Source organism: Cygnus atratus, chromosome 16 (assembly GCF_013377495.2).
Source record: "Cygnus atratus isolate AKBS03 ecotype Queensland, Australia chromosome 16, CAtr_DNAZoo_HiC_assembly, whole genome shotgun sequence".
Taxonomy (NCBI): Eukaryota; Metazoa; Chordata; class Aves; order Anseriformes; family Anatidae; genus Cygnus; species Cygnus atratus.
In genome coordinates this window covers 5790362-5933174 of record NC_066377.1, presented here as the reverse complement: position 1 = coordinate 5933174, position 142813 = coordinate 5790362, and the positions used below count along the sequence as shown (strand labels likewise).

Below are 142813 nucleotides of genomic sequence, written 5' to 3'. Positions count from 1 at the left end.
GCAGACTTCTCAAAGACGACTGAGAAAGGACGTAATTGGAAAGCTTTGAAATGAGGGCAGATGGAAAGAACTGTTTTAGTTATGTTCTCATGGCTGATCATTCACTGATACTATGCAACATAACCAGCACTTTCATTCTGGGTTTTACAGATGTATAAAAAGTATTTCTGACAGAGATAAATATCAAATGAGAATATACTTCTGTCAATCAGTTGGCCTAATGGTCTAACACACATTATTTTGGCTTGAAATCTCCTCCCCACACGCACACCCTTTTTTCCCCAGAGGTTAGGAAAAAAATGTATCTTTAAGTTTCTAAAGTGTACTTGCTGCAGCATAAAGAAGTACTTTGCACTTCTATGGTATCTGTGTGCTGTACAATTAGATGACAGCAAAAGTAAACAATACAATTAAAGATATAATCTACTGTCAAAATCCAATCTTTTCCCAGAGTTGGAAAGTAACATGATCCTAAATGTATTTTTATAGCACATAATTTGTTAATAAATGTTTCACTTCAGATTGATTTTTTCTCTGACACTGCTGAATATCACACTTAAAGCACAAATATTTTATTTTGTGCTCATCACAATGTCATTGAAATTGATTGCTCTTACTTTATACTTCTAAACAGTTCATGTACAAAAGATTTAACACGACAGCCTCAGATTTTTCTGCATTTCTATTTTACTGTTCATTTGTGAACCACTTGTCTTGCAAATAAATATAACTATGCCATTTTAGATTGTAGTAACAAATGGTTTTATCTTATTGAAGTAAATGTATCCTCAAAGCCAACCCTACCTTGCCAAATCATCCATTAAATATGCAATATTTTTTCAGTGAATTTAAATACCTGCTTGCATGTGTAGCTGCACTGATCACATTTGAATCTTTTTTTCATCTCTGTGAGTCTTCTTATGCTGAGTAAGAACATAGCGCTCATGAAAACCAGCTTCACAGTAACTGCATGTAATTGCCACTGCCATGTATGAATGCAGATTTCACAAGTGGACATCTGAACAGTTATTAAAAACAATTAATTATAATGGTAAATTTTGGATTTCCACAATATTTAACAAGAGTTAGACTGGGAATAGCTTTGAGTAATGCATTTGTTGTAGAGTAAAGCACACAAAAAAGAACCTTCTCTATTCTCTGCAATAGGTGTAAAATTGATAAATAAATTGACAAACAGGCAATTTCTCAAATGATTTTGGATGACTAAAGTTCCAGTAAGACACTAAGTTTCCAGAGAAATTAAGCAGTTTAACAAATCAAATCCTTTTGAAAAGTCCAGTAATTTTCTGCTTTTACCCACACAAAAAGATTAATTTCAAAATGCTACTCAAAGTAGCAAATAATATAAAAATAAAAATTGCAAAAACACATGAACAAAAGGAATTGTACGTATGTAGATAATTCAATTTCTACCTTGAAATACTTAATATATTTAAACGGGAGCTTTATTTGAAAATACAAATAGATGCTAAAGACATCTCTATATGCCCAAATATTTTTAATATAGATTTTTCATACATTTTCAAAAATCTAAATTTTTATCTTTGTTGATATTGGTCACCTACATCACTTAAAATACAGTAAATATGCTATATTTCTAATACACTGATTTCTTAATAAATCTCTAGTGCTATTGAGAGTTGTACAAGAACATCTTTTTCCTAAAGAGAAGTGAATTTACACATGAAATAAATGTATGGTGATATTTGAATCAAATGCTCTTCCAAACAAGAATAGTTCAAAAATTTAGTACCTGAAATCCCCAGAAAATTATGAGGGCTTGTATTGAAATAACTGTGGTTTGCACAAGGAAAAAAAAAAAAAAAAAAAGCTTTTAAACAGTATTATAATTTTAATTTATATTTTCAGAATCAACCTGTATATCAATAGTGTTTGATACTGATGACAAAGGAAAAAAATATATATTTTCTGCATATAGAATGAAAATGAATTTATACAGTGGTTTATTTTTTACATTCTGGGAGAAGACCTCAATTAGCTAAGAGGCATTTCAGTTTATTGTATCACCTCCAATGTTCCATAACTGTTATAGAACCTGAAAATAATATTAGATATTGTTAAAATCAAATTTAGAATTTTAAGAGCTTTTTAATGTTTTAAGCACAGTAAAATCATCATGTGCTCAGCTGATTAGGTCAAACTTAAAGTTAATTTACACTTTACTAATTAATGCAATTACATGTATTTCTTTAAATTATAAGGACAAAGTGCTCAGCAACTAAACACTGAACAATTTCAGATTAAGATGTAAAAGCTGATTTTCCATATGCAAAAATATATATATATATATTTAAGCATTCAATATATTTTAGTGCCTTGTATAGTTAGATGGAGTTTTTAAGTAGAGTTGAGAAAGAAGCAATGCGAGAGCTGAAATGGCTTCATGGAGGTCTGGACTATTTTCTGTGGCTTTGAGAAGAAACTCCCCAGTATGACCTGGATGTAGGTTTTTTTGAGGTACCTCCTTACAGAAAGACAGAAAGTAACAAAGGTACCAAAGAAAGGAGAAAAAAAAAAAAAACAACAAAAACTAAATACTTGATACTTTGTATTTTAAACAAATTAAAACATCAGCCACAAGATGTCACTACATCTCCTTGTAGGGGAAACCTGTAAATCAACAACGAACACTCTTTCCATAGAAATATTTTGTAATGCTGAAGTCATATATATTTTATATCATTATAAGCAGTGAAAATTAGAAACACTTCATCCCTAATTATCTCCACATTCCTTTTTTCCCCCCCCCCTCTCTTTAAACTCAGCCAAATCACTTTTTCATGCAATAAAGGTACTATAATGTGTGGACACTGGTATTTTGGCACATTTTCTCCATGCTTCTGTAGCACATGCATTATCATGCTACCACTTTGAGCAAGTTTGGCCTGGTAAACATAACATCCACATGTTTTTTTTCACCTATAAAAATGTTAAAATAATATATGCTGACAAGCTCTGTTTATTTGACAGAAATGCAAAATTCACACAGATCTAAACATCCAACAGCAACAGCCCCCAGAACAACCAAAATCTAAACATAAGCTGAAAATGCCCAAAAGGCTAAACAATTTTACTTGGCTGATTATGATGCAAATTTCCAGAATCTGCAAGTCAAACCGATGAAGCATAAAATCATTAAAATAATTCTAAATTATTAATCAGGATTTTTTTTTTTTATTCCATCTTGTAGGTGGATATGATCAGATGTGCAAGGAGAGGAAATGAACAGCTGTAACTCCATGATAAAAGTGATACAACAGTAGCTATTGATAATGGGAAAAGAAAGGGAAATTTTGTCTTGTCCTTCTTCCCCAGAAAGTCACATCACACATGAATGTCATCAAAAATTACATCAACACTGGCAATTAGCACAGCCTAATAAGAGCAGAGAGAAGCAGCAGTGTTGAGGACCAAACGTACATAGATTTTGAACTATGTTATCCAAGCCCTGGATAACACTAGGCACACTCTTGGGCATTTCTAGTCGACCCATTAAAAAAGAATTTAGTTTACTTGCACCAGACTTCTCTCTGAGATGTGAACCACTTTCCCATTAACTAAATTTTGCAGACAATATGTAAGATGAAGTACTTTCACATGTTAAATACCTGTATGTGCATTCACATGGTTATGCAGGAGAGTACCTGAATGAAAAGCATTGAGGCAGAGGTGACACACATTTTTCTTCAGAATGGATTTTCATGTGATGGTTAATACTTGATATGCTGAGTGAGGTGAATGTGCAGAAATCACATTTGAAGACTACTTTTTCTCCTGTGAGAACAAAGATACATTTAGATCATGAGCCACAAAACAATGACTTTACTTTTCAAAAATAGTACCAATTTCAATATAGTTCCTCTAGCTTTGGCAAAAATACTTCACATTTTACATAAAGGAGCTTCAAAATACATTACAAAGAGTCAAGCTGTTGGACAGAGATTATTTTTTCTATTTAAGACTTAAGCAATTCACCCCAAAATAGTGCTATGTGTTAGTGATACAGTTTAGCACCTAATTCCAGGAATCCTAACTCCTACTCTAGCTCTCACCTCTGAGACAGGATGGAAGTTCCTCTCTTCATAGCATCATTAAGATGTGGTTCATCAAGGCACTTACAAACTATGCAATACATTTCTTGATGTCAACTGTGTAACTAGTACTAACAAACTTAAAGATTTGGATATTTCAGGCTAAACTATTCTCAGCATTCTTGTAGTCCTGAATCAGTAAAGTATACGTAAAAGCCCCTTTAAAATTACTAGTTGATTTTAAGGAAAGAAAGATCCGTACCTTGAAGAATTCATAGAAGAATAAAGTTATGCTTTCTGGACTATATAACATTTCCAGGTTCTTATCACAGCAGTAATGAATTTCTTTAGAGAGTAACAAGTCAAGAGGAAATGTGCAGCACTTTCAGTTTTGAAAAAGATTTGAAACTGCAAAATGGCAAATATGTCATATTTGAAGAGCCTTTCCAGAACAGTTGTCTCAGCTCCCAAGTGCACTCTGTAATGATTTTCATGCTGAGACCAAAATGTATTTTATACAATGCTTCGTACCACACAGAATGTGCAGCTAACACTTCACTTCAATGACAGCAAACAAAACCACTTTATTGTTATTTATTCATTGTGGATTCATGCCCACACAATAGAACTTTGTTAGCTTTATTAAAGCGGCTCAAGTGTGCTTCCTATAAACACAGTAACTAAACCAAGGGACATTAACAATTGGCACAATATCCATACTTTAAACAACCTCCACCGACATACCTTAATATCCAGATACTATGACACATGCATCCATAGACTATTCAACTCTACTGATGTCATCCAACTTTTACAGTACATACATACAGACTCTAGGGAAACAGACACTTATCCTTTCCCTTCTATGTCAGTCCTTGACCTTTGCAGCACACTTCTACATTCCTAAAATATTATAACAGCTATTTCCTGTTACTTTTACTAAGGTTCTGTGCGATACCTTGCTGACAGGCACTGGTTTTTGCCTACCACTCTCAGCCAGCAAGTTGGAACCATTCTAAGCTCATTCATAAATCCCTGAACACGTGCATCTTGAAGCTGAATGGACTAGGAAAGGCTAAATAAATTATTATTAGGTTTATTCAAAGGCATTTTTACACAGTATTAACTTTGAAGTCTCCCTGGAGGTTTCAAATACTGCATTCTGTTCAAAAGACCATTAACTTCTAAATGCCATCCAAAATGGATCTCCTGAACACAACAGAGATGACATCAACTTGAACAAATAAATTTAATCATTTAAGGGTGAAGGGTATTCTTCCTTCTTTCAAATTTCCACAGAAAATTAGCTTTAATTTAACCTAAACTTAACAATTGACAGCATGAATATTTCATAAAAAAATTCAACCTCACTGCTATATTTAACTTAAAATGTGTTATCTAAAAATGAACTACAAATATTATGCAGTCAACTTTTTACCTTTTTTTCTGATGTGGAGCAGTCATTTGAGATTTTAGATGCTTGGGTTTTCTTGGAACTTTCCTGCTTCATCATGTGAGTCTGACAAATCATCTCTGGCTTTACAGCTCAGGCCCTTTGCTTCCCCAACAGCAAAAAAATTTCCTTTCCTCCCTCCTCTGGGATCAGTTGCTGTACCTTATTTTCAAATGCAACGGCATCATTATCTCTGTCAATCTATTTAAATAAGAAACAGTTTTTCAACTTCCTTAATCAAAAGTTGCAAGTGGCAAAATAACTGAGCTATCAACAACAAGCAACCCACTAACTCTTTTTAATCCTATATAGCATGGATAAAACTGCAACAAAAATTCACATTTAACATTCAGCAGCTTATCTGGGCGCTGAAGAATTACTAAAATTGAGACCTAGCTCTTCAAAATTTATTAAGTTTCCGAGCATCTTTTTGAGATTTTTTCAGTACATTTGCCTTTTAAATGAAAAGGACAAGATTTTTTTTTTTTTGCCTTTTTGTCTTATGGCATGATATCATGTCATAAGGTCATAATAGCTTTTTTTAGTTGATAAGTTTAGATATGATCATTCCTCAGAAACTATCTAGGGTTGCCATCATGGCCTACCTCTAAAGGCCCATGCCTGAGGGATGGCAGAGAGCCGGGCTCCTCATGTGGCGAACTAGTGGCACAGCCCTGCGACCAGGCTGTGAAAGCAGCCTGATGTTTTGTCAGAACATGTCCTAGGTGAAGATCTCTCAGTCTTAATTGTAGGCCCTTAACCTTCTGCTCCTGCTCAGCTGGAGACCGCAGGGCTGAGCTCAATTGGTTTCCCCACTTTCAAAATATTTAAAGTGATTCCCATGTTTCTCATACGGAAATACTTCAGCCTGGGTCTCACGTTGCTGGAGTGCTCCTTAAGAGCTGGCTGACGGCTAGTACTGCAGCATTTCTTACATGCAGATCTTGAGTATTTTGCAAAATCGACTGAAGTACATTTGCAGAGGCAGTAGAGCAGTATGTAAGCATCATTGTACTATACTTTAGGTCAGGATTGGTTATTCAAGGAGAACAAGAAGTTCTACATTTAAGAGTTCTCCAAAGGTATTGTAAAAATATCTTTGAGGTAAACTTGCAAGATTTGAGACACTAACATTTAATCTTGTGTACCCTTCTAGAACAGCAATTTCCAAATCATATCATTAGTACAAAGTAGTAGCAAATGCTCCTTGTCTGTTTAGCTGTACTGTTCCATCAGACAAGGTAGTATTTTGCCCAGTGGCTATATTATACTGTGTTTTTCACAGTATAGTTAGCACTGCTGCATATCTAGGAGCCATGCGTACCCTTTTCCACAGAATTTGGCCCAGGCATTTTTGTGTTTTGGGTGCCTAAGATGGCAGGCACCATTGGAAGAGCCAGTGATCCAGATTACTGCAAAAGTTGTAGCCATGAAAAGTAACTCAGTGGGGTCATTATAACAAGTTGTAAGGATGACATAATAAAATCTTCACATCTTGAAAAACGAATCTCATGACAAGCCTGATTTGAGGTCATTGACCTTACTGGGCCTTATCTTCAGAGACAGCAGGTTCCTGTAATTCCCATAAGTACCCTTAACAACAACTACTCCTATCTACAATTCTGCAGGCTCCTAAATGCAAGAATAATATATATATATATATATATATATATTTACACTTAATAACTGCGAATTAGTCATGACTAGTATGTTACATTGAATCAACACAAATCTAAAGCAATTATTTACGGGAGAATATGCATTCCAGCAATTCAGGGCTAATATTCCAACATAGTTACCACGTTATTTGTAATCAACAGAATCTGTGGGCTCTCAAAACCAGAGAACTGGATGCAGAATACAGTATACATACATATAATTATGCTGCTGGTGACTGTAGCTGGAGATTATACTTACGCACTGCTCAGTCTTTTCAAGTTGCTATGTATACCATGCCATTATGATAGTTGAAGGGCACTGAAGAAAAAAGTTGTTATAACAATATATCCTCCTTTAGGTCATTAAAATGAGTTTCTCTGCATTTGAACAGTCATCAGGATCCAAGAGCTGTCCTGCCTTGTACTTCTGCTTTATTAATACCAGCACCATCCACGAAGCTACAGTTAAAGGTCGTTAATTATTTCCATTATAAACTGATATTTTCAAGGATTTATAACTCAAGGATTGAAAAGTGAAGGGCAGAATAGTCCTTCAGTTCATTTAGGTTGAATTTAAAAGAGCCACTTGGATCAGGAATCTTCAAACTAAAGCACTTCCTTATTATGTTTTGACATAACAGAGGTTAACAGCTCTGCAATGGCTGTTATGGTATATTGTGTATGCAATCTCCAGTTACCATATACTGCCTACTGCATCTCTAGCTGCAATCAGACTTCTACCCACTCCTCTACAGGGACTGTTTCTTTCTAATATACCAATAGTATGCATTAAACATCTCGCATGAGAATAAAGTACCTTTTTATTTTTTTTTAAAGTTGTAATGATATTTGGTGGGGTAAACATACTTAATACAAATTATTTTTATAGGAATATTTTAAAGGGAATATAAAGACATTCCATTTGCAAGGATTTTAATTTATACCAGTCCTCTTGTGCTAAAATAATGTTACATAAAGAAACAAAATTCAGCCACAAAATTGCACATAAGTTCTTGATAAGAATTTAGCAGTGCATGAAGGTGAATACGTGGACAAACAAAAATCCTAAATCAGCAGAGTATATTCTACCCTTGGCTGCACTAAGGAAACACAGCAAACTTTGGTCTGATCTGCATTTTTCCCCTGAGTATGAACAGATCAACGGACTTTTTTAATGAGTAAAATATTGGGTTATTTATTCCAATTGCCAGACTTAAATCTGAATAGTGCCTTTTAAAATATTTAAGATGTTTACTGCTTGTTATATGCAGCTGACTCTTTATAAAAGCTTCATTATGATGTAACATAAAGCATATTTGACCCTGAAGGTAGTTCAAAATCTTCAGTTTCACTCTCTTCCTGTGTTTTAGAAAATCATTCCAGATAGCTTTAGAGGCTGTATAATGAGCCTTTATTGCGTATGTTTTGCACCTCCATCTTCATATCAGAGGTCCTGAACTACCATCCCCTGATGCCAACAGAAGGATTGCCATCGATTTAAATGGGTTTGGAATTAGGCCCAGGATAGATAACCATGTGAAGCAATAATAGTGTGATTTATTTACACATTTCTGACCTGTCCAAAAAACTCTGAGTAAATCAAGACTGTTGTTGTACACTTGAAAAAAAAAAAGAGAAAGAGAGAGAGAGAGAGAGACCAAAGCAAAAAGCCAAATAAATAAACCCCACTTTAATCTCACATGTTCATAATCATTCCATTTTATGATATTCCTTCTCATAGTTGAAAACTCCATTCTTCTCTGGAACATGACTCCTGTTAGTCTACTAGGAAACCCAGTCTTTGTTGTGACTTATTTTGACAGTTTTAATATCATTTTCCACCTGTCATCTGGAAAGTTTTCCATTTTCACTTTCCTCCAATGTCTCAATTTTGTTTCCAAGTGTATGTCGTATTCACACTGCACCTGTCAGAGTGGTATCTCTGTGCCTTAACATTGGTCTGAAAACATGCACGCCTTTACTTTTGCTCTTACACCAGGGACAATTGCTACCTTCATCACCTGTTTTGCAGTGCAATCTTGCTCCTATGAATAATGATAGCAGTAAATAACTATCTCTACACCATCACTCATTTCAGAGAAAATTAGTATATTTTTATGATCTTCTAATTTATGTTGCTCCTTTAAATAGTGTTCTGTTATCCAGTTATACTCACTCAATGGTGAAATCCTTTCACTTTACTTTCTGGTGCTGTTGTCAACTTTTTCTTTTAGTGTTCCACTTTCACAATGATGAAGCAGTACTTCAGAGAGCATAAAAAACCTTAATTAAAAAAAAAAAAGTGTGTCATCTAATCAGTGAGATAGATTAAAAAAAAAAAGAATATATATTCTTTGGATGCTCTTCTAAGCAACTGAAAGTAGCAGAGTCAGAAAAAACTTAGTGCTTCAGAGTGCTGGCCTAGAAGATTCTCAGGAGAAATTATACATTCTGAATTTCAGAAAAGATACTGATCACTTGGAAAGAAGACTATTATTAAAATATTTTAGCTTTTTCTTTTCTTTTTTCAGACATCTGGCTCTGAGATGGGAGATGCAGTTGATTCCAGCAGACATTATTTAGCATTCTGATTTGGCTTGGATTTCTCGTCTACACAAAACAGCACAAGACCCGATATAAGCCATATAAAAGCTGGTCAGATCCAGAAACTTATACAGTCCTACTTGTATATACAGCCCTACTTCTTTCTTAACTTATTCTCCAAAGCAACGGGAAGATGGGAGCATAGCAAAGCAAAGACAAATAGAAGTCACTCTGGAGGGTATTGATTGACTCGTGTCTGGCCCAGGTATCAATTACCACTTCTCTTTCTCAGTGCAAAGAGGAGGGTAAGGAGTGATGCAGAACCCTCTCAGAGGCACAGTGATTGCTTGGACTGTGCCATTAATGAACAGTTGACTTGATGTGGGCTGTGCCTAAAGTACACTGAAAGCCTTGCTTTGCTGTCTCTCCAGTGCTCCTCTTGGCTTTGAGAAGACAAATCTCCTCTTTAAATTCGAGTGGTTCTTGTAGAAGAACCAAAACAACTTCTATTAAGTTAGAGGACTTAATGCTTTTATGTCTTGCCTATGCTTTTAAAATCCTGCTCCATACTGTTAACAATTATAATTATATAGCATGACAAAAAAAAAAAAAAAAAAGAAAAACAGGGCATAATAGCATACAGATGTGGGATATATAACAGGGGAAGCATTTAACAGAAGCTTATTGGAGCTGAAAGTACAAGGGGTGTTTGTTCAGACACAAGTCAGGGAAGTGGTCTAAAAATATTAACCATAATTGCAATTTATCTATTAACTGTTTCATCTAGCATTGCGATATATTTAGATCGAATTCTGCTATCCATTAATGCATGGTTTGCTGCTTGTGACAGACAGCAGATCTGCATACCTGGGTCTGTTTGGAAGAAGTGTATTTACTTGGGAAGCATTTTACTTCCATTTCAAAAGACATTAACATCGTTACAGTTAACTACACCTCAGTGACTTCCTCTGTTTTTACAGAATACTTTTTAATCCAAGAGATAGCAAAGAAAGTTTTAAAGACAACTCACCTTAGTTAGTTAGTAAAGGTTTTTGCTGCTGTTTGTGTAAAGGTCAAAGAGTTAAGTTGAAGAGGCAGAAAGTTTTCCTCTTGTTTTGACTAAACTGGAGGAAACGTGCTAGAGCTGTGCAGAATTTGATTGCCAAACACAAAGCGAAGATACACAGTGAGAAAAGATAGTAAAGGTTTAACCCAACTGATGTAAGAAACAAAATTCAAGGATGCCCGTGTTTCCTTGCCTTTATCACGTTGTTAATCTTTAATCAGGAAAACAGTTCTGAGAAGAGCTCTTTGTGCACAGCTAAACAGGCATCAGTGCTTGGAAGTTAATGGGATCACCAGAGAACGAGACTATTAAATCATTGTCCTAATAAATCAATAAGTGAGATGTACAACCCAAAGGAGTTCAAATTCTGCTTCCACGTGGATATGCAGCAAGTGCACATTAAACCTTGCAAAATCAGCAGTAAGGAACTGGTTGGCAGGTTCAGAAGAGCAGTGGCTTCCTGTGCAAGTTTTTTCCAGCTCAGATCACAAATCTGTGCAGGTGCTAAAGTTTCTGAGGATCCTGAATTGAGCTTGAGTATAAAAATCCAAAGAAATCTAGGATGGACTACAGAATTTAAGGGCACGTATATTTTAGCGTGGTTTCACTGACAGCAGGTGATTTACTCCTTGATATTTATCAGCACAGAAACGTTAAATCTTAGTCTTCCTTCTGGCTAATGACAAATTGTCACTTAATGTCCAAAACCAGATAGTCCTGTGCCTCTCCATCAGGAACTTGTAACAGAAATACCTATACCAAGGAGCCATAGGTGTAAATCTTTTATGCTCCTGTAAGAATAAACAAAGTCAGCTTTATAGTACTCCTCTTTATAATCTTTTTGAACAGCAAGATGAGCAAGTGCCTAGAAAGCAAATGAGAACAGCTAAGTGACTGGTGTTTTGTGAATAATGGTTATACTTTGTTCAGAGCTTTCTCTACTAACTTACAGTCTGTTGATCTGTCATTCATACCCTTGTTTTGTGCTGTCTTAGGGATATCTAGGCAGAGTGCCATGTATGTTTTTGCCCCAGATAAGGAGGTACTGCCTTCGTGCTATCGCAATGCAAATTCCTGAACTTTACAAGGTTAACATGTGGATGACTTGTTTTTAATTTCTTTGCAGGATGCAAGTTGGTTGTTATTCATTTGTACATATTAGTTTAAGCTCACATATAAGAGGTTATTCTTTAAGCAAACAATAGTCATATAATTATGAATCATCCTGAATAAACAAATTAGAGGACAGGTTCAGATGGTAGGTAAACAGAAGTATGTACAACAGAATCAGAATTCTGTCTTCTCAGAAGGACAAGAAAAAAGTATAATCTCTAGGGCCCAGTTGCACCCTTGACCTCTTTACTGGGTGTTGTTTATAGCAAAAGTCATACTTGTGGCACTTGTCTGGTAGGAACCATTTACACTGGCCAAACAAGAATGTTTTAACACTGAAAAATCCCACTATGGTCTACCCAAGTTGCCTTCTTCCTACTAGAAATGAGCTAAGAATACATGTACAGTATGTAGGATTTCACCCGACCTATTAACACATCAGGATTTACCAATAAACATAGGCTCTATTACAGGGGTAATTGGTTTTTGTAATGTTGATTTTCCTGCAGCAGTCAGGTTCAAGAACTGATAGGTATGCAGTGCTTGACATAGGCACACTTGCCTTCTGACCTTTAGATGTAGCCTGGCTTTATTTCTGCACAATCAGCTTCTCTCTCCTGTTGTTATCACTTCCAGTGTTACAAAGTGCTTGAAATATTCATCAAAGCTGTTTTCCTGGGAAAAATATAGAACAAATCTTACTTGAATCAGAAAGCACAGTTCAGCCCAAGTTGGTGCTTTTGTACCATCAAAGCAGAAAACAGATTATAGCAAATGTTTTTCATTTCAAATAAGAACATACTATTTGCATTACAATAATCTAAAGAGTACCCAGCAGGGACTATCTGTGGCACAGAACATAAATATAATAGGAGATAACGATCTCGTCTAATTAGGTTTTAAACTCCTCAGGCCAGGAGCTATCAAGCAAACTAGGAAGAATACACGAGAGAGAAGTTGGCATCATCAACTCGCAACCCCCTTCCCATGGAGAAGATAAAGGCTTGGGGATGTAAAGTTACACATCCAAAGTCAAACAGGAAATCCATAGCAGAGGAAGACGCAGAACCTAAAATTATGAGTCTGTACCCACTCTTACTGTTCAGAGCCATCCTCCTTTAAAGAAGTTGGCTCACAAAGAACATACAGATCTGGGTCCAGTAGGCCAGATTGCATGCAACAACCAATAAAAATGACAAGTGAGACAAAAGGTAAACGAGAGCATTTCAACAAATGAGAAAAGCCATGCTGCCAGTCAGGTAGACAGAGCAGTGTCACTCTGAAATGACAGCTGACAATGGAATGCTGATAACGAGCAAAGGAACGGAGAGGGACATAAAAAGCAGCATGCAAAAGCAGCAATAGCCAGGTTTATCTCATCCTCGAAAAAATAAAGCAGTTTACATTTTAAAAGGTGCTGCCATTCCATTCCACAAGGCCTGAGCTGGTGAAGTCTCTGTCAAAAGGCACAGCTAGTAGGATCCTAGTAATCAGCAGGAAGTTAGAAAAGTGCTTGGTCTTGAACAAGAGGTTGACACACAGCCTGCTGCTTGAAACCGTGTGGGTTTGGTACAAGGATTTGTCATTTACCCCCACCACAGGTAGGAAGCAGGGAGTCCTTGACAGCTGCAAAGACACAGCACTGCGGTAAACAGATTTCACTCCAGCAAGGGTTACCATTTTTATTTGCAAAGCTAAATCTCAGTGCCATCTGGGCTTTGTATGACTGAGCAGAGCAGATGCTGCACAGGTGAAGGGAAACACACAACCTTATGCTGACTGTTTTCCACTCTGTTTAGTACAGTTTGTCCCCTTCTCTCCTGGCTGTGGTTCTGCTGTGCATCCAGCCAAAAAAAATGCATTAACCATGCAAAAAATCATAGTCACGTCCTTACCAGCCTTGAGCTGGCTAAGGTAAATTCAGACAAAACTTTGGTGGGTCCAAACTCTCCATGTGCCTCTAAGACCTTCTACAGTAGCTTAGGAGAGCTCCGGAGCTCATTATGTGAATTAGTGCCATCTCCGGAACTATGGGCTCGTGAGAGAGAAGGACGAACAGTGAATAACGTGCTGCTCAGAGCCACCAAGCGAGGAAACACCATTAATGGGGAATGTTTGCCTTGCTCTGCTTGTGAAGTGCTGAGCTCCAGCTGCAAAACTGGAGTCCAGACTGGGCGTCTTGTGTTGCTGATAAGGTTCGCCAGTGTGACAGAAGGGAATTAAATCCTCGGTATCCTTTATCCCTCAGTATCCTCGTTGCATGAATGAGCCACAGTACCTTCCTAGCCAAGACTCCAGTTTTTATCCTTTACAAGAGAAAATGGAAAAAAGAACCTCACCTCCCCTGCTGACTATAACAACATCTGAGAGCCTGTAAAAGCGAGCTCTAAAGAAAAGAAAAGGACTAAATAATTTTTGCCAAAGCAGAAGAATAACAGTCAAGAAACCAGTCTGCCTGAGTGATCCACAAACATAGTATCCTACAAGCAGCCCCAAATCTCATGCAGCTGGGTCAGAGCTCTGCCCCCAAGAAAAGTAGTAGTAAGGTGGCAATATCACACGGGCTGCGGTGGGTCTGCAATAAACACCTGGCTCTGTCACAGGCTCTTTTGCAACTGCAGGTAATTTGCACAGGTCAGGTTTTGTTCTCTAAAATTGAGAGAGCAGGCCCTGGTCTCTGTGAGCTGTACATTTACAAAGGCTGCCCTTGGATCGGGGCTTGTGCAGCACCCAGCAACAAACAGCAATTGCAGCACGCTCAGCGTCAACTGAGCACAACCTCACGGCAAAAATAACAATCAGGAAGCGATGTTCTTCAGCTAGCTGACTAGCTGGGAGAATCTTTAAAAAAAGCTATCATTTTTTAACAAAACAACAAGTGACATAAAAACTCTTTTGCAGTGACAATATGTGGGATAATTATTATGGGAGGGGGTAGAATTTCTGAGGATTGTTATATGCCATTAATTTTCAGATCTCCTTGAGAGTGCTTTGCTACAGCTCTGTAGCAATGAAGTCTGAAACTTTGTACACTTTCTCCTTGACCCTAAGAACCCTCACATTTATTTAATTAAATTCCAGTAAGTCAGTGAGAGTTGAAGTGCTCAAAACCTTTATTTTGAACAGGCTGAACGGTGTCCATCAAAGCAAACATCCCGAAAACACTCCTTTCAAGGCACTTGTTGAACACTATCATCTAGAAATGTCAGATTCACACTCATTTAAATAATTTGACGGCTTCCAAGAAGACACCTGATGAGCATCACTTTCAAGTGTCAAATTGCACAGAGAAAAAGTGCCAAAAAAAGTTAAATCCAAAGAAGTTGTATCAGCTATTAGAGGAGTATTATAGTTACTACTAAAGACGATCTTTCACTTAAATGAAAAATAAACTTTACATTCAAGACTTTTTTTTTGAGGAAGCCCTTATGTTCCCCCCAGTCCATCTCCCATGTTTCTCACTAGTGAAATCTCTCAGCTCACTGAATCCAGAAGGCAGACACTTGTGGCAAACAGCAGTATGTGATGGCATTGGGGGAACATCTCGAGACCACTACGACTGAACTATTGGAGATGCCATTTCTGATTTTATTTTTTGTGGCAGCCACTGGTGGTTATAAGAATTCACTATCCTCAGACGAAACATTTACTGCCATGTGTTGGATATCTAAATGCTGAATTTCTAAATTAGAAGATTCTTGAAAAAATAAAATAAAATCTTGGCCTCGATTTGCATATGCTCCACTTATTTCATTACACCATAGTATAAAATACTATGCATGCTTTATATAGGGGCTTGAGGCTTACTGTGTGTTTGTGATAGGCTTTGAGATTCTCTGATAGGAGGTGTTACCTAAATACAAGTAATTTGATGCTTAAGTGTCTAGAATTCCCAGTGGACATCTGTACTCAAGCCCTGCTGCCATCACAAATGAAAAACATTTGGAATCCTTAATGTGATTTTTAATGGACATATGTTCATAACACAGTGCCACCAATTTGGCATATTTAGTGTCTTCTCGAGAGAAGCCCACAGTTTGTATAGCAAGATTGTGGGAGGTTAGGATTGCAGTGTGAGAAAATTTGCACAACACCTGCCTGACTATAATTTAATTGGCAGAAACTAATGCTCCGGGTTCGGGGATTTTTTCCTTCGCTCAGAATTGAAGAGGCACTAGGACTAATCATGCACTGTTATGCTACCAGTTTGATGCTTTTATTCAGACTTCAGTCATGCTGCGATATGATCATTTTCTGGTCTTGTCTTTTTTTTTTTTTTTAAAGCTGTTTTACTCTCAGATGGATATTTCTATCTATAATGACTTTTATCTGTCCATCAGCAAGGACTGGGATTATTTTTGTACCTCACTGGAAAAAACAATCTGCTCAGTATTAGTGAAGAATGTGCTGCATTTTATTTTTACTAAAGCACCTAATGATATATATTTTAACATGAAAATGGCTAACCAAAATATTTCTGATCTGCTCCACCAGCAATGGAGCACATGGACTCCAAACACACTGTGTTCTTATTAAATTGTCTTTGATTTATCTTTGCTTAATGCAGAGCCCCTTCTGAAGCAATTTCTAGCACCTCTTATCCTAACAGATTTTTGTTTTCCTTTTCAGCAGCGTTTGGCCTTGCTGTGCATCAAGGACAGCCCCTCTTACTTCACTATTTTCTTCCCTTTGCGTTTACAAAACATAATAAAAGGCTTTGCAGGAGAGATAGAGGATATGCTCCCAGGAGAAGCGTTCCTGTGGTCTCTGATCACTGCACTTGTGAGGTTCAGCTCCATGGTATCTGAAATTCAAATCTCTGCTCTGCGCTGCTCTGCCAGACCTGGCTCTTCAGGGCTTGCAACTCTCTGCTGTCTGCATCAGTGAAAACTTGCAGGAAACATCTCATTGACTGCACAAACCAGAGCAGGTGACAGGTTATGAATATCCTTTGTATGGGATACCTGCACCAATTTTGTTGTTTTAGAGAACTCCCAGAACCTTAATTTGGATTCCCAAATTTCCTGTTCTGCAAACTGCCCCATCAATCCCAAAAATGCCAGAGTTTAGCATTGCTGGGACTGGGTGGAAGTGGAGGGAGATGAAATGGCAGCAGGGTTACTTCTACAGTTTTCTTTGTCTGAAATACTTCAGTCTTCACACACCCTGACTGTATGGACAAGTGGAGATGAAAATCAGCCTCTCTTTATGGGCATGATGGTCTAAAATGGAGTGGGAGAAGGTAATGACCTGACAGACAGACAGACATGGGAACAGTTAGAGGAGAGACCCTGAAGGGACTGAGGTCACACTCTCATGATCACAAGCGTAGCAGTGGCTGTTGGTGTCATTCACTGCCTACATGCGTAGATGTTTGTGTTGTGTATGTGTCAAGTGCACTACAAGGGTGCAGTCATTTCAGAGTGCTTTTGTGCTTTTTGTTTGCCTTCTAATTTGAAGACGTGTCAATATTTTTTTTGCCCCCATAGCACTCCCAATAAAATTAAAAATAAGATTTGAGGGAAGGGGTTAATTACCAAGATGGTTGCTGATCAGCCTTCTCTGAGCTTGTAGAGATAGAAAACAATTCCTCACATTGCAAGAGCCTAAAGCAAGGCGTAATCAAAACTCTCTCTCCAGCACTTAAAGAAACTCAGCATTTAGATTTATATTACCTTTTCCTTGAAGAATTGCATGGACAAAAAATAAGAAAAACAAGGCCTCCAGGCAGGCATATTTAGTGATTATTCAGGCCTATCAGTGCTCAGCATTGAACTTTATCCACAGATCAGGCAGCGTTCCCAAGGTAAGTAAACACACCTTGGACGAGCCCCCGCTTCACAGCCAACTAGGGAGCATCTGCTTACAAAGCGTGCCAGCTGTGCCTCGCCTGGGCGACCCCCTGGCTCCCAGTTCCCGATACTCTTTGTACTCAACCTTTCCCACACACCAAGAATTTATGACGCTTTCGGATTCAAAGTCAAACTAGATCAAAGTTTGGTTAAACTGCTAAATTTTGTAACTGCTTCAAACAGCAAACCCAAGGGCTAAGAACCACCGCTTTCAGCATTCATTAATCAAACCTGTTAAATGATTACCTTGTTAGGGCTGCTTTGTTGACAATCCTGCACGATGACAATGCGTCAGTGGCAGCGTCCAAAGACATATCCAACAGTGACATAAAGGACAAGCCTCCCTCACCTCACCCAGTGGGACGGACACCATGAACAATATTTAAGGAAGGAGAAAGCCACCTAGGAAACCAATGATCACAAGAGCACTCCAAAGCAAGTGAAACCAGACCAACAGAAAGGGGAGCCAAATACTTGCTGACATCCACCCAACTCAATCTTTCAAAGACAGTAAGTAGAATGGTTTCTACATATTTTTTCCAGTTTGACATTGCCAGTGATCCAAGTTGTTTATATTAATTATATACTTCTGCTTAGAAATCAGGACTACTACAAATTCTGTTTTAGCGTTATGCATCCTTAGGGAGGCAGATTAAGACTGGTTAGAATGTCATAGCATGCTAACAGATGTGATATGTTTGATTTTAGATTGTGATCAGTATTTCAAATCTCTCAACTAGATCCACTGCAGGCTGCAAGAATGCCCCCAGAGTTGAAAGCTGAAGTAAACATCATGCCCAAGGTTACCCAGGGGGATCTGGAGAGCCTGCCTCCAGAAGCAAGGGAGTTCATTGAAAGTAATGCCAAGCTGTGCCAACCTGAGAACATTCACATCTGCGATGGCTCAGAAGAAGAAAACAAAAAAATTCTGGACATCATGGTAGAGCAAGGCATGATTAAGAAGCTGAGCAAGTATGAGAACTGGTGAGTAGCATAAATGGAAGTCAAGTTAGCATCTCAGAATAGCGACGTGTATTTTCTGTCCATTTACATTTAAAACTGTTCGTAACTCTTCAATATTTGCTTTCCATGAACATTTTGGCACTGCAGCTTATGTAGGTGAAATATGCAGGAAAAGCAAATTTTTCCTCTAAAAATTAACATAGAACATATTATTCAATAAGACTATCAACTGTACATTGTCTCTATTGATTAGTTACATTAATCAGGGAACTGAAATAATGTCATGAGACTTATGTAACTAATCATTAGCAATGGTTAAATACTATTTAGCAAATACATCTTTTGAAGAATTCTACTATTTTAGTCAATTAGTTTATTCATCAAATACTTTTTTTTTGTGGCATTCAAATAGCTCTGTGGGTGTTCAAATATTATTCAGTACAGGCATTATTCATATCATGCCGATGAGCTTTGACTGTAATGTATTCAGCAAATACTTTTTTCAAATATTTCATCATCTCTCCCAACTAACCCAACATGAAAGGGGAATATTAACAACAAGTACATGCTCAGGAATTACGTGCCGACTAAGAAATCTTCATGGAAGAAATCTGCAAAGGCTTTTGAATAACTAAGTGCAGGAATTTGGCAATCTGTTTGCAGACTATTTGGGAGAGAAAAGGGCAAGATTCACCAGATAAATTATTCGTTGTTAATTATATGCTTAGCTGTAGTGATGATGGTTATGACAGCCCAACTAGAACATTTTTATATTCGTGGAAAATTTCTATGCGCAGAGGTGAAAATGTAAAACAATCCTCTCTATTGTAAATAAATAGCAAAAATTCTTCAGAAGGGAAAAAAGATTCCTATTTAATAAACTCCTTCACTGTTTATGATCCTGCTTACAGTCAATATTTCTTTTATGATGCTTCTAAGTTAAAGGACAATGCCAATCCACTAGGCTGGATTCTCAACCCACACGCATGTAGACCAACACTTAAAGTACTTGCTTGGCATCCACTCTGCTTCAGGCATCACTTTGTGGTCCCTATGCAAAACAACTGTATACTGATGAGAAGGAGAATTAAATGAGATTTTTAACTTTTCCCTGAAAGTCATTAACAGAGAATAAAGCTGAGATAAGAGGCAAAGGAATATTAACATGTAACCAGAATTTCCCAAGCCATATAATTTGTTATTCATACTGTAAAGTCTTGAAATAATTTGTATGAGAGAATGTATCTGACTAATTTTTGAGATTGTCTTGGTTATACTAGCTGTCACTTTAGTTTTAGCCTTACAAAACATTGCACTCTTTTGTACTAAAGGGGTCCTAATGGAAGGGTGAAAAGTATCATATTGATTAAAAAAATAAAATAATTAATGTCTAATTTCCTGATTTTCATTGAAACACAGCTGGTTGGCTCTCACTGACCCAAGAGATGTAGCAAGAATTGAGAGCAAAACTGTCATTATCACTCAAGAACAGAGAGATACCACTCCAATCCCTAAAACTGGAACTAGCCAGCTGGGGCGCTGGATGTCAGAAGAAGATTTTGAGAAAGCCTTCAACACCAGATTCCCAGGCTGCATGCAAGGTGGGTGAGAAAGGAAGGTTGACGTTGAATTTTCAGGATTACTGGAACATTATTGTGATCGTTAACTAAAGATGTTAGCTGAAGGCTTAGGTGGGAACCCCTGATATAAATCAATTTGTAAGTTTCATTTGGATCTTTACCACGGATCCAAATGCCTGCACAAGGATAGTCCTCAGTCTCTTTCCAGTAAAGAATTAATTCTGTTCTTCATAAAGAGAGATACAGCATGGTAGGAAAATTTGTGTGGTTTCTTCAAGTCACAAAACAACTCAGCAGCAGATAGCAAGTGAGGTGAAAATGGAGGATCCCCATCCGGAGCAATAACTTCAGTGATTTACACCACAGAGAAACTGGCCTCCACCCACCTTTACTGCTGGTTAGACATTTTGTCTGAACAGCTGCTTTCAACATTTAAGATAAAACTTGCTACACGATCAGACAAACAGTAAGCAATGTTTAAACATTGGAAACACCCACAAGACAAACAGCTTTTAAAGAAGTGAGAAACAACCTCCATGCTAATAAAGATTTTTTCAAGAGTTCCTTGGTTTGCCTTGTCACATATCATTCATTTCACTCCTGTCCATGTTTTACAGGACGCACAATGTATGTCATCCCCTTCAGCATGGGGCCTATTGGGTCTCCTTTGTCCAAGATTGGGATTGAGCTGACAGATTCACCATACGTGGTGGCCAGCATGAGGATCATGACGCGGATGGGAACAGCTGCTTTGAAAGCCCTGAGCAATGGAGAGTTTGTAAAATGCCTTCACTCGGTTGGATGTCCTCTACCACTAAAAGGTAAGGAAGATTAGAAACTGTCACCCAGGGACATTCTCAGGAGCATGTTTTAGAACTGACTGCGTTCTTTGCATTCAGGAAACACTTGCCATAGAAGACTAGGGTGGTTTGTGTAACAGCACTAGGTTCAAAACTCAATTAAAGGAATCAAAGCTCAATGAGAATTTCATGGAAAGGAGATCATTATCCCTCGTACTTACCAAGGGGTTTCCTTTGAAGCATCTGGTGTGGGTTGCTGTCAGAGGCTCGATCCTGATGAGACAGCAGAGTCTGATCCAGCATGGAAATTGCTGCATTCATGAGCACAACATTCTGTTCTGCAGAACCGTTAATCAACAACTGGCCGTGCAACCCAGAGTTAACGCTGATTGCTCATCTCCCGGATCGCAGAGAGATCATTTCATTTGGCAGCGGTTACGGAGGAAACTCCTTACTGGGGAAAAAATGCTTTGCTCTCAGAATTGCCAGCAGAATTGCCAAGGAAGAGGGCTGGTTAGCAGAGCACATGCTGGTAAGAGCTATTCAATCATGTGTGTTTGAACAGCCATCAAACCCTAAATTAGCGCAACATAAATACATCACATCTTGGTATCAATGAAATTACAGTCTCATATGGATAGTCCTGAAACATTAGACATCAATATATCACATGGCAGGCTTTTCAGAAATAGGAAACTGCTTGCAAGGTTAAGTACCAAAACATTTTAAAGTAGGACCTATAAAATCAGGAACCAAGAAAGATTTAGAACTTCTGACAGTGGCTACTTGTAGGAAAACCCATGTATTTGAGCAAAGCCTGAACATCATCACCAGGCATCCACATTGCTCCTACAAGCTGAATCATGAAGGATTAATGCAAGTTTTGAAAGCTGTCTTTCATATTATAAAGAACTCTATGGACTCAAAGATCTGAAAATATTAGATTTTCTAAATGAGTTTTGCATTGTGCCCTTCATGCCTTTGCTTTCTGTTGTCATTTAGACATCATACTACTATAAAATACCACTGAAAATTTAAAGTTCATGATTGAATAGTCTCAGAAGAATATATCTACATACTACAAGTATGAGAAGTGCAGAAGTACCCATACATAAAGAGCACTCACTCCACACCAGTAATGCAGCCAAAAAATATTGCCTGTTTTTCTTGTCTCAGCTGAGAAACACAGCTGTATACAGTCTGTACATCTTTAATTGGCAAAATAAATAAATAAAAATTGAATCATACACACCTGACATTTCTAAAAAAAAATCTCCTTACACGTAATCTAAGGGAAAAAAGAGGGGACTTTTGGATGAATAAAACATAGCTTGTGTTATTTGTCAACTGTATTATATGCTGCTTCGTTTGTAGGAAGAAATTTGTGTAATTAAATGTTTTATCATTAGTACTTGCTGCAAGACAATCTTCAAAATGAAAAATGCAAGAAGAAACCCGTTTTAACAGTTGCATCTGCTTTTCAATAGATCCTGGGCATTACAAATCCAGAAGGTGAGAAGAAGTATTTTGCTGCAGCATTCCCTAGTGCCTGTGGAAAAACTAACTTGGCCATGATGAACCCAAGCCTGCCAGGATGGAAGATTGAGTGCGTGGGTGATGATATCGCCTGGATGAAATTTGATGAACAAGGTATTGAACTGAAATTGCATTGTAGTACAGTCCACTACTGTTTATTTTTAGGGTCAGCAAGACATGCTACAAAGTTCTGAAGAGAACTGAAACAGTTTTATTTATTTATATTTTGTCATTTAACTTTCAGGCGACTTAAGGGCAATCAATCCAGAAAATGGCTTTTTTGGAGTTGCCCCTGGAACCTCTGTCAAAACAAACCCCAATGCTATTAAAACCATATTCAAGAACACCATCTTTACCAACGTAGCTGAAACCAGTGATGGCGGTGTCTATTGGGAAGGCATTGACGAGCCATTGCAACCAGGAGTAACCCTCACTTCGTGGAAGAACAAGGATTGGACCCCAGATAAGGGTAACCCTGCCTTATTCCACATTCTCTCCTGGCTTTCTCTGCTGAATTTCAGTTCAATCTGTCATTATGACCTTTTTATTGTATTCTGTACAGGGGAACCTTGTGCTCATCCCAACTCACGATTCTGCACTCCAGCCAGCCAGTGCCCCATCATGGACCCTGCCTGGGAATCACCCGAAGGTGTCCCCATTGAAGGGATAATATTTGGAGGCCGCAGACCTGCTGGTAAGAGATGCAGCAGCCTTGTAGCAAGCCTAAAGTGCTCATCACAGAAGGGTTGAAACACAACTGGGCATAGACACAGATCTTGCTGTCATGGCTGCAAAAGCAAGGAAATAACCATGCTAGCCCAACTTCTCTGTGTTAGCCTTTGACACACACACTTACAGCCACTGATATTTCAACATCTAAATTGTTAGATGTTAACATAAAAACAGGTAGTGATAGTAGAGGACTGGAGAGAGATCAGGACCCACTACCCTGGGTAATACATAGACACGTAGCAAATTACTCTATTTGTCTCAAATTGCTTATAGTCTAACTAGTTTAGATAGGAAATGCTTAGAGAATTAAACCACTTGTAGACAGTTTGCAGATAATTAAGTGAAATAAGTTGTTCTGTTAAAGGTCACCTAACGCTGGAAAAGAAACTGAAGTAATGCTAGGTATGAGTCTAATATCATGATCGTGACCACAGAACCAGTATCTGTTTCCAGTAAAATCTACTGGGAATTCTAAGGCCTCAGGCAGCTGAGTACCTAAACATCGATGTGTTCAATAAACAGTAGCCAGTTTTGAAAATATCCATATAAATTACTCTAAGAGGGCAGGAAATGAACTAAGTTAAAAAAAAAATAGAAAAATTAGAATAAATTACATAGTAGAAGGCATAAAGCAGTATCTCAGGCAGCAAAACCTGTTATAAAAATGCTTCTGGATCACTAATTACTGAAGTGACTTTGTTCTTTACAGGTGTGCCTCTTGTATATGAGGCTTTTAACTGGCAGCACGGAGTATTTATAGGAGCAGCCATGAGATCTGAAGCAACAGCAGCTGCTGAGCACAAAGGTAAATCCAAATCTAGTCTGCCTACCTGTATTAAAAGCAATCGCCTCTCTGGAGATCTGTCCTCCCCCTCTGCTCTTTCACATTTGAATCTTGGCAGCTAGTTTTGCAACCTGTGCATTTTCGTGATAGATAATATTTGTACTGGAATTTAAAGCCAAATTCTCTGTAAAAGTCAAATTAAGCAAAATAATCCCCTCGGTGGCAACCATGCAGAACAGGGTGCAATCATGGGGTTGCCAGAAGAGTTGATATAGAGTTCCTGTTACAGTTTGTGATAAGTAAACTTACATTTTCTGTTCTGCTAGAGCTCAATAAAAATACACGAACAATGAAAGCCAGCTCTCAAGGATCTACATTTAAGCTGCTTTACCTGAGATTTAAGAAATTTACTTTCCATTGACTGCAAAAATTAATCTAATTTGTACTTCAAGGTTCATGTTTGTACCATTTCTTAAAGTTCTTTGGTTCAGATGCAGAAAGGTGGTTAAGGGGCTAAGGTGGTTAGGTACTAAATCCCAGGAGGAACTGACTCTTTGTGCTTTAGAATAAATGTGCTATTTATTCCTTAACAATCTCCATTTGTGTTTCGAACAGGCAAAATCATTATGCACGATCCATTTGCCATGAGACCTTTCTTTGGCTACAATTTTGGCAAATACTTAGCCCACTGGCTTAGCATGGCACATCGCCCAGCGGCAAGACTACCAAGGATCTTTCATGTTAACTGGTTCCGGAAAGACAGCCAAGGGAAATTCCTGTGGCCTGGCTATGGAGAAAATTCCCGTGTGCTGGAGTGGATGTTCAACAGAATTCAAGGGAAGGCCTCTGCCAAGCCAACTGCTATAGGTTACATCCCTGCTGATGCTGCTTTGAACCTGAAGGGTTTAGAAGACGTCAACTTGACTGAACTGTTTGATATCTCCAAAGAGTTCTGGGAAAAGGAGGTGGAAGAAATCAAACAATACTTTGAAGGGCAAGTTAATGCTGACCTTCCCTACGAAATAGAAAGAGAAATGCTTGCCTTGGAGATGAGGATAAAACAGCTGTAGCTGATCAGAAAAACAATTATTTATCAATCCGCATATACAGGACAAAAACATTTTACCAAATCACCACTGGAAGTACAACAGCACACTGATGAATGAGGGTTATAATGAAAGTAGGTCTTAGTTTGGTTGGGCTATAGATAAGGGCATCCTAAAGTAACTCCAGACCTAATGATTTATAACTGCATCAGTTGTTGTGAATTGGTGAGCAGCTGTGAGAATGTATGTGCACGGTCTTCAGAACTCTGATCTGTCACTCACATGCACAACTCTGCATACAGTTATGATGTATTTAAATTACTTGCTGACAGTTCTGCAGATACGATCTAAAATGATCCACCCCGCAAGGTGTAGCACATTGTTCCTATCACACCAGCCACTAGAGTCTCAGATTAATTTTTTCATACTTCAGCAGTATCGCTTACAGGAAAGAATGAAAATTAAATGTATATATGTATTATCTAAGGATATTTCATGGCTTAAATATTTTTTTAGAAAAAATGAAGTTGTAACTTTTACCAGAGTGAAAGATGACTTTGTATTACTAATGCATATTTAAGATATTGCTATTATATATGCCTCATGTTCCTGTGATTTCCAGATGTTTTGCATGGCTTGTTCTTTAAACTATTGAAATAAATGTTTATACAAAATATGACCTCATTTCCAGTATTTTCACTGTTTATAAAACTACATGCCTACAGTTTGGGCCTCCTGTCAATACCACAGCACAGAGACAAATTCACTTGGGGAAGTCAGATGCCGACTAGCATTGGTCTGCTACTCCTAAGCAAAACTGTTTAAACCACATACTTTCTTTGCAACCTTTATTCAAGCCAAAGAAATGATATAGAGATTATGATACCAGCTGAGAGCAGTCATCCAGCTAGACATGTGTTCTCCATAACTGGGCATTATTAGTTGCTTCAGACATTTATAAAATAAACTACCCTCTAGGAAAGCCCTGTATTAGGCTGTTGCTCATTTGCTAAAGCCATAGGATTTCTCTCTGTTCCACAATACCTTGGCTTTTGCAAAAATAACTAGTGGAGCTGTTGAAGTAAAGACAGTTTGGGAAGTTTTCTGGGTTGGGCGGGATGCCTAAAGCCTTAGAGCTCAATGAAAATTGGGGGCTAAATGGGCCCAAAGTTGGTTTCCTTGTAGACCAAGACACTAAAACTGTCCCATGTGCTCCTGAATAAAGGTGTCCTTTACATGCTTCTCATGTCCCTGGCAGGTATCCTGCTTTTTCACTTTGAATGCTTGATCTCCCCAAATATATTGCAAATATTTGCTTAGCAAAAAGAAAATCACTTACATTGTGTAATAAGCCTTTTTATAGACCCTGCTTCCTCACAAAGCAAACAGTACCAGGGCTGGTCAACAGATGCCCTTCAAAGTTTGCTAGGAGAGGTCACATAGCCTGAAGAGCCACTAACTACCTCCTGGCTTCACGTTTAGGATTTAACACAAACATTATCAACTCTGAAATGAGCAATACAACACAAGTCAATAGATAGATCTCACAAAATAAAATAAAACAAACAAAAACAAAACAAACAAAACAGAATAGAAAGCTGTGAGGAAAGCAGAGGAGGGCTGCACAGACTCTGTAGAGATGATGGCCAGTTGGCCTCTTTGTTGGTCAGCAGCACATCTGCATGGATGCAGGTCTCCTGTATGGTCATCTTTAGCCTGCATAATCTTGAATGGGCTCCAAATTGAAATATATAAATAAATCAAAGCGGAAGACTATAAATAACTCAGCAAAGGAAAAAGCGAGCCAACAGAAACTAGTTTATGTGCTCCTCTGGGATTCAAGGAGCGCTATCATATGTATAAAACAGAGTTGTTTATAGAGTAACTCTATGAATAGCTGATTGACATGGTCCATCCTATACTTAGGAAATCTAAGAAAATCTGTCAGGCTAATGTCAGAGAATTATGGCCAATCACAGACTCAGAGTTTTTTAAGGGCCTCGTGAGAAGATCTTAGTCCTGAGCAGTGCAGAAACGCTCCAAGCGCATTTTGAAGTACTGTCCAGGAGATGTACAGAAGCTTGGGGCTTTCCAGAATGCCTCTGAGCATCTCTAGTGTGCTTTTCTGCCTTCTCAGCCAGGCTCAGTGTTCCGAATATGACAAAAGGAGTGGCTCATACTTCATGCCACAGGGACCTATGCCAAAGCCTAGCAAACATACAGACCTGGGATAAGCAAGTGACACTTGTCCCACGAAATGCTGCTCAGCAAGGAAGTAGGTACCATCACCATGAGCCAACATAACTGCATTGCCAGCTGGGGGTGTGCTATACACAAAGTCTGTGGTACAAGGTGCCTACCGGCTCAAAAACATCGCCCCCCAGCACAAAACACGGAATTCCCTATTGTGACTAAATCCTTGCTTTCTCCAGCAGTGGCCGCCTCGCCCAGAGGCTGTCAGACTCCAGCTCCCTCTCATCCTTTGGGTGCTCTTCCTATATAACTTCATGCAACTCGTGAGAAAGGGCTATCACAAGGAATTCTGGCACAAAAATATTTAAACCATTTACAGCTCTCTTCCTCCACACGTTTTAACCACATGCACCTTCTCAAGTACTGCTCAGAGACTGGCGGGCACGTGAATCGTTCCAAAGACTACAGAAAATGGGGAAAAAATCTGTTGTACCATTAAGCCTGAGAACAAGAAAATAACTTTTTACGTGAATCATTCAACAGCTTCTTTGTATGTAAATATATCTGTAGCCCATCAGCATCTATGGGGAGTACAATTTACATTTTGAATGATCAAAATGTTTAGTATTGGCAGAGAAAATGTTTAAAAAGAGAGAAGGCGGTGGTTTAAGATTTAGAAACTTAGTCAACAGTGCCAGATTATGATCTCAACTTCCCTCCCTCCAACAAATACTATGCTCCATAAAAACAAAATGAATTAGAACAAAATGCTTTTAAATTGAAATTTGGAAGTTCTCTTGATTTTCAAAAGAAAGAGGGGAAGGCAACAAATGCAATAAACTTCAACAAATTAGTAGAGAAATATAAAACTTGGCCTATTAAATGTGATTCAGAGAAAGGAAGCACAGGAAAGACTAACACATGAAGTGTACAGAGCCATAACATTTGCAACAGCTGTGTTATGAAATGCACTTGGTATTCTGGGAAGCAAGAAACAAAATACTTTGTTAAAACACTTGTGGATCTACCGGTGGCTGAAAAGAGAAGAGACGAAGTCAAAATCACAGTTTAACCATAAGTACTGTTGAGGATATGGTCCGATACCTTATTTATGCCACGATTCACTGAAACAAGACGGCACAGCAATGAACACACCACATCCACGGAGGCCCTGCTCGACTCCCGTAAAATTAGTGCAATCTCTTTAATTGACTTTTAACCACTCAGACAAAAATCCTGGCCTCAGTGCCAAGTCCCACATTAGCAGAGGCAAATCCGTAAAGCTCAGACCCAGGCCTCAGTCCTGTCTTTGCACAGATAGAGAAGTCTCCGAGCTGGATACCTTGCTTTGAACTCATTTCTAAATGTTTCAAGGTTCAGATTTTCACCTGCATTTTGTCTTGTTCCTTCAAAACCCTTTCTCAGGCTCCAGTCTGGGTCGTAATTAGTCCAAGTATACAGGTTATCAAAACACCTCTATTCTGTTAGCATGAACGAAGGCTAAACCAAATAAATAACACTGAGAAAGCAGCATTGCTGCAGAACCCTTCTTGGGAAAAAGCAAAATCCAGCTTTAAATCTCACAACTCTGTGATGATAGGGCTATTTTCAGGGAAAGAAGAAAAATTCGGAGAACGGCATTTATACTGTGGGAAATACTGTTTTCCAAAAACCTTGGCTACCATAGTAACATGATTTATTCCATACTTGCTGCAGTATAGTCAATTAGCTCCCTAACTGAAGACAATTATCGTGACTGGAGACATACCTGGCTGGAAGACTACTGAAATGCTGCTTATGAATGGCAAAGCAGAGCACTCTGAATTCCAAATTAGTAATCGTTATTGTCGATCATGGAGGACATTTCTGGCAGTCGTTTAACCTCAACAATGCAAAAGGGCACATTTGTCAAATCAGTGCTGGCAAACCTCAGTCAACAGGATTCCAGAACACGTCCCACCACATCTGTGAATCTGTATGCAAAACAGCAAGGTATAAAACCAGAGGAGAGAAGGAAAAAATAAATTGCTATTGTATGCCTTTACCACATTCTGCAACCATCATGGATGGTTTTGGCTGAAATACTTGAACAGAGAAGGATTTTGTGAGCAAATTACAGAAATCCACATATGCCAATATGCAAAATTCAGGCTGTTTCTGATCACCGCAAACACAAACATCATTATGGTTTCTTCGTTGTAAGAGGCTGCGCAGAAGACCTGAGCTGTCCCTCCATGGCATGAAGGGCTTTGCATTGCCTTCGCTACCACCAGTGACACTGGTCACCTCTGCATTCATTTTGCTCGTCTTCATGCTTGCTCCATTGGGCTTGCCATGGCTCCTCTCCAGAATAAATATGACCAGATGTAGGTTTTGAGATTACTTAATTTCAGCTTTAGTTCAAGCTGATAAACTGCTAGCAGAACTTTTTCTGGGGTGTGTCAACACACCCCAGAATTGTTTTTTGTATCTTCTTTGGAAATGTAAAATATTAACCACTGGAGAGAGGGAAAAAAAAAAAAAAAGAGAGAGAGAAAAAAAGAGAAAAGAAAACATCTGTTTAATCCTCCCAAAGGAACATATCAAAGTTTTTGGGCACAGCCTCAAGGCCTTTTATTCAGCTAAAAGAAACTTTCGTAAAGCTGCTGTTTGTTGTTCTTTGTTTTTATCCAAGCTACTAGAGGTTGTTCTTTTTCTTGTAAAGCACCAGACACCGTTCCCCAGGTTGAGATGCCCAAGGAATTACCCTTCCCATACATTTACTCCTAATAAACAGCTGTTTTCCAGAGCAAAACTAAGCTCACCCTCCATGGAAAATAGCTTCTAAATTCACAGCTAATAGATCTTACCTCTGCTTTGGATAGTCCTGGGGGCTTTAAACCAGCTAAACTAATAGCCTGAACTCTTGCTGCTCCCCACATCTCTGCAGTGAAATCCTAGGAAGGCCCCGATCCACACTGGAGCCTGGCACAGCAACAGCACGCGCGTAAGAATGCCATCTCAGCTATGAATGTGACGAGCACAACAAAACCTTATTTTACCCACCGGAAACCATCCCTATATTTATCTGTGTCTTCCTGAACAGATGAGAAACTTCCCATGGTGTTCTGCAGCTCCAGATCCTGCGAGTGGCTATGAATAGCAGCTTCAAATTTATCCAAGGTTGGAGGCAGAGTGAAACCTAAATGCTGCAAGATGGTGCCAGTTCGGCTGGTTCAGGAGGCAACAGAGCCTTGCTCGCGAGTGGCATGCAGATAAATTCCAGCCCGCAGGGTGAACAGCATGGCCCCTGGTATCCACTAGAGCTACAAAAGCAGTGTGACTTTGTGTTTATGTGCTGCTAAGCCTAGAGCAGTCCGGCTCTCCCAGGAATTACCCAAGGGAACCTTCTGGAGGTGACAGCGCACTGCACAGACTCTGGTTGAGCAATCTAACTCCTGGTTTGCCCAGACTCCGACACAAATTAGTGCCTACTTTCCTTTTTCTATAGCTTGTTCAAGTACGACCAGGTTAAGGTAAGCATGCCTGAACTTCCTTTCCACCTCAGGAGGGATTACGTTAATACCAAACAGCAAGGTTGTGAAGTGCCACACAGCAGTGGCAGGGGAATTGGAAGGCAGAACCCCCAACTAAGAAGAAGAATCTGTCGGTTTTCTGCTGGGGTTTGTTTTTGTACATTTAATCTGTTCTGTCCCTTCAGCTGGGGATCCTACGAACAGTTAATGGAATCTCCAGAGGTAGCCAGTAGAAAAAAAAAAAAAGGAGAGAAAGAAAACTATATATTTGACTGGGACAGCAGCTGGGAAAGGGAGGAGGAGGATGTTTGAGAACTGTGCATCTTAAGAGTACAAAAACAATATCCTTCTGACACTAGTAAGTAGAAGCAGGCCTCAGACTTCGTGGAGTTTTCTTGGACTTTATAGCATAAAGACAGAATCCTGGCTCTGTTTCATCATAGTTATCTGCACTCAGGCACCCCTCCACCCCTGAAGGAGATTAGTAGTGATAATGCATCTGGTACCTGCCCCAGCAATAACAGATCTATGTGGAGAAGATTACAAGAAATTGTTTGGACTTCTGCCCAGTCCTACGAGTCCTACCAACCATTTCCATAAGTCCCATCAGTTTTTATGGCTTGTCTCTCAAGAAGGTTGCTGAAACCTACATGAAGGAGAGACTTTAAAAAGATTTTTGCAGACATTTATTTCTGGCCAAATTATGATTGCTTGGAGGAAAAAAGAAGCCACCATACAAATCTTGTTAGAGACTTCAGCAGGAACTCACAAACCCATGCAGAACCGAGATAAGCTAAAAAAAGCAATAGCATCCAGGAAGGAAAGACAGACCAGCCAGCCAAATGCAACTCTAATTCCAACCCATGACAGACCCCTGGGGCAGCTCCAAAGCCACTTAGCACAAGCGTGGAGCTGGGCCAGGAGGAGATGCTGGCACCAAAAGAGCAGCTCTAGCAAGTCTAGAGTGCAATTCTGCGATTTGCTGAGGGGGACAGACTCGGACGGGCTCGTTACCCCTGGTTCTGTGAACGCACAGCTCCCCACCTGCAGAGCACTCCAAGGCAGAGAGCTCCGAGGACAGCCTGATCCTCGAGCTCGCCGTGCAGAGGAGCGAGCGCGCTGCGTGCGTAGGCAAACAGAGCAACAGCACATCTGCTAATGACAGAAAAACATGCTGGCAACACTCCGTGTGGCTTGGCAGGGAAACCTGTATCAACTGTCTGCAGTCCAAGGTCTAAAGGGCAATCCGCCTTCGGAGACGCCTGCAAACTTCAAGGAACGGCGCCCTGGAGAGAAATGGGTGCCCGTGCAGCACGGCCCCCGCACAGCCAAACAGCAGCTGCTTCATGCCCTGCATGCGGTGGCTGTCCCGGGACAGCCAGGGAACAGAGTGTGCAGAGCATCCTGAGAGGCGAAGGGCTACGCCACCTCCCTGCATCTCCCAGGGCCCTCTGGCAGACCTCAGCAGGCACAGCACGGGGAACTAGCACAGGATTACCAAGCGTTGGGAATGTCTACTACAGCAGGGACTGGATATTTTATTTTTTTCAGGGAGAAGTACATCCAGCTGCCAGGCAGGTGACCGTACTCACTAGTCCTGTGCAGGACCTCTGACAGCTGCCCAGCCAGGGGTCCCTGCGCAATGCCGGCGGGTGGTGTAGGGGGAAGGTACAGGAGGGACACCCGACATTCGGCGACCTGGCAGTTTCTAGCACTGGCAATTAAAACCCCTTCACAGACTACTACATCGCACCGCTGTGGTATCTACCAGCGAGCAGCTCTCTCCCATACCGCTCTAACCTTAGAAAGCAGAAGCTGGAAGCTTCTCCTATTCCAGTTGCTGGAGAGCAGCTCCCAGCCTCCTGGTCCAGGCAAGCGCGCTGGCTGGATGCTGTCCCTGCTGAAGACGCAGCGGGACGACCGGGGAGGACATCTGTTCCCGAGACATTTACGGTGGCGCTGGGTGTTTTTGAACCATGAATTTGAACAGAAACTGTGTTGCACCTTAAATGTCACTGCTAGGCAGAAGGAGAGTCACGAATCTTCAGCAATCTTCCCCAAACCATAATTTTCAAGCAGAAAATGCATATACATTGGAAGAAACACTACAGCTGTGAGTGCCTCACTGAAGCAATTAACAACTGCAGTGTAACACGGCCAAGTGCAGTCAGCCCTGTCTCGGGGCTGTTGGGTCTTTCTCCCATTCCTCTTTCTCCCCGTCGCTCTGCTTATTGTTTGCTTCATTGTTAATCCTACCTAATTTAAAAATAGGAAATTGATTTCTTATGTATCCATTACAAACCAAATCATTTCTTTATTACAGCAAGGATCATATTTCATAAGCAAGTCATGGAAAATTAAAACCGTGCCTGTTACTTTGATGAAATAATGGAGAGAAACGCTAGAGGGGAAGGCACAGACAGCTGGGGGCTGTCATGCAACCAGCGGTACAGGTTAACTCTTTGCAGGCACCCAAGGCTGCAGCAGCTGCCAGCTTTCCTCCCCACAAACTTCTGGCTGCAGTGCTAAGCATTCCCTTACTGCAAAAACTCAAAAGCCTCTAGAAGAGGGAATGCAACCTCTTGGAACAAAGTAGGTCAAGGATTTTGGTGGCTGTTTTAGCTAACAGAAGGTTTGCAGCCCGCCTGTGTGCACAACCAGATATCTCTCAATATTAACACCACTGATGCCAGGTGCCTAACATTACTGTTGCGTGGTGCACACACCACAGGGACCCACGACACCAGCCACGCATTAGCACCACAGTCCTTGCAGCATGAGAATTTCCAGGCCTTGGAGACGATGGACCACCAGGTGGGAAGGCTGAGGCTGAAGGAGAACCACATTTGTCTGGAGAGAGCTGCAGTCCACGCCGCGTGCAGGTTATGTCCATGCTGCAGGCACTCCGGCCAGATCAACAACGGGTTAGCAGCGTGCTGTGACTTGGCAGATTATACATTAAAACAAAATCCAGTGTATGCATTACCAGGGATTTATGGACAGCTCTGCGAACCTCCCTATGAAGCAGACAGGACATCAGTCCTCTGAAAAGTAATTCAGATAAGCACCACAGCTAGCAAGGCATTGCAACATCCAACACAAAGTTTATCAACTACTTCGTTATCGTGCTGATCTCCACGAATTACAGCCAAAGAAACAAAGCCTCTAATTTCCCTATCAGAAGGGAAAAGATCAGCAATTTATTACTGTACAGCATGTTTTTGATAATGTGTTATATATAGACGTAACCATATAAAAATACCATGCCTGAGGACAAAGAATAAGCAAAGCTGTCACAACAGACCGCAAGCAGACAAACTCCACGAGAGCTAAGGGTGACAACAGAGATTTCAGAGCAGTAATTCGGCACTCTGAGCACACCCTCCTGAGCCAGAAACTGTTTGCCTTCACTTTGGGATAAGAGTCTCTGTTTTGAAGAAAGATTAGCAAAATTCTGTAACATGGGCAGTGTTACTCCTGAAGTCTGCCATAGCTCAGGGACTTGCTGTTGTTCTTTCTGGAAATTAGGGCCAGAGATATTACCATACTAAAGTAATTCTTACACCAGTTAAGAGAGCTGCAAACATTTCCACCTTACCTAATCCTTCCCTTTCTCTGGGAGGAGGCCAGGGGAGCACTTGTATCTTGACAGCAGGCAGCAGCATTTGCCAGTTTGCTACAAAGAGCTTCCTAACAAGCAAGCCAAAGAAAGTCCTTTTAAAACTCTTTATGGTCCTTTTGCGCCGATGATTCTCAGAATTGGAAAACAAGTTTTGTAACTCAGTGGGAGCGAGGGGAACAGGCGCCTTCCAGGAACGTCCTGCATTGTCCCTTCTGCCCCCACCTCCAAGGAGTTCATCTAAAAAATTGTCACTGGGAGAAGCGTGCCCCTGTGCTCCTTTCCGCTAGCTTCTTTATTGGCTGCGGTTATGTTGAACCAACTTATTCATGCAGTAAAGATCCCAAGAAAAGGTCTGTGTAAGCTACTGCAAGCTACCACCGAGCTGCTCCAAGAGCAGCTAAAACAGCCAAAGCTTTCTCAGCCTCTGTGAGGTTCTCCTACACAAGAGGCATTTCAATTCTCCATTACAAGAGGTGCTTTATGCTGCTTTCTAGCATGCCACACCACTTCTTCATCCAGCTTTGCCAGAAAACTGGTTTTCCGTATGGTTTCTATCAGCATTTTAGCGATTATCAAATACATTTTACAAGTCATTTTCAAAACGTTTCTTATTTAGAAGATATCCTCCAGGAGCTCTAACAAGTATTTGTTTTGGTGATATATTTGATAAGACAATCACAGAAATTTTCATTTGCACTTGCCCAACAGAGCAGACTCACCACATAACGTTTTAATGGAACCACTGGGTCTTTGCATTAGCTGCATTTGAAACTATGACAGCAACAATAACTCCCAGACAGAAATCGAGACAAGATGCAGTAATTAGGTCAAACCTTCAGGATAGAGCTGTCATTACAAAACATAAATGTAAATTAGTTTCCCATTGCCCAAGCTCCATAAGCTGTGTTATTGCTATTGGTTGTCTAAGCAAGATAAAGGACTGGAAGAAATGAGGGTCATTCCTCCTCTCACTATTCTTCGCAACTACCCCGTGTTTAATTGATCTGGATTAATTATTTAAGGTAAATTTAGCTTTCCTGACCTAATGGCAACATGTAAACTGATTAATTTTACAAAGCCAGCAAAATGATCTGCACAGCCAGCCCAGCCCCTGCCATGTATTATTTAGGCCAAGCTATCCTGTGTCTCTACCAGCTATTCGCTGCCAACGACAAGGCAGGGAGCAAGCAGGCGTGATGTGGGTCTGCTCCGGGATGGGGCTGGGCTCCCTCAGCACCACTGGGAAGGGAGGAGGAAGAGAAAACATCCTGTGCTATGGCAGCACGTGATGCCTCCTGGGGTTGCATCTGTGTGGGCTTGGGGGGAAGGAAGGAAGAGGAGGAGATAAAATCCCCCAGGGTGGGATGAGGGTTGGGGGCTCACAGGGAGCTCAGGGCAGAGTTGCAATGAGGAAAGAGGCGCCTCCAAAGGCAGGTTGAGCAGCTTGGCAGGGCCAGGCTGTGGTTTGGCTGGTGGAGCCAAGCAATGCTACTGCTAGCACAGCCTGACCCCAAAAAGCAAAGGCAAAACAGCCCTACGTCCATCTCTGTTTTGGCAGTCCTGTCACGGCCTCCCATCCCTGGGGGTTATAGGGCAAAAAGGCTTATTTTGTGCAGAGAGTGCCTATCTTCACTAGAAATCAAAGCCTAGATAAACTTTCCAAGAGCTTCTGCTCCAATTTGGAGCTGAGCCCTGCAGTGGGAAATGCAGTGCCCTACACGGACTGATAAACAACTCAGTAAAATTGATTCCTGGGGTAAGTTATGGGCATCAGAAGAAAGTGATTTGTTTAGATATCCACAGCATTCCCCATCTCTTCTGGCCAACCGCTAAGGCAGGTACACAGATAAATGAGAAGAAAACACTCGTCACTGCACCGGCTTCGGGGAAGAAACAGATAAGGCCGATAAGGCTGCAAGTGAAACTCTCCTCCAGGCTGATGCAAATACATGCAGGCTGCTCAGCTACAGCGAAAATGCTGCCTTGGTTGTTTGCAACAACAGCACCTCCAGGCACAAACAGGACAATAACCCCTTGTCTCCATGAAAAGCTGCTTGTCTGGAGATCCAGCAGCAAAACAGGCAAGGCAGAGAGCTGGGAGGAGACAGAGATGTCCAGAGTCCTCCCCAGCGGGTGGGGAGCCCGGAGGATGCATCTGCAGGCACGAGCCAAGCTCTCCAGCCCTGGGGAAGGAGGCACCCCCCAGCTGGCTCTGGGTAGGAATGCTGTTAGCTTACAAAACATGGGGGCAGGGGACACAGGGGCACCAGAAGATGGGACAACAGCCCATCCAACCTCCCCGTGCCTTTACAGAGGCTCTCAAATTATCTCCCTCGTCCTTAAACAGAGATTCATGCAGTCCTATGAGCCCTACTACAAGAACTGATGGAGGTTTTCTGCCAAATTGCTGTGACCATTTTTTTCCCCTCAATTTCTTTTACATCCCAACAATTCTTTCCTTGTATTTATTTCTACTCAGCTTTCTACCTCTGGGACCCGAGCAAGCCATCGAACCTGGATTAAAAATGCCACAGAAGAATTCAAGCCTTGACATGGCCAAAGTATTGGTTTCCAGTGAAACAAAACAAAAGGCTAAGATGAAGTAACCATTTCAGCAGCTCATACATAGGCGTTGCCAATGGAGACTGAGGAGAGATAAGACAACACCACCCCTCCAGGTCTCACAGAGAAAACGCCCAAATCCAAGCCCAATTTTCCGGCAGTGTTCCCCACCCTGACTCCAGCTGAAATGGTGGATAAGCCACATTTAAAAAGATGCTTTAAAAAAAGGGGACAGAAAAAGTCAGGCTTCCCAGCAGGGCGGCAGGAAGGCATTTTCTCCCAGGGCAGGTTTTGTTTCCAGGCTGTGGGACATCTGCAGCTTTCCAGCCCCGAGGAAGGGACTAAGCAGGCCTCAGGCCTGACCCAGGCTAGCAGCGAGAACTCAACAGCACTCTGTGTTTGATTTTAGTCAAAAAATATGTATTTCTTTGGATCATAATCTTCACTGGCAACCCCCAGGCCTACCAGGCTGCCTGACGCCAATTACTTCAAGGGTAGAAGCTGATGGGAAGGGAGTGGCAGGGCTGGAGGACAGCAGAGCCCCAGGTTCTGCGCTGACCCAAACCAGTGCTGGCAGCAGCTCAGAGACCAAGACAGAGCCTTCCCCAGGCCCCCCTCACACAGCAGCTCTATGAACACAAAGAAAATTAATGCAATGGGAGAAAAATACAAGACTGACCACAAAAACATGACCAGCAGGTGTAGGAAAGAGGCAGCTCTAAAATAAGTGAATTTATACCTCCATATTAACGAATGCTGAACCTTAAAAAGCCTAACGAGACACTTGTTTTAATTAAAAGGAGGGGTCACTTAGCAGCCCCCCCACCAGCTCCTCCATCCCAGGGTCGCCCATGCTGGGCACAAACACTGAGGAATGCGGCTCCAGCTCACCCGCTGGCGTAACATGTTTGCTTTGCGACTTGTCAGACTCCTGCATCAGTTGTACGGCTGTACTTTGGTCCAAGAACATTTCACCCAAATGTATTAACCTAGCACTACATCCACCAGAGTAAACATTTTATTTTCCGAGAGGAACACACACGCCACTTTGTTAAATTGACCAAGGGACGTATCGGCTTTGTTTGTATTCAGCCTTTTTCAGCAAATTCCCAGGGCAGATGATGCCAGTTTTGTAGAAATTGCAGGGATCGTGCTGGCCCCCGGGGCTTGGCCGTGTGAGGAGGGGGCTGGCAGGGCTGCCATGGGGAGGCTGGAGCCCCTCAGCCCTACCATGCTGGTGGGTTCCAGATCCCACCCTGCAAAAAAAACATTGATTTTTCCTGGTGGGATCTGTGCTTCTCTGTTCTGCCTGGTCTGGGTTTGGAGCGGGCAGGCCAGGGAAGGGAAGATGCTGGGTGGCTCCGGCCATGGCTGGCAGGGGCAGACAGCCCAGGCTGCCAGCACGCTTCAGTTCTTGGGAACAAAGAAATCCAAGCACGTGTGTACTCATTTGTACAGTTACGGGGCACTGGGAAATAGCCCCTACCCCACCACAGCCTTCCCCAGGGCAGGGGGCTGCTGCCGGTGGGCACAGAGGCAGTGCTGCCTTCAGGGTGCGCAGCCCAGGAACTGCAGGGAGACCTGTGCCTCACCACACCATGCTGTCCATCTGACAGCTCCTTCCCCGCCCAAATCAGCCCCGCGTGGTGAAGGAAATCAGTCCTCGAGAGCCAGGCTGCTCCCTCTGGCACTGATCCCTGCCAGCCAAAGCCATGGAGTGGGCATGGCACAGCCCCATCCTGCACCAAGCAGCACAAAGTCCCTTCACACGAGGCCGGGTGCCTACCTGGCCGGGACAGGCAGTAGCACGACCAGAGGGCAGGCTGCCTTGGGTCACTTAGCGCCAGCGCTGCATGAAGGAGAGCGGGATTTGTTTGTGCTGCCGGATGGCTTGTTTGTGTTAAAAGTACATCTCGTCTCAGAGACGGCGTTTCAGGTAACCGCTGCAGGGAGGCTGGGCATTAATGGTGCAAGGAGCCCCCCCACGGATGCACAAGCACGCTGACAGGACTTACGTTACCATTACCCCTCCCAGCTGCAGTCCTGGTCACGTGCACACTCTGGGTGCTGTGTTAGCCTAAACCTCCCCCAGGAGGCTGAGTTGCCCCAGCACGGGCTCTGAGCACCACGGCACTGGTTCCCATGGTTCAGCTAATGCTACCACCAGGCGACAGTGCTTCGCTCACGCATTGGAGCCCTCCACTGCCATCAATGTTTAACCCCGGTAACCTCGACTGACCTCCCCTCTGGATACCTGCCAAGGGGCTCAGGGTGAGCCTGAGCAAACTTCACCTCTGATGGCAAGGTAAAGCTGGCAGTGTCGGTGCTCATTGCAGCCAGGGACACCCCTGTGGCCCATCTAACAACCGAGATAAAGCTTTCTGGCTCCACTAGGACTGCTAGCTCCAGTTTATCACATATTGTTTGGTTGTTAACATAATATGCTACTTATCTCTTAATATATGAATGGTAAGAGCAGCACAAAATAACTCCAGTCTCTCTGCTCACCTCCTGCCTCAAAAGAACAAAGTAGCCATAAGTTTGTGCACTACAAACCCGCCAGGACTCAGCCCTGGTGCTGTGGTGCTGGGTGTGCTCCTGGGGATCCCACAGCCAAGCTGCCAGCAGCAGGACCAAGCCTGGCTGGCAAACAGCAGTCATGTAAGTGCCCCAATCACAGCGCTGGGGAGGTATTTGGACAGCTCACACACAAAGTCAGCAGGTACACTTATTAAATAAAATGCCCTTTTTGTTTCTGCAGACATCTTTTCCAGTGGAGGTGTGAGCTGGTTTCCACAGGAAATTTCTCCAGCAAATCCCCACGCCTCTGTGCAGGGGGAAGACACCAGGACAGCACTGCTGGATGAGCTTTTCCATCTTGCCCACAGCCAGCACCGTGAAAGCCCGCAAGTCACAGCTGGGCAGCCCTTTAAAGCTTCCCAGGCACGTGCAGGGCCATGGGTATGGCTCCTGGTGGAGACTGCAGGGCCTCAGCCCCATGGAGCAGTGTCCCCTGCTCCACAGCTCAGACACCTAGGCACAGACAATGGCAGCCTGACCCAGGCAGGAGCAGGGCCATGGTGAGGCAGAGCCACCCCTGTGGAGTCACCCAGCTTCCCCTACAGCTCCCCCTTGCGCATGGTTACAGGTTCAGCTCCTGCAGATGCTTCTGCAGGTGTTTGCTGCAGGACAGCTCGTGTGGAGGCTTGGGCAGCTGGGCTGAGCCTCAGCAGTTCCACTGCACCTTCTGCAAACCAGGATGGGGGGAGCTGCCCCTACCCTCTGCCACAGGGGACCAGGCTGGCCCCAGGGTGCCAGGAAAAGCCACCCAGCCCAGCAAAGAGGGGACCTCTGCACACACACAGGATCACAGCGCCCAGAGATGTGGTAACTTCAGAGGCCCACACCAGCTGGGCAAAACTTCAGCCTGCAGCTAACCACCACCATCAGGCTCCTGCAGCAACCAGCCTCCTGACACCATGACCAGGGCTCACCCCCAGCACCCAACAATTACCTTCTGTGGTAGCACAATCACAGCACCCAGGAAAAGCCCTCAGCAGCAGCAGCAGCCCCAGCCCAGCTCCTTCTTACAGAGCCTCCCCCCTCCAGGCGTGGCTCATCAGCACTAACAAGGCTCCCCCAGCCTGCTCCCACCCAGCCCAGCTGCAGAAAATGGGGAAGAAGATGGAAGACGGGGATGGAAAGTGCCAGCCCTTCTCTTGGGATTCAGTTGGGGGGCTTAAGCGGCCACAGGACGCACTGCCCCATGCTTCCAAGTCCTGCTCTGCTCATTTTGGACATCCTGGTTCTCACCGAGCCCTCCCACAGGTGTCCCTGTGTGTGCTCCCCACCCCGCACTCATCCCTGCTCATGGAAAAAGCAAAGCCCCCAGCTTGCCCTGCTGCAGGCCAAAGGCCAAGCACCCTTCCCACAGGACAGCCCGGTCGCCCACGGGCTCCTTTGCTCGCCACCTCGTGGTGGCAGCGGGCAGCCCGACACGGCCCGTGGCCACACAGCCCCGTGTCTGGGGTCCAACAGGTGCACGGGGTGTTGCGACCCACCTGGCAGCGTCTTATGTCCCCTGTCCTTGTCCCGCAGCAAGCATGACAAAATAGTGGTGACGTGGGCGGATTTACACTCCTGGAACCACAACAGCCCCCCCGTGATAGAGGAGGGACAGCCAGGCCTGGTTTGCGGTGCGGCAGTTTTGTAGCCACCCCAGCGTTTGCAGCCCCAGGGCTGATGCCCTACCCTCGTAGCAACGTTTTTTGGGAGGCCTGGTGCTGGCCCTGCAGCCCACACAGCCCCTGGGCTGGTGGCTGGGCCCAGCAAGCTCTGTGGGGCCGGGCCCTGCACCACCGCTGTGCACACACTCCAACCACAGGCTCGGCGGAGTGGTTTTCATTAGACCTACAAAGCAAAATTAGCCCCAGAAAGAGCCGATGCCTGGCTCTCTTCCAGGCCAAAGCAGCAGCTTCTGCATCATGCCCCCACGGGCAGGATCCTGCAAGCCCTGCCCCAGCCCCTCCGCCAGCATCCCTCCCCTTCCTGCCCCGCAGCGCCCCCAGTCCCCACCACACACCCTTTTTCTGTTTTTCCCCTCTCATTTGGGATAAACGGCACAAAAGGAGCCATTCTGCTCGCCGCCCCCTCCCCAGCCTCCTCCTCCCCCTGTCTGGCAGGTCTGTGTTATTATTAAGACACTTGAGATTATGGTTGTCTGAAAGTCGAAGAATGACAGCAAAGAACCAGATGCTGTACACTGATAAATTACAAGGGCATTATGCAGAGGCAGCTGTACCATATAAAAGCCTAGTTTTTATACCCTGCCATGATTTTCCATGTGGCATCGTATGGTTCCAGCATCTGGGCGTCACCGTCAATGTCTCCCGTATATTTTGCTGAGCACTGTCATTATGATAATGAAGAAATTGCAGCAGACGTTAATTGCAGTTCCCGCTGGCTATTGCAAGAAGTCGAAGGCATGGCAGCGGGGCTGGCGGGGCCTCTTTCATCTATCTCACAGGGGGTTTTTTCACTCTTTTGGCACCAGAAGGGGGCTCTGGATGGCTCCGGGTGCTGTGATACTGCCAGCGTCGGGGCTGGCTGGAGCTGGTGGGCACACTGAGATGGAGCTGGCAGGTCTCTGCCCCCGTCCCACTGCAGAGGTTCGTGAAGTTGCTTCTCCCACTTGGCTTTCTCATTTGTGGGATGTGCAGAATACAGCCGTGAACTGCAGGAGGTTCCCCTTTCCCCTTCTCGGTCTGAGGCTAACTGCATGCAGAGCTGCTAATTTTCAGCCATTGCTATAGGATGCAAACTGTGTGTCCAGAAATGCTGGAGGAAGCAGCAGCGTGCTGCCTCCTGACCATCTCCCCATGACATCAACAGGGGCTTTAGCAGGAGCAGTTGCTGCTTTGATGAGCAATTTCCTTTATACCCGTGGAAATCCCGCAGCCCTACCAGCCCCACCTGCCTGCTGGTGCTTGCCAAGGGCAAAGAGACCCGAGCTGCCTCCGGGCTGCGGTTAGGAACAGGACGACTGCTCACACTGTGCAGGATCTCAGGCCTAGCGCTTGCCGTAACCACACCACAGGTGGCACTGGCAGCACATCTGAGGGCAGCTACCCAGCTCCACATGGGCTGTAAGAGCTGAACCTCTGCTTTGCCCCAGGGAGACAGGGCCCTGGGGACATTTGCAGGCTCCAGCCCCAGAGAGGAGCACCCCATCTGTGACTCTGATACTCGTTTATTCCCAGAAGGATTGAGGAGGGGAATTTCAAGGTCTCAAGCTCCCTCTCACACAGGCAGTTCCCTCTGCCACTCCAAAATAATCGATTCCCCTTGAGACTTTAGATGCGTGACCACCACCAGTGAGGACACAGAGGGAGCCAGCGCCTCCAGCAACCTTCTTCCACTGCAGCCAGGGCCAGGAATGTTCTCCTGCTCCAGATCCTGCTCCAGGAGCAGCCCCACTCTCAGCAGCATCTGACAGCTGCCTCTGGGTGAAGGTTTCGGGTGTGGGTCCCAGTGAGGGTGGCCACCCGGGCGATGCATAAAGCCTCTGGAATTTGCCGCTGGCATTTCCGTGCTCTATTAGGAGCCAGGTGAGGATGGGCAGAATTGCTGTCCCCTGAGTCACCCCCTGATAACCGTTTTTAATCATGAAGTCTCAAAGATGAAACATTCCTGCTTTTTCTTGCTCTTTAGCCCAGCAGGAGAGGGGCTGGTGCCACAGGCGTGACTCACGGCAGGAGCAGGGCACTCAGGCTCTCTGCCAGGCACGGGGCTGGCGCTGGCAGCACAGCCTCTGGGAACCGGCCTCATTGGTGTTGGCTCGTGGGGACACCCAGGGCAAGTAAAACAGCCCATGGGGCAAAAGTGGCAGCTGCAGGAAGCCCCTGGAGAGCCGGGATGGGGAGGCAGCTCCCAGCCCTGGGCAGCCCCTGATCCCTGTGACTATCCCAAAACCAGGGGATCAGCCAGGACGGCCTCAAACCTCCCCCCAGAACTCCTCCAAAATTTGTACAAGCTTCCAAAGCTCGTAAAAGCAGGTACCTCCACTTTTCCCTTCCCAACCCCTGCCAGACACACACATTTCTTTCCAAATGGCTCTGTACAGCTGCAGGTGGGATCAGTGGCCTGCCAGGGAATTGCTGGTTTGACCAGAAGCAGCAAAGCCTGGGAAATCCTCGCTTCTTTCCCTTCTGGATCTGGTCTGAGGAGGTGCTGTGGCAGCGTGTGCCCAACACTGTGCCTCCTGCCAGCACCTGGGGTGGCCCAGGGTTCCTCCAGCACCCCAGGGCATCACCATCAAGCAGCAGAGCTGGTATCCTTGTGTTATGCACCAAGAGCTCGTTCCCTTCCTCTGTCTCAGCAGGGTCCATGGCTCCATGAACCAGCCCCCTGGGGCCGGAGGAGCTCCACCGTGTGGGTCCTGCAGCGCCTCTGCCCGGAGGCGACGCCAATCTCACTGACATGGCGTTGAATTAAATCTCTCCCTCTGCGAAGGCAGCACTGGCAGTCATAACACTCACCTATTTTTTTCCAATGGGCAGTGGAAACTATGATGAACAAATGTATATGGCTACAGCTTCAACGGAAAACTGCTCAGGGTGCCTGTGCCTGGTCACCGAGCTGGCTCGTGGAACGGAGCATGCCGGATTGAACATAAACAACGAGGACGTGCAGGGGCTCAAGCAGGGTGCAAAAAGGAGTTATTTTTCCTCTTCAAGGGGATGTTTCAGCTGCCTGCCAGGCACAGTGCAAGGAGTGGATGGGGGTAAGAGGGAGCCCGCAGCCCCACAGGGATGCCCGCCTCCTGCACTGCGAGAGAAGCACAGCAGGAGCATCCCCGAGCTCAGCCTAGCAGGGCGCTTCGCTCAGCATGCTCACAAGCATTTAAAATCACATGGAAACAAAAAAATAGAAGCATTGCTAAGACCAAATAGCATTTATGCCAGCTATTGTCAAAACTCCAGCTACCAGAAAAGAAAAAAAAAAAAAAAAAGAGAAGCCCACCAGGCTTTAAAATGAGGAGGAGATGGAGGGCTTCACACTGGGGATTTGGGAGTTGCCCCATGAGCTGCACCCAGGGCTGGTGGCTGAATTAACTCATTGCTCAGGTATGGCTCATTCACAAATATCCGCCACAGCTGCTGCAGTCCCGCTGGAGCCACAATTAGCAGTGATGCCCCAGCAGCTGTGCCAGGGCACGTCTCCTCTGGGTGACCCAAGGGACTGATTTACGCAGGGTATGAAGGCTGCACGACAGTTAAAAGCCCAAAAAAAAATATGTTATTGCCTGGCCCTGCCTCTAGCCCATCTCTTCCTCCCTCACTCTTCCTTTTCCCCAGAGAGGAACCATCCCCGGGGCGAGGGGCAGCATGCCGCTGCTCATGCACCCAGAGCAGTGGCTGCGGGGCTCCCAGTGCTGCCCACATGCCTCTGCCCGCTCCATGCCCCTGGGGAGCGCACGGCACCCTCACAGCCCAGCACAACTGCCTGTGTTATCCATGTGCGTGCAGAAAGGTGCCACAGGCAGTTCCAGGTGCTCTGGCATGGCCAGAGCTGCACAGAGCAATGCCCAAAGCAGCAGCAACAGCCCATGCTCTGAGTCCCCATGTGTGGGGACAGTGAGGGTTTGCCCAGCCACCAGCTCTGCTCAGTGTCCTGCAGTGCCAGGAGCCAGTCCCACTGCCCAAAACGTGGGGCACGTGCTTCCCATGCCCCCCCAGCAGAGACCTCACCACAAAAGCGCCTGCACAGGCCTCATTTTGGCAGATGTCTGCAGCGGAAAGAAAAGGCCTGGGGGACACAGAGGAGATTTTCCTGCAGGGAAAAAAAAAAAAAAAAAAAAGAGGGAGAGGGAGGCTGCCCATCTCAGCTCATCGCTGCCTGGCACCTGTGTCCCAGGGCAGGCGTCCAAGCGCGCCGAGAGCAGGCGCGGTGCCACCGCAGCAGATGGGCACGAAGGCAGGCAGCACCGGGCTCGCGCTCCCGCAGCCGCTCAGGGAGGGGGCGGCTGTTTAGGGCAAATTTCCCAGCTGAGAATGTCAAAACAGCTGCCAGTCTGGAGTTTATACACCTATAATTAAGGGGGTATGTGATTTCTAATCCAGCTCAAATGGAGCTGGATTAATTGGCAAACCTAAAAATAGCATCCGTGACCATGTAAGGCAAGCTTTTGTGTGTGGTTTAAATTAGGAAAGTGGGCTCTGGCTGGTTGGAGTAAGCTGGGAGAGACAGAAGCATCATTCTGCATCCAGACTGCCTGCGAGGGCCTAATCCTGCTGAGGGGCAAGGGGAACCCACAGTACACAGCTTTGTCCAAATGTACAAGCCTTGTTCCTGCTGCCTGGAGCCCCCAGAAGGACTCAGGGTGGGTGGGCATCAGCCTTACGCGCAGCTACCTCTGTTCCTGGGGGAATATAAAATGTCTCCCCTTGGAGGTTAGCTCTTGGCTGGGCTCCTCCATACGTGCCTGCAGTTGCTGTGCCCCAGGAGATGCCTCAGACCCCCCCCTTCCCACGCAGGTCCCATCAGCAGAACAAACTCCGCTGACTTGTGCTCAAACGCCGATCCACCCGCAGCCAGACTGCAAGGTTAGCTTTTAATTTTTGTTTAATTATCTGCAGTGGCACAAATAACTAACAGCATCGATTTGAACTTGGCACACAAAGGCAGGTTCCAAATGGCAAAGCATATTATGAGATCGAATTATTAAACGTAGCTAATGAGCAAAATAATGATGTGGTGCCAAGCTATAAAAGGTTAGACTTTAAAGTTGTCACAGTTCATAAGCAAGAAAGATTTAATCACATTCTTAATCAAATATTTATATGATAATGTGTTTTAATCAAAATAATAGCAATTAATTTGGAGAGGAATATATTGTATGCTTCCTATCCTTGCACTATAGAGTGTTTTTTTTGCGGTGGGGTTGCAGAGCACTTATTTCCTTGCTGAATAATGCATCAGCTCCAGCTGCGAGGTGTCCCAGCTGCCTGTGGCTGGGGACACGCTGTTGGGGCCACAAAGAGCAGGTCAGGCCCTGCGGGTGCCGTTCACCCTGCTCGGAGCCTCGTGCTGCCCCCAGCACCCTTGCTGGGTCCGGATGCGTCCCGGCACAGCACCCGCCCACCAGCCGGGGCCCCGCGCTCTGCCTTTGAAGCGCTTGCTATTCACAAGTGATTTAGCTGCTACCTCTTTCCCTCTGAATCCTGCCAACTCTCATAACTCTCCTTGGCAGCTGATGCTATCGCAATGATTTCCAGCTGTGGAAGAAGCAGCTTAAAATGGCTGCTGTGTCGGAGCACCGATCCTCTCCTTCCTGCCATCCTCGTCACGCTGAGTGCCTGCAAAGCCTCTGCCGAGGCACCGTGTGGGAGCACCACGAGGGAATGGACACGGAGGCTAGACCCGCAGAGACCTGCCAGGGAGAAAGAGAAATAAAACTAAAACTTTGCCCAAAACTCCAAAATGAAGCTTGCCCAAAATTTAAAAAAACATGGGGGACAATTTCTAACAGGAGCTGCAACAGCCAAGGTGTTATCAGAAAACATCGCCTCTTGAGGAGCGCACCAAAGTCCTTCCAGCACAATTAGTGGAGGGAAGCAGACAAACCATTCAGGTATTTCTTTTAACAGAGCCTCCAAAACATTGCTGCTCACTAAATGCACGGAAAAGATCTTCAAACCATCACGCCAAGCAAAACAGAGCCTATTGAAAGGGAGCATCGCTCACCCCAACTCCCGATAAGAATATGCCATTGCTCTGTGTGTAGCTAGAATGAAGCTTTGAGGAAGATAAATGCTGCAACAGCTGCCAGGGCTGCAGCAACCTCAGCTCCTGCAACCCAGCCTGGCACCAGCAGCAGCCTCACCCCTGCTGCCCTAGAGGTGCCCACAGGCAGGACGTGCCGCTTGGTGCCGGTCCTGGGGCTTGCAAGGCAGCCACGGCCATACCCTTCGCAACAAGGTGTCTGTCATGGCACCAGGGACGGACTGGGGAGTCCATCAGAGCTGACACTGCAGCAGTGTCAAAGCACTGGCCCTGCCTCAGGGCCCTTGGCACACACCTCCGCATATGCGCAGCCCAGTATTTTTCTCCTCCTGTGTTCAGCCTCCTGTGCTGGGTGTCTGTATATGCACTTTTCGCTGTCTGCCTTTTTAACACTTCATCAGAAAGCTGGATTTTTTTTTAAGCACTAAGTTTGCCGTTTCTGTTGGAGTCAAGATGAAAAGCTTTCAGTGAGCCACCTTTGATTGGAATCACTTCTGTTGCCTTTGGTTTGGCCAGATGTTTCCTAATTACTTATCTGTCAAGTATTTTTTTTTTTTTTTAATGCACAGACATTTCCTCTAAATGAGAAATAGCGTAAGGTTCTTGTTTAGTGTCTTTGCCTGAGTGAAATAAGCCAGGCTAAGCTTCATCAAGGCTGGATTTTATGCTTGAACATGCAACTCAACATCAAAAGCTTGATCATTTTTATTATTCAGCGCAGCCTTTTTAGACCAACTTTAGCAGGAGCCAAATGGCACATTATAACTTGGGATTTAAAACTTTTATTTTTAAGGCTAGCTCTGAGTCATGCAGCTTTCTCCTGAGCCCGAGATAGTTTTGTGTAATAACTCAGGGCCAGAATCTGCCACCATTACTCACGTCAACGAAGACTTATTTACACGAACAGACTTACTGAGCGAGTACTGCTTGGTGTGAGTAATGGCTACAGAGTCGGGTCTCATCCTTCTCCCATCAGAAAGTAGTCCCACGGATCTGGGCCCACGAGGGTGTCTGTCCCTTAGTCGTGCAGTACGGGCTCTGAGGTAGGGAGACAAAGGAGGGAACCTTGAGGAGTAATTCCCCAACCCAACCGATCCCTCCTGGCAGGGAGCAGAGGTCTGACCTAACAAGGCAGATGTCGTTACCTGTCAGCCACTGGAGACATTCGGCATCGATTTGCTGCCTGGTGCTGTCAGGGATCTTTTACTTCAGGTGAGAGTCCCGGTGACCCAACGTCACTGCTCCCCCCAAAAACAGAGGGGAAAGCCACCAGCACTAAGTCCTGGGCATTTTAAAAATTTCACTCTCTTCTTCCCTCTCCACCTGAAGCAAACAAAACCCCCACGTCTATCACAGCAGCCGAGGGGCAGGGGGCACCCCAGGCCCACCGGGCTGTGCTGTGCACCCAGGCTCAGCGGGGCTGGGATGGGAGGAATGCAGGGGAAAAAAGCCACAGCCATCCTCCAGCCTTCCTGAATCCAAGCACTGCTGCAGATAATAGGCCAGTACACCAGAAAGAGATTTGATCAACCAAAAGTAAAGCCATATAACGATTTTTCAATAGCTTTAGCTGTCTTTGAGGGCGAGTAGCGCTCTTTGATGAAAGCCGTAAGATCAGGCTGGTAAAGCTTTAGGAGTTTAAAGTTGTTTGATAGCTGGTTATTTTTCTTCAAAAAGAAGCTGAGTACACCTCTGCCTCTAGCCTTCATCACAGCACCAGAAGTGCTTTGTCAGTGTATTTGTGACAAATTAATTATAGGGATGGAAAATCTCCGTAGAAATGAATATTCAAAAAAAAAATTTTTTTTTGTGCTGTTGACGTCAGGGAATGCACTTCTCTTTCTAACGCTGTGTGTTTTCCTCATTAGCTCTCCCCCTCCCCCAGCTCCTTTCAGAAACTTTCAGAAGTTATTAGAAATGGTTTTATTTTCAGCGAGCCCGGGGAATGGCAGTAGCAGTGGAACAAACCCAGTGACGTTGGAGCCTTCCTGCCAAGAAGTGGCCCATCAACAAGCTCTTCAGAGAAACCATCCCAAAATTACCCCACCACTCCTGATTACCAGATACCAGTAAGATGTCAGCATGGGGTTATCTCACAAAACTTTAACATTTAAGGAGTTCTTTTTTTGCTGTTTTAAAGCCTTTCTTAGTAGGTAGTGCACTCCCCTCACATACCCTGAGTCTCTTTTACCTAGAGGGCTGCACCAGTATCGAAAGTCAGGGTTGCAGCTGCAACGGTCGCCTCACTGGTGGTTAGCCTAGGACCTTCCTGCCACCCTGAGCCAAGAACCCACCCCCAAAAACTAGTCAGAGGATTTCTGCTCTGAGTCATGGCCTCTAAAACCTGGTGAGCAATGATGAGAAGGGCAGCAAGCGTTGCTGGGTTTTGGTAGCTGTCACTGGAAACATGCCTGTCTGTGGCACTGGTTTTTCAGCATCTGCATAATATTGCAAATCTTAAACTCAACTAGGATGAATGTGACTCCCTATTTCTGCTCTTTCTGACCTCAGAACAGCTTCCCAGAAAGAGATATGGTGCTCTTTCTCTTTGCAAAGTCTCTGGAGAAGCAGAGGGCCCTTGTTTATCTCTGGCTCTGATTATTGTTTCTAAACTGCACATCTTTCAACTTGGGCAGAAGTCATTTCAACAAGCACATTTCCTATCTGTGAATTTCGGTTAGGCCAATGAAAGCAGGAGGCCACAGCTCCCCATCACCACCCACACCTCTGAGCTATCCTTACCTACATCCCCGTGGTCAGGCTGGTGCAGTCCCCATCCCAGCATGGCTCAGCCCTGTGTAAATCACTAAGAAAACATCCTGCAGGTCCTGGTGGCTCTTCTGGACGGATTGCTGTGGGGCGATGATAGCAGGCCCAGGAAGATCCCACAAACCCACAGCTCAACAAGGAGCCATGTTCCCTGCTCCACCGCTGCCTCCCCTTCCTTGCCTTCCCCCAGCACCTCAATTAACAAGCTGCCTCGTTAATGTCCTAAACTTAATTAACAAGTTGAATTAATAAATAGCCCAGGCTGCTTAATTAATAATTAATTACTCCTTGGTTAATAAGGACATCAGGAACTAGTTCATAAGGGAATCATTTCAATAGATTAAGGTGAAACAAGGAGCTAAGGAGCAGGGGGAAGTATTAAGTGGCCACATGGAGCTGGTGCCTGGACCATGCCCCAAGAGCAGCTCTGGGCAGCTCCCCCTCGAGCTCCTGCCTGCCTCCTCCAGCCCCAAATCCAGGTCAGAAACACCCAAAACACACATTTGGTTCTTGAATCTGCTGATGACGCTCTCCAGAGCCCTGTGTTGGTGACAGCTCATGGGGACAGCCCATCTCTTCCCCAGGAGGTGCCTGTTCCTGCTGGAAGGGAGGAGCTGGGGAAGGTATCTCACCCGCGGGCTCTGCAGTAGTGCAGGAGGGTGGTGTCACATTGTATTTTGTACTTATTCCTCCCCTTTTTATTGCTCACTCAATCTAAAAACATCCTTTCCATGCAATGGTCTCTCACTTTCCAGGGAAGGACTGTGAAGGCATTGTAGTAGTCAAACCTCCTACAGAGAGAAGCTGCAAAGGTCTGCATGAAGAAAGAGAAGAGGGAGACCCCAGGACTGCCAGGCTTCTCATGCATTTGTGCAACTGAGCTCAGTGTCAGGGCAGACACTGAATCCTCTGCAGCATTTCCTGGGTGTCCATCGGCACGGGGACCTGCACCCAACCCTCTGGGGTCAACCACCCGAAACGTGCTGGAACCATGCGAGAGACCTCCCGAAGCCCCCTCCCTGTGCTCCGAGTACCAGGCAGTTGTGAGCAGCACTGAGGGTCCTGAGCCCAGGAAGGGATATGATTCTATGAATACCCTTCCCCACAGCACAGCCTGGGCTCAGCTCAGCTGCACCCAGCTCAATATGTTGCCGGCAGTTTGACAACATGCACGATTTGGCATTTTTCAGTAGGAAAGTGTGAAGAACTATGTTGATGTTTTCTTCTCATTTTGATACAGTAAATGTCTTGTTTCTATATTAATATTGATCTCAAGGTGTGTATACATATGTATACACACACTGTATACAAAAATACTCATAATATCATGTAACATTTCAAATTTAGCTAAATAAAAGCAGTTGATTTCTCCTGATGGTATTGGTTTGAAATTTCCCATCCACAAACCACTCTGAAATCCCAAACAAAACAAAAAGAGTTATTTCCCACACAACAGATGTAACGCAACAATCTCTAGGAAAACGAATTTTTAGTTTTATTTTTGCTTATGGTGACTTACGTTCACGGAAGGGCTCAAAGAAGATATTGAGTGTAGCAACGAAAACCTTTGCAGAGAGTAATTACTGTTATTTTAATTTATAATTTCGTCATTTCCTACCTGAGTATTTTAACACAGGGAAACAACCATTGTTGTTATGGCCACATTGAGAATTTATATTGGTTTATTCTGAGAAAACAATTAATGGTTGTCTATTTTGTCCCCAGATTTGGTGGATAACCTGCAATAAAACACAAACTGAAAAATTTGTTACTAATAATCACAAGAAGGAGGGGTACGGGGAGGAAGCTATTTAATGACAAAATGCTACAGACAGAACCTGTAAGCAAAATTGAACTAGAAATTCAGCTTCTTAACAGAAGGATGCAAGATGGTACTTCCCATAGTGTGGAAATCCAGATCAGTGCCCTCACATCGCTTATTCAGCTCTCTGGTATCCGGTGTGTCTCTAATTTCTCAGAGTGCCATTTAGCTTAGTGGGAAGGAGCTGAAGGCAAGTGCAACTTATCTGGTGACAGAAGGAAACTCTATTTAACTCAGGATTCTTTTTCTGATAGAAATACTGATTTATATAGTGTCTCCTCCCTATACAAGGCCAAAAGCACATGGTGTCTCATACTTAGCCATATTTTACACAGAGTGGAAAGGGAGGGCTCAGTGTTTTCTTCAGTCTCCTTTCACCTGCTATCCTCTTCCCCTGCCACAGCACAGGCAGTTCAGACCCAGCCCCCTGCTCCCCAGCCATAAAGGTTAAAGATAAATCCAGTGATAGCTCTTAGCACCAGTAAGAAAACCGAAGAGTACCGAAGAGTAGTCAGTGGTCTCCAACCTAAGGAGAACTGAGCTTGGAAAGCACTCAATGCTGACTGATTTGAGGTATTTACCAGTTGCTGCATCTGTTGCATGGCATGGATGTTCTCCCTCTGTCATCTGCACAAATCCACTTGAATATCTTCTTTTGATCAAATAGCATGTACAACACTTGGTTGGCATCTGGCTTTGTAATGCAAACAGCAGCAACAATCCAGATGGCCTTACAGGGAGTTTTGACTGTTCTCAGATGGTCCAAAAATCCAGTAGCAATGCTCAAGCAAAAAGATATCTCCCCCCTCAAGGCAACTTAACGATATTTTCTATAGCAATTACCATAGTCAGATTTCCCTGTTTCCTAACCACTTGTCCTGAATTTTGCTTTTGTGCAGTCATACAACAATGACTACAGATTTGTGAGGGAGTGGCAGTCAAACAAGGCCCAAAGAGCAGAGTGCGCGCACCACTCCCATCCCTCTGAGCAGCTGGGAATTGCAAACGTAACAAATTCCTGTCCAGTGAAAACCGCATTTACTCATCCAAAACACATGCATGCACGTCACCATTGCTATGAGTGCTAGGGCTTATTTTGGACCACAGTGGGCCACACGGATTCGTATGACTTCTAGATGCCTCATCAGAAGACTGGCCTCACTGTGGGCAAGTGGCTCTGGCCTTGCTGAGACAGAGGCTGATTTTATTTCAGAGAGAAGGCAGAAAGCTTTGCACATGTCCAGGGGGTAAAAAGTCCTGAACTTCTTGGTTGTTGCTGCCCCGCAGGAAGGCCCAGAGCTGCAGACCCCGCCTGGTGTGGTCACACTGCCTTGCGCCAGTTAAACCAGCTTCAAAGCTGGGGGACAAATACAAGTCCCAGCCTTTCTTCTCACCGCTGAGCTCTGTTCATCACAGCAGGGGATGCCACCTGCTCAGAGCTGCCAGCTCCTCTCCACCAGCTGCATTTTGTGTTACTGAGACCAAGAACTTTTGCTAGTGATTCCCTGGGCCCACAGGTCAGTCTTGCTGAGGCCTGAGGCCCAAGTCCCTGAGGCATAAGTCCCTGATCCTTTGGGCCAGACATGGTACGCTTCAGCTAAACTTCACCTCCCCCTCATGCAGCAGGACATGTGTTAGGGTTGATTTTAAACCTTCTTGGTCTTCCCAGGCCTGCCTTGATGCTTCTCCCCCCCGACTCCTATTTTTCATGAAATGTAGGCCAGCAAGGAGAAGAGAGTTCAGTGCATCTGTTCAACACCAACACTGACAAACAGCACAGGGAAGTGTTTCTAACCTGAAATGTATTGGCATATCTAACCAAAAACCACTTGATTTCCCCTGGAAAGCAAAAGCTGTGAAACACCATTACTAGCAGGTTGCCCTTGCATGTGAAGTAATTGAATCAGGAAATAGGAAATATGAGGCAGGAGAGCTTAGCTGTCATTTTACAAAAACAATTAAATGCATGAAATGTATCTTAATGATATAATTAAGGCAGAATTCTAATCTGCCATTAGTAGTGGCATTAATTATTGCGAGCACATTACAGTCAGTATCAGTGGAATGAGGAAACCCTTTGTTATGCAGCTTTATTAAAAAACATCAAAATAAAAGCAGATTATCTGATCTTCAAGAGAAGCTCCACCACAAAATTTCTTTTGAACAAACCCGGATTACGTTCATCTATTCAGGCTGACAGAAGAGGTCAAAGCATCAGAGGAAAGCCACTGGAAAGCACTACATGACTGCTAGGGCTGGCCATGGGCTGCCACAGAAGGTGCACAGCAAGCAAGTTGTGTGAAGCAGGGTGGACTCGTACCATCAGAGGCACCACAAGCTGTTGTTGCAAGCTGTATGCTTGCTAGAGATGTATACACCCCACACTCCTGGGGTTCAGCATTTCCAAGGCCCAGACATCAGAGGTCAATCCATGGTTGGGAAGCTGCTGCCTGGAAGCCCCAGCCTCCAAAGGAGCCCCAAACGTTGCTCATGCAGTCACTCCCGGTGCAAGACAAATCCTATAACCTCATATCACATACAAATCTTACATGGGTACCCAAAGGTGGAATTTGGTCCTCGAGCAGCCTCTGAACACAACTGTATCATCCTTTCTTCCTAAGCAGGTTTTTAGCTTCCCTGCCTTCCCCTCAGCATCCACCATCTGCAGAATGCAATAGGTCTGTTTCAGTTTTACAGCTCAGATAAGTTTCCAAGTTTTGCTTCCAGGGTTTCAAGACAGTTGGCTTGGCACAGCATAGACCAGGACTTTGGAAATGAGCTTGGCCACTGCGGGAGGAGCCAGTGATGGGCTGCTAAAGGCCTTTGGATATTCCTCAAAACTGTTTTACATACTGGGACAAGTGGTGGCATTGCTGAAATCAGGTGTGAAAACACCAAATACACCTTTCCAACCAAAGCAGGAAGCCATCAACATCATTTCCCCTGTGGGTACACTTATTCAGAACTCTAAGCAAACTTAAGCAGGCTTCCGTGTATATATTGATTTTTGTCACAAAATTCAGCTCAACAAACAAAAGTTAGGAAAAATTAACCCTCCCCCACAGACAGCCATGCAACTCCTAGGTGATAACTGCCAGAGGACAAGCAAATGCATCAGTTGAGTGATGATGTGGATACCTGCTGAAAGAGGGGGAATTTTCAGTTATGCTTGGATGATTTTCTACAAGTACATTTCCCGCTATATGGGGGAAAATCAATTAGCAAGAGTCATTTGTTTCTGAATGCAGTGGCTGGAGAGGAACATTAGTTCAGAAACATTAATTTCTGGACAAATGTTTACAATTAAAATGCAATTTTGATTCCACTCAAGTCCTGTGCTGCCACCCTGCATCTCCGCCAAGTCTGGAGAATAAAGGAGCATCTCCAGGACGCACAGACTGGGGTCGCAGTGATGGGGAGTGCTGCTGTCAGTTTGCCAGTAGGGCACTGAGCTGGGGAACTGGGATATTCCTGCAGCTGAACCTTGATCCTTGAGAGACAAGAAATAATGGGGAAGCTCACACAGCTCTGAAGTAACCAGACTGGGAGAAGAAAGAAGTGGCAAACCTCATCCCAAATGTGCAGGAACCCTCGACCTGAGCTCCCTGCACATCACAGCCACTTGCCAGCTCACATGGATCTAAGGTTCAAGAGAGAAATTGGAAGGAAAGAACATTTTTGTTGTGTCTGATTCAAAAAGTAACAGAGTTTAAGCTATTTCTCCACATTTGCCAGGATCGGCCATGGTCAGGGTGAGGGTGAGGCCCCAGGACAAGCTCACTCAGACATCCCCTCTGCATGCCCTGGGTTAGAGAGAACCCAAAATCAGAGGACAGCACACACAGATGGCTGGTGGTGGTGGAGGACAATGTGATGCAGTACCCCAGGGGTTAGGATTTGTTTTCCTGTGTAGGACAGGTGCAGAACTTATTTAAAAGCAACCTGTGTCAGATGGCATTTGTGCCATTTGCTCAAGTCCTGTAACTGATCCAAGAGCTGAAGACCAGAGGAAGCCCCATGCGTGGTCAGCACACACAGAAGCAGCTACTCGTGGCTGTGCTTTTACCAGTGCAGGTGGCACTAGAAGCCAGAACAGGAAAGTGAAACCAGTTCGTTTTCCCATAAACCAGGACTTCAAGAGAAAAGGCAAAGTCAGTTTTCCAAACTCACATTTGTTTACAGCAATTGCTCACGACTGGTCACATTTGTTCATGACACTGAGACTTCATTTCCAGGCAGAAAACCTCCTAAAGAGTCAGGCATCTTCTGAGAAATCAGGAGAGCTGAGCAAGCTTGAACAGACTGAAGGAGTCAGTCCACTTCCTTAAAGCCTCACTTCATGTCGTGCCTTTTCTACGGCACAAGGAGCCTCACTTACATTCCTGACACAGCACCTTTGTTCTCTGGTGCAGCTACTCAAACACCACGCTCCCTGCGATGGCAGGGCTTCCTTTGAAGCATTGCCAGGCTGTAGGCAGTGGGATCGCATCCTTGTAGGTACATGCAGAGCAAACATACTGGGCATGCCTCACTTTCCTCGAGATGTGGTGCACAGAAAGCACCTGCCTGCATTGCCTTCAGTAGGTTTTTCTGCAATAAAGGATTGTTTCCCCATTGTAGGTTACTCAACAGATGTAAGTTCTCACCAGCAAGGTGCAAGTACATACAGGCACTGTGCAAATTTGCAGAAATTGTTTATACAAGTAGTTCATTTGAACATTTACAGTAAAATCTACCCTGGAAAAGGTAAATAGAGGTGCAGTTTCATGCCACTCTTCCAGTGTTACTGTAGATATAGACATATTTAGTAAGTTTTTCTTCCAGTGTGGGGACTACACTCCCAGCTGACCTGCAGTGGTGCAGGAGAAAGAGGAAGCTTTCCAGACCTCCTGTTTGCAGAGCAATGAAACATAACAGGGCTCAGAGATCAGAAGGAAAACAGACCTCTCGCTCCTGCCCCACGCCCCTGTTTTCCCTCCCCAGGTTATATTTAGCTCCTACCCCACCCACAGGAGAGCTGCCCAAGCACTTCAGGGAACATCAAACCTTCCTCCCCCTCGGCTGGGAAAAAACAACAGAGCCGTGCAGCTGGGCAGAGGGAAACAGCAGCTCTCCAGAGGCAGAAATAGGGGTGAGGAAGAAAGCAGTAGGGCCCATCATGGTCATACATGATTTGTTTTTTAGCCTGATTCTCCTCATTTGAATATCACAGAGCTTTGATCTGGGATTCAAGAGAAAATCTGTGTGTGCTCTGTGATGGACAAGTGCACTAACAAGCTCTCTGGTGTGAGCATGTGCTTAAGGCTTGTCATCCCCTGTGAGGAAGCCACCAGTGTGTGCTCACCCCGAGGCACAACCCACCCGAGCTCTCCTCACATCCACACCAGCTCTGCTGCCTACGCCAAACCCCACAGTCTTTCCCTAAAAGGACACAAAGCACCCTGAAGGTGATCTTACATGGCTATTCCAGAGCTCCTAAAGGGCTCGGACGCCTAATCCTTACCCATCTTAGGGGACCATAAACAAAACTGCTGTCATTATTGCGCCAAGACCTTTAACTCAACGCTTCAGTGTCAGAAAAGGATCTATAGCCACAGCCCCCCCTCCTCAGGGGCACGTTGTGACAGAGGGAGCTTACCCACCTGTGACAGCACAGTGACCCCCCCCCGTGGGACTGTAGGGGTCCCCAGGGTGGCACCCTAACCCTGGGTCAGGCACATTCACCTTACGGTGTTTTTGATGTGCCCAGGCTCAGGGCGTGCATCCAGAAGGTGAAAACACTCCCATTTACATCTTGAGAGCAGAGAGGCCACAGCAGGAAGGGGAAGGCCAGGGCCTGGCAAGCAGCATGGGGGGGCTGCCTCATCCCCCAGACTCCTCATTAAACCAGGCTGCTCGTTAGCAGTGTGCCCAGCACCAGGGCAGTGGCTGCCTACTTCAGTCACTCCCGTAACCAAACGCAACTCCCCAGAGCCACACTGAGCTAACTGCTCTCTGCCCAGGCTCCCCATTGCAGGGCATAACTGCTCCGACAGACTGCTTCTTGACTGGCACCCAGAACTCACCGCTAGCCGCTGCGATCATGATTTATCGCTGCTGCCAGCCATCAGTCTCAAGGCAGCCGCTTGTGTTTGAGCCAGGAGCCAGGACAGCCCAAGGAAGGGGCCGAGCACCCACCAGGAGCTGACAAGCAATGAATCCCGACCAGCAACAGAGCCTCTCCCACATCTCCCCACATTTCAAAACCCACTCCAAGAGCACTGCATCACCTTTCTGTCTTCCTAAGCCTTTCTGTACTTTATATCACGGCTCCTCTGCCTGGTCCAGAGCCATTAGCTCAGATAGAGATCCAAATTTCACACAGGCACTTTTAATCCTACCTGAGCAGGGGCTCACCACATGCTGAAGCAGGGGGAATGCTGCAGAGCAGAGCAGCCGCCAGCTTGGCCCCACTCAGCCCCCAGGAACCAGCAACGCCACCAGAGCAGCCACAGGCAATCAATGCACTCAAAGCTGCCTGTGATGCTCCTGCAGAGCTGAGCTTCAGGACGCCCTAAAAAATGCCATAAATCCCAAGCACACCACAAAAAGAAGCAGCATAGAGAAGACTGCTGTTTCAGAGGATCCAACAAGCCTTCTAATCACTGGGGCAGCTTAAATTGCCTTCCAGGGCAGGGTGGGATTGTGCTCACCTGTGCAGGACCAGCCGTGCTGCCTGGCCCCAGCCCCACACATCCTGTGCTGTAGGGCCGAGCTGCCGCAGCGCTCCCAAGCAGGGGCAGAGGGTGTGCGATGTCAGTTTGCTCCAGCAGCCTGCAACCAAAGTGGATTCAGGCAGAGCTTTTCCAGCCCCATCACATCTAGCAGCACAAGCACTGCTGGGGCATCGTGCCCCAGTGCTAAGGCCAGGTGGGGAAATGTCCCCTGTCCCCAGCACGGAGCTGCTGCCGGGCACAGCAGCCCCGATGAAAGGCTGGCATGGGTGGGCTAGCACAGTGCCTTGAGGAAGGCGAAACAGCCAAGGTTTGGGTTAGGACAGGCGGATAAAATACAGAGACAAAAAAAAGGGGAAAAAAAAAGCTGCTGTGAAGTTTGGATGCTTTGAAGTTGGAATTTGCACCTTCCAGTGAGCAGAGCCAGAAACGCTGCAAAAAGGGCCTCAGTCTTGGAAGCGCAGGGTGAAGCTGAATCTCCTTGCTGAAGTCCTATTAAATTTGCAGCGCAGAAATCTGTTTAAAATCAAAGCCTTTGCCACTTGTGGTTTCCAAAAGTCGCAAAACTGTTTCTTCCACTGAGCTACAGGGGAAAAAAAAAAAAAAAAAAAAAGTTAAAAATAATCTTTTGCCAATCAGCCATGCTGCAGTGTCCCCAGATCACCTTATTAGCTGCAGAAAGGTAGCCTAGTAACAATATTTCTCTGCCCATTCCCACGCACTGTGTTGGTTGGATTTGTTTTTTGTAGGTTTTTTTTTTCATTAAAAAAAATCCCCTTTGGAAAATGTGGTTTCATCTGAGTTCTCGTTTTCTGTGGGAAGACGTCGGTTTCGGCTGTGAATCCAAAAATGAAAAAAACTGTCATTCCAAAACAGAGACTGAAAACAAAACCCTGCCCTTCCCCGCAGTCCGTGGGCCTGGGGAAAGGTGGCTGCTCCTACCTCGGTACTTGTGAGCCTGACTTTGGGGAGGGGGCACTGCTCCTCTCGCAGAAGTTGGGGCGTTTTGGGGTGAACTGAGAGGACAGCAAGTGGCTGGGATGCTCATGAACAGCCCCAGCACATCGCTGCCCTGCTGCCTGCCAGGACTGCACCCAGTGAGCCCACAGCACCCCGTTTGCTGCCCCCAGCGCTGGGACGTTCAAGCACACGGACTCTTTCTCACCATCTCCTGGCCTTGCTGTTTGGTCCCTTGGGGTCACACTCGTGGTGTTATGCTCTGAGCAAGCCATTTGAATTTTTATCTGTGTTACTCATGGGGCATGAAATGAGACATCTGTGTGCTTTTAGGATTAGGGGCTGAGTTTCCATGAGCACTTCACGGCCCCATAGAGATCCCACTGTATTTTGAGCTGTTAGTGGCAGTGCTTGCAAGCAGGCTCTAGGTAGGAGCAGAGGTGATGACGATTGCAATGAAGATAAAATCATGGCCTCATTACCTGCTCGACCCCATGCAAGGCAGTGATTTGTGTATTTTGGACCATGCACACATGTGGAAATGCATGTCTTGTTTCCTAAAGGCTATCCGCCAGCACAGAGCCACCAGTAACTGGTCCTGCCACTGGCCTGCTAGCAGGGCAGGTTTCAGCAGCTATGACAGCCTTCCCAGAGGGAAAAAGGAATCCAACCCTTAAGAGCCAAGCTTCGGGATAAAGCACCATCTTGAGAGCGAACATATTATGAATGTTAGCTTCAAACACTCATCTAAGTTGCTCAGTTGGTAAAACGGAGTGAGCAGGTTTCTGCTCATTTCAAACAGGACTTAGAGGAAAAAAGGCTTCCTGATTAACAGCTGCTGTTTTGTAAATGGACTGGGAGGCACCAAACGGTGACAGATCCGGCACTACGCCATCTTCAGAAGTACTCCGTGATGCCACCAGGGCATGGGAACGTGCCGGGTTGGAAGCTGCATCACTTGTGGGGTCCCAACAGCAGGTGGGGGCCATCCCCAACCCAAGTACCCCACATCTGCTGCTGTACAGCTGCTTCTGACACCCAGGGATTTTGAGTGATTTTGGTCCAAACCAGACCTGTTTGGGTATTCAGCCCAGCAGAGTCTAGGGCGAGTCTCTGAGCCTTGCCAATGCAGCCAGGCACCAGCATGGCTTTAAACAAAAGCCATTTTCTTCTTTAATTTAAAACATTAAAGAATTCCAACCTAATCCTGCTCTTTCCAGCACGGTGCCCCCCCGGTGCTGGCTTTCCAGCAGCAAGGACAGCAGGAGTTTCACAAAACACACCGTGACTGGGAGGTAAGTGGCACAGCCCCAGGCCCAGGGCCAGAGGGTAGGATTTGGGGTTCTTGCTCCTGACCTGCAATTACGCTGCTTGCAGCCATCCCCAGAGACATTTGGCAAAGTGGCCCCCAGCTGGGCTGCCACCAGCTCCTGCTGCTGCCAGCTCCCCACATCAAGGCCAACTCTCCTCCACGTGGCCACCCAAAGCAGCTGGAGGGGCCTCCTGTCAAAGCGCAGGGATTCCTACAGGCCTCTCATTCTCAAGAGGGAACCCAAGGTCTGCCAAAGGCAAGTGAATCTCCAGGAAATCCTTCCGAAATAGAAAAAGAAAACCCCCTGCAAACAGTTGAGTTTTCAATCATTTTAATGTGATCACTGCAATTTGACCACAGTCTCAGAAAGAAAAAAGTCACACAAATTTTCTGTGCTTAGGATTTGAGTCAATCTACACAGTTCTTGTTGATTGACGATTATTCAAGTTAAGACCTTCTGACCATCAGTGGTGTTCTTGTCTGAAAGGCAGGATCGCAAGTGTTGTAAATATTGGTGCAAAACAGGAATGCTTCTTCTGGAATTAAAGCTGCGACACCTGATCTACTCAAAAGAAAACAGAATTGTACACGCACACACACACACACACACGGATCTAGCATGCAAATACACCAGGAACCAGCTACAGCTTCACGGGAAAAAAAAAAACAAAACACATTGTGTCAATACATACGTTGGCCTGTAATTCAGAAGGCTACTTAACAAGGAAGGGGGCAAAATACACAAATATCAAAACGCGAGAATATTCATTTTCCAATATTTGAGAAGAAAAGAGGAAGAGCTTTTTAAATTACATTGTGTTGGCAAACTCTGATCTGTAGGTAACAAAGCAAAAGGTGAAGGCAAATTTTCCAAAGTATTGTAAAATTTATTGTATAAGTATTGCAGCTTTTAGAATGACATATAATTGCCACTATTGGTTACTGTTACACAATAAGCGTTTACAACAGATTTTTGTAAATTGGCATCAGAGTACATATTCATACTAAAACAGCAAAATATAGATAAGTACTGCATTGCATGTGCTGTCAATAGTTTACATAAGTTTAAACTTGAACAGAACTCAGGATACAGGACTGCCTATAACAAACTCCAAAGCCAAAGCAATGCAACTGGAAGTTTAAGAAAATATTAATACAATGAAATGTGTCTATAAGGCAGGCAAATTAGGACTTGTAATGTTGTCCTTCATGAGCTTCTATAGTACAGCAAAAATTTGAAGCGCAGTTTCTGGAAAACTTTTTATTTTTTGTAGCTTTGTGTTGTACATAGAAAATCTCTGAGCAATACAGAGACAGAAGAGATTAAAAATTCATTCTGTTCTTGCCTAGCACTGCTAATGCTACACATCTGGATTCAGTCCTTTTTCAATCCTTAGTAAAAACGTTGGGCTTTTATTTATTTACTTTTAATATAGCAGTTAGTGCAATTTTGTAGTTTTATACACATACAAAGGGTGAATTCTCCAGAAAGCAATTAGATTTCCTTATACCCCCACTTAAGATAGAATGGATTTTGTGACACGTATGGAAACAATGCACTAGATTAGTAAAGCTGATCTCCAAACCACTGAACTCAAGGGTTGTGAAGGGGACTGAAGTTTTACCAGTGTCAGAACCAAACGAAAGCCATTCTTCCTTGCCATCCTTACTGAAAAAGCCATGTTCACATTCCAGGTCATTAAGTTTCGGTGGCACATTCAGGGTGTTGTTCACCATACTGCATGCTAAGAACATCTGCAAGATTAACAACCCCTTTTAAAGCTAACATGACTCTCAAAACTTTGAGCAAAAAGGCAGGCTAGGACAAGAGGTTGCTAAGCGTTAGCAATGCCTTGTTTCTTCTGCTTTTGTCTAAAGTAAGTCATTCTTAAAGGCTCTGAACCTCTCTCTGCAGACAGCTGCGGATGTGGGAGACCCCCTGGAGCGGGCAGGAGCCAAGCTCCTGGCACGGGTCTCTCTGCATCTGCACCAAGGCCAAAAGGGACCAAGGAGAGATATCAGCAATGGCATGCACGGCCAAGTCTCTGCCTTGGTGGCGGTACGGGACAGGGGTATTGGGAAGAAATGGACCCCGAGGCAAAAAGTAACATTAAATAGCAATAATAATAATAATAATAATAATAATAATAACAACAACAACAATAATAACAACAACAATAATAATAAAAAAAGGCTAGACCATTATTTCTAAACACCCATTCAGAACTTGGAGTTGATCTGGGCCCCAGATCTGTTTTCTGCAACGGAAACACAGAGTTTTCAGGGCAGCAAAGCAGCGGGATGCAAAAAAAAAAAAGAAAAGAAGCCAGGCAAAAGGCAAAAACACGGCTGCATGTCCCAAGTCCCACGGAGGGGCTGGGGCTCCCCTTCCACCGCTGCCCGCAGCTCCCAGGAGCCCCCAGCCCCAGCGGCAGCTCGGTTTTGGGGCAGGACATGGGCTGAAAGGCAGCGTTTGCAGTAGGAGTTTGGTACTGATGAGCCATCCCATTTTATGCTCATTAAATTCCACATACAAGGGGAAGAGCAAATGAAACTGGACCCAGCAACTCAACAAAGGGATCGAGGAACTGCAATGCTTGGGGTGAGGTTTGTGAAATGAGACTTCACACTGGGAGGTGATGGGGGGAGTGGAAAGAGAGAGAGAACCAGTTGAAATTTCAAGGACTTCAAAGCACCGGAGCTGCACTGCACGCCTAGCCCCTCTTGTGCACCCCTGGGTGCCTTCGCGAGCTCCAGCCCCTCACTGCCTCCTCCGGGGGCTCCGTGCCCGGAGCACTGCCATGCCACAAGACAACTCGGCTACTTAACAACCTCCGGTCCCGATGACACCTCCTTACTCACTACTCAGTTTCAGATGTGTGATGCATATTCCACCCAAAACCTGCTGAGGTAACCATTTTTTTTTTTTTTTGTAGCAAACAAACTATTTTAGGTCACAGAGCAACCCCCACCCACCCCCCCCAACAAAACCCAACAACACTATTCACGCGTTTTGGCTCAAGAGGGCAGTAGATATTATATTTCAGTTTGTCTTTTGGTTGGTATCTCATTTACAATATCCACCACAGTTTCCTACCCAGGCAGGTAGGCGATGTGCATAAATGTATTCAAGTTACCTTACAAAGAGTCCAAGAACCCAAGTGGCAGAGGGAGCACCGCGCGCGGCTCGGCACATCGAGCTGGCTCAGCCGGGAGGGGAGCGGTGCCAGCAGCAGCAGTCCCCGCTGCAACGAGGAATTGGAAAAGTGAACGCAAGGTCCGAAGGAGCAAGAGACCAGACGCTGGTTACTTGTGACGCTAATGATGATTTTGTTTTTCCCCTCTTGAAAAAGGGAGGGTTACTGTTTCGTTAATAAGGCACTAAATAGACATGTTACATAAAGGAAAGATACGTTTTTAAAAACTCGTATAAATTCATCAGTTTTGTACCTTTCATGACAAACTAGTTATTCTCCTTTGCAGGACATTTTTTTTGTGGCTTTTTTTTTTTTTTTTTTAGTTTTTAAGGTCATCAAAATTTAGGTTGCACGACTGTAAAGCTATGAAGATTTCAAGAGCTGTGGAAAAGCGGTTTGAAGTACTGAGAAGGTACATGACTATTTCTAGGCAAAAAATAAAAAAAAAGCAAAAAACAATGATCAAACTTCAAGTTCAGCTATTCTTCGTCTTCTTTAAAATATATATAAATATTGTTCAAATGGTCAGAACTTCAAAACTGTTCTCATGCTTATTTTTTTTTTTGTTCAAGTAATAGAAAAGTTGCTTAAAAACAATAGTTATTGCCTTTATATCTTTCATTTATGTCACTCTACTAGATAGCATCCTGCAGAAAATGAGATCGCACCTCCTCGCCAACCCCTGGCTCCCCGCGCTTGCCCTGCCCGCCCTTCCCAGTGCCGGCAGCCCCTGGGCACGGCCGTGGCTTCTCCCTTCGGGTTTCTCGCGCGCTCAGGTTCCTCACTCACTCGCTCTGTCACGTACAAATTCACCACGAGGGCAAAAACACCTACCCGACATCTACGCGGTACACAAAAATGTAAACAATAGCATAGTTAAGACAAAACGATTCTGAAACGGAGATAAATTAAAAGACGCACGACATCTGGAGGGGAGGACGCTGGCGGGCGAGGGACGGTGCCGTTTTGAATGAAGAAATCTTCAGAAGAGGTAAAGGGTTTTTGCTTCTAAAGCATTAAGCGTTTTTCTTTAGCCTTTAGTTAATACATCACAGGAGCAGATTCGTTTCCATCTACTGTATTTTACGCCTCTTTAGCTAGGATAATAAAGCAAAAAACAGCAATGACCAGAGGCAGCCCAGGGGAGCTGCAGGGTTGAGGCACGACTGCGCACTTCCATTCCACATACGGGTTTGGGAATTTCACATGAACCAAAAATGACTTCCCCGAACAACACACTTTTCAGCTCGGCCTTTCAGCGAGATATTTAAACCCCCTCTGAAAGGCAGCCGGTGGGCACGGTACCATTTACTCACATCAGCTTCCACATGACTTATCTCCAAGCAGGGCCCTTCAGGTTAACATTGAAAGAAATAAACCAAAAAACGCTTAGTTCCTTCAGACACAGAAGTTTATTCTCATCCCCACCACCCCCCTCCAAAAAGTTAGAGGTTGTCCAAAAAAAAAAAAAAAAAAATCAAGTAATTTTTGTCTGCTTCTGCCATTACTGGCTCTCGGAAGCAGGGATTTTTATTTTTATTTTTTACCTTTGCACTCCCCAAACCCTCTCGGCTGACATGCGAACGCGCACTGACTCCTCCTGCTTTGTAGGGAACGTAGGGAACTTTGTAGGGAACGCCGGGAACTTTGTAGGGAACGCCGGCCCCGCGCAGGGGGCGCTGGAAATGAAGGCGTTGCGTAAGATGCAGTCTGGCTCGCTGCGCTCCTCGCGGGGCTGCCGTTTCCTCCTTAGCGTTTTTCCACCCCCTTCCAGCTACTTTGTTCTTCACTTTGACGAATATCCCTTAACGGTTGCATGGTAGACATGATAGAGGCTTTGACCAACACAAGCACTGACATATTTATATTAAAAAATAGTGCAAAATTTCAACATTTATATAAATAACTCTAAACCCCTGCTTTTGATTTTTTTTGTTTTTTTGTTTTTTTTTTTTTGTTTTTTTTTTACAACGTAATACACGCTTTTTGAGTTGGCACTCAAAAAATTGCCATTTTTCTTCTAGTTCAGAAAACAACTTTTTTTTTTGAATAGGCCTCTTCTAATACAAAAATACTCCTGCTCCTTACACATACACTTTCTCTTATTTTTAATATATATTTATATATTTATATTGCAGATCTTTAAACAAAATGTTTTTTGTGCAAATATTTTGTCTTTAAAGTTAAGTGAAATAATCAAACAAAAAAAAAGCATTCACACACAGCTCAACTAGAAACAAAAAAAAAGGACTACAGTTGATTTTTTTTTTCCTTTTTAAACGTCTAGACACAGCTCAATAAAGAAATGTTTTTGCAAGCTTTGTAGGCTTGTGCATTCAGACCAGACATAACAAGTAAATATTTATACATGGAGAGATGGGGAAGGGCTTTTTTTTTCTTTGCTCATCTTCCTCAACTCTCAATCTCTCTCCTTTTTCTTTTAACGAGAAGTGCAGAGTGTTTCATTTAACTTTCTTGATTTTTTTTCCTTTTTTTCCTTTTTCATTTTTTTCATTTTTTTTCTTGTTTTAATTTTTTTTTTTTAAAAGGGGTGCCCTTTTTGTTTCTCTTTCTCTTTGTTCCACGCGGTTGTGCTCTCAAGGCCATTGATTTGTGAATGATGGAGTCTGCTGCCCTCCAAGAGCGAGGGCATCCCGCTGTTGTTCTGCTGGTGCTGGTAAAACGTCGACCCGGGGTAGTGCCCGATCACCTCGCTGTAGGTCGGCGGCGGTCCCTCCATCCTGCCATTGCTCCCATAGCAGGTCGCGCTGATGCCAGAGTTACTGCTGGGGGGGCACGGCCCCCCGTACACGGAGTTATCTATCAAGTCACTGTCGAAGATGGTTCTGTTGGGGGGCGCGCGCACCGACTCCCTGTTGAGCTCCATTTGCTGCTCGGGGTCGCGCAGCTGCAGCGTGCAGGGTCCCTGGTACGGGGGGGGCTCCTCGCCGTCCGACAGCGAGATGGTGGGGGGCAGGTCGATCTCGTGCTGCAGGTAGGGGTAGGTGGGCTGGAACCTGTTGAAGCGGTCCCTCTGCAGGAATGACGGCACCGCCAGCCGGTCGCTGGGCCTCGGGGTGTAGATTTGCTGCTGGAGGGGAGAGAGAGAGAGAAAGGGCGGCAGGACCGTGAGGCTCAGCCCCATGGCACGGGGACAGGCGGCGTTGGTGGCACGCGGTACCCGCAGCGCCCTCACCTCTGCTATCCCGTTCCCCGACACCGTGCTTTCCGACGGCCACAGGCTGCCCTCCTGCATGGGAAAGGAGAAGAGAGGCGAGGGTCAGGCTCAGCAACGCGTGGCCCCGACCTGCTCCGAAGCATTCGACCCGCTCTGGTATGAGTGGAAATACCACTGGAATACCCCTTCCGATCAGGATTCCCCTCCGTTTTCAGCCCCATTTGTATTTAGTCAATCACTCGCAGAACGAATGATGGGAATGACACCAGCACATAACGCTCCCCCGCTTGTAGGCTTCCCCCTCCCACCCGCGCCCACCCACCAGGTTCCTCTCCCCGCTTCCAACACGCCTCAGCGGTGTTTTTCAGTATGGGATCCGTGAGCCAGGGGTGATTCACAGCGTACCCGAGAACGCTCCATGAACTAATGGCAAGATTAAAAAAACACAACAAAACTCACACCCACATTCGGATGCAAGCGATCAAGGAAATCATGGGAAAATAAAGAGAATAAGCGAATACTCAGATGTTAAGCTTAATTTTGATTTGGCTACAAAAAAATACATCTACAGCAACAGGATGCTTCTACAGTATTTTTTCCCCAATAGGATTCCAGGTTCTTGCTTAAAAAGACTGAGGAGCTGCGGTCTAGAGGCTTCCCTACACTGCAGGCATCAGCCCTGATTCTGCAATCTGAACCCTGGCGCCAACAACCCGAGGCATGAAAATCCCACAAGCCAATTTCCCCCAAACCATGGGACTGGTTTACAATTCATAATCAAAACAAACAAACAAACAAGCCTCCTTCCATTGGCTGCTGATACTGCGAACACACACCGTTCACCGTCTACACTTTTGCCGTAAGACCTAAAATATTTAAATATTGCTAATATTCATATACAGCAACATCGCTCCGGGAGACAAAGCTGGAGGAAAACAAGCCAGGAGGCTCCTAATTACAACCCGCAGTCGCTGGCACTTCCCATCCCTTGCAGGTGAATCTCCAGTTCTGGCACCGGCAGACGCGTTTACCACCAGGGGAAAGAAAATGCCAGGCACCTTTTCTTTTCCCTTTTTCCTTTAAGGATAAAGCATCCCTTCCAAAGGCCCCTCTTGGACCCAGCCTGCGCAGCGGGGCTGCCAACCACAGACTCTCCCTCTACAAAACACCTTTCTTACCCGGGGCACAGGGGGGCTCCCCCCTGCCCAAGCAGCTTCAGGCTCCCCAGCCACGAACCCCTTGCCTCCAGCACTGCTGCGGAGCCCCTCTGAGTAAAGGCTCGTGTCTCATTTTATGAAGTCAACATCAGGATTAAAACTGCCAGGAAGCAGTAGCTAGGTGGGCAAATCTCACAGGCAGAAAACAGGAATATTCTCATCCTTCGTGTTCTGGCTGTGTCCCCAGCTTCACAGCTCTCCTTGCATACCTTCTGCTTCCAGAATATTTAGGACGTGAGTTCATCAGCAATGGCCCTGTCCAGAAAGCTGTGATTTTACAAAATGGAAGTTAGGCCTTGATGAGCAATATGGCTTTAAAAGCCTCTGCCAGTATTCCAGGATTCGCTTCAGAATCTAAAATTACTTTTTAATTTCTTTTTAGAGATCAGTCTTCGGCTTTTATAGAACCACTTGTTTGAGTAATGTCAGAGAATTCCCATCGCAAAGCTGAGTGGTGCAGATTAAGTTTCTGAGCCTTCAGGAGGACGCATTTTCCATTTTTTCTTAGAGCAGGTCTCATTACTCCAAGGGTGCAGGGTCAGTGCCATTCTTATTGGGGAAAAAAAGAAAAAGAAAGTTTTTTTACATTTCTTGAAGATTCTCAGTTCTTGAAAAATAGAGGTGCCCGTTACAAGGAGACGGTTTAGGTAGAACTGATAGAGCTGTGACTGAGAAACAGGTGCAGCAACGTAAAAATTCCACGCTACCGGGAACCACATTAAAAAAACCCCACACCTTTGGGGAAATGAATTTCTCCTCCAGTTGTAATTTTTGAGCTACGAGAAGAAAGGACAATGACTGCAGCTCTAGCAGCACTCTGACCACGGGATGAACTACTTTAATATTTTAGAAGATGAAAAGCGTGTTTGTAGCTCCAGTGCCTGTCTGGTCACAACAGCCAAATGAAGTTTGGGATTTAGAAAGCCCAACACCAGTTCAGTGCAAGTTTAATGGATTACACAAACGGGTATCTCGCTCAGCACAGACGCTGCTTGCTGTCCTCGAAGGCGCATTTAGGCTGGAGCGGTTTTCTACAAGAAGACACGCTGTGCTGAATCCGAAACGAGCCACCTTTAAAATCCTTACTGCTGCTGATCCCACTGCAAGGAGCTCCCTGCTTCGTGCCCGGGGTCTTCTCCGTCGCTCCAGGAAGGCTCTGGGGCCATGAGGGAAGCTCGGCTCCCACTTCATGACGCTGGCAAAGATGGCCAGAACAGGGAGAATTATAAAGGGTGCAGCCCCCCAAAACGGTATGTTCGTGTTCCTCTCCTTAGCTCTGAGAAAGGTTTAGAAGACTCTGCGTCCTCACAGAGGTCTGGCAGCTGTACAGAGGTAAATCTCTGCTGAAAAGCCATTTAATTGCTCACGCGTCTGAAGGCTGAATAAATAACGGAGCTGTTTCGGTGCAGGGATTGGGCCAAAAAACACCAGGATGTTTTTGGCCTGGTGGGAGGAAAAGGAGGAGGATTTTTTTCCTGAACAGTCAAGACATTTTGTTTCAACCTGGGATTTTTGTTCCACCGCCACACGACTTTCTCTTCTTTCCACTTTAGCCTTCTTCTTCTTTCTTCATTTTCAAGAAAATAAAAACAGGCAACTTGAAAAAGGCTTGTCCTGGTATTTATTAGAAAACTGTAAATGAAGCATTTTGGTGTTTTTCAAGTAAAACATTCTGGAAGCAATAAAACAAAATAAAACAAAATAAAATGTGTAAATGGGAGAACAGTCTGCTACTCTCAAGAACTCCTGTGCCCACACTGTGCTGCTCCAGGCACGGGGCTCTTGTTGCACGGCTTCAGGAGGCGGGCACGAGGCGCTCGCTGCCTTTGGACACACTCTCCACAGCTGACAAAACGAAGGGCGGTTTGATTGAGCTCAGGGTCTTCACAGCTCTCCCTCCGACCTGGCGTCTTCCTCGCTTCGGCACAGAGCACCCGGTGAGGGACCTCCGTACCCTGTGTGACAAAACGAGAGCACCTGTGGAGCAGGGACAGCGGGTACCTGCTGGCTGGGCAGCCCTCAGCAGCGGTGCACGTATTAAACCTGACGTTAGATCTCTCCGCTTTATAAAAGGGAATCAAAGGAAACTCAGAGTATTTGATCATTTTCCCGGATCCGATACAAGGGAGCGCAGCTCCGCGAAGCCCAGCACAAGGCAGCAGCGCCTGCTCAGCCCGCCCTGCGAGGCTGCAAACGAGGGCACGAAGCAGTGACCTTGAGGCAGCCCTACCGTTTATAAAGAGCTCTAAGATCCTTCAGGGTGAACGACAAAGAAACACATCAGTACGAGATATCCCTGCATGGGAAGACAGAGCCACGTAGGCAGCGGCGAATTGTACACGCTCAACCTCCAAGAAAATTTTGTCTTTTCTCTGTAGGTTCTTGTCGCTGAGCTGCTGCATCTGATGAAACCTCCAGCTCTGCTTAAACCAGCAGCTGCCGCGAGGCTGGAGAGGCTCCCCCTTGAATGCACGTTGGAGGTGCAGTTAACACATTTCTCCTCAGGCTTCTGTGAGCCACAGAGCCCGAGTTACGCGGGGAATCTCCCGAGCATCCCCTTGGAGAGGTTTCTGCTCGCGTGGCTGACGGGCATTTTCTGACACCTCCACTGCAGCAGTGACAGCACGACTTCACTTGTGACGAAAACTGGAGAAGGTCTTTCAGGATTTCCCATCCTCTTGAAGGCAGCAAAGAGATTTAATATGCTCATTTAGGACTCTCCAACCGGAGCTGCCAGTGGACTCAATACTTTGGGGCTGTAAATGCCAAGGCACATGCACCCAACAGCTGGCGGTACGTGGTGGTTTCAGGAACAGGACACACCAAGAACAGCCTCACGTGGTTACTTTACTAATGGAGAGTCCACATTGCAAAGCTCAGGACAAAATTGGAGGCTACGGCTGTCTGTATATCACAAAAAGCACCCCAAAAAGCCAGAGACATCCCTACACGGGCCCCACGTAACCAGGAAGACGCTGCCAGGACCCAACCTGGAGGGCGTCTTCACTCAGCGCTGAGTGGCACATGGGCAAACACAACTGAGATGAATGCCTTTGGCTCTCACATTTCCCCAATTTCACATCACTTGGCAAACAAGACAGTAAGACATGGATGAGAAGAGCAGCGTGTGACTTACTGATGACAGATTCTCGTCTCTCCGCCTCCCTTGGCTGTGCCGACTGATGAAGGATCGCGCAGAGAGTTTGTAGTGGTTCAGCAGACAGGTTATCACAACCACCATCACCATCATCACCACCACGATTATGATTATCTGTACAAACTCCAACTCCGCTGCAAGAGAGAGGGAGACACATTTTGAGCCACCTGAAAAAGCAGCACTTAATTGAGTGCAAGAAGCAGGAATTTGGCCAAGCAGCCGGTGACACAGTGCAGCTGCATCCTTCCCCCCCAGCGCTCCCAGACACACATACGTGGGCTCTGCATGCTCCGAGCCCAGCTACTTCATAAAAAAACACACATTAGTTCATGTCTTCGGTGCCACAGAACAGTCTCTAGGAGGGATCTTTAGACGTGCCCCACAAGGCACGGTTTTTTCCAAACTACAATCCAGACAAGACTTCCTGAACCCCTCGCTGCTGCTCCCGTCTGCAGTTTGCTAGGTGCAGCAGGCAGAGGTTCGGTGCCAGGTCGTGATGCCACAAGCCACGTGTAATCGGTCATAATGAACTCACTCAGCAGAAACTCAGCTAAAGTCTCGCTGTTCTCTTCCCATCACCACCACTCCTCTCTCCTGGGAGCACAGGGCTCAAGTCCTCCTCGGCACGCACGGGCACCAGGCACACGTCCCCACCGCCCCGGGGGGCTGCAGGTGCCATCAGCCCGCTGCCCAGCACCGGTCCATCTCCGGCTGACCTCGTGGTTTTCCAAAAGAAGCCCAATGGGACCGCCGGGTGCTGACTGTGCTCCCGTTCCCCGTCCTCCTGCAGCCGGCGCGTAGCGGAGCTGCGGCATCGCTGCCCGGGGCTCGGCCAGCTGACAGCGGCAGCTTGAGCGGCGTGAACTGGCACAGAGGAGAACTGCCAAAAATCCTCAAACAAACAAGAACGCGCAAACAGACCGGCCGGTTAACTCCGGAGACACTCAGCAGTATAAAGGAAAAAATAAATAAATAATCAAAAAACACACAAACAAATAAACACTCCTAAAATTTAAGAAAATAATTCCTCACACCTCACTGAGGCTAAATAAAACCGAGTGCCCCCCACCAACACAGCGCTAGGTAATTATTTCCATGCACCCAGAGAGTGGATGCTGCCCCCCCGAGTCCCCTCGCACCTGCGGAGCCCAGCGCTCCCCGCGCCCTCTGCAAGGGAAGGGCCAGGCCAGGGAAAACCAAATTCAACTGCTCTGGGCATTCAAAGTCTGCTTCTCAGTAGCAACAGCTACAAAACCCACCTTTGGGAACTGTGCCTTAAGGCGTCAGGGATGCTGCCCCCTGCATTTTATTTAAAAATACATTCGCAGGAAGACTGGCGGTGCCCCCAGGGGCAGTGTCGCACTGCTCCCACTGCCAGGGGTGGCTTCTGCTGAGTCAGGCAGATTTTTTTTTTGTTTAACGGAAAGTTTTCTCCTGGCAGGTGGCATTTAAGTGCCAGTAAAAGCAAATAAATGTCAAGAAAACAGCCCAGGTGGTAAGTGCTGCCAGTTACCTTGGAGTCCATCCTGCTACACAGCAGCTATTTCTGCCGCCGGGCAGGCGCACTTCCCACCATCCCAAAAGGTCCCCGAATGTTTAACCCGCCCCAGCCACCACCTTCCCAAAGCAGAGTGGTGCCCTGAAAGCAAGAACCGTACCTGGCACCTGCAGCTCAGGACCCCTGCAAGCACTGGAGGGGATGGGACTGAGGCTGGGGCTGGGCACGCAGCTGCACAGGTGCTCCCAGAGCAGGGGGCAGTGGCAGTGCCACCACGTGTCCCCAGCCTGGGGACAGTGACAAGGCTCATGAAAGGATGGAGGGAGGGCTTGTCCTGTTCCTCAGTCAGATTTATGGCCATCCACGGTCAGGAGGAACGAGCCTCTGGAGCAGCTGCAGAGCATCTCCGCAGGCTGAAGGCTTCGAGCCCCTTGATTCCAATTTTTTTGTTGTTGCTGATTTGTTTTTGCAAGGCAGGTTTCTGCACTTGCACTGCTTCCCTGGGTAACGGCCTCAGGCTGTGTGCAAAAGACCATTAAAGAAAAGGGGAAAAAAAAAGGCAAAAAACAACAACCAAAGAATTTAGGCGGATGAGTCAATTTAGCCTTAAATGCAACATGTGCTTTGGCCACAGCAAGAAGGCGCAAGGAAAAATAAACGAGGCCAGTGATGGAAAGCTTCCTTTCTTGTTAAAAAAGTTACATTTCTGAAGAAAAACAAGAGGCCGGCAGTTATAAATTAAAGTGCCTTTCCTAGAATGAGAGGCACGTTCAGTGAACCAAGTCCTGCCGAAATGCTCAGGGCAGTCTGGCGACACAGGTGAAGTTCTGGTCCTTAGGAAGAGCCAGGGGTCACAGTGGCAGGGACTTAGAGGTGGTGGGGAGAAGGAAAACATAGAGAATATATATGCTATTTACAAGAGACCTGAGCCAAGTCTTCGGCACGCACACAGACAAGGGGTGAGCGGAGCACGAAGCATGGGGTGGGATGGCGGCACCCCCGTTACTTGGGGCACTGCAGGACAGCTGCTGGGAGCAGTGGGCACTGGAGCCGTGGGGAAGGCTCCTGGCGGGCAGGGGCTCCCCCCGTGCCCGTCCCCCCCTGTAATCCCTCCGAGGTGCCCAGCAGGAGGGGTCGGGACCCCGGGACCCCTGGGAGCCAGCGCTGCGGGGCCAGGCTGGGTGACGCACCGCGTGCCGAGCTCTGAACCGGGGCATTTCAGCGCGAATCTGGTCTGTCACAGCGATCGCGTTGGCTTTATAAATAGAAGGCTGATTTTAATATCTTGCTTTGTGGGAGGGGGGAGGACAATTAAGCTGCAAATTAACATTCTGTAAACGGCTTTGGCAAAGCACTTCGGAATGACAAACCCTATCAGCTCCCATCTTTGGCTCTGGCCCTGTCACGACAACGGCCGTGCTCGTCTCCATTTTCCTTCCTTAGCCCGGGGAAGCAAACGCCTCAGCCTCCGCGCAGAGCACACCTGACCCCGTCCAGCACCACAGGCCAGGATCCGAGCGTTTTGGTACCATACACGCAGCCAGCACCACGAGAAGCACATCTGCCCTGACATCGTCACTGTTGCTGTTGCTGAAATGAAGATTTCTTCTCCATGCTGTATTTGGTGTACACCAGGCAGCCAACCCCACCAGGATCCTCTAATCCCCGCACCAGGAGGTGCTCAGGGAAGAGCTTGGGGCACCCTCTGCCCCCAAACCCAGCCCCAAACGAACAGCACAGCATGCGAGCCTATGAATAAACACATCAGGTATGCTGAGAGGAGCTTTAATCGCCCCAGCAAGAACACTCATATTGCCCAACGTGGCCTTTCAAAAAAAAACAAAGGAAAATGAAGAAAAGGAATCAAACGCAACCAAAAAAGCTCCACACGCAATTGGGGCTTTTCAAGTTTCAAGAGACTCATACCCACTTGAGGCATCAAAGTTTCTGCCAGCTCTCCCTCTGTTTTAACTTGTCTGCATGGGCTTCATTTTCAGAGGGGAAAAAAATAAAACACACCACACTGGAAAGCTGGATATGCTCGGTAAGATTTTATCCAAGCAGCTCAGTCAAACTAATGAAGAAAGATCATTAAAAAAAAAAAAAAAACTTTGAGTTAATATGTTATTATACAAGTGCAATTCAGCTGCTATGCTAATAAAAAGCCTTTGGGGAATGAAAAACAAGCCAAACTGCAAAGCACATAATTTATAATTCTACTGGTATTCTTAAAACACACACACACAACAAAACAAGAAAAAAAATACTCAACACATTTTGTATTTGGCTTCCTAATCATTGTCACTTTTCAATTAGAAGAGACCTCATTCCATTTCTCTCTGTAATTTTCCCCAAGGGAAGTGTTATAAATGCACTAGGCTTTACAAGATGGGCAAATTCAGCCTCCAAATGCAAAGTAAGGTCACACTAATTTAATTTTGCATAATTTTTACTCCAGAATACGTTTCAAACTAACAGGTTCAGACATCACATTTAAGTGACACAACCTGCTTTTCTGTATTTTCCGTCTAGACGCTGCAACTCCTGCAGTCGGTGAGCACGCACGCAACCCTTCTGCAACCAAGCCTTTCCCCCCCCAAGACTCTCGCAGTCCTGAGGCTGGGTGTTCGTGATCGAGCCCATTCGGGCTCGGGTACTCACGTGCCGCTTTGAGGCACGCGGGGCCTCGGATGAGGGCTTCCCAGCAGCCTGCAACGGGGCCGAGAGCAGACCCCAAAACCCCGGGGGCTGCAGGTGCCGATGTGCGGAGGCATCCTTTGGGCACGCGGGCAGCAGCCCCCCAGGACCACGCTTAGGGCTGGGCAGAAGCAGGGGCAGAAAGGCACACCTGAGCTTTGAGCACCTCGAGTTTTTTGCAAACAAAATGCTAGCACTGGTGGGTTTAACGCTGCTAAACGTGCCTGCAGGAGGGCGAGCCGCTGGAGCCAGCGGTCACGCTGCGAGCGCCGAGGTGCCACCCTCTGCACGCACACGGGGGCGCAGCGGCCAGGGGCAGCTAAGGCCGTGGTGTACTTGAAACGCGCTTCCTTACTTTTTATGACTTACCGAAGGTGACATAATGCTTACTATAAACTTTACGAACGCTCTTCCCTCCGCGTAGGGTATCACTGCTGAAGATGAATGCTCCGAAGCACCGCTGGGCGTGCAGAGAGAAAAAAAGGACACCTGCGCTTCGCTGGGGTAATGACGGATGCTCCAGCTATCGCTTACACGGGGGCAACACGGCTTTCAGACAGGGTCTGAGCCTAGAAGACCTCTGCCTTCAGCCAGGTATAATACACATCCGCAGGTCGAAGCGATTATCCGTAAGCTTCATTATGATTTCTGTACGTGTTGGTATCACGTGAGAAGGGATGAGAAATGAGAGTACTCGGGACATAATGGCTGAGCTGAACAAGTGGAGCTGCATTAGCCACAATTCCTAAGTTTAAAAAAAATAATCATAGATGCTGTGGTGAGCCGTGCTAAAACTGCAGCCGTTTTCTGAGACAAAATTAAACAAAGCAGAGAATCCCCTGCAGAACACTTTGCTTCTCCCATGTTCGCTTTCACTTCCTCTGGGCATTTTTATCTTTCAAAACCCCTTACTTCTGACTTGAAGCAGATCGCTAGGACAGTTTGGGCAGGGTGAGCCCGATCACACGCTCGAGCAGACCAGCGGAAACATCCTCCTAAGGGTGTGGAGGAAAAACCGCTGCTGCTGCTGTCGTCCTGTGGCGGTCACCTGCCTGGTGCGAGGCCACGCTCACAAGCTGGACACAGCGAGGTACCTCGCTAACAAGCCTGACTCCTGACAGTTAATTAACCGTCAGGTAATGATCACCTAGGAAGGACGGGATGTGCACCTAAGCTTCCAGATGCTCCCGTCACTGTCCCTCCTACCAGAGTCCCAATATCACTCAGCCCACCTGCGTTCTTCAGGAAGGGACATCTGAGCCTGTTTGGAGGTTGCTCCGTGCGTCGGGCACGGAGGGGCTGGGGCACCCAAAGGTGCCGGACTGTCCCCTGCCGCCAGAATGGGTGGCAGCCCCACCGAGCTGGGCCCGGGGCACGGGGAACGGCCCCAGATCTGGAAAATGGCTCTGGTGAGTGCAGCCTTGCTGCTACGGGGGAAATTTCCAGGTCGCCTCAACAGCATCACGGGTCACAGAAAAGGCAGAAAATTGAAGTTTGGGTCCTGCTGTAACTCCAGTAGCTTCCCCTGATCTAGAAACGGGTGCTAATTTGAGTGGTAAGAAAATCCAAAAGGAAGTGAGTAAAGAGGGCACGAGGCTAAAGACAGAATCAATGGGGAACAACGCAGGTTTTACCAATGCAAACGTTTCAGAGTGCTGCGGAAATAAATAGCACTTTCCCCCAAATCACTGCGACCTCACTGCTGCCAGCACAGAGCTGGGTGCCATCCCACGGGGGGGCTGGCTGGCTGGAGCTGCTCCCCAGGGCCCAGGACCCGAGGTAGCAGCCCCCTTCTCTGCAACCCACCTGCACAATGATCTCAAGACTGGCTAGTTTCCACTGGACACAGGGACAATTTTTGACAACGTCACTTACTTTCCCAGAGAAACATCCCATAAGTGCCTAACGCAGCGGCCCAGAAACCCCGCTGAGTACCGCGCCTTCACCTCCAGCTTCCACTGCCTCCGACACACTTGCAACAACTTCTGCACCGAGGCTGGACGGGACGGTTTTGTGCAGATTCCTCCTGCTGCCCAGCAAGCCTCAACAAAACGGGCAGGAAGAGTAAGGCTTTCATGCCTTGCCTGCTGAAATACGAGGAGGCGTAGCTCGGCGGGCACGCCGCAGCATCCCTTCTCCCTCCCCGCTCTAGCAGCGAAGCCACAACCGAAGGATTATGGACGTTCAGGTTATGTATGGTTGGCTGCGGGAAACGATGGAACTGAGGTCCTCCCGGGACTGCACGAGGTGCCTGACCCCAGCACGGAGCCGGGGAGCCCAACAGGGCAGGGTGCAACTACGGGGCGCGAGCAGGGAAGCCCGGGGGCACGCACGCGGCTCCCGCGGGGCGGCACGGGGATAGCCGGGGGCACGGTGCCACGGGCACGGCGCCGAGCGGCGGTGGGACTCCCCCTGCGCCGCTCCCTCGGGCTGTGGCGGCGCTGAGATGCTTTCTGCTGCCGGAGCCCTCGGCGGCTCCTCCTGCTCCTCGCCGTGCAGGGCGCGGAGCGCAGCGCCTCCGGTTATTTATGGAGCCTGGTGCAGGCGGTGACTCAGCGCCGTGATTCAACAGACCCTGGCCGAGCGCCCGCGGTGCCGTGGAGCGGGGCACGGCGGCGGGACCCCCCCGTGGCAGCACCGGGCTGAGCCGCACCGGCCCTGAGCCGCACAAGCCCTGCAGCAGGGGATGGTAGGACCACGGCCAGTCCTGAAGGCCGTGAAAGCCATAAATGAAGTGCTGCCTGCTGCCAGCTGCATGTGGCGGCACCCCAGTGTCACGCCGCATGTCCCGGCTCCTTCCGTAATCCCTGGGAAGCCAGGAGAGCCCAGCGCTGCCCCCTCCCCAGCACGGCCCCACACGCGCCCCGGCAAGGAAGGGTTCCGCACACACACGCCAGACGTGGCAAAATCTACGGGATGAATTAATAGAGAGTGCTCGGGGATCTGCTGTGAGCCCCCACCACGCACTGTTGCTCTGCTGTTCCATTAACACCTCTGACACACGGAGCTGCCCCGGCAGCGGGACGGCGGCCCAGAGACACGTGCCCAGCCCTGGCTCCTTCCTCTCCTTGCAGCTTTCTCCATCCCCACCTTTGGGCACCTTTTGCTTGAACAGGTTCCTTGTAGCCCTTGACGGCAGCGCTGTAGTTATGTAAAAAAAAAAAAAAAAAAAGCCTTAAAAATAAATAACGGTACGGACACGTTTTGGCAGAGTGTGTGCAGATAAGGCTACTGAAGAGGAAAGTGGTGGGGAGAAACGAAGCCCAGATCAGAGAGGTGCTGCCAACAGTGCGAAGCCTGGGGCTGAGGAGTGTCCACACATCCTTCTCCCTGCCTGTGATCCCCTAAATCCTGCGCCTACAAGCTTTGTGGGGCGCCAAGCAGGGACACGCAAGGACTTCAGCCAAGAGCAGCACTATGGGGCCGGTAACCTTAAGGCTTCCCAACAAGCCTGCACAGCCCCACAAAGCGCAGATGGAACAGGGGCAGGCTGAGGTCCCCCTCTCCCAGCTTCAGCAAGTGTCTGTCAGCACCCAAAATCTGGGCTGCTCCCCCAGTATCCTACAGCAAACACTTCCCCAGCCACTGGTCCAGCAGTCCCTGCTCCCTACCCACAGCGCCTTTGGGAGGCACAGCAAGGGTATGACCCAGCACCTTCCCCAACAGCCCCTTGCTGCCTTGGCACCGAGCTTATTGCCAGTGGGGAGGCAGAGATGAAAGCAGACGCGAGGGGTCTGCCTTCCAGCCGCCCTCAGCACCCACGCCTCTGGCTGAAGGCAGCAGCGCTGGGGGAAGTGGGTCAGGGTATGGGAGCGGGCCAGATGCCTGGATCCATCCCGGCAGCTCCTGGACAGCCTGACCCTCTCCCCTCCCGTCCTCACTGCCATCCCAGAGCCCCACAGCTGCTGCTGTGCCCCCAGGCACCGGCAAGAGCAAGGAGAGGCACACGGGCTGTCCTTCCACCAGCCGCTGCGAGCCGCCCGCTATCTTGCACGCCCCAATAATCAGGGCACAGAACGAGTCCCGGCCACTTGCAGAAAACGGCAGCTGAGGACACGCTGAGCCACCTTGCCTCATACACACCAACCGTCTTTTGTGAGCAGAGAACCAGAAAGGCCAGGAGCTGGCATCGCTGAGCTGCCTTGCTGCAGACCTGGACCAAGGGGGGCTCCCCCAGAGCTCTCCTGTGGCCCCCAGGTCTCCTCCGTGCACACACAGGGGGGCTTCTGCTGGAGCCCTACAGCCCAGGGGCTTGTGTTCATGCCTGCCACGCGTCTGGAGAGCCAGGGACAGATGTTACAGTGTGGTCTGGGCGTACTTCGGACCAACCTGCGGCTCCCTGGAAGGACCCGTGGGTTATACTCGACAAACTGAGCCCAGCTGAAGTGCGATGGCTTTGCCAGATACTCATTAAAGCCTCTGTACAAGGATGTGGGTTAAGCGACGCAGCCAAACCGTGGACCTCATTTTTCTACTCAAAGCTAAAGAATGTGAATTTGAGAAGAGCCGTCTGAGTGCCGGCACCCCTCAGAGCTGTTTTTACCAGGGAACCACCTCCCAACCCTTCAGCAGGGGGCTTGGGCTCTGCTGCAGCCCACGGGCCAGCACCAGCACCCTGTTTATACACACCCTGTGGAGGAAAGCACCCTGGCACAGCAGCGACCCAGCCTGGTGCAGCAGCTCAGCACCGACCCATCCATCCCAGCCCCGCCTGGAGAGGGCACATGCCCATTATGCTAAACATCGCATCGCAACTGCTCTAATTTAAGCAAGAACCAAAACAGCTCCAGGCAACAGCTGGAATCCAAGGGCTGCCAACGCGGGTGCAGCACCGAGCGCTGCTCCTGGTTTACGGAGCGATTTCACCCAGCAGATGCCAAGCTCCACTTGTTGGGGACTGATGCTCTTGGTCCCTGAGCCCGTGCCCGGGGAAGATGAGACGAAAGAACAAAGAACTTCAGACGGCAGACTACTCAGCCCCTGCCATTTGTCTGCGAGGTCATCTTCGAAACAATCAGACCAGGCAAAGTCACCGCTGCAATATTTGTGTGTCAGCATTTATCTGCTACGTTTATCTCCTAAATAATGCCTCCATAAAACCACATACGAAGGGCCCATCAGATTGTCAACAATTGTGTTTGTTTACGAGGCAGCATGGGAAGTACCGAGGATAGATACAGAACACGATACTGCCGTCGCTGGCACAAGCCAGCAGCATCTTGAAGCTGCAGCAGCAACACCGAGGCACAAAAGAGAGCAGGATCAGGCCCGCGGCAGCAGGCGGGACGGCTGCGGAGAGCCCGCTGGATTTGGCCCTGCCGAATGCACCAGGATGACGTTGGCACCAGGAACCACAGAAGGGGCTGGCCTGAGAAAAATCCTCACTGAAGGATGGGCGACGGGGGCCCAAGAAGTCACGTGCGTAGTGTCAACGCTTGGACCCTAGCTGTGCATTTAATATAGTTCGTTTTCTTCGTTTGTCACCCTGGGTAATCAAGCAACACATCCTCTGAGTCACTGGCGATAGCCTTGCACCCCCACTCCTTTTTCTGTTTGTTTTAAAGGAAATGGCCCCATTTCCTGCTTACAGCTGTGGAAGCATCGGGGGGATCAGGCCTCAGAAGATGTCTTAGTCCCTAAAACCCAGTGATTGCCCCGGTCACAGCGCTGTTCCTGTTCCTACAGGTGAACCTCCCAAGCTGGCGGGGCCATGGCTGCAGCCATAGGGGGCCCAAAGGAGCAGGGGCTGCGTTCAGAGGCCAAAAGGGAATGATGGACACGGCAGCACTCAGCTTTCACATGGGGATCGCAAACATTCGAGCTGGGGTCGGCAGCTCTCACAGCTGGGACACCTTTTGGCTCCCAACAAAGACCTGTCAGCTGGTAACGTGTTTAGAGAAAGTCTGAGAGACACTGACCAGCCCCGCCAGAGCAATGGGAACTAAGGAGGTTCTTCAGGACACTTGGACTCTAAAATTTTGTGTATTCCCACCATTTTCCTCCCTTTTTGTGTGCTCCCTCCCCTTTCGGTATTTTCAGACGACATATTGCAAGCACAGTAAGCTCGATCCAAGCCTACTGAAATTCCTGCAAGGAGTACGCCGCTTTTGAAGTTTCTCCCAAGGGTAAGGACAGTTCAAGGGAGTTAAAAGAAAAAAGTAGTTTTGATTTTGCACTTGAAAGATAAGCAAATTTGCTTGCTCACTAGGAAATTCTGAGCAGCTCTCATGGCCCCTCCAAGCTGGGGCGAATCGCCCCTGTCTGCTGAGGCTCTGCACAGCACCAGACCCTGACACCCCCCATCACCCCTCCATCAGACCCCGACACCCCACATTCACCCCAGCAGGGGGCACGGCCCCAAAAACCTCCTCAGCACCACAAGCACAAGCATCCAGGGTGGGAGACGGGGCCAAGAGCTACAGGCCCCACGCACCCCCGAACAGCACGGATCAGACTGACTCTGCCGAAAATCACTGAAAAGACACAGACACAACATCCGGATGAAACCCTGCCAAGTGACCCTGGAAGACCAAAGAGGTTCTGTCGGGGCTGTTGCTACAGATAGTAAAAATAAACACATTAATAAATAACTATTTTCGCGTACCCTGGAAACACTCCTGATCAATATGCGGCTTGCTGCTGGAGGTTTTTTCCTTCCAAGCAGCAGAATCTCATGACAAAGGAAAGCACGTCTCATTTATGAACTTAGCTATAAATACTTTTGCTAACTGCCATTTAGGAATTTCATTTCCTGCTTGAGCAAGTCCTGTTGAAAGAGGCAATTACCAAATTTGTTTCTAGTTATAGAAATAGATGTTTGTTGCTGCCCACATCTGTTTCGACAGACAAATTGCCAGTCACGGACGCTCGGAGGAGAGCAAACACTGCATCCAGGGAGGGCTTCGCCACCTCTGCAGAAAGCTCACAGCAATTAGAGGGTCGGGTCCTGACTGTCGGAGCCCTGTCGCTGGATGTAACAGGAGCTGCTGCCACTCACAGGGCCTGCACCGCGAGAGCCCCCAACGCACACGGTGCCCGCGGCCTGCTCCGGCCTGCGGCAGAGGAGATGCCAAGGGCGCTCGTTTCACCAGCCGCCGGGCGGATCGAACCGGGGCAGCCCTAATTCTGCACGCCAGGAAGGTGCAGCACGCCACAGCGATGTTACAGAAACGAACACCGCAGCGAGGTGTCGCGGGCTCTGCCTGGGATGCCCCATCCCAAACCAGCCAGCACGGGGATGCCGAGGCTGGTGGCTGCCACCTGAATCGGGCACCGCCTGGGCAGGGACCACAGCCCCGTACCGCTGGGTGCTGCTGGTAACGGGGCCTTCCCTCCACACACCCCACCGGCCATCCTCGGGGAAGTTTCCCTTCCCACTCGTACAGCTACCCACGAACCCAGTGCATCCCGTGGCCCTGTGGCAACCAGCACCGGGGCACGGGCACCTGCAGAAGACACAGGTCAGGCAGCAGCACCAGGCAGCGTGCTAACGTGTGTTGGCTGACCCAGGCCTCAAGGCAGTGGAGGCAAGGCCCCCTGCAGCCTCCCATGCTGCTCCTCATCCTCCTCCCCGTGGCACCCAGCCCGTGGCATGGCCTGGGAGCAGACGGGTGTTGAAATGCAGACGGGACGAGCTGGCCAGAGCCACGCTGGGCTGTAATCGAAACCGGATTTCCTCAGCTCTGCCCAGGGCTTTATCAGAGGGACACGGCTCCTTTCTGTACCTCTTTTTAAGTGCCGTTATCTTCTACGTAGCTCTGCAGCTTTCGCTTGCAAGAGAAGTGACATTTCACGAGGCCAGTTATTTCCAAGAAACAAATGCAATCTGAAGTCATAGACAATCCGGCACTGCAGATAAAAATGCAAATTGCACCCAAGTGCCCCTACAGACACACTGCGTTTGGTCACTGCAATGTTCAAGTTGAGTTCTTGAACTGGTCTGAGTGCCACCCCAGTACCCAGGAGGGAATGTATGTATGTACTCTCACGCAGGTATGTGGAAAAAAATATATAAATAAATAAATAAATAAATAAATATATTTATTTATGTACACATATGCCAGGGCAAATGGGGGAGGTGAGAAAAACCACCCTGGGTCTGATTAAATTAAAAGGTAATGAACTTCCACCTTGATTGCAGCAACAGCCCTAGAAAGCTTTGAAATAACTTCAGCAGTAGGTATGCTGAAGGTCCACATTTTGTGGTGGTGGGTTGCATTCGTGAGTCTTGAAGCAGACACAAAAAAGGCAGCTCTTCTCCCAGGTAAGCCCCAAAAGTGCTGAACGGGGCCAGTTTCTGGGGCCAAGACCTGGGCTGGCGCTCCTCTTACCGGCTGGGCAGGACAAGGTGCCACATCCACATCCCCATCCCCATCCCCATCCCCGTCCCCATCCCATCTGCGCCCCTCCATTGTCCCCCACCCCATGCCGGGACCTTTCCCATGCGGCGCAGCCACCAGAAGGCAGATTGATGACACGGGGCCACGGCGGAAAATTTACGGCCGCCCAGCGAGGTCAGCGCCAACAAAGGGTTTTCGGGGAGGCCAGCGGGACGAGGCCACGGGGGCGAGGAGCCCCTCGGCTCGCCCGTCCCCCCGCGCCCCTCGCTCTGCGCCGAGGGGACGTCTCGTTTGGCTTTTCAGTAGCCGCTGCGGGCGACCGCCACCTGCCCACGGGGACAGGGATGGGGACAGGGACGGCCAGCAGCTGCCCTCGCGCTGGGGCGGAGGAAGACTTTGGGAGGCCAGGGGAAGAAGAGCACAGAGGGGAGGATTATCCAGCAACACAGCTTGTCCCCTTTTCACTGCGTTTAACAATAAAGCAGTAGCTATAGCAACGGGGTTAATTAATGCACCCGATTTGCATAACTAAAACTCGGAACCCATTCAAACCTTGCTGATATTTTCATTCTTAAACCTGGCCGGGCTCTCATGGCGCGGGGAACACAAACAAACAGGCAGCCCCATGTGCTCGGGTACCCGCACAGATCCACGCAGGTACAGCCGGGGATCCGCACCGAAACAACCAGCACGCAACCCCACTGCTGCACCGGCGGGACTGACTGCAAGGGGTCTGCTCCACGTACCTTTATTCCCCCCGAAAGCATTAGCACCGGCAAATAAACACCCTGAAAAGCACGGAAAAAGGGGGACGGAAGCGTCCTTCGAAAAATTAACCAGAGAAGAAGTGATTTTTTTCAGAGATGGAGGGAGTAAAACGCATTCCAGGATAGAGGGGGTAAGGAGATAGGCAATGTAAAGGTTTCAGACTATCGTATAACCAGAGGGGGAAATGTCTTCTCACCACAAACATGCATCTGCATGATGTCTAGACAGTCATAAAAAGGGCAATTAAAGTACTGCAGGCTGCAGTAAGCTAACGTCTCCTCTCCCAGTCTAAACAGTTGAAACATACGGCACTAACTTTGAAAAAAATATATATAGGCAGAGAGAGAAAGACAAGTTTGTAAAGAAAAATGTTTTGAAATACCGTTTTAAATAAGCCAGTAAATTAATTCAACCTTGTCAAATCTTTGCCTTATAACATATCAAATATTCCGCCTGCGTCCTGTCTAGACTGCGATAACAAAGGGCATTTAAAGCCCTGCAAGATGCGCTGACAGAGTAGCCATTTAAGGATGCAGTATTGCTTTCTCCATCTAAAACGATTTGTCAGATGGAGTTAAAACGAAAATGATAAGTAATCACTTTGGTTCACAACCATTTAAAAAGAAAGAAAGAAAGAAAAACAACAAAAAACCTCCATAGCTTGTAGATCTAAATCCTACTAAAATCATTCCGATGTATCATTCCAGCAGCACTGTTTGGCATTTGCTTATTTTTTTTTATTGTTACTCTGAGACATCGCTATCTTTGTGGCCACATGCATTTCTACAGAGGAGTGGTTAAGTTTTAAAAAGCTAGCTTTGAGCATTAATTGCTACAAAATAAGGATTTGTGGAGAGACGCTACTAAAACTCAAAGGGTTAACACTGAAAAGGACTTTTTTTTTTTTTATTTACTTGAAAGCAGAAGGGTGAAACCGTCTCACATAGCAAACTGGCCAGTCTCCATCACTGCCGATTCAGCCTGGGCAGGCGCTGTCCTCAGGACAGCGACCCAGCAAGGAAAGTCGCTGCAAACTATGGGGGTGCACACAGCATTCCTACTTTTTCCTGACAAAGGACAGCTTTCTGTAAAAAAAAAAAAAAAAACAAAAGCAGATACAACCCTGTCTAACCCAAGAAACTCTCCTCCCTTCCTGAGCTTTATCAGCTGTCACAGATCTCAGAGGATATACGTAAAATACGGCTCGGCAGCCCCGACCGAGGCTGCCCACGGCGGATCGGTGAGCAGCGAGCATGCTTGTGGGGCTGCAGCCCGGTCACCTCTGCTATGGGGGGCTGGTGCCCCATGGCTCTGCTTGGCTGTGCCACAGGTCGAGCCAAACCCACGGGCAGGATAAGAGGTCTGGGAGGGGCACGGCCAGCCCCCGCTGCACCCACACCCCACTGATGTTCCCCTGGGGCAGGGGCAGCAGCACCACAAGGTCAGCAGCGGGTTCATTGCAGCGTCCCGCGGCTCCTCGCCCTACTGCATCCCACCACCACCTCGCTGCGCTCCCCTCTGCCTCCCCACCCTTGTTTCTTAATTATTATTTTAATAAGACTGTTTCCAACTTCACTTGCTCATTCCGCAATAGCCCAAGGGCTACAACTGTTCATTAGGCAGAATTTCTCTTTTAATTGCACTGACACAGATGTGTAGGTTATCTGGAAGAAATTACTAAAATGAGCAGTAAAGAACGGGGCTGGATGCTTTCCTCCCCTTACGGAGAGTTTAATTTAGCACCGTTTCGCCCCACACAGACAGCATCCTTCATCCCATCGCAGGTGCCACGGACACCTTCCCGGGGCACGTGCCATCCAGCGCCCCGCATGCCTTGCGGCCAACAGACCAGACTTCAGGAAGCCTTTTTAAAGGTTTTGAGCAGAGGTCAAGTCCTATCAGGAGTCGCCCAGCCGTGCCCATGCCATGCATTCCCCGGCAGGGTGAAGCCCGAGGCCACGGAGACACCTTGCCCTGTGCACTACTGCGGGATTTCTGCCAGGGTTGCCTCCAGGGGCTGCAGACCTGGTGCAGGATCCGACCCCATGGGTCTCTCCACCGGGTCACTCTCCAGTGAGTGCCTGCAACGTAATTTTTTGTTTACTATTATTGCTTTTGACTCCTCAGCAAGACATGCGAACACCAAGCCCCGCAGGGACGGGGCAACGCCACCGGTTCTGAGCCACGCTCTGCAAGCCCCGTGCCACCAGCTTCATCCCCTCCCTCCACGCTCAGGGCACCGGGTTCAGGTGGGAGCCAGCCGGGCTCGCCGGGATCCCACGGGCCCTCTGCACAGCAGCACGTCCCCAGGCACGGACCTGCTCCGCGTAAACCCCATCGCTTCTGCTTAGCAGCACTCGGGCTGCGAACCGGCCCCGGCGCTGCAGCTGTCAGATCAGCCACGGGGCGTGCATGAGCTGCCTCTGCAATTCCTGCTGGCGAGAGCCAGACGCATCGCAGCCTTGGATTCACTGAGAAATAGCTGCCAGCGTTATTCGTATTTAAAACCTCTGAGTTTCACAAGCTCGCTCTTCGCACAATGCACACGCACATAAACACGGGATGCAGGGGAGCGCCTGATCCAGAAGCATTTCACTTCACCGACAGCACTGCCTAATCAGGATTTCAGGTTTTGGCTCTCGGTTAGTATTTAATAGATTTTAATTCAATAATAAAAAGTACGAGCCTGCCAATTTTTTTGTTATGTCTTCTTGCCAGGAAAAAAAAAAAAAAAAAAAAAAAGAGAGAAACTGCAAGAACCTCGCTACCAACCTGTGCACATAGCAGGCCCCTCTCCTTCACCGCAGCACCAGGAGCACGCGGCCAGCACAAGGGGGACACAAACACATGGCAAGGGCTTGGGTCCCATCTCCGAATATAGCTAAAAGCTACACGAAGAACATTCTCCTTCAGCAAAACTCATCTTGGATTTAAAGCCGGGGAGTGCAGTGAGGGGGGGATCACAATTGCTTCATGTCAAGTCTGCATTAAGGAAAAAAAATCTTCCCTTGGTTGCGAGGGGACTTATTTGCTTTGCATCTACCGAAACCCTTTAAAATTGCACTATTCTATTTCAACAAAACCCCGAGACTGAAGCATCTCACGTGCTAAAATTCAAGAGACAGAAGCCCATCAGTTCCATCCGTTATTTCTAAGTGCTTTGCTCAGGCCTGACTTGGTTTTGTGTCTTGGTCCTAGATGCTTTTTGGCAGTTTGCTCTAGACTTCCTGGCATGGGCTAAAAGGTTTTTATTTAGCTGGTGTCAGCTGAGCATCTGTGCCTGCGAGAGCTGGAGTGGGGGTGATCCCGACTGCATTTCAAAAGCACATTTCTTTCCGGGCGCTGCCTGGGCGACTTTAAATCCGCACACATTGGGGTCGCGGGGTGAGTCCCCACAGGGCATCCCCACCCCAGCTGAGCATCCCTGCCCCGCAGCGGGGCGCACCCCGACCGTGCCCCTTCCCAACACACGGCCAGGGAAGCATCCTGAGCCCGTCCTGCACAGTGGTGGTGCAGGATGGAGGAGGGAGCCACGAGGTGCCAGCCCAAACCCCTGCCCATGGCTCGGCAGCGGCTCCGGGACGGGGCCCAGTGGGAACGTCCAACCTGCGGGATTTCACAGTGCAAACCCCACTGGGACGCCCTCTGCCTCCGGGCATCACCTCGTCTAAAGGCAACCACCCCGGCTCCTCGGTCCAGCGCAGGCTGCCGACGGAGAGGGCAAGCAGCGCAGTGTCTTCCACGAAGCCTTCACATTCTGCTTTCGCCGTTCATCGCCGTGAAAGGGGCTGAGCCAAAATGCTCCCTATCCACCAAGCCGAGGGAGCAGTCAGCATTCAGGAAGGCTGAACCCCAGACCCAGCTCTGACACATCGCTCGTGCGACCCCGGGCAGCCGATTTGCTTCTCCGCATCGGAGGTCCCCTCGTGTAAAAATACTCAGGGAGATGTCGTGCCACGCAAATACCCCAAATAAGTGCTACAGCTAATGGCAAGTTACTGCCAGAGAACTGCAGGAAGGGAAAACAAAAGACCTATTAAAAGCCCTCCCTCGTCTCTGCCAGAAAGAAAACACTATTACCGAGTGCTTAGAGCCATGCATTAGAAGAGACCAGACGAGGCTCTGACGTGCCCTGTGCACAGCACGGAGGGGAACCCGACCCGACCTCCCCGGAGAGGCCCCCGGTGCCACGGGCAGCAGCGGGCACCCAGAGCCCACCAGGCAGTGGGGGCTGATCCTGCACAGAAAGTGCTGCAAGATGTGCCACGGCACCCCGGGCGCCGCAGCACCTCCTGGCTCGGCACGGGACTGGCGAATGTCGGGGACAAGTGGCAGCCACCTCACCCGGTCACGGGGGACATCCCGACCCACAGCTCCCACGCTGGGCCTCCAGGGGCGACCAGCAGCACAGGGACCGGCCAAGCAAACCTCCCCCAGCAGCTCAGACTGGTTGTGGAGCTGTTACAAGCCCACCCGCTCCCAACGCGAGGTGAAACAAGAGCTGGAGTCGAATCTGATGAATTCGGAGTGAGGGGGGAGTTGGTTGCTCCTGCAGCCAGCTGGCACCAATCCTTCACCCAACGCACTCTAAAGAGAGCCTGACCTTCTTCTCCCCACCACTCCCTACCCCATCTCCAAAACTCCATCCCTCCAGCAGCAACGGAGCCAGGACACCCCGGGCACCCCGAGCCACCCCGCAGCCGCCGCCAGGTCCAGCACCCAGCGCGCCCGCGGGGCCCGGCACCTGCCAGCCGGCCGCCTGCGGAGCATTTTTGGTACGCGTGCACAGGAAGATTGTCAGGTCCTACAGCGAGGCTTTATCAGCGGCACGCAGCTATGGAAACAAACCCATTTAGACTAATATAACAGAATACCCAAACTGACAACAGCGCCATGAAGGACGGTGCAGCTGGGCATTTCAGCGGGGAGCGCTGCAGGGGAGCGCCACCCAGCCTTTGGGATCAGGTGAGGTCTGAGCGTCGGACGGGTTTTACCCAAACCGCTAAGAAATCAACAGGCAAGGCATTCTCACCGAGTTACACTTTTTATGGAAACCCTCCACCTCACCCTTTTACTTTGAAGTGCATCTCCTCCTAAATCAGGCGAGCAGCGCTTCAGCGAGGGCATCTCCTCCGTTCCCTCTGCGCCTCTGCCCCGAGGCCAGCACCCAGGACAAGCAGGAGGGCAGGCACCGGGGCCCCAGAGGGTTCACTGCGCCCCCCTGTGCCCCCCGGGGCTCTCCTGGCTGTCCCCCACAGAGGCAGAGGCTCTGCAGAATCACAGAATCATTGAGGTCGGAAAAGCCCTCCAATATCATCTGGTCCAACCGTCCCCCTACCACCAGTATCACCACTGAACCATGTCCCTAAGCATCACAAACCGGTCCCCTCCTGGTAGCAGGGATTCATGTCTGATTTACACAACTTAGAGCCTGGCATCCATGCTGGAGACATCCAGCAGTCACCAGGAAGAAGGGGGAAAGCGGAATAGTTTAAAGACCAGAGGAAAAAAAAAAAAAGCCCAGTGAAAGCTCGTCCCCCTTGGGTCAATCTGGGGAGCAGCGGTGCTCAGGATCTGCTTGGACCCCATGTAAGAGGGGCTTAGCCCTGCAACCGTGGAGGCTCGGACAGGGGTCCCCCGTGGTGCCAGCCTTGTCTGATGCTGCCACCACCCAGCCCATGCTGGGCTGTGCCCCGGGTCCTGCGCCCCCATCCCACCTCTCTGCTGGCTTTCCCAGCGGGGACACCCCCAGCTCCCCCCAAGCCACGGCTCCTGGCCCCGGCCGGGCACGCTGCAGCTGCAGACAAGGACCCAGACAACAAAGGCGAGGCAGAAAGCCATCTGATAGTGGGAGCCGAGCCATGCAGACGGCAGCGTTTCAAAGCCCACAGAGGTTTCCCCCGCCTCTGCGCAGGCACCGAGGTCTGAAAACGCAGCTCCTCGCTGGGCCGCACAATGAAGCTGGCAGCAAGGTTACTGAAATGTCCCGCACCCCACTGCAAATAATATCCATCTGGTAGGAATAAAAACCTCCAAAGTGTGTGACAAAAGAGACTGGAGACTGTAGGGAATGACTCGACCCAAAAGAAAAACATAATAATGTATTTTTGCTATTTATATTCTAAGAGAACTGCATGTTTGCACTTACATCTTTGCCTCCCTCCCCATGGCACAATCGTGCACACAGCGTGGGACAGGGAAGGCTGGGTAAATCGGGAAGAGCAGCGGGGCCAGAACAGCTCCCTGCTCACACGCCTTCCCAAATCACAGGGCAAGGCGACGGTGCAAGTTGTACAGCCATCACGCAACCGCAACCACCTCCTGCAAGAGTAACAACACGAGAGACACTGGAGCTCTGACAACAAGCAACAAATACCCCCAGCTCTGTTGTTCGAGGCATCGCCACGAAATGCGGCACGTCCTGCTCCCCGGCGTGCCCCAGCCAGGTGCAGCGCTGCCACCACCATGCTCCTCGTGCCACGGTGGCATTCTGCAGCCTTCGTGCACTAGCAAAGACCATCCTGCTGCACAACCAAGTTGTGCCATCAGGCTTTAAGAACCACAACTGAAGTAATTCTTCTTTTTTTGTCTCATTTTAGATTATGACTTTTGCTGATAAATGCTTGATAAAAGCCTAATGAATGCTCTGTAGGTATTACGAGCACGTTAAAGATGTAAGTGTGGTTATAAGCCAAGGTCATAAACTCTATTGACTTCCTGGTCTCTATAACAATTGATTAGCTGTTTTAAAAATCATTTATTCATCACTTGTTAACACTTTATTTAGTCGTTTCTTCTCTAGCAGGCTTGGGATACCACATCTGGGCAACGACGCCTTACTTTTGAGGTACTCTCAAAACTCAAATCTAAATTGAGAGAGAGAGACCCATAAATGCAATGATGATGTCTTGTAATACAGCAGAGGCTCTTTCGCAAACTGATTCAGCTGAAACCCCAGGCTGGTTCAGCCGGGCTCCCGAGGACTCCATTTGTCCGCCCTGAACATAGGCAGCCCCTTCCACGCTCAACAAGAGTCTTGAAAAAAGTCAGGTTGTCGATCTAATTTCACAGATACGCAGAAGTTTTTTCCTCTCTGTAAAGCTGGTCACTAGTGTACCTGAGCAATGACAAACGGAACAATACTCTTGCTTCAAAAGACACACAGACCCCGGAGACGTCTCTTAATTGAGCAGCAGCCTGAGGACATGTGGAAGCAAGCAGAAAGCTCCCGTCCCTGCGGGAGCCACCACGCCGGGGGCTGGCTCGCGTAAGGTCTCCCTGCAGCCAACCGTGGTGGCCCCAGGGACACCTGCAGCCACCACAGCACCCAGGAGCTCCAAGCCCGACACGAGCCGCCCCGTACCACTCTCAGTAACCACCCCACACTCTTTTTCCACACCAGCAGGTGCAGGCCAAGCTCCCAACTGTGCCAGCACACGGGGCCCTCCTGGGACCGCTCCCCCCCAGCGCTGCCAGCCGACTCTCCCGATGAATCGCTGAAACCCTACAAAGGCCCACAAAGTGCTCAGAGTCGCTCAGCCCACCCCAGAGACCTCCCCGCCATGTCCAGCAGCACCGGAGCTCCTGTCCCTGGTGTGGTCTCTGCCAGGAGCCATCCGAGCCGTGGGGTGAAGGCCCCCAGCCGAGCCCTGCACAAACTCTAGCAGAGATACCAGAGGCATTTCACATGAGGCACAACGCAGCAAAAAGTCAGGAAAAAAAGACAATCCCTTACTTCTCTCCGGGCTGTCGGTTAGCAGCGCCTCAGCGTTCGCAGACATGATGTGACCACGGGCACGAGTCCCTGCGGACTCCCAGCAAAAGCCGAAGGCTCAGGAGCGCCCGCGGGACGCCGGCCGCTACGCCATCCCGCAGGGGATTTCTGCGGGGAGCACCTGCACACGTAGCCTTTTTATGGAGCCCATAAGGACCGTCTGTCGCTGATAACGGCACTAATTAGTACCTGCCACAGTCAGATTCTGAAGTCCTACCGGCCTATCAAAGCGGCCTTTAACCCGGGAGCACGTTGGCAGCGCCGCGGCTGCCCCGGCTCGCAGGCTGCAGCATGGGCCTGGAGGGGTTGAGGAGGTGGCAGAAACCCGTCAGTCCTCCCTGCGGGGCCTGGAGACGGGATCTTCCATGCACCCGAGAGGGCAGACAGAAGCAACTGTCTCACCCCAGGAAAAGATGAAGGGTCAGCAAGTGGCTGTAAATTACTGCAGCAGCTAAACAGCTCGGGAGCCGCAGGCCCGGCCAGCTCGCTGATTTTTAGTCATGCTGATTTAGAGGAAGGAGCTCGGAGGTATCGCAAATCGATTCTCTGTGCTCAGGAGGCAGGAAAATGTTGCTGGGCCAAGGCAAGGGGTCGCCTGCCTTGGTACGGACAGGGCAACGGGCAGCCACCAGACCCGGTGTGTGGGCACACACCTGAGCTGGAAGCGGCACCGGCATTTATCAGGATGGGAAGGAAAGGAAAGGGATTCTCCCGAGCCCAACGCTGCCTCGTGGTAATAAGCCGTGACCTCCTCCTGCTCCTCGCTGTGTGTGCAGCCAGCAGGGTCAGGACCGGCCGTTCCCCAGTGAGGGAAGGGCAGGAGGCAGCAGGAGGTAGCAGCCATTCCCTGCCCCTCGCAGGGCGATGCTCACGGCAAGGACAAGCTGGAGCCGAGGCGATGCTGGAGCCCAGCGTGTGGTGTTATCGCCCAGGGCGTTTTGGCAACATGGGAGCAGCGAGCCTGGACTCTCCAAAGTCAGGCAGGATTTTAGGAAGCCGCTCCTTGCCTCCCTCTGGACTTGCCTGCCTCTTGTGTGCTCGCAGTTGGCCGTTCATTTCGCCAACTTTTTAAACGCAAATCAAACTCTGAAGGAGCAAGGTTTAAAGTCAGTGCTTTGACCCTGACCTGAGCCAGCGCCAGCTCTCCTCCTTTCCTCCGTTCACACATAACCTTTGTTTTCTTTATCAAATGCAATCATCAGCTGAGGAGCAGGGCAAAGCCCCAGGTGGTGCCCACAGCCCTCCTGTGGCCACAACCCCAGCACTTGGGCTGGCTGGACCAGCACCTGTTTGCGGCTTTGTCTGACCCCAGTTGTGCAACTGACCTGGCTGCCGGCACAACGAAGATGTTCTTGGTCAAACAAGCGACGACACGAAGCATGGAACGGAGCAAGCCACGTTTGTCCCGCTATGCCTCTGTGCAACACTTGCCGGAAAACGATTTTTGGTTGCATTCACAAAAAGATTCCCAAAAGGAGGCAAAAGCACTGCGGGCGCTGACGTGGCGAGGCTTGGCTGCAGGAGCCAGCCCCATGCCAGCAGTGGGGCCATCGGGGTGCCACTGACACGGGTGCCACCCAGCTGGCTGAAAGCAGAAGTGCCCGTGGTGCCGAGCAGTGGGGTCTGCGCGGGGCTGGGGACGCGGCGTTTCCTGCAGAGCGCAGCAGCAAGGTGGGAAGGGGACGGCAAAGCCCTGAAGCAGCGAGGGCTAAGACCCCAGAGGAGCACTCGGGCCACCCTCAGGCTTTGCTCCTCATCGCCACTCGCAACTTCACTGCACGGACCGTGGGCAACGCGCTCCCGAGCGTGCAAGGCTTTGCGGGACACTGCCTCTGCAACGCCGGACAGCCAGCAGCAGCTCGTAACCGCACCAGCACCCAGCCAAGATACGCTCCCCCGTCGGCAGATGGGATTTATTGCGGATGATTCGGCCTGGAATAAAAACATCAGCCCCACCTCTCACAGCGTATTTACTGAAAGCCACTAAACATTAAACAGAGGCAAAAAGTGTACACCAGCAACATCTGGAATTTATCCCTTCCTGCCTCCGCAAAAAAAATAGATAAATCATGCCCTATTCTTTTTGAGAAAGAAAAGTGATTATATAGAATTACAATGCTGGAAGAAGAGAGAGAAGAGCAGAGATTTTCTTTGAAATGCTGTTTGGGCAGTTAAAAAGGGATAGTTCCAAAGAAGAAACAAATCACATCTCAGCTTCTTCCACCCTGTCTCAGTGCCAGGCTTTACTCCCATATGCTGGCTAAGACACTCCTAGGAAAGCAAACGAGTTTTCCTCCTTGCAAGACCTTTCGTAAGCTCGAAAGAAAACCAACTCTAAGTCCTAACCGGCTGAAGATACCTCCAAGAAATGATCATTCCTCCAATTCCTGCCAGGAAGATTCAGAGGAGCCTTGCTGCCTGTGGAGAGGAGCTACCTGGGGACCAGCTGGCCAGGAGAGGAAGGGTCAGTTGTTACTCAAGAGAGCCGATGCTCTGTCTCTCCCAATGGAAGAACAGAAAGGCTTCAAATATAGAAAGAGGAAAGGCTATCTGGATTGCTGTAAGGATGCAGGGTCAAAACACGATACCCTTCACTTCCTCGGGCTCCCAGTCCCAGAGCAGCTGGGTGACAGCTCTGGGGCAAACAAAGCCACCCACCGCTCTCCTCCAAGCCCACAGAAGTGCCTACAGCCACGAAATTATCCAGCTTTAACTAGCTGCATTGATCGGGCTGGAAAACAATGCTGCAGTTCTTGGCATGCTCGCAGTCAGGAGGGCACAGCTGCAGGAACAACCCGTTTCTCACCTGCTCGCCTTTACAGCCCTAAAAATGACATCCCGTGTCCCTGCCAGCCCCAGTGCTGCGGGACGAGCCTGAAGGGCAAACATGGGCGAGGTGGAACCGATGCTCCAGCCGCCTTCCAAACAAAACAGCACCTCAGCAAACGACAGATAAATCTGATTTTGCAAACCAGGGCAAGGTTGTTCCTAGAGCCAGTCCCATGGTGTGGCTCCTCAGCCCCCCCGTGGCCCCATCCCCTGAGCAAACTGGATGTAGGATTTCATCGGGACACTGAAGTCAGAGGCCGTAAAATCCCTGCGCAGAAAAACAATTACACCTATTTTTGTAACAGCCAATTTAAGCTTGTATTTAGGTCCCCTCGCATACCCCTGCATTACATAAAGCATTCCTTCCACTTGAAATGTGGATTTTTAAAGGTCGCTTTGCTTAATTTAATAGAGCCTTAACGTGGGTCTGCGAATCTCTGGAAGCATAACCAAGGAAGACACGTGGCTGCGAGACACAGCGTGATCCCGCCGAGAGCAGGCAGCGGAACAGGAGGGGATGAAAAGCACCTCCCGAGCTGCGAACCTGCTGAGCCTGGAGTGCACTCATGGGCTGAAGAGCAGCAAAACCCTGCGGTCAAGTCAAAAGGGATATCCCTGAATACCCGCATGGGGCTGTAAGCCTGGTGTGAGCCTTCCCCTGCTGCCCAGCCACACCAGCTGGGCTGAGCCCTCGCAGCCATGCTGCCCTCCAGTCTGAAAGGGCTACTTTCTGAACTTAAGTTATATAAATGCAGCCATCTTTGTTTGTTTAAAAAAAAAAAACAAAACACTGCACTAATAAAAAGCAGAAAGCAAATCTTTTACATTGAGACTGTCCATCACGTTTATCATTCCTTACTGTTCAGGCCGGGGTGGCAAGTCAATGGACACCGAGAAGTATTTACCAAGAAAACCCAAGAGGATGCGGAGGATTAAGAGCCACCAGCAGACCCAGGAGGTGCAGAACCCCGTGGGCTGTCCCGCACAGCACCCAGCGCACAGACCTGCACCAGACCCAGCCTCGCTCCTCAGACAGCCTCTGGGCCATCCGCAGGCTCTGCCTGCCTTCGCTGCACGAGCTGAGAAAGGATCGACTGATGTACGCTGCCATGAGTAAGCCATGCTAGAGAAACACAAAACGCTCATGGCATCACAAGCCAACGACTGGTATCATTGAGTTGTTACGTGTGTGTATGTGAGCATGCTGGAGTGGAAGATGCCCAATGGAAAATGCATCCTCAAATGGAAAAATGCATCTGCAAATTCAAGCAAATTCCTGTTACACTAATACAGCCATAACAACAGAAGAGAGACTCCTGTTTATTATATGGCAAATTATCACAATTTAATATCATTTTACTCCACATTGTGTGAAGCAAGCGTCCATAAATCATGTTGCTCCTTAAGGGTCCTAACTGTAGCACCTAACAGGCCAAAGCACCTTCAGAGCTCAGCACCAATGAGCCTGACCTGCACACACGGGACCAAGCCATTGAAGCCAGGAGACCACAATACCAGCAGTGGTGGAAAGGGCAGAAAATCACAGGCAGAGCTGGAACTGCTCCTCTAGGAAAGCAGCATGACATCCCCCAGTAGGGACACTGGCCTCCCGCAGCCTCGGCCAGCTGGGGACACCAACGGCACCAAGAACAAGACTGACACCAGCGCGCTGAGCTCTGATTCCCCCCCGAGGCCCTAGCAGCAAGCCGGTGTCCTCAAGCTGGCAGCTCCACGACCGGCAGCACTGCAGGCAGGGCAGCACGGGTGAGGTGTGTGAGGCTGGGGGCACGGCATCACTTCTGGGGCATTTTGTGTAGCATGAAGCGCAACAATCAGAGCGCTCAACGGGAACGCTACGGGGGGACTCTCCCACCCTCCCCACACACAGCCCCACAGGCACACAGATTTCCCAGGACTCGTCCAGGGCAGAGCTGCGGGTGGATGGATGGAGGCGGCGAGTGGCTTCAGAGGGACGGTGGTGGGGAGCAGGGCTTGGGAACGCTGGTCTCAGCGCTCAGTGCTTAGATGTCTTCAGGAACTCATCCAAATGGCACCGCTCCCTTCCCACTTGCCCTGCAGGTAAAGCTAGCATGCGGCTTACACAATCTGTTGACTTAAATAAAGCAAGGGCAGGAGGAGAAAGGGGTTCAGCCATCAGAAGAGGCTCATCAGTCCTGTGGGCAGCAGTCGGGGTCACTTCCCTCTCTGAAGCACACCACGCACGTCCGTGTCCCGGTCCCCTCTGTGAGTGCATGCTGCAAATGTGCAGCAGGACGGTCAAAGCCTTCCCGGCTTCAGGCAAAGGACAAAGTCCCACCGCCAAATTCTTCCACCCTCTTGGCCAGCACCGATGCTTAAATTCAACGTACAGAAATCTAAGTCCAGGAGCTCTGCGCTTGGAGTCCTCCAGACACCAGCGGCACCTGAGCGGTGCCCGCACAAGCGTGGCAGGGCCTGGGGGCTCGGGGCCACATCCACGGCCAGATCTCGCAGCGCTTGCTGCGCTCCACTTGCCTCCACAGCCATGAGAGGTTTCTGAAGCACCACGGGCTCTGTAAGCACAAGGTCTGGTCGGGTACACTCATTTCAGGTGCAAAGCCCCTGTGCGCCGTGCAGGTCTCAGCCAACTCAGGCACCCAAGTGGATGGCACGAGCAAACGCTGCCTAACCCAAACCGAAACACCCAAACCTGAACAAAGGGATTCTGAAGCGGGTGCAGCCAGAACTGCTTTTGTTATCAGAGTTACAGAGGGGAAGATTCATTCTCACAATTAGTAAAATAGCACAGAGGTAGAAGAAAGCCACCTTGTAAGACGCAGGTCTGCTTCCCTCCGAGATTCAGAAGCACCGAGGATGCATTTGGGAGGAGAGGCAGCCCACCTGGCCACCACCATCCCTGCTGAGACATCGTGCAGCCATTCTGCATGATGTGCAAATGAGAAATGCTATCAATCATCGTGAACCACAAAGTTAATTATGTATTAAGCCAAATTCTGCATGTAAGGGATATAATAGCTGAGGTCTGCAACAGCAAAGGCCAGGACTTTGCTACTACAAACACACACAGTGCACGTTATCGTCTGAATCTCAAGGAAGGTAGAGGAGACTACCAAAACCATTCCGATGGTGAGTTCCTTGGGAAACATGCTAGACACTCAATCCCTTTCTTGTATCAGACCTATGCTAGCATTTAAACAGAACCTCCTGTAGTGATCTTTAGCAAGGAGCAGATGTGTTTTTTGAGTAATGGTTAGTGTTACTTAACTGGTTATATTCACTAATGTAATTGACACCTATTCCATCATCCTTAATACACCCACTTCTTTCTCCGATACCATAAATAGATTAGAAAAGTTTCTGCAGATGGCCATGACCCCATTTGTTTGTGCACTTAGCCATGTATGAATCACTCTTGGCTTGTAGCAGCACTCTGGAATTACTGAAAGATAACTAGTCGGCACAGACACCAATAAATGAATCATGCTTTCCACAAGACCAAACCTTTGGGCTTTTACAGACTCCAATTACAAAGTAAGAAGAAAAGAACAAAGAAATTACTCAGTCTATTTGTACAAAGTCATGCAGAGTTGATTCATAGTTTTACAGAATTATTACTGACAATCATTTGTAGGGGGTTAGAGTAACAAACCAGCTACTTAACATATTGGGCAGGATGAAGAGAGCGAAAAAAAAAATAATCCCCAAACCACGTCCTGCATATGATTCTTGAAAAGTTGTACTGATTTCTCTGCAAGTGCCTCTTTTCACTGTCACTATGTTCCAGGCCTGGGGGTTAACCAGCTCTCATTCTCCAGGGCTAAATTGTGCTTTGCTGGGCTGCTTGGGCCAGGTTCACAAACGTGGGCAATCCTGCTGCACCTGCTGCAGCGCGCGCGCCTCGTGCCAGCAGAACGCCGCACGCGCGGCTCCTCGTCACCGCCTGCGTGAGCAGGGCCTCGTGAATGGATCTGGGAACTCACATGTGCAAAAACACCTGCATTTCTGGATGTACGATCCTGAATATACACTGCAAGTGAAAGATCAGCCAGTCAGAGGCATTTTATTAAGGACATGTGCGAGACTGAATACGCCAAACACTAACGTGTGAACCAGTTGAAAGGACTGTGGACATCCACCAACACCGACAACCTGTGAGGCAAGTTTCAGAAGATGTGCAAGATATCTTTACGTAATGCCACAGCCTGTGACAACACTGCCATACACCACAAATAGATTAACCATGCCCTGCTCTACACGGAGCGTAAACCTACTCTTGCATCAGCTGGGAATCAGAAGTCTGGTTACTTGGGAAAATTGGGGATACTGTATCAGCTATAACCTTAACAATGTTATCTCACTTTACACACTCAAAAAGTAGTGCTCAGTTAAAAAATGGAAAGGTGATGGGGGACTTGGTGCTGCCCTGACCCCCACAACAGGCACCAGTGCATCTGAGTGTTACAGCTGCATCTACAAGTCCCACGGCCACGCCGCCTGGTGTCCGCCCCACCAGCACCCCGTAGCAGCGAGGGATGCAGAGTAACAGGGATGGCGTCCGACAGAACAAAGTCGCTGGCGTTCTGGAAAAGGATGCAAGCCAAACAGCATCGTGTTTAGCTAAGACATCCCAGTGCTGCTACCCTTTGCACTTACCTAAGACCCAACTTCACGGGCTCGTTGAGCTTGCAGATGAAGCGGGCAGCCTTCCTACACACCAGCTGAACTTGGTGCAGAGCAGAGCTGCCAGCCTCGTACACCTTGGAGTCAGAGCTCAGGACAGGCCAAAAGCAGGACAAAAAGAGCGACTACACAGCCCTGCATCAGTCTGGGAAAACTTGCCTACTTGTCCTTCATCCTTAAGGCCGCTCACTGCCCAACAGAGGTAAACCCAACCCAAACTGGCTACAAGAAGGAAAGATGTTACACGAGGTTTAAACAAAAAACCTTAATAAATGTTCTCAATTCCTACCCCTCTCCTACTCCATCCCTACTACATAAAGTAAGGCAACGAGCTCTCTTGTATAAGAATATGTAGGCGATGACAACCTCCTCCCTCCAAACAGAGTTTATCTGAGGATGTGCAGCAGATAGAAGGGGAAGAAAAAGGTTCCCACCAGCACCACTACAGCAGCAGCAGGCTGTCTTTAGAAGGCTTCTGAGTCAGGGTCTTCGGGTGCAACAGAAGACTAAAAGGATGCATGTGCTAAATGGTAACGTCCCCTTCCAGGTGGAAAAAAAAGCTAAGTCAGGAACCTGCGATGTCAGGTGGGAGCTCAGCTAAATACTGTACAACATGCTGCAGCAGAAATGCTAATGCAAGCTTAGGTTTCACACTGGAGATATTTCAAAAGATTTGCAAAGCTTTGATAATATTTAACGTCTCTGCTAATTTCTTTTTTTGGTGTAATCATAAATTTACCATAGTAGCCAAAAGATCTGGGATGAACTACAAGTTCCAGCTGGCTGCAAAGCAGACAGGAATAATGTGCGCTGTTACTATTTTCTCTCACAACACACCTCTGCAGAACTGACTTAAAATGAGAAAAGAAATTGTGAAACTGTCATTACAAAGAAGCATTTAAAATGCAGATCAAAGTGCTGCCTTGGAAGCTGTATTCCTTGCCAAAGCATCAAAGCTCTCCTCACTCTCAATAGCTCCCCAAATCCTCTGATTTGGACGATAAACTTCTACAACTGAAATCCATCTGCTTCAAAAAAATAAAAAACTAAACCCAAGAACTCCTTTCTCTGGTTACCAATGACTTCTTTAACGAGTTCTTTTTAAACTATTTTCTTGTAGTGCTAAATCAATTAACTTTCACAGACGGGTGTATGCTTGTGTACACACACAGGCACTACCCCAACACTTCAAGTACTGAGAACTCGGCGCTCAGAGGCGTGCAGGTAGGTGGTCTCGTGCACAATGCCTGTGCTGTGGACCTGCACCCCGAGGGGTGCCAAGCCCGCAGCGATGCAGCAGCCCGCAGGACCGGATCCAAAAGGCAGAGAGGCAAGGTCAGATCCCGGTCCCACAGAGGGGAATCCTGCCCCAAAATCCTGGTGCAGCGCAAGCAGTGCCTCCTCGGGGCTGATCCCCGACATGTTTCCTCACCTAGGACCTGCCGAGCGACCTACCTTCCGCCACCCAAAAGAATTATAAAATAATCAGGCGGCAATTTCGCCCCGCAGACAGGATGAGCACTGCGAAAAACATCCCCAGCGACATTAATGATTCCTTTGCTTTATGGACGTCTGGGAGTGTGCTCACGGTGTGAACAAAGTTTCTAGCTAATTGCAGCAAAGTGGCCCTTGCACAGCTCTCCTCGCGAGCTGCCCAGCCAGGTTTTATTACCTCGGATGTAATCAGCCACCAGGAGATGCACGGTATCAGGGAACCTGAAGGATCTGATTAGATAAACTGCACACCACGCATGGATCTCCCTGCAGGAAGCGAAGTGGCAGTCGGGTTTTAAAATGAAAAGCCATCGCAAATAAATGACCTTTCTTAGCTAATTAGAGTTACCAAATTCTGACGGTTGCTGTTACCTGAAACAAGACCAACAGACATGACTGCACAGTGAGTTACTCAGGAAAGGAGCTGGACTCTAATTACTGCCTATTAGTGACACCGTGTATTTTGGTACTTCCCTTGGAAAGGTCTCCTCACGTCTATCCATTTATAATTTAGGTTTACAAATTCATTCTAAAGCTGGATTTATCTAACCGCCAACTCTCAGCCCTGGAAAGCTAAAAATATTAGTATATTTGGTGAGGAACAGCAAATAGAAATAAATAAGCAGAGGGAAGGTGTGTTGGTAGGTATTCGTCTCTCCATCTGCAAAGCAAGCAGCACTGTGAGGCTCATTCAGCACCCTGAAATTTTTTTGGGGGGGGTCAGATCCCACCTTGGGAGCTCTTGGCTTGAAGGAAAGCAGTAGGGGTGCTGCATGTCACGCACTCTTCAGTGCCAGTGCTCTCACAGGCAGGATCTCACAGGCAGGATCTGAAAACATAATACCGGGTGAAACGAAGGCAAGCCAGAGGCTTGTTCAGGGGGCGGAGGAGATGCACCACCTTCAGACACAGCCTAACAGGACTTACTGTGTCAAACACCCTCCCGAATACACCCTGATGCTGAGGGAAGAGGAGGCATTAGCCAGATCGTGTTTCTGTGCTGCATTATGCATGATTCGAGGCGCCTCTGGAGCACGGGTGTCACAGGGCTGCGACCCGCCTTGCCGGTGGTGCGCGGTGCAACGCGATCCAGGTGTTCACCCAGGGGAGAAAAAAAAAAAAAAAAAAGAAAAAAAAAAAAAAAAAGACTCTCTTTCCTCCCATTTCCTCCTCTGCGTCTTAATTCTTCCATTCAACCCTGACTATAAAACGCTCAGATTACATCGCTGCTCGAGGGCACAAAACCAAACCTGCCTTTACGACCCCGGTGCTGCCCCGGCCGGGTGGGTGATGGTGGGAGCGCACCCTGGGGCGCGGTGCTGCTGCTGGGGCGCACCCCGTGGCTGCCCTGGGCGAGAGGCAGCGCCCGGCGTGGATGGAGAGGCAGCCAGGGACACACGGGATTCTCCTGGGTTTGGCCGAAGTCAGACCGAGAGCCACAACCTGAGCACGCTTTGGGAAAACGCTCTGCAGCCGGCTAAGGGGCCGGTGGCAGCCCCGGCTTTCCTGCGGGTGCTCACCTCCTGGGGGAAAACTTGAAGGGGGGAGGAAAAAAGAAGTAAATGTGTATTATGCGCTGTCCTGAAAGAGCCTGGAACTGCCACTGATGCGGCATCAGGGGAGAAACTATCTGCCAAAAAAGCAGCCCTAAGTGGAAAGGAGTGCGATCCCTGCTTGAGCCACCAGCATTTGGTTTGCTATTAAACCGAAGAATGCGAAAACCTCGGAGCCTCGGACAGAAACCTCCCTGCCAGCTCGCTCGGCCCCCCCGGCACCTCGGCTAAGGCCAGCACAGAAGCCAGATCTCCGCAGGACGCACGGTGCAGCAGGACCCCTGCCACCTCCCAGGGCACCCCATCGTCCCAGCCCTTCCTGGGCACCTCAGCCCCTCTGCAAGAACCCCCTGGGGCGCGAAGCAGCCCTAGCACGGGTCAGGTCCCCGCTGCTGGGGCTGGATGCAGAGGGACGGCAATCCCGGGATGCTGGAAAACCCACCCGGCGGTGCTGCCCGCTGCGGGCGAGCAGGGAGCTGGCGGGGAGGCGGGCATGCCGCCGCGCCAAATAATTAGTTATTTACGGACTCTTCCGACGCGCAGCTCACCCCTGACCTCCGTCACCCCGCCGAGGCGATTAGCGACCACTGCCGCAGACGTCTGGCTGCCCAGCGCCGCCGGCACCACGGCGCGGCCAGGGCAGGCCCCGGCCCCCTCCCCAAACCCCCCCGGCCTAATCCTAATCCTAATCCGGGAGCTGCGCAGGGACCAGCTGCTGCCGCCGTGCCGCAGCCCGCTGCGCGGAGCAAACCCTGCGAAGGAATAGTTTTGGGGATCAGTTGCACGGTTAACCTAATTAGAGGGTTAAATTAGAAGAGTTTACAGCTCTGCCACTTTCCCGAAGCATGCCGGCGTGGTAACTTTGGGCTGGGAAATGAGAGAGCATCTGGTGGTAGCTGCCCAGAGGTTCCCTCAAAGTCTTATTGAAAAGGTAAATAATAAAGCAAGCCGTCTGAGGGAAGCAATGCTGTAAGATGAATTTCTTTCAGGAGGCTCAGCTCTGCCCTCCCCACGGAAGCCAGACAGAGGGGGCAATGGGGTCACGGCCCCCGCAACGCCCCCACAGCCCCCCGGTACCACAGCGGTGAGCCCAGCGCTGCCCGCGGCCGGCAGCAGGCAAATCGAGGCACCGACAGCGACGAAACCTAGCCGAAACGAAAGGAGAAAGAGCAGCGGCGATGGAGCTGGGTGCCAGGCTCCGGGAGGTGACGGGGACAGGCCGGCTGACAGCAGCCATCTGCTCCAGGGGCTCGGGGCCCGTCCGGCCCCAAAAAGGGGCACCCTGAGGGGTCCTGGGGTGTCCCACGTGTCCCCGGTGTGGCACGCACACAGCGCTCAGCCTGGGCACCTGCCTCCCACCGGGCCGGTCCCACGCTGACGAAACGAAGACGACCAGCACCAAAATGCTCTCGCTGCAAGGTCCAAGCACGAAATGGGAAAGCCAGAGTGCTTCCAACAAACCCTCAAGCCAGCAGCCTGGAAGAGAAGGTTTTCCTCCAAAAGGCGCTGCCCCTTCAAATCCCCAACTTTTACCGTACCCACGAGCCTCGATCAGACACGGAGTCAAGGCTCTGCTCCTCGTAACTGTGTGGGACACAGCTCGTGCTCGCTGACTGGCTGACAGAAAAGAGAACTGTATCTTCGTTATTTACACGCTGCCATTGGTATGCACGCCTAGCCCGGCCTGCTCCAGTCAGGGAAGAATAATGGTCTATTCAGTACCAGCCGTGTTAATAAAATCAGGCAAATCCAGCTTAGTTTTGTCTGAACACGAATGAGATTAAATCAAGATTAAATGTGCATACAGTACAAAGGGGATGGTTTATGCGAAAATTCAGCAGGAACACGTTTCCGTACCGGTGTGCGAACGCCTGCAGAGCTTCCCCGGGACGCAGACACCTGAACGGAGCGAGGCTGAAAGCGGAGGAGGCGCGGGCAGGCGACGCTGGACAAAAGCCACCCGAAATACCCAGGGATGGATGCCGGCCCTAACAAACCGCTCCGCAACCCCGCCGGAGGTAACGGGGCAAAGTCTGTGCTCGCAGGAGCAGGCACGGCTGGGCCGACTTTCCCCTACGCCCACCGCGAGCGAGCCTGCCCCAGCGCCACGCCAGGAGCGTGGCAAAGCGAGCCCCTGCCCCGGGCTCTCGTTTTGGGCCAGTTTGCATCGGGTTTAGGTCCGGGGGCACGCAGCGAGGTGTTGGGCGGGGTACAACCTGACGTGCCACCCAGCCCGGGACACCCCAAAACCCTTCCCCTCACGGAAAGCGCCACAGCAGCCAGCTGAGTCCCGTTTCCCAGCCCGGCAGGGCTCTCCCCCATCTCCGAGTCCTTCGTGGCCAGAGGGGCGAGGGCCAGCAGCAGCCAGGCGGCGGTGGCCACGGAGGGCAGGCGCCGTCCTCGCTGCTCCCCGGAGCTCCCGCAGCCCGGGTGGCCGGGGCCAGCAGAGGGGGGACGACCGGGGGGAACCGGGACAACCGGGCACGGCTCCCCGGGAGGGGGCTCGGGGCCCCCCGGCACCGCCCGGCGGGGGCAGAGGGGAGCGGCTCGGGGGGGCTCCGGCGGCCAGGAGGGAACCCGAGGTGCGGGAGGCGGCGGTGCCGGGGTGGCCCCGGGGCCACGCGTGTCGCCTCCCCGCGTCACCTCCCACGAGTGTCACCCCCCCCCGCGTCACCTCCCACGAGTGTCACCCCCCCACGAGTGGCACCAATCCCGCGTGTCACCCCCCCACGCGTACACCCCCCACGCGTGCACCCCCCATGCGTGAACCCCCCCCCACGCATGCACCCCCCCCCCAGGCGTGCACACTCAATGCAGGCTGCCCCCCTTGCACACTCCCCCCCTTGCACACTCCCCCCCTTGCACGCCCCCCCAGCCGGACGGGCACTTACTGATCTCCATGCTCTGGAACAAAGACCTTTTGCAGTTGCATGTGCAGGACACATTGGGCTGAAGAGCTACGGCCGTGCTGTTCAGACCCATTAAGTTATACATTTAAAAAAAAAAAAAAAAAAAAAAGGAGGAAAAAGGAAAAAAAAATTATTAAAAAAAAAAAAAAAAAAGAAGGCGACGGCGACACAAAGAACTTCCCGGCCGCCGAGCGCTCTCCGGCAGCACCACATAAAGCCGGGGCTCCTCCTCGGCGCGGGGGGGGGAGCCGGGGGGAGGGCAATGCAGCTGCGAGCAAAAATTGGAAATAAAAAACCCGGCGCGGCGCAGCGCCCCCCCCCCGCAGCGGCACGGCCCGGCACGGCACGGCCCCGCCGAGCCCCCTCTGCTCGGCTGCCGCTGGGCCGCTGGGGGCGGCGGCCCCGCGCTTGCTTGCTTTCTTTCTTTAATTAATTAATTAATTTTTTTGGGGGGGGTGCGATGCGATCGCTGCCCGCCCCCCCTCCCCTCCCCTCCCCCCCCCCCCCCCCCCGCAGCTCATTCACGGCCCCGCGGCCGCCGCCAGCCGCGGGCGGGCCCCGTGACGTCAGCGCCAGACGGGGGCTGCCCCTCGCACCGCCCCCCCCCGCAACCCCCCCGGGGGCTCCCGCCCGGCCCCGCTCGCCCCAAGGCCCCCCCCCCCAAAGCCGCAGCCCCCCGGGGTGCCCCGCCTGGGGAGGGCCCCGACGTGACGACGGGGGGGATTTGGGGGGAAAAATGGGGGTTTTGGGGGAGGGGGGGGGGCTCGCCGCGATGTTGCGCTGTTAGCTCCCGCGGACCCCAAAACGCGCGGATTTCGGGTGGTTTTCTGGCAGCCTGAGAATGGAGCCCGGCCGCTTTTAGCGAGGAAAAAGGGAAAAATTTCATCCCTCCCCCGAGGGCTCGGTGTGCCGAGGTGTAGTCAAACCTTCTTTTTTTTTTCCTTTTCTTTTTTTTCCTTTTCTTTTTTTTTTTTTTTTGAAATAAACCTGAGAAAGCGGGGGTTATAATGCAAATGCTGGAAGCAGCTTCGCCGTGCTGGGGCGAAGGAGCTGCTGCTCGGTGAACGCTGCTCCTGGGAGATGCAGGCAGCCCTGGCACCTTCCCGGGGTGCCCTCTCCCCGTGAGCCCCCACAGCTGCGATTTAGGGTCGGGGACTGGCGACGAGCCCCCAGGATTGCACTGCGAGGGCCGTGTGTGCCCCCGTGAAAACCCCGACCCTTGTGCAAAGCCGGAGGTGGGTGGATGGTGCCAAGGCCGGCGCCGCTTTGCTCATGGGGAAGCTTCGATTCGTACTCCCCTCCCCAAAAATAGGATTTCTTTCTCCACGATTATTTACAAACCAACGTTAAATAAGCGCCTGCGCTTCACAAAGACTCCGGAGGCCCCGTCTGGTCCTGAGAAAACGCCCAGAGAGGAGGAACGAGGAATTGCCAGGTTGTTTAATCTTTTACTCCTTGCCACCCGCCAGATGGTAACTCCCAGCGCTTACTAATCCGCAGGAGCCACGGCAGAGGATCGCGCCTCTTGCGTGGAAGCGAGCTTCGAGGTTTGGCTTTCCGGCGCTGCTCAGAGGCGCTGCCGAACCCCAGGGGCCCGGGGAGCGATGTGGAAGCCCCTCTGGGAACCCCTCCTGGAGCTCGCTCCGCAGGCAGCAGCCTCGGCCCGCTGGAGCACGGGCGGGCGCTGGGGGCTCGGGGCCCGCTCAGCCCCTTCCCAGGCTGTGGCGAGGTTCTGGGAAAGAAATCATCGCTGTGACTGCCGTCAGTCGTGGCAGGCACACTGTGAGCGTCCACAAATGGCTTGCCAAAAATTACCTGGAAAAAACCTATGCAAGGAGCGGGAATCAAGCACTTCCAACCCTATTTTTATATCCTGCTCCCAGCTTCAGTTTCCTCATCTGTGACGTGGGAGGAGTGACGCTCACCTGCCTTTTGGCTTCGTCCCTTCCACTTGGTACTGCAGTTGCAGTTTCTTTTGTGCCAGGCAAATTTCTAGAAACGCTTTGTGAGGAGGTGAGGAGTGGGCCGAGGGCCTGCCCGCCTCGGGAGGGCCAGCTCCCAGGGCAGAGCGAGGCGCACGCAGCCACCCGGGCCGCACGCCCACTTCAGACAGTGTTATGTGCCGACCCACTTTGTTATTATTCAGCTGGAAACGCGGTGGTGTCATTGTAAAGCAAATGGCGACTGAGTATCAGAGACCCAACCCCAACATTTTAGATTTTTTCTGACATTTTAAGACACAGACGCGGCCCATCCTAAAATGATCATAAGGTCACAAACACAACTATAAGTAATAAACTGTTCTTCAGCAGCATGTGCAAGCCCTGACTGAAGGATTTTGTGTCCTCTCTCCATCCCAGGTGCCTTTTGCAGCCCTCAGGGCTTTGCCCAGCAGCCCGGGCACAGGCAGAGGGGTCAGGGCCGGCGGCCCCCGGCAGGCAGGAGCAGCCCTGGGCCAAGCGCCCGGTGCAAGACGTCCGCCCTCGCCGTGAATCAGCCTGCTGGTTCGGGGGCAGTTTTTACAAGTTTGCCGAGCTTTGTGGAGGGAGGCTCCAGTTTCAGATGCAGGCCGATGCAAGTTCACACATCGTCCTAACCCTCCTGAAAAAAAAATAAAGAGAGAAGAAAAATAACTGTTTGCAAGTCGATGCTGGTTTAAAAATGCGCTGTTTACCACTATCCCCATTTCATCTGAACGACTCACGTGGCTGTAAGAACAATCAGCATTTTTCCACCATGATTTAAGAACAAATAATTAAAGTCATCCCAGATGGGCTTGTAAAAATTAGAGTACATCAGCTAACTTTAAATGACTTATCCTGTTCCTGTGCTGACGCTACCCACCCTCCAACCCGCTGCAGTTTTTCAGTTTCTTCTGTACCAGCACCGAGCGCTACCTGGCTGGTGCGATACTTCTGGACACCAATTTTTGTCGATTTTGGCACCTGCGTCCTGTCACTGTTGAGCTTTTCTCGGTTTCTTTTTATGTTCTCCTTAGAGGCGCCGCTGCTGGCTCCAGGAAGCGCGTGGGCACCGCGAGAGCGGCGCTTCCTGCTTCTCGAGCTCCCAGGGTGAGCCGGGGCAGCTCTCTGCGCCTCACCTCCTTCCGCGCGGTGGAAAGGGAGGGACCCAGGGGAGCTTTGACAAGATTCGAGGTCCTCGAAAGTGAATTGCACAGACACATCGCTCTGCTCTGGGTACTCGGGGCTGTAACATCATCTTGCCCCTTGCCACAGCAGCACCTGTGCAATTGCCTGTGCAATCACGTTGGTGTCTTTGCTTTTATTCCTCACGGCAGCACTTGAGCGTTAGTTAAAGATTTGAATGACCCTGCATAATCGCTGTAGTGCAACGCTAAGGATAAATTCATAAACGTAATTGGGAAGAGAGATCCATATTAGAAATAAGTAACCCTAAGAGTCAAATCATCTCCTTCCCTAAGTGGTTGAGGAGATCTAAAGAAAAACAAAACAAAAAATTCAACAACTCCCCAAAGATTTGTTAACTAAACAGTTGTCCATTAAGGAGACCAAATATTTCACAGCATTAGTCTTTGGATTAATGTTAAATCGATACGCACTAACGCAATAGGGCAATAGTTACCATGGTGAATAATTCTATATTTATTTTCAAGCAAGCCTTATTTCGAACAATTCCAGACACGGTTTCTGTTTTCTGGTTACTAAAGTCTTTATTTATTTATTTTTTAACTGTTTGGTACCAGGAACTCTGGATTTTCTCCCTGACAATTGTAACAAGATCTCTGCCGCGGTAGAGAACAATGCTGGGCAGGGACACAGATGCTCGCCAGTTTCTTGTTTCCCTTTGAAAGTCAGCACAGATTAATCTCAGGTATGATTTAAAGCGCAGCAGCTATTCTGAATTAATTCCTCAGTAGACGAGCCCTCATTGTTGTCTGGAACATCAGACGCGTTTCCTTCTGAGGCTTCGTCCCATGCGATACGTGTTAATAACCTACCGCAAACACGATCCCACCTGAAGTGATCCCAAACGCCCACCTGCGTCTTCCCTGCTGATTTACCGCTCTGCCCGCTGTCCGTGCCCCGTGGCCTCTCCCCGGGTCACTTTCCCTCCCAGTCCCCTCTTATCTCCCACCCCCCTTTGAGCCCGGACCCCTTGTCCTTCCCCAGGGCCCTGTCAGGACAGTGGCATGGGGGCCCGGCGGCCCTCAGCAGACGCCAGGTGCTCTCTCCCTCCCTGCACAGCCCCACGCTGGGGCCCACGTGGCTGGTGCCATGCCCACCCAGGGGGGCCAAAACCTCAGTGAGCGTTGGTTCATAACGCGCGTTTGTGGAAGCCACCAGCACGTTCCTCCACCCCGTTCTACCTCAGCGGGGACCAGAGAAGAGGCTCCGCGGACCAGACACGTTCGCCCCGCAGGGCGGCCCTGCGGGGAGCTGGGCGCCCCGAGCACCATCACCCTGCGCCTTCACAGCCCCAATGGGCGGTGCTCGTCCCCTCGTCCCCAAAACCACGAGGAGCAAAACCAGGTGGCGGGCGTGACATCAGACAGCGCTGGGGGAGAGCGTCAAAACACCCCGACATGAGCTAAGGCGTGCGGTGCCAGCACGGCCCAGCAGACACCGGACAGACGGACAGACGGACACACGGACAGCACACCGCACGGCTCCAGGCGAGCCCCCCGGCCCTGCCTGGGCACCTGGGGGGCTCTGAGCAGCTCGGAGAGGAAGGGGTGGGCACCCCCAGCCCGGCCATGCGGGGACGCGGAGCCGCCGGGAGCGGGCCCGTAGGGACCCCCCGGGACCCCTGCCCTGGGTGCCCCGAGCTGGGGTGAGCTCCTCCCGCCCCCCCCACCGCGGGCGCTGCCCCTTTAAATCCCCCAGACGCCGCGGGGGCGGCCCCAGACGGCGCGCGGTGTCACGGGCGGGCCTGGCCCCGCCCCCTCCGCATGCAAACGCTCAGCCAATCACAAGCGGGGCGGCCGGGCCGCCGGGCTCCGGGCAGCCAATCAGCGGAGGGAGGCGGGGCCGCCGCCCCCCCCCCGCCGCCGTGCGGGCTGGCTGTCCACGTGGGGCGGGGCCATGACCGCGCGGTGACCCGGGGCCGTGACAAAGGCTCCGCTCGCGCCTTCCCGCGCCGCCGCCTTAAAGGGGCCGCGCCCGCGGGGGCGCGCGGGGCAGTGGCGGGGGCGCGCACCGGGGTCTGGCGGCGGCGGCGGGCGCCCGGTGCTGGGGCCGGGGTTGGCAGTGCCTGGGGTCATAGGGCCGTGGCTGTGGCCGTGCACACGCGTGTGTGAGGTGGTGCAAGGCACAACTTGGACACCTCCCGTGTCCCAGCACCCTTGGGTGGGGGCGCCGGGGCTGGGCCATCACCCGCTGCGGCCACCGCTGGGCTCAGCCCCTGGGGTCGGGTGTTTGGTGCCCTCAGGGAGCCCCCAGCACCGCTCTGCAAGCAGTCCGAGGGAGGGGAGGCCAGGGAGAAGCATGGGGATGAGACGGGGGCTGCGGGTGCTTTATGGCCCAGCAGAAGGACAGACCCCCGGCAGCAGCCGAGCACGGGGCTCAGCAGCACGCTGCCACCGAGGCCCCTTGTCAGCGAGCAAGCAGCAGAACTCAGCCTCTGCATGCAGGCCGCAGCCCGGAGGCCATGCGGGCGGCCTAGCCCCGCGCTCGGCGTCGCCACCTGACAAACGTGCTAACTTGGGAGCTGCGGCACCAGAGAGACGGCGACACAAACAAACGGCAGCGCTGGGGGAGAGGGAGAGTCCTGGAACACCAGCGCTCCCAGAAATGCCTTTTCCGTAACTCTATTTACTCAGCTGCTGAAATGATCTCAGCTGAGCGATCGGTCTTACATGCTGAAACCCAGCCGCCCGTTCCCTGGTAGTCCAAAATGCTACATCTGGGCCTTTATCTGCAGGCCTTCCCGCCCCCCCCCCCCCCCTTTTGTTTAAATGACCTCCTGCAGTATTTTTGCCCCAGCCTTACCACCTCCTCACAGCCTGGGCTGAGCCACCTGCACCCACGTTGGTCGTTCCCATCTCACCCGGCTGCAGAGAGCTGGGTGCTCCCGCACAAGCCTTTGTTTTCCAACACAGAACTGAGAACTTGAGCTTTAAAGGGAACAAAAATAAAACGGTTGAACTTGGGGTGAGGACAACGCTGAAGTGCAGCCGTGTGCCTCGGGGCCGTGGTGGCCCCAGACCTCAGGCGCTGCATCCTGTCCTGCAGCACCGCGCTTCCTGAGAGCTGCGCCAGGAAAACGAGAGGCATCGAACGCACTGCGTGAGGCGAGGCCAGGCTAGGCTAAGCGAGCTACTTAACTTGAAGCTGGCCACGGCATGTAGTATATTAATGGAAAAATGTTATATACAATAAAAAAGCACGGGGTGCGGATGCAGCATCACATACTGCTATGTTACTAATAATCTTTATTTTTACTGGAATATGAAAAAAAATGAATTGCTATACTTCATCCTCAAATCATGTGGTGTCTCACCTAGCCTCGTACTGCTCGCCACAAAGAGAACTTAGGGGCACATGTAATTAAATTGTATGAATCAAGGATATTGTCTTGTTGAAGGCTTTTCGTTGTTATTGCCATTTTAGATTTCTAATGGTGACCTGTGAAATGGTGAATCCTGAGGCTCTGGAGAAAACAGAGAAATGGCCCCTTTTGGGGACTCCAAGGGCCATGTGTGAAGCCAATTTTCCAAATGAAAATAGTTATAATATCAGTTAAAACCTAAAGGCTTCACTTTTGCAAATCTTTTATGCTCGATTTTATACAGCTAATACATCGCCAATGTTTCCAAGGAAACCAATATGCCCTGTTCTCACTGAACCAACTCTCACTATTAAAACAATTAAAAACTTAATCTGGGTTCTCTCCCTTCCTCCCCCTCTCTCCTTTTGGTATTACCGTACGCATTTTAATTAAAAACACGATGGCGATAAATTTTTTACACATATGTAGGCTACGCTGTAAATTACCTAAAGGAAGCTTGACTCCAGAGCACGATAACTGGGAATCAACTCCATTTCCACAATTGAGTAAAAACAAATTAACGGGAGCCTTGATGAATCAATTACAGCCACTGCTCATCTCTGAAGGCTATCGGCCAGCTGATGGAGAAGTTTAAAACTCTGTCGGGTTGTGAAAGGCACAGGAGGGTGTTGGACGTGCTTAGGCTCTGAGCAGCAGCAGGATCACCTCAGGCTGCCCAGCTCCTGCAGGGCAGGGCATGGCACACCCGAGGAATTCCCCCCATTTGTGCTGCCAGCTCACCGAGCAGCAGGATTGCAGGTTGTGCTGGCTGCGGAAAGCAGGCCCGGAGGTTCCCTGCCTCGTGCCCTTCGGGGTGCCTTTTCTGAAGCCTGCCCTCGAGCTGCTGCTTCTCACATCTGCGCCCCAAGGCCCAGCTGAGGAGATGAACACGGTGGGAGGCCCCGCGCTCGCTGTAACGCAGGCTAGGCCTGGAGAAAGAGGGGGCTTGAAAATTAACCACAAACAGCGTGCTATAAAACCCTTTGGGGTTTCACAGTCAAAGCACCTCTCTCCAAAGCTGTTGTTCTGGAACTGGGCGTCTCAGCCGGGGCAAACAATGCCGCCCTTCTTCTGGTAGGCTCCTGCACAAGTTCCTCATTTCACCAGGCTTGTGTGTGAGGTTTTGGGGCTGCTGGCCCTCGCCGACAGAGCCTGGGGCACCTTCCATGAATGGGACGGAGCAGGCCTGGGGCCCGCAGCCTTCAGGCGCTGCCTCTGTCTGGACTTCCAGAGCACCACTGCTGTCCTCAGGGCTTGGAAAACAAACACGAGCCCCAGGGGCCAGCACAAGGAGCTTAAAGCCTCGAGGTGAACACACAGCCCGGGCTCTTTGTGTCCAATGTGTTTTGCTGGCTCGATCTGAAGAGGCAGCCGGATCCAGGCGCGGGGCTCCAGGGCTGCTGAGGAGAGGGATCTGCGGGTCAAGAGGCTCATGAAAAGAGGAAACCAGCTCCAAGCAGACGTGAATGGCAGCGGGGAGGCAGTAAACACAGCCCCGCTCTTTGTTTCGCCCGCATTGTGTTTGCGGCTCTGCCTGCTGCACGGTGCCTCTGCTCCTCTGTTCCCCTCACGCGCGCCGCTTCCACTCCCATGCCAAGAGGCCGAGCATGAAGGAAGGGAGCAGGCGGCACGGGGACGTTTCATGTGGGTCCAAGAGCTAAATCCAGCCCTCGCCTGTGCGCTCCCCCGATTCTCCAAGGAGCAGAAGGGAAATGCAGCCAGAGCAGCTTCCTCCACCATTGTCTGAGCACTCCGACATCCTCCTGCCGGCGCTGTGAGGGCAGGGGACAGGGACGGGGTGTCTGGGGCACTTCCAGCTCACCCCACACCTCCGGCGGGGCTGGCCCAGCCAACCTCCCCCCGGGGGTTCCTGCAGGCGTTGGGCTGCCCGGAAGCTTTAGGGAAATGAGTTTTGCTCGCTCCTCCGTGCACATCCTTCAGGGCAGCGTGTTGCTGTGTGCTCCTTGTAAATGTGGCTTCCTGTGAAAGAAATCCCAGCCGCGCGAGCATCCCCCACACAGTGTGATACATCCCCATTCATGCACACTTCCCACCACTCTGACACACAGCATTGTACAACCGAAGAAAGTGCACGGCAGGTCTGCACTCAGAAATCCCTCATTCTTCTAGCGTGCAGGGGTGACTTGGGGTTATTGAGGAGGGTTTTTTCCCCCTCTCTTTTAGAAGAGTTTGGAAAATTACTTTCCACCATCTGCCCTCCCAGAGCTAGGAAATATTTGGAATACATTCCATTCTCCTAATGAACATGCAGCAGCAGGGGGGCAGCAAATAAGAGAGAAAATCTTTCTAATGAACAACAAATGAACTAGAAATCAGATCTACATAGCTTCAGCTTTTGTTGCCTATAGCTTTAGGGTGATTCATGGAGACAAAAATCAATGAACATGCTGTAGACCCAGGCCTAGCACGGCTTGCCGTGACCCAAGCCATATTTGTTTTGGGTACAAATACAGACTCTTGCTAGCTTCCTTTTCTTTTAATTGGGGGAAATAAAGAAAATCTTAAGTACAGTTCCTATAACTCTTGTCAACGCTCCTCAAAACGTGTTGAATTTATAGGATACTGTCAAACGCATATTAATATTCATGACAAATCATGTTGCTTCCAACTGGTATATAGAGCTATATCATGCTCTTTTGTTTAAAAAAATAAAATAATGTGCCCAAACTGAATAAATTAGCAGGTCTTTCTCACAGGAAGAAGGGCCAAAAAGCTCCTCTTGGTCCACACTGAGCATTGCAAGAGGTGAATTTCCAGATCCGCCACAGCAGAAATTAAGGGCTGCTCTCAAGTGCCGTATGTGCCACTATGAATATGCAATTAGCTGTTCTTCTAAGAGCATCGCCTGCTGCAAACCATCTAGACATGAGCAAGTTTCCACCCAAGGCTTTGGGTGTCAGAAGCTTGGGCACACCGAGGGGAAGCCTCAGTTCCAGGCTCTGCTGCTGCGTGAAGCACGGGGCGGCCCATCACAGCCAACCTTAGCGCAGAAGCGGAAGGAATAAAGTGCTCACGGAGCCATCCTGATTGGCAAAACATCCGATTAGATACTGGGACTTTTCCTCATACCTCCTTACTGGTGTATTTATTTATTTTACCTGTCCACAAACTCTGGCCCAAGATACTCAATAAGGGGCAACGAAGAGCTCAAATCATCATCTCTGAAGCAAAGGCATCCCTCAGCTTGTCCCCTGGGGCACAGGAAAAGTTTCCAGCCTGCACTGAATGGCATGACATAGGCCACAGCAGGCCAAAAGCAGCATTGCCAAGCCAGGCAGATTTAGGTGCTAGAACAGGGAAGGATTTAGTCTAACAGGTATTGACTTAGAAGATACTACTAGCACTTTCTATACTGTCCCAAAATCCTAAATTGACCCTACATATTCCTAGTCCCCAGAGCACTGAGCTCCTCATAGGAAACATTGCCAACAGGTGAGATATGGGAGGGAACACTTCTGCCCCTAGAGGAGGTTTCCGAAAGTCCGGAGCCCTAGAGATGAGCATGTAGCAACCCAACACAGGTGATGAAAGCGATGGGCAGACAGGCATTGCTGTACAGGTACACCCCACCTGCTCTGCTCCAAGCACCACTCTTCGGTGCAGGAGGATCGGGATGGAAGGCATTGTGCTGGCTTTCCTCTCTGCACCTGGTGTCTTCACCTGGCTGTGTGCTGAGCTGCTGATTTTTTGATGTACGCATTGATTGCCTTGGAGCCTGACTCTGCAATTCCTTCCAATGTTTAACCTGCAAGAAAGTCAACAGAGCTTTCCCAGAGAGATCCTACATGGCCAGGCCTCTTCATTTAATACCATTTTCTGCATGTGTTCACCTCCCTCGCCTTTATTCCTTGTACTTTCACCCACCAGAAAGAGCAGCTGCGTTCAGCATCACAAACTCATTAAGCAGCTCCTAGGTGCCCCCTTGTTCTGGGTCTCACACTGGAGCATGCATTAAGGGAAAAAAAAAAAAAAAAAGAGACAGAACGTTCCTACAAAAAGCAATTTCTTGGCTGGCCGTATTTTTTTTTTTTTTTTTAAACTCCCCTCAATATGGCAGCAGATATTTATGTCTGAACAAATCCTTCTCCCTCCCAATCAATCCAGCTTCTCTTGAATCTGCACCACAGTCACACTGTTTGTATCGCTGTTATTGTGAAAATTAACGTGACGACACAAAACGCAACATCATGACTAAAGGTGTGTGAAATAGTCCCAGAGAAACGAGAAGCGACTTCAAATGCAAGGTATTTCCTCCTTCCCCTTTCTCCCATCCTACAATCTGCTACAGTTCTGAAAATGGGACAGTTTTCAAATAGGCTATATTTGCAGAGCAAAGATGGATGCTATTTTTATTGCAAATTAGCAGATTTTTTAGCAGATCCAACCTCATTTGCAAGTGAAAGTGACTCTACTTACCATGCAGATATAGGTCTTATGTTGGAAGCTCATGGAAATTCATGTTTTGAACATACTTACAGAAGAAAAAAATAGACTCTGCCTTTATTTCTGGCTGAGACTAGCTCCACTAAAGAAAGACCAGTGGGGCAGCACATCTTTGCTGAACCCCTGCATTTTGCGAGCAAGTGTGAGTGATCCTGAAGCAGATCTGAAGCTGTGCCCCGAACTTTGGGGGGCTGGTGGACTTTAAGGAGTCCACAGAGATATATATAAAAAAAAAAGATAGCATTCACAGCCAGAAATTTACTATCCATGGATCCACATTCCCCATGGAAATATTTGAATGGTCTGCACACTGCAGAACACTGAAAATTCACTGTCCCAACGGGCAGAGCTAGCTAGGGACATTCATGGTCTGCCCTAACATGAAAAAATTAATGTATTAATAGTGTGAGGGCAAAGCTTTTTCAGTCAACGCTTGTCCTGCAAAAGATGCCATTTCAGAATGCCAAAACTTTTCATTACATTGGGAAAAAATCTGGTTGGTTGTTTAAGCCAAGAAAAACAGTTAAAAAAAAATGAGAGAAATCCAAACACCGCATTTAAGTGCTACTGAATCAAAAGCTTTTCAGGTTTTTGTCTCGAGATGAGATTTTTCAATTAAAAGTCAGTGTACAGCTTGGGAGAGGTGAGCAAACGGTTAAACACCTCCCCAAACAAAACAGAAGAATAAGTCATTGCACCCCAAACTGTGCCAGTTGTATGAAGCCCAAACCCATGCCATAAAAATTACAGAGAAAGTAAAATTTGGGGGAGCGAGAGAAAAATTGTGCATACCTTTAATACATTCATACAACATTGGTGCTGGATTCCCAGAAGTGTGATTTTAGATTCAGTTACAGCTTCATGAAAATGAACTAAGATTAAAAAAAAAATCTTCATTTTAATATGGGCATTGCAAGAAGAAAGTGAAAAATAAACAGCAGGCGGGGAAAGCAGAGAGATCTGATTTCAAGAAGGGGAGTTTAATTTTAAGAGTGCAATTTCTACCTGCCAAATTTGCACATGCATTCCTCGAACCTGAAGCCATCGAGCAGGTGTGAACCTGTTTGTACTTTTCCTGACAGGAGCACAACAGAGGGAAACCAGCGGTGCGAGTATTCAGGTATGCTAACAAATTCTTTTGGCAGATGCCAGTTTCGCAGTTAGCTGATACAGATGAAAAAGCAAAAGGTGAGCCTCAGCCCTGCTGTTACGCTGACGTGGGATGGGCTCAGCTCTTTCTCCCTGTCCCATCCCTGTGTATTTGGGGTATGTACGTCCCAGTTTCATGATGTCCATGACAAGGGCAGATCACATTCCTGAATGCCCTGTTGTTGTGAACTTCAGCGAGACTGTTTTCATCACAGGCAAGTTCAAGATCAGAGGTGACATTTTAAAAACACCTAAAATTCATCTTGCAAAGACAACCAAATCACTAGCATCCAAACCTAAATTAGTGGGGTTTGTTTGTTCTTTAAGAAGTCCCAGACAACATCCGAAACCTCAGCTGTTCTGCCAGCACAGGGCCCCTGCTCACACACCACGCAGAGTATTTAACACCCGTGTACCCGTCCCAGACACTGATGCCCTCCCAACTGAGTGGTGACACCGCTTGGTTTGCATGGCGGTGGCACTACTACTTTGTCACTACAACAGAGGTCACATCTTGGAAAACAGAAGGACACTTCTCAGTTCACAATTTTTACCGTCCTTATTTTCTTTAAGATAGGTACAGAGGGTGTAATTTCTTATTACTGACAAAAAGACCGGGGTATTCTTTTGTGAGCACGAGGCATCATATAATTTGTAGCAGGCATGAATTATTGCAGTGTCTCCATCCAAACAAGCGAACATCTGTATCCCATTTTCATTGGCACCACAAGATACCTGGCGCAGCCCCAAAACAGAGTGTTTAGCTACAAGGGTTTAAAATATGCAGTAATTTGCTGTTGTGTTATCTTCTGGTATTCTCTGCTTTGGGGAAAAAAAAAAAAAAAAAAAAAAAACGAAACACTTTATCAGAGAAGTCCTCCCACTGTCTCTTCGCCTTGCTCTAGTCCAGAATGAAATGAATCAAGTAAAACAACTTCAAAAGCCTCATTTATTTCCCTCCTGAAGAGTGGCGCTTAGGGAAGCCAGTTGGGGCAGCATCCTGCGGAGGATGGCACACTGCATGTCCCTCCGGCCAGTTCTGGTGGCCAGGGGGTTTTATACATGCACAGGGGGCTGTGTTGTATTCAGCCCTCCCCAGGCCACCTGGATGGGGAGAGTGGTGTTAAGAGAACTGGAGGTTCACAGGAGAAGTCTGGGGGCTCTCAGTCTGGGATTGCATCCTTTGCTTTTGAAAATACATTTAAGGCCTTGGCTTTGCTGAAAGCAAGGTGAGTTCTTAGAGCAGACCGCTACCTCAGTTAGCCACCTCGCATAAAACTTTAGGACAGAAAGGCTCTGTTACACCCTTAGGTTCAGATTGTTGAGCTATAGAAATAAAGAGACAGAAGTAAATAAGGCCATGCCTCCACAGAGAAACACGGTTACATCAGTATGGCTATAAATGTCCTGGAAACCCTCTTATATTGGGGTGAGAGGGGCTTTTGGGACATACCTTCAAAAAAAAAGTCTCTTTCTAGTGTCTTCACTAAAGAAAATATCCCCTAAATATCTGCATCAGTTCCAGTTCATCCCTTACGTAATACCAGGTAGTTTCTTTTTGTAGATGAAGCCTCATTAGAGCCCCGTGCCCATAAACCCCTACTGGCTCCAGAGGATTCTCCCTGCACAGTGAGCGCAGGATCAGCCTCTGCTGACGCTGCCTGCCCGGGTGTTTGCTAGCGCTGCTAACCCTGCTCCTGCCTCCTATCTCGGGAGCATCAAAGGGGAAGGAATGCCGCTTGCCGAAACGTGATAGACTATTGCTGCAGGCAGGAGTAACTTGTGCTGTCAGTGTTCAATTAGCACCGAGTTAAACTAAATGTCTTGTGAATATTTCATAACGATCTGCCAGCATCATAGCTGAACTCTCTGGCTTTTACCAAGCCATTTCCCTTCCAAAGTGACACGATGCAGAATTAAAGACGGATGATGAGCCAACCTTGCTTGTTTGAGTACCTATTCAACAATCATGCAAAATAACAAAGACAGAGTAATAATTAAAAAACAGCACAAAATACAGCAACAGTCAACAACAGTCACCTAAATCTATCCTCTGAAAATAAACCCTCACTTTGTTCAAAGGCAGTTTATACAAAGAACAGCTCTTCTTTTTCTGACTGTAAATTTATTGTAACCTTCCCCATTTACTTTGTGAGTTACAGGAGCTGAGCTCATGTGAACTTCTATATTTCCCATCTTATTTTTCACAAAAAGCTCAGAAATTAAATGGGTTGGAAAAGACCTTAAAAACAGGGCCGGCTTTAACTCGAAATTCAGAACCTGCAGCAGGCAGTGGCTGAGCTGCACAAGCCATCTCCCCTCACTTCTTCTGTGTGCGGGATGCTGTGCTTTTGACCCAAGTTCTCTGGGATCTGGGGCAGAAAAATCCACTGAAATCAAATCCCTCAGTGTTGCAAACCAGCCACTGCACAGACACGCAAACCTCTGGCTGGAGAGTAGCTGCAGGACCCGTGTCATCTGCCTGGGGGTCCCGGGCACTAAGTCACTGGGGACACACAGCTGGGGCTTGGAGCGGGCAGCCTGGGGTGGGCACACAGCCCTGGCAGAGCAGGAGGAGCTCCAGAAGGCAGAGGCAGCAAAACACCAAGGGTCGCAGTGCTGACTGCTCGCAGTCCCTGCTGGGGGACAGGGGCTGCCTCCAAGGATGGAAAGGTGCCATAGGGCATGAAGAGCCTTTCCCAGATTTTCTGCTGAGGTTGCCAATAAGGAGATTGGTTGGTTCCAACAGTAATGGACCAAAGCCACCAATTCACATCACCTCATCCATCATACGCCCAGATGATAAATGATGCTGGGTTTGCACCAGCCTGGGCTGATACTCCGCAAAACACAGCCAAATTGCCTCGCTCGGCTTGCTGAGGAGACGGTCCCACAGCTGATGAAGGGCAAGCTAAACTAGAAACTTCTCATGGTATATCTGCACAAGCAGAACAAACTGAGACTGCTGAAAGTAAACTCTGAAGGTAAAGAGCAACAGGCTGAAGCAACCACAGGGACTAAGCCATTTCACTTGCTTGATGCTAAATGGCCCATGGCTAGTTTCACCTAACAATGCTGCACTTTCACCTTGAGCCCCAACTCCACTGGATTTTACAGCAAAATAGCTAGTACATGTTAGTTACCTGCCCATAAGGAACAAATAGTCACACCTCTTTGGCAACAAAGGCTTAGCAGGAAAGGCCACATGGGAGCTAGTCCATAGCACTGCTGCTGTAACTGCAATGATAGCAGGGAAAACTTGCCCATATTGGTGGGATGCATGCTTTGCCATTTTACAAATAGTATTATAATATACATATATAAATACATAAAAACATATCTGTGTTTTACCTCTGGTCTCCCCCTCCTCAGTGCCCAGCCCTTACACACTGCAATCACTCACTTTTCTGCTGGCATCATCACACAAGCATCCTTACCTGGGCCAGGGAGCCAGGGCTTCTGCAGCCCAAGCCCAGCAGCACTGCTGGCCCCCCAGGGGATGTTCCCCTCCCTGCTGAATGAATTGGGAGCTCAAACCCCAGCAGGAATTACACTGAGCTATTTTTGAAAAATAAAGCTCTTTAAGCTCTCCTGTTACCACAGCCCCTTTGCTACCTGACCTTTTTTAAGGCTTTTTAAGGTGGGGGAGAGATGGACAGGAAACCACAGAGGGATTGGAGGCACCTGGGGAGATGGGGACTAGAGCCAGAGGAGAAAACAAGACACAGCCCCATGCCCTCACCTCCTCCGGGCCAGGGCACTGCTGTTAAATGCTCTACTGATACCTGCTAATTACCCCCCTGCCTTCACAGATAACGAGGAGGTGGCTGTGCCGGGGAGGGGGCTGGTAGGAAGGCACAGTGGGCGAGCTGGTTGTGGCTCGAGGGGACAGAGCCCGGCACGCGGTGTCTGAAGGCTCCTGTAATTCATTTAACAGAGCTGAAGGCCTACCAGCATTCATCTGCCGCAGATATAGATGTAATACAAGCAGCAAAACAAACCCAACGTGGCTGGGCTTGAATATTAATATCTCCCTCCAAGGGCAATGGAAGTAGGGCAGAGCCTGTGGTTCGCAGGCATGGGGGGGATTTTGGTGTGGACGGGCAGCCCCATTAGCAGCGAGTGCCCTGACCCTGCTCTGCACAAACGCCGACATTTACTCCCCAAATGGCTGAGCTAATATACTGATAGCGGCGGTGGCATCCCTCCAGCAGATGGGACTGATCTGTTTTGTACATGGACCTGTTGGGGTTTTTGACACAGTCGCTTGTCTGAGTGCCAGCATCTGAAATACAACTCAGGAGGCCCTTTATGGCTCCAAACTGGAGGCATCTGGGACCTTTTCCATTTTCTGTTAGACAGTCACAAAGAAAGGGAATGCTACTGAAGTCTGGGCAGATTAGTCATGGAGTAGATTTGCCCAATGCCGTGTTCAGCTCTATAACAGTTGCCAGAGTAAATTCAAGGATGTGCTTTAAAATGCCAAAATATATTAGTAATGCTCATCTATGAAAATAATGATTATGGCAAAGGATTTGTTTGTAAGCCTTACAGAGAAAACACAATTTATCCCATATTTCGCTGGAAAAAAAGGGAAAAAAGTCCCATATAAATAGATCTCACTCCTGGAGTTTCAGAGCTGAAAAGAAGGGGCTGGAACGCTCCCAACATCCTCAGAGCCTTTCTGACCCACCCAGTCCCACTGGCAGGTTGTTTGAAATAATCAAGCGGCTGTAAAAATAATATTTCGAACTTGATTAACATGATGTTCCACTTAGCAACTCCACTGCTGTTGTTTTTTTGTCCTTGATAATCAATGGGTAGAGGCTGATGCCGCGTAATTGCTAACCACCAGCCTGCATTTCAGCTGCAGCCCTCCCCAGCGAGGGAGTGAAAAAAACCAGGAGGTGAAGGACCCAAGGGGAGGGGGACACGATAAATAATTTTACAACTTTACAAGAGAGAGTAGCACACATGGAACAGCTCCTGTAAACATGGGGACACAGCAAGACAGGGAACGAAGGGCTTTTCTGCTCTCCCCTTGCTTAGCTGGCCAAGTGTCTCACCCACCGCTGGGCACGGGAAGGGACCCAGCAGACACCCAGCCAGAGCCCCCAAGGGTGTGAGCCCGTGGTGTGGCACGGGCACTGGGAGAGAGCAGCCCCCAAGTCCTGCATGTTTGACCCTCTTTGGGGTCAAAAGCCCTGGAAAATGCCCCATTTGCGTGAAGCACTGTGGTTCACCTGGTGCCTCCAGGGTTCTGTGAGATGCTTTATTGCATTAGTGTTGTCATACGGTGACATTTCGGAGTGTAAGTCATGGGGTTGTTGTTAATGCCAATTTAATGGTGCTAAAATGATTAAATATGGCAGGCTTTTAAATAATGAGGTACATAAAAGGTGTTAATAACCTCTTAAGTGCTTTAATAATATTCTGTGCTATCATAAAATGTTAGTAATTGGACCTCTTAACTTTCATCTGCCATAAAGTAATGAAAGAAAAAATCTCAACAGAGGCGCTGAATGGCTGAAAATTTTGCTTAAATAAAAGAAAAAAAAAAGAACAATGGCAAAACTGAGCCCTATTTGTTAAAAAAAAAAAAAAAAAAGGAGAAAGAATTAACTGGAAAGCCCAACGGAACATGCATTTTAATATCATGCAAATTTTTAGCATTTCCAAAAATTGTCTTTGGTAGAAGGCACTGCAAGAACAAAGGATCCAGAGAAAGGCACGATGGCTCGCTGCGAAACCCAGCATCGGGTGGGCTGCGTGGTCTGGTGTGAGACAAACGTGTACATTCCCTGTGTGAGTTAGAAACGGCCTCTTTCTTACTTGTGCATCACAAACCCAAGCCAAGCCTGGGTCATTCTTTGAGACCATGCAGCTGAGCAGAGCTTCTTATGCAGGTTTAACTCCAGTGGGACTGATCCTGCAGCAGGAGCATCACCTGCCACAGGGCTTCTGGGCCGGGCAGTGCTGGAAGCCCCCAGCATGCCAGGGCAACTGGAAGTGATAAAGGATCCTTCAGAGCCTCTGTAGGTAATTGTGTGTGTCTAAGAGCACAAAGCGAAGCACTGAACTGGGTTGGATGGGGCAGCAGAATAGCCACATGTAAATAAAATGGCAAATGGGGAGCACAGATAGGAATATCTACGTGACATTTGGCCAGGATCCTGGGTAAGCAGCAGCTTGGGTGGGAAAGGGCTGAGGTCTTATGATCCCCTTCAGGGCACTGCTGAATCCCACCCAGACCCCATAAAACGTCCCGACACGGGGCTGCCATTGCCTTAAGACTGAGCAGGTTCCTCAGCATCATTTCCAGTAACGTTTGTTGGACCTCTTCTCCCTAAACACCAAACAACCCAACCAAATTACAGTGAAAACCCTGTATCAGCAAAATCAGTTTAATTAACGGAGATTTGCAAGTTCTTGATTCAATGGCTTTCCCAGGGAAACCCTCGTAAGATCTCCCTGGCTTCCCTCCTTACGTGCTCTTCTTTACTGCCTGTTAACAGGTCTGCCCAGTTCATTTTAAAACTGGGTGCTTTGAAATGTCTGTAAATGCGAGCCTCTGAACCTGGGGGCTGGCCGTGTGTCAGAGGAGTGCTGTGCAGCTCCTTCGGAGCCTCGCCAGCCCGGCTCTACGGGGCGAGGGCAGCGGGGCGCCCACCAGCCCTCCGCTTGTACCTTGTGTCACGCAGGCAGGGAGCGGGAGCAGCCCCACGTGAGCCAGGCACCCGACTGCTCAGCAGGAGTAACAATGGGAAACGGCAGAAGCCAAGAGTTTGCCCATAGGCATTGAAAAAATTATAATGAGCAAATCGATTTTGAGTAGTCTAAATTTGCTTGGAGATAAATCAGGAACAGAACAAATGCTCTATCTAACAGAGAAATGATTCACCAAGTACAGTGTTCCTAGAGCCATGCAGAAGGCTCTTGGCTGCTGTGAATGCTGGCTCCTTTTTTTTTTTTTTTTTGGCTTTATATTGCAGACAAGACCATTATTATTTTCTCGTTATGGGTCTAGCGCCGATCCCATTGAAGTCAATGACAAATTTTCCATTAGCTTCAATGAAGGACTTGGCCTCATAAAAGCAATTATTCATCCATACATAAAGTACTTCCTTGACTCTTGTATTTGAGAGCGAGAGCCTGCTACCCACTCGTCGGCATCTCTCTCCAGCACAGCTACAATTTGCACAGGCCCCCTATGCCCCACTGCAGGCCCCAGCATCCCAGAATAGGATCATATTTCTTCTTGCGTAGATGCTCTTTGGTTCATTTGATGTGCCCATTATTTGAGAACCGTCTCTCCTTTTGTCCATTAGGTAAATTCTGGATGAGATTATTATTCTGGTTCGGTTTGTAACAATCCCTCTGGATCCATCTTTATGCTTATTAGGATTTTAGAAATGCAATCTAATTTGTGCTAAAGCATACAGATTCAGCTCCCCTATGATCTGTGCCGTTCACATGTCGTTGCTATGTCTGTAACGCCGCTCTAACGTACGCCCATCGGTGGGAGCAGCCGTGGGGGTAGAGCCCGAGCAGGAAACCCCATCGAGACAAATACCTGAGCTTCGGTGAGCCTTGGGACCGTAAGTGAAGCCGACTGGTTCATAGACGGTTCTTTGTAATTCCTTATCGACTCTCCATGAAATACTAGTTTTTTTAGGCTTGACTGGAAATCACCAAACTCCTTTTGTGGCCATGAGTGCACTTTGAACCATGTTCCTGGAATGTCAAGAGATGTGCAGAGCCAAACAGAGATGCTCGTGTGCTTATTTAAACCCACTCTGCACATTTTTATTTTTTTTATTTTTTGGTCTGCATGCTAGTTCAGATTGTAGTCAGTGCAAGCTTCTGCCTTGTTCTTGCTTGCAAAGCTCTGTGCACACCCTCAGCACCATGGAGAAATGCAGCCAAACCCGACATGCCAATAGCTAGCAGTGACCAGTTTCTGGTGTTGATTGGGCAGGTTAATTGGAGCAGAAGTTATTTTGCTAGGATAGGTTAAAAAAAAAAAAAAGAGAGAGAGAGAGAAAATGTTTCATTTTGTGATTAGCTTAGGTTCCTGGAGAAGCACAGCGCAGTGCTTCTCTCTGACTGCTGTGCTGCAGCACTGCCCAGAAGCCTCCCAGAGGCACAGACACTTCCAGTTTCCATTTTTTTTGAACTTTTGAACATGAGAAGTCGCCCACATGATATGTGAAAAAAATCACCTCCTCTGGTACCTGAGCTTTGTCTCCCACATTTTGCCAGGTAGCACTTTTCCCCATTGGAGAAGAGGCAAACCCAACAAGCAGGGCAACACGACCACAAAAGGTGCTTTTCGCCCTTTGTTGGGTGGGAGCTAGGTCAGGACCCTGAAGCAGGCTTCCTGCTGGCCTGCCCCTGCACGGCGACAGCAAAAGCACAGGGAGGGCCACAGCCTGGGCCACTAGCAGCCACTGGGCTGCTCCTTCGGGCCAGAGGACACCCAGGAGGCACCCAGGAAACACCCAGGAGGTACCCAGGAGCTCCTCCAGCCCGCGTGGCCACCGCCTTGAGGAGCCTGGGCTCGCTCTTGCTCTTGTCAAGGCAGCGACAAGTGTTTGGGTCCTCTAAACTCCCCACTAACTTCTGCAAAGCCTTGTCTTCCTAAAGGTTCTTCAGGGTCACTTCATGTTTAATGTCTGTGCTCTACCCCATGTAAAGAAGCGGATAAAAATCAATAAAGTGCTCGCAAAGTTTCTCTGTGCCGAGTTTCACGTGCACGTTTAGAAAGCCTCTCTTCCCTGCCACTCACCTCATGAGTCTATTCTTGGAGAATAAAAACTGGGATCTACTTTGCAGCCAAAAGTAAAGTCATAAAGAAGTTTGCTCACGTTCCTCGACACATGAGATAGAGTTAATTAAAAATTGTTCTCTGTACAACAGGTTTGTTTCACTGGAAAATGTCACTGATGTAAGGCTGTTCTGCTCTTGTTGCCAACTACATTGAATTGACTCCATTATAAGCTTACTCCTCCCCCTTCCCATTACTTTTCTTCCAATAATAAACTAAAGAGAATCCACTTTTTTATTGGAAAAGATGCGCTAGGATTAGCTGAGCTGGAGCAGCCACTTTGTGCCCCTCCAGTCCCTGTTTATCTGTGGTCCTGCAGAAGAAGCAAACACTTGCCCCAGCCCAGTATAAATGAGATATTTGATCCTACAGGCATGGTGCTGTTAAAAGATTTTTAATTAGATAAATACATTTTATAAAAAGATTTTGCAGAATAGTTGCCTCTAGCAACTGTAACAATCTTGAAGCTTCATCTTCTAAAAGGAAAGAAAACTCTTGCAGGAAACTAATGTGTTACATAAAAAAGAAAGATGGTGTTAGAGAATGAATAGGAAAAGGCTCCTACTCCAGTGGAAATGCAGCCCCACTCCTGGAAAGGGGAGTTTGCTTCATCACTGCCTCCACACAGCACATGGATTTGTGCTCTAATTTTCCCAGCCAGGTTGCCAAGTCCTAGCCATGGGCTGGAGGAATAGCAGGACGGGGCTGGAGAGAGGTCCTGTGAGTGCTCTCTTTCCATAGCTGACGTGCTGCAGAAGGCATCATGCACACATCAGCCCTGGAGGATGCACTTGGCTCTCCCCGCACCACCGCCCTGGTGCTTCGTGAACAAGCTGGGGCATCCTCAGCCAAACATGGCTGCCTGTCATCCCTACCATGTCTCAGCAAGGGGTCCTGAGCTTGCTTTCCTTGCCAGCTAGCCCCTTGGGAAGGATGCCCATGACCAGGAAAGGCCCGGTAGCTGCATCTCACTGCCTGAGGCTGGGTGGCTCAAGGAGAACAAGGGGCAGCCTGCAGGCCAGTGCCTCTGCAGGGCACCCCAAGAGGAGGTGAAGCCAGCCCTCGACCCCACCACCACAGCCTGGAGTCCTAGGAAAGGGAGATGTTAAGTTTAGACACGAGCCTGGTTCATGCCGAGATGACCTGGGGCTGCTTTGATGCCCCTTCTCTCCATCCAGCCCCAAACCTCTCCTGAATGCCACGTCCCCGGGGGACCTCTGCTGCCAGGGCAGGGCCACTGTAGGACTTTCCCTCTTCCGCTTGCAGATCCCAGTGAATGAAGCTTCCCAACGTGCCAGCAAGGTGGGGAGTTTTATCTCCGCAGACTCAGTAGAGGATGGCAGCTGGAATGGGAACTTTTCCATCCTCACCCCCATAGGCAGTATATTTAGCCCTGACCTAGAAAGACCATCCTTTCTAGGGCTGAGCTGTGATTCAGACAGTCTGCTTGCTGAGCAGAGACTGCCAACTGTGCCGAATCATAGCTGATTAGAGGTGGGAGAAAGCCTGAAAAACAATACACCCAGGCAAACGCAGTGGGTTTGGAGCATTTCGTGAAAATTATATTTAACACCATTTTGGTGACTTAAAGAAAAATTAAAACAAACAACCCTCGCACCTTCCAAAATAACCCTACCTGTCTCTGGTGGGAGAGCAGAGACTGGCAAAGTGCTGCTATTTTAAACCACAGCGGAACAGCGTAAGACTGAATATACATATAGATAGATAGATATAGGTACAGACACACACATCAGATGAGGCATGGGATGCTTCCTCTGACAAAGAAGACAGAATGGGCAGAGAATCTGATAATTCCATGCAATTTAGAGGAAATTTTATCTTCAAGCCAAACAAACCCTATCGTGTCTAAGGGCAAACAAGAGTGAAAGAAAACAAGTACTAGAAGGCGTCTGAAGACATGTCAAATGCAGAAATGTCTGCTGCCAGGTCAGGAAGTGTCCCGCCAGCACAGCATGGCACTGGAGCTCGTGCCCCACAGGCAGCTACCCTCTGCCAGCAGACACGCTCACGCTATCGGCTGGATCTGAAGGAGAAATCTTATCTGCAGGCCTGGGAGAAAGTAGGAGGAGGTAGTCCCGGCCCTTATAAACTAGTAACACAGCCAGGGAGTTAAACTGGAAAGTACCGCATAGCCCGCTCTGGAGAGAGCAGAACAGGAGACTAAACACAACAGTTTAACAAATAATTACAGGTTCTTTATGGGGACTACAGTTTGTAATCCGCCTTCATCCACTTCTCTTTGCACAGTTTAGAATTACAATGCCAAAGGGATCACAGGGAATCATGAAATAATGTCCTGCATTTGAGTGCAGAGCAGACAGTCTCGGAGGGTTTTAGACAGTCCATTTGATACTCTTTTCATGAAACATTTACCATGTTGTACCGAAGCATTCGCTCCATTGTACCTCAGCAAACAGAGCGTGCATGCTGTTACAGTCACTCACATGTGCAGGATGTTTGCAGCCATTAAAAGTGATGAGAAAAAAACCTGACCTGGATAGGTTCTCCTGGATTTAAATTCAGTTAAGTGTGGGCCTTGAATATTATCTCCATAATAAATTTGCCACACCATAAAACATAGTGGGGAATCAGGAAGTAATATCTTACATTTCAACAAATGCTCGGTCTCTGAGGACCTCCAGCATCCATTTGATACACTGGGTATGTAGGAGTACAATTTCGAGTCATCTATATTTTTTACGTTAACTGCATGGAGAAGATAGTCTTATGACAGCAGCGCTGGATTGATTATTTCGGGGACTGTGGATTGGTTACCAGCCCTGCAGCACTCCCTGACTCCCCAAATACATCACAGCCCTTTGGCTTCCCACCTGCAGAACGGGTCACGGACACCTCTGCTCCTCTGCCCTAAGGCCATTTGCAGCCGTGCCTCCAAGACAGGTACCTCCTCATTTCCCTGAACGGCAACAGCGACTCCAAGGACACTGAGATGGGGCTCATCTTTTAAATGAATTGGGAAAATAAATAAATAAATACATCAGTCCGTTGAAATGTCAATGTAAAAAGACTCGTGGCATGTTGTGTTTCCAGTACTACCTCCTTCTTTTCCCTTTTCTTTGGGAAACACCGTTGTGGGATTGCTGAAGGTGGGGCTGGGAAGCTGCAGGGATCCCAGCCTGGCACTGAAACGCCTCCTTGTCCCCGGGGAGAGCTGCAGCTCGGGGTCACACTCTGCTCACGCCGCAGCCCCTCCAGCAGCTGCCAGCAGCTGGATTTGTCACACCTGGGAGGGCTGGGACAGAGGGGACAGAGGGAGGGGAGGATGCACAGACACTCTTCTCACTTCAGTATTTCCACAGGTGCTTTTATATCTCCCTTTAAGGGAACGGCTTGATTAAAGAAACAAAGTCATGTCTAATAGCCAAGAGTAAATGTTAATAAAAATAAATGCCAATAAATGTGGTTCCAAAAATGACTCACATCATATTTCTGTTTCAGAGGAACTTGAAATGAATATTTGTCAAAAGTGACCGAGGAGTCAAAAAGGAAAGAGAAATTATCTGAAGTCAAATAAAAGATATTGTTCGCATATAAATAAAAGGCTTTTTTTGACATTATAAGTGGTTTTTAAACATTGCTAAATAATGTTGGAAGAAATTTCAAAAGCATGGTTTGCAAAATTTGGAAATACTTTGTTTAGAAACATCTTCAGAAACATTTCACATTTTTCATACTCTTATTTTTTCCCTACAGAAACTGTGGAAAATTGACACTGGCTTGGGAAGCACTGCAGTATCCGCTACGCTGCATTTTTTGCCCAAAATATTTCACCAAAACCACATATACAGTTCTCATTGGGAAGTCTCTTTTAACAAATTATGTAACAAAAGGCTTTACCTTAAGCACAAGCTTAAATCCATTTGATTTAGGTGAGTTAAGCACAGACGTGGATTGAGCAGTGCCCAGTGCTTTGCCGAGCGAGGCTGCGGCCAGGCACCGAGCGAGCGGCCGTGCCGAATGGGTCCCGGGGCACGTGATGGAAAGTGAAAATAAAGCACAAAGAAACAATCAGCAATTAAGCCTGGTGCTCGGAGATTTTGAGCTTTGTTTGTACAGTATTTCTAAGGTGTGTTTTGTGTGTCTGAAAAATCCTGTTATTCAGGAGCCTGGGATCAGCTCTTCCATCGCTAGTGGTGCTGAACAGAAGCGGCGCAGCATGCGGTCCTTTATTCCGGGGAGCCGTAATCACTCCCCTCCCGAAACTGCAGCTCCATTTGACTGACAGAATTAGAAGCAATCCACATATTGGAGGGGAAAAAAGAAAGGCAGACCCATTTGGTTGTCAGACTGTGGGTACATACACAAAGCTTTTAGCGAAAAAAGAGAGAAGAAAAAAGAAGAAAAAGTTGTTGCCCTCCTAAATCACATCTATATTAATGACATGAATGACAGGCTTAAGGGGAAAATTATAAATCTTTCTTTCCAGCTTTTCTTTCATTGCCCAACTATATATTTCATTTTTGCAGAGAGCAGTGCCATGGAACACGCAGCAGGCACCGTGGATAAGCTGCAGCCAGGCTCCTCCAGAGCACGGCTGAGCCCGGTGGGCACGTCTGCAAGCCGGTCTGCACCCGGCAGCGACGGCACCAAAGCTGCCTCCGTGGTACTTTGCTCCTGCGGGTGCCCCGGTGCCCTGTCACCACCCCTGCGTGGCGAAGGAGGGGTCTAAGAGAGACGGGAGCGCTCAGGTGGGGCTGGGCGCTTGGCCATACAACCCCTAGGCCCTGGCCCCCAGCTCACCTGGGGCTCCCCACCCCTAGTTCCCTGTTCCAGGTGGGATTAGCAGTTCTGCCCCGTGGCTCTGGGGCTGCGACCTGCCTGAGTGGCTCCAAAACCTCCAGAGCCTTCAGCGGTTGTCCTTTGCGCTGGCAGAGCAGCAGCGTAAGTTTACGGAGGTGCTTTGGACTCCTGGTGGAGAGGAGTGATGGCTGTCCTCTCCCATGCCATCCAAGAGGCCGTCTCTGTCCCCGGAGTAGCCACCAGGTCTCTGCATTTCTGCTTTGTTCGTTTTCCAACATAAGCCTCAAGGGAAAACAGAGAGGAAGACAGAGAAACCTCAGTGTCTTGTGGGACCACAGAAGTAGATGTGATCATCTTCCATTAATTCCTGTAAATTTCCCCAAACCTACGACCTTTTTCCTTGGAGGCAACACGTGATTAATAGGACTGTTAGAGCTGCATCCATCCACGTGTGTACACACATATATACAGACACACACACACGCTATGCACTTTTTGTAGGAGTCTCCTGTGAACGACTTATGGCCATGTAAAGCTGCCCACACTCAGAGACACTTCCCCGGGTTTTATTGTCTGTGACCACCGCACTCAGCTTTTATTGTAGCCTAATTACAGACAATCCCCTTTAAATGCTGACACGCAGCGTTAAGTTATTCTGCAGGTGAATGAGGAGATACATTTCTCCGTGTTCTCTAAAATCCTGTAGCATTATTAACTGGATTGGTCAATGGCAGGACTGCCTGGAGAAATCAATCTGGTTGGAAGTGGCCCTTGGATTCCCATCACCACTGGCACCGAATGCATAGAGTTTGGGGAATGTTTTCTTCATGAAGGAAGTGGAGGATTACAAAAATTAAATGGTTTCATTTGAAACCTCCTGTACAGCTTAGTTTATAACATGAAAAGGCAACGGTGGTTCCTTACAAATCAATTGAAGGGAAAAGTAGAATTAAGAAAGACTCAAGATGAATAAGCCAGGTGCCGCAGCGTCCTGCTCTCTGGCCCTACACAGCCCAAATTATATGGCTCCCACCTTTTTGCTAGCACTGCTACAATAGATTAAAAAAAAAATCATTTAATTTTCTGTCACTCTTTTCATCTGAACAGACTCGTGGAGTTTTCACAGCTGTAGGAGGACGGTGCACAAAGCCACACCTTTTCTGGAGTGAAGAGGCATGGAAAAAAAGAAAATTCGGGCAGAATTGCCAGAAGAAACTCTGTCATGAAAAAACAGGCTTCAAACATTGAAAACACCGAGGAAACAGGCTGACTAACACATGCTGCTAGCAACGCCCCAGAGTTGGCCCAGGAGCTGCAGCTTTCAGGTGCAGACCCTGATTTCCCCAGGCTCCAGAGCCCCGTGCCTGCGGAGATGCCGGTGCGGTGACAGGTAGCTGTCCCCTCCCAGGCTCAGTCTAGCACATTAAAACCCAACAGTGTTTTTCTTTTTTCAGCTCGCTGCTTCAAAGGCTGTCTATTGCCTCGCCATTACCCCGTGCTCATCCCCACACAGCGATACGCACAGTGTAAATAGCTACCAGGAGATGACAGATAGGACATGGACATGGGCATGACACCAGTGTCCCCCCGTCCCACCGCAGTGACCGTGGTGATGCACACAGCGGCGGGGCTGCAGGAAGGCACAGAGGTGTGCACGAGCTGAGCTGAAGCGAGGCAAACTTTTCATGCTGTCCCTGAAACCTTGCCGGAGCTGAACGTCTAAGCGAATATTTATCTGCGCAAAGCAATAACCGCAGGGTTAATTAGGACTTGGTGTAATTTAGGAGCTGGTCATAACGAGGAATGGCTATAATTTCATGTTAGTGTTTCAGTGAGCTCCCACTTCAGCTTCTTCTTTTTTTTTTTCTTTTTCTTTTTTTTTTTCTTCTAAAACCCTCCAGCAGTGCTATCCAGCTCAGGGATAGTGGGGGGGATTAAAAATCAGCTCCTCATCTCGTGCTAATTCTATTTGTCCCAGCCCTGTATCCAAAGCAGCAAAATGCGAGCAGAACATCCAGCTTGGGGCACCATAATCCCAGACAGACACAGACTGATCCCCGAGAGGCCGGAGAAGAGCAGCAGGAATCAGAGGTTTGGAAAACATGACCTGTAAGGAAAGGTTGTAGGAATGGGGTTTGTTTAGTCTAGGGAAGAAAAGAATGAGGGAAGATATGATAAAAGTCTTCCAGTATGGGGAAGTTTGTTATAGAGCAGACAGTGATCAATTGCTCTTCCTCTGCGCTGGGAAAGGACGTGAAGAAATCACCTCAATTTACAGCAAAGGAGCCTGAGGTTGGGTGTCAGGAAAACACCTTTCTGACTGCACACAGGAGCTGGAGCAGACAGCTTAGGGCAGGTCTGGGGTTTGGCACACTGGTGGTTCTAGGAAGAGGTTAATGAGGAAGAGGCCATGGGAAGGCTCTGAAGCCCTTTCCTGGCCCTGTCTGTCCCATTGCTCTGTGCTCAGCTCCTGCAGCCAGACACTGCTGGTGATGTCCCCGCAGCGAGTGGCCGGTGTCCCCGTGCTGATGGGTCAGGGAAAAATGCTGGAGCTCCCTGCTGGGAAGCACTGACCGTCGGCACGGCTAAACAGGCGGCTGTCCTCCCCTGCAGCCATGCGGGGGTAGCTCGGGCCCCAGCAGGTGGCCAGGTACCCCCAGGTCCCACATCGGCACGTTCGGCACCTGCAGGGCAGGGGACGGCTCAGGCTGCATTGCCATCCCACTGTCCCATCACAGCACTGCCCCTCATCTGCAGCGGAGGTGTTTCTTCTGCTCGGGGTAATGTTATTTATCGGTATTAGCCCCTCACATCTCGAAGGGGAGCCCCACGGCATCAGGCTTTGTACGGAGTGAGAGTGGTGGGCAGAGCACAGGCAGTCAGCACAGAGGGGAGCCAAGGAGGGGAGGGGAGATGCTGGAGAAGACCCGGTCCTGGCTGTGGCTTCGGTCGTGGCACCCCTATGCTTGTCCATCCTTGGTGCCACACTTCAAACCCTGCCTTCATGCAGGCACGGACACTCAAAGCAGCAGCGTCCTGGTGGGGAGGTGAGCCCTGACCTGAAGTCAGAACTGCTTGCAGAAGTCAATCACGTTCTGCAAAGCCAGTAAATATTTCACGAGGTTCACAAAGCCTCAAAGCCCACAAGCTTGGCAGAGCCTGACCCGCCGCTCTACTCAAGAGCTGTAAGGAGCCTGGATTCAACACTTAGCTGGCAATTTGCTGAAGACACATGGGGCAAAAAAAGAAACCAAGTTTGCTCTGTTTAGACTGACATTGGCTCCCCACTGTTGACAGCAGTCCAGATTTGGGGTCTGGTCTTTCTCCCACTGAATTCAACGGGGAATTTTTCCATTGCCTTGAATGGGGGCAGCAACAAGCCATTGTATCTGTCAGTGCAGATTGCCAATGGAAGACAAACTGGAATGGCTAAGTGCTGTCTGTAATGAGAGATCATTTTTTCCCTCCCTCCTCCTCTCCCCCAAGTCCATTTTCAGACCATAACCACATTTTAATGAATAAAAAGTTGTTGTTTCAAATCCTCACAGAACTGCAGTCCCTGCCAAGCCTGTTTTTCTTCTGGAAAGACAGATGGATGTGCTCACATTATGGTCGTTGTTTTTTGTGTGCCATATATTTTCAGTGATGTTCATGAAACTAGAATTAGTGACACTAATAATGACAAATCAGAGGGCTAATATTGTTTAACCCTGTTAAAGAGTGTTATTACATTTACATGTTCCCACAGAGTAAATGCTGTTTGGCTCAGACATATGTCTTGCTATCTGTTTATTTTTATGAATCAGAAATGAATCAGCAGTCAGTCTCAGAGTGTCCCATAGATTTACTTGTCTCATATACCATTTCAGAAGGGGGAAAAGAAAACCACAACAGGGTTTATAGAATCATTTTGTGTTCAGCAGAGGCACAATATTATTACTAAGTTAATTCTAATCAATAAGACAGAATATGGCAGGTCTGCAAGGACTTATACTGAAATGCTGAGCCACAAAGAGAACTAGACTTTGCTCTTGCTGATGTAATACACATTCCTTTTCAGATGGTGAAGACAAAACTAAACCTTCAAATTAGGTCTTACGTGTGCGTCTGTCTGGTTTTCACTGTTTATGAGCAGATACACGAGTGCCTTTTTCTCAAGCCAACAGATCTCTCTGAATGCAAAGAGCAAATGCTCAATGTAGTCTGCAGCATTAGCTTCCTATTTGTGGACAAGACCTACAGTAATTTAGAGCTGGGAAATGATTCCCTCTCTGCACCACACACAGCAAATAAATAAAATAAAATGACAGGTATTAATATGATGCTTTCATCCACGTCTTTCTTCAGTACTCGGGGGCTTCCGAGAAAAGGGCTAGGATATTTGGACAGGAATTTAAGCATCCTCTGTCCTTTGAATTATCAGCTCCCCTCCTTATGCCTAGGCCTTGCATCTTATTTGTAAGGATCCAATAAGAGGCTTGATAATCTCTGCCTTAAAAAATTGAAATCAATACACTGCTTCAGAAATTTGACAAAAAAAGTTATGTAAGAGGTAAGAAAAACATCACACTTTCTTAGAGCTTTAGACATTCCAAGAATTACAGAAGGTAATTTAAATTCAACTCAGCCGCTACTGTTGCAATATTGAGGTTTTAAAGTCAGTTTATTTATATTTTAACTTTGCAGTTTCCCATAAGGCATGGTCAAAGTCTTTAACAGAATCACTGACATTAGGAATTCTCGTCCTCCTTTTCCTTTGCTCCTTATCAAGTGTACTTTGTTTCCTGCAATGGTTTATTGGGACCATCTGCATCTCCTCCTGTTTTCTCTCAGGCATGGAGATAAGATTTCACCTTTGGCTGTCTGGTTGAAGTCCAGCTGGCAGTCTGGATGTGTTTGGTGGCTGTGGCTCGGTGCCTGTTGCATGCACGCACTAGTCTCACATGGTGGCGACAGAAAAACCCATGTGAGAACCACCCGTGGTGCTCAGGACCAGCTCCATTTTCCTCTTCAAGGCCAGGACCAAGAGCTTCAAACCTGGCTGCTTGAAATAAATGCCCCCGAGCCCTCATGAGGGGTAAAACACGCAGCTGGGTCTTACAGCCTGGAGCCTTTGCTGAGTAAAGAAGGGAATGGCAAGGCCTGCTAGGACGCCTAGTGCACTGCTTGCCAAACCAGCACCCAAAGTACCTTCCAGATTTTTTTAAACTACTTTTGGACAGAAAAATGTCCTTGCAGCTGCCTCCCTCCCTAGTCACAGCTCTCCTCATTCCTGATCCCACTGCCTGACCTGAGCGCAGCACAATTGCTCTCTGCATCCTCCAAGGACTTAGAGCAATCGTGCCCATGGCAGTCACCGCTGGGTTAGGAGTGAAAGCAAACTGGGTACTTCCACGCAAAGCTGCCCAAGACAGGGAAATTGCCATAGCACTAGGTGCCATTTATCCCAGGCAGCTGGGAGCGCTTTGGGATGCCTGGCCATCTTTCTGCTCTCCCGTTACTTTGTGCCTTACTTGAACACGAAGCAAAGGACCTTGATTTCGGCCTTTGGAAGTGGTAATGGTTGCTGCTGAGGCCAGCCCAGCTGGACAATCTGGTTTACTTACAGCAGAGGCCTGGTAAAACATACTGCAGGAGATGGTTAGAAGGTGAAATCAGCCCTCCAGCACAAGGGGTGGGGGACGCCAGCTCCCAGTGCCGGGGGAAGGATGGGAGAGCTCTCCTTCGTGGTTTATCTGGGAACCCCACAGAAATGTTGCGGTCTTTGAATATAGCAGGAGCAAAAACAGTTCCTTTCTTCCTTTCCTGCCTCCTGCTTTCCTCCCTTCAGTTTGGATACACATTACCTACGCAGAGGGTCAAGTACCTAGTTAAATGAAATGTTTCTCAGAAGCCCAATGTGGAGATTTGCAATGCAGACAAACCGACCTGAGCCTCACTGCACATTTTCCCAAGAAACAGGAGGAACACCTTGTACACTGAATCTTTTGTTTCATTGTTTCTTTCCTTTTTTCATTCTGTGAATGTTTTTATTCTTATTTTTTAGTATCTCGTGGAATAGAAGGAACCACTAATCTTTGCTCTATTTGATGTTTTAGAAAAGCCAAAGAGACAAATCTGTAAAAGCACTTTCTCTGTTTGTTAGATATTTTTTTTTCTTCTTAAACACAGGCTGCAAGTCTCAGAAGAAGTCAAGGACTCGGGTTTCTCTTTGTTTTTAGTGCCTGGCTGCTTCTACTGTGTTAAAGTGTCAGCTCCAGATAAATAAGGGAATGAAAGCAGAGAAGGTCTATTTAAGAGAAAATGTCTCTCCTTCAAAGCCTGGAGAGATAGAAGCGAATTTATAGTCCCCTGGGCAGCATCCAGGGAACGTTTTGGAGTCTTGAGGCAAATCGTGGATGCTGGAGCAACAGTCCTAAGTGGTTTCCTGTGTCCTTAATATCGCACTGAGGTCTGAGCTGCTTCCCATCCAGTGGGTTACACCTGGAAAGGGAGGGGGCAAGAAGAGGTCCTCGTGCTGTGGGCCACTGCGGTGGTGACAGCATGAGCCCCAGAGCAGGGGTCGGTCTGTGGCCAAGGGGGCACAGGGAGCTGACGGCCATGACCAAGAGGCTTTGGGCAGTGGCCACAAGCCCGAGGAAGCTGGGAGCTGTGAAATTCAGACTTTGATCTGAAGAAGCTGCTCATGTGCAGGTCAGGACGCTGGTTGGGACCTTATCTACTGCAGGGAGAAAGCTGACAGCTTCCTGACCGGTGGAATGGAGTAAGTCCCCGGGGAGCTGACCTTGGGGTGCTCGGCTATCGCTACCGACGGCAGGAAGCACGCCCCCTCTCTGCCTTCGTGTCCAGGGGCCAGGGTCAGTGGCTCTCATCCTGTGCTGGGTGGCCAGCTGGCCCTGCCTCCTCACCCAAGGACACCAGGGAGCATCTCTTTGCACATCTCTGCTTCTTGGCTCCCTCCCCGGCTTCTCACTCTGCTCCCACCAGGGATGAGCCTCACTCTTTTTCGGGATATGCTAAGGAAAGTCTGACACAGGCATAAAATTTCTGGACCTTGACAGACTTGGATGAAAGTGTCCTTCCCTAAAGCACCTGTAAGCAAGTATCACAGCTTATATAATCACTGCAATTAGTACGGCGCAGCCTTGCTTATTTGGACTTGTGATTACCTGAGAACCGAGGCTGACTTAATTTAAAAGGAGAAAAAAAAAAAAGTAGGCGTCTGTCTCATAGCTGTGGAGAAAAGTTCAAGGGAAATGTGGACTTCTCCATTGGTTTTCCGCAGGAATATTTCCGATGTGTTATTTTCTCTCCTCAACTTTTTCTGCTAACAACATATGGTAAAGCAGCTCTGCCTCAGTGTGGATGTGCAGGTCCTACTGAGCAGTGCTGGCTCCCTGGGCTGGAGACAGCTCGGATTATTTTAAAACAACAGCATTCATAATTGCACTATATGTGGAATCAAGACTAATACACGAGTTACCATAACAACAACACCTCAACATGACGCTCGCACAAATACCTAACACATCCCAGGGAAGGGATGCAGTGCCCTGTTGGGTGAAAGGCATCCATCCTTTGAGGAACGGGCCCCTGAAAATGGTAGAGCCCGAGTCGTGAGTTTGTAGCAGGAAACCAGTGCACGAGAAAAGGCTTTAGCAAGTTACTTGTTAGAATTTTACTGCTGTTTTACCCAACTAGTGGCTATGTTGGCCACTGTAGAGACTGTCACCTGCTTGCTGGCTGCTGAGTCCTGCTACTCAGCATGCACAAGAGTGGTGCATGGTAAGGTTTAGGGCAGCAGCACAGGGCTGCGTGGTGCCAGGCACTGCACCAGCACAGGGCAGCAGGAGAAGAAAGAAAGAAAGAAACCATCTTTTGGAGCTAGAGAGAACCCAGCACAGGGCAGGGAGGGAAACAAAACACACACAAAGTATTGTGGCAAATGACAGCTTGTCTTCACAAATACGTGCTTTTTGGAGGAAAAAGTGAAGCTATCAGAAGAAATCCAGTGGAAAAAGATGTAGCAGGAGCAAAGATAAGGGAATAGGGTGGGCAGGAAAGGGCGGCAAGGAAGTATGGAAACCACTGGGGGTTGATGAAGAGGTGACTCCACCAGACCCGCTAAGAGACCTGCTCTCCCATCCTCACACCCAGCAGTTACAACTGTTTTTAAAAACCCTTACCGACTTTCATATTCCACTGCTGTTGCAGTTCTCTCATAAAATACTACATTTCAAAAGGCCATTTGGCCTATTGATAGGTTTAGGGGCAGAAGTTCCTTATTTTTTTAAAGTGAGACTTCTTGTTGGCGTTCACCATTTTGCTGTATTTGTGTTTAGAAGGCAGGCAGCTAAATACCATGCAAGTCCTTCCCCCAAAGTAATTCTTCCACCTAGATTGGCTACAATGAGTCTGCTCATCATGCAGGGCTGTGCGGGATATTTGCTCCCACTGAAGAATGGCTTGACAAGGGCAAGCTCCCCACTCCCATCGTGGTACCTTCACTAGTCTTCTTTTCCTTCCAATGTCACAGCCCCTAACTTTCCTCTGAGTTTCCATAAGCACTGCTCTAATACAGATCCTGCCTCTTTTATTTATTCCCAGAAGAACAGTGCTTGATTTTGCTTACAGTCCTTCATGGCTGTTACAGAAAAGAGCTCAAGTCATTTCTGCTCTGTTTGCTTTGATAGCAAACAGAGTTTGCTCTGAGTTCAGCAGTGAGATTCTTTGTGTGCAAGAAACTCAGGAAAAGTATCTTTTCCTGGCAATATCATTTGTTATACTTAGGTGTTAAAAGTTTTCAGCTGAGCTGTTTGTGATAAATACTGCATCTGCTCCAGCCTGCATAGATTCCCACTAGCTTTTCTTTGTCCAGGTTAGTAACACAGTAGTTTTAGGTTCCCTTTGCAGCTAATGGAGAGAAAAAGGCTTCCTCTGAGCCGTGATTTATCCCACTTCAGATCAGCATCACTCTGAGGTGTCTCTCTTCCCCACTGAGCACAAAGGGCAGGCGCACTGCTAGCGAGCACAGGAACCTTTTTAGGTCGGATGATGCCTGCCCTAAGCTGCTCTCCACCTCAGCAGATAAGAAAATAAATGGATGGGATAGAAAAGCAAAACACAATAGCAGGAGGTAGGCGAGGAGGCTCAAAGATCAGGCACTGGCTGGAAATCACACAAGGCACCAGGGTGGGAAAAGAACCCAGATCTCTTGATGAGAGGACCTGGTTTCGTGCATTTTGTAGCATAAGGCTCTCCTCTCTGTCAAACAAGAAGAATGTGATTGTATATTTCCTTTTTCTCTTCCTTTCCAGTAGTTGCATGTTAATTAAGCACTTAACATTTTCCAGAGCAATTGTAAGACCAGAAACCTCTAAGTCAGATGGAAAGAACTCAACATTTCAGCCAACGTGAAGTATCCAGCACAAAGAAGCATGTGGGAAAAAAACATTGTGCAAATAACATTGCTGAGGGAAATACAAAAATTACATGAGAAGGGCAGATAGGGGCATTGTGCAAAGGATAAGGAAGGAGCATTAGGAGCAAGGGAGGGCTACTAATTTTGCTTTGTAAACACAGCTGCTGAACAATCACGGTTCCCGTTCCTGCCCCCGCTCCCCAAGGTGCAGCCACACAAACACTTGGCTCCCTGCACACCCGTGGGGGTCCCACAACCTTCAGCAGCAGGGCAGCGGGGACAGGAGGCAAGACGGGAATCGGGGATGGGACGCTTGCCAAGTGGAAGTGTCACAGACACAGAAATGAGCCGGCCTGCCCATGGCTGAGCTGCCTCAAGAGCTTCTTGCTCTGGAGGTGAACATTTCTGCCTAACTCATCGTGCTGAATGCCAGATTAGCTCTGTGGCTACAGAAGCAGAAACGTCTGAAAAATGACCATCAAGGGCTAAACGGATTATTGGCTATGGTCTGATCTGATTTTGGATACAGCCCTGCCCTGAGCAGACAGCAGGACTAGGTGTCCTCCAGATGTCCCTTAAACCTAGACTTCTGACTCTACCACAGGTTACCAGTAAGAGCTGCAAGGGTTCAAGAAAGCAACTTTGTCTACTCTGTGGACAGGAGAAATGGTATTTCCAACAGTAGTTTCTGTTCATTATCAGAAAAGCACTAGAACAGCTCAACACCCTCTTATTTGCCTCTTCAGAAAAAAGCCAAAGCCAAGTGAAAGATCAGCTGCAAACACTGCAGCCTTGCTCCTGCTGGTCTCCCACGGCAGTCAAGGAGTAAGGATTGCAACACTGGCCCAGAAGAGTTTCTTCACTTGTTTTGAAACTGTCTCAGCTGGGATACACACCCCAGCTTTCTGGGTCCTGTCTTGGTCCTGTAGCGGCTGTGTTCATAGCTGTTCAGGTGCCCAGCACCTCCAGAAATATAGCTGAACATTAGTGCCAGTTTGGGCACTTGAGATTTTCTCCTAGCGTTTGGTCACACAGGGAGCCAGAGTCAAGACGAGGAGTAGGAGACACGGGGCCGCTGCCCGAAGCCACGCCGCAGGGAGCAGCACAGCTCCGGGTTGGCAGCTGAAGAGCCAGCAGCCCCGTGTCCGTACAGAGACATGAGCTTGGAGCTGTGGTAAAACAGCCACTTTCCTGCAGTGGAGGTTCCTGACCCGTGGGCCTGCCCTGCCCTAAGTGCCAACCTCACAAGGGTCCCATGAAGGGCTCAGTCTCAGCCCACACCACCCAGCATGGGGCACACACACCAGCAATGACCTCTCGGCTCTGCTCAGCGCAGGTCAAGCAGCCCAACTTGGAGGAGATGTGCTCAGATCCTTAGACTGGTGCATTTTGGAGGCGTTAAG

The 142813-nt window shown here is 48.5% G+C and overlaps 2 protein-coding genes and 1 long non-coding RNA gene across 9 annotated transcripts; 1 reads left to right on the top strand and 2 right to left on the bottom strand.

Moving 5' to 3' along the window:
- The first annotated feature begins 9990 nt into the window (after positions 1 to 9990).
- Positions 9991 to 25224, top strand: PCK1 (phosphoenolpyruvate carboxykinase 1). 2 transcript variants are annotated; one of them, XM_050713941.1, is made up of 10 exons: positions 9991 to 10019; positions 18585 to 18743; positions 20142 to 20323; positions 20920 to 21123; positions 21447 to 21634; positions 22590 to 22752; positions 22883 to 23107; positions 23201 to 23332; positions 24080 to 24175; positions 24770 to 25224. In XM_050713941.1, exons 2-10 carry the CDS (start codon positions 18697 to 18699, stop codon positions 25222 to 25224), a joined length of 1692 nt encoding a protein of 563 aa, XP_050569898.1. In that variant the 5' UTR covers positions 9991 to 10019; positions 18585 to 18696. The 2 variants fall into 2 exon arrangements, with proteins under 2 accessions (XP_050569898.1, XP_035404087.1); XM_035548194.2 differs by lacking the exon at positions 9991 to 10019 and having other exon boundaries at positions 18520 to 18743.
- A 21025-nt stretch (positions 25225 to 46249) lies between these two features.
- Positions 46250 to 52886, bottom strand: LOC118248887 (uncharacterized). 2 transcript variants are annotated; one of them, XR_004778888.2, is made up of 3 exons: positions 52549 to 52886; positions 48290 to 48414; positions 46250 to 47023 (listed from the first exon to the last, which is right to left on the bottom strand). It is a non-coding gene; the product is annotated as an uncharacterized LOC118248887 (long non-coding RNA). The 2 variants fall into 2 exon arrangements; XR_007708898.1 differs by lacking the exon at positions 52549 to 52886 and adding an exon at positions 48522 to 48845.
- Positions 52887 to 61337: 8451 nt separating this feature from the next.
- On the bottom strand, positions 61338 to 106468 carry PMEPA1 (prostate transmembrane protein, androgen induced 1). 5 transcript variants are annotated; one of them, XR_007708930.1, is made up of 6 exons: positions 106222 to 106386; positions 71678 to 71832; positions 67343 to 67396; positions 65694 to 67237; positions 64087 to 64194; positions 61338 to 62704 (listed from the first exon to the last, which is right to left on the bottom strand). XR_007708930.1 is itself a non-coding variant. In XM_035548425.2 (4 exons), the coding sequence occupies exons 1-4, from the start codon at positions 106322 to 106324 to the stop codon at positions 66689 to 66691; spliced, it is 858 nt and encodes a 285-aa protein (XP_035404318.1). In that variant the 5' UTR covers positions 106325 to 106392; the 3' UTR covers positions 64498 to 66688. The 5 variants fall into 5 exon arrangements, 4 of the variants coding, with proteins under 4 accessions (XP_035404318.1, XP_035404319.1, XP_035404321.1 ...); XM_035548425.2 differs by lacking the exons at positions 61338 to 62704; positions 64087 to 64194 and having other exon boundaries at positions 64498 to 67234; positions 106222 to 106392; XM_035548426.2 differs by lacking the exons at positions 61338 to 62704; positions 64087 to 64194 and having other exon boundaries at positions 64499 to 67237; positions 106222 to 106468.
- Between the last annotated feature and the right edge of the window lie 36345 nt (positions 106469 to 142813).

What these genes read in the sequence shown, in the direction of transcription:
- PCK1 (XM_035548194.2), top strand. Translation starts at nt 18,520, where the DNA reads ATGCCCCCAGAGTTGAAAGCTGAAGTAAACATCATGCCCAAGGTTACC. An exon ending in GGTTAGCAGAGCACATGCTG is followed by an intron (nt 21,635 to 22,589) that starts GTAAGAGCTATT and finishes GCTTTTCAATAG; the next exon opens with ATCCTGGGCATTACAAATCC. An exon ending in AGCAGCTGCTGAGCACAAAG is followed by an intron (nt 24,176 to 24,769) that starts GTAAATCCAAAT and finishes TGTTTCGAACAG; the next exon opens with GCAAAATCATTATGCACGAT.
- PMEPA1 (XM_035548426.2), bottom strand. Translation starts at nt 106,324, where the DNA reads ATGTATAACTTAATGGGTCTGAACAGCACGGCCGTAGCTCTTCAGCCC. An exon ending in GTTCCAGAGCATGGAGATCA is followed by an intron (nt 71,833 to 106,221) that starts GTAAGTGCCCGT and finishes TCTCTCTTGCAG; the next exon opens with CGGAGTTGGAGTTTGTACAG. An exon ending in CGGGGAACGGGATAGCAGAG is followed by an intron (nt 67,238 to 67,342) that starts GTGAGGGCGCTG and finishes TCTCCCCTCCAG; the next exon opens with CAGCAAATCTACACCCCGAG.